The sequence below is a fragment of the Apteryx mantelli genome, chromosome 22, assembly GCF_036417845.1.
Source record: "Apteryx mantelli isolate bAptMan1 chromosome 22, bAptMan1.hap1, whole genome shotgun sequence".
In the NCBI taxonomy this organism is placed as follows: Eukaryota; Metazoa; Chordata; class Aves; order Apterygiformes; family Apterygidae; genus Apteryx; species Apteryx mantelli.
Genome location: NC_089999.1, coordinates 10,239,735 through 10,341,061, shown reverse-complemented (window position 1 = coordinate 10,341,061; position 101,327 = coordinate 10,239,735). Strand labels below are relative to the sequence as shown.

At 39.7% G+C, this 101,327-nt stretch overlaps 1 protein-coding gene across 1 annotated transcript; it reads right to left on the bottom strand.

Moving 5' to 3' along the window:
- Nucleotides 1-9,962: 9,962 nt before the first annotated feature.
- Nucleotides 9,963-94,469, bottom strand: SPECC1 (sperm antigen with calponin homology and coiled-coil domains 1). Its single transcript, XM_013953885.2, has 16 exons — nucleotides 94,438-94,469; nucleotides 83,042-83,218; nucleotides 79,572-79,707; nucleotides 49,140-50,707; nucleotides 47,063-47,270; nucleotides 46,328-46,401; nucleotides 45,570-45,752; nucleotides 37,632-37,651; nucleotides 36,533-36,678; nucleotides 36,208-36,308; nucleotides 34,206-34,287; nucleotides 30,367-30,517; nucleotides 29,255-29,357; nucleotides 12,262-12,378; nucleotides 10,893-10,952; nucleotides 9,963-10,088 (listed from the first exon to the last, which is right to left on the bottom strand). The coding sequence occupies exons 2-16, from the start codon at nucleotides 83,186-83,188 to the stop codon at nucleotides 9,999-10,001; spliced, it is 3,186 nt and encodes a 1,061-aa protein (XP_013809339.2). The 5' UTR covers nucleotides 83,189-83,218; nucleotides 94,438-94,469; the 3' UTR covers nucleotides 9,963-9,998.
- Between the last annotated feature and the right edge of the window lie 6,858 nt (nucleotides 94,470-101,327).

Sequence of the window (101,327 nt, the reverse complement as noted above, 5' to 3'; positions counted from 1 at the left end):
GAGGGTTTGAACTGCTATATACTTTTATGTTAGCTAAGGGAAGCGGTAAATTGGAGCTTTGTGCTGAAAGTGTACAGCTGTCTGTGTAGAGCAGGTTAGAAAAAACACTTGTTCCCATTTTAATTCTCTAATCTTGTTACTTTCTCTTTAACCAACTTAAAGTCATGAAATGTGTGTAAGGCTAAAACCTTAGTCATTGCTATGTACTTAACAAGGGACAGCAGTTCATGTTCTAGATATGCGAATAACTTTTACCCACATAGGCATTTTACAGCTTTCATTTTTTCTGCTATGCTCAATAAAAAGTAGTGATTGTTGCCATAATCAGACTGCCACCTTTTCTAGGTGACATTTGCATCAGGGTCCTGCTACCCAGAGTTTGTGCCTGTAGTTTTTTCAGCATCAAATAATGAGAAACTATACCTGTGAGACTTCAGCCACCTGGTTCTGACCTTTGCAGGCCATCAGCTCTCCATCTGGAAGACTTGCTTTTCATGCTACTCATATCACATGTGCTTCTCTACCAGCTACAATGGCAAGAATCTTTCAAGCATGTGGAACACCAGGACAGCTTCTCAACCGAGGCTCTCCTGCACGGGCTTCCTGTCCAAATATCACTGCATCAAATGCAGCCTAAAAAGCAGAGAGATACAAAATAGTTATTTAATATCCACTAGTGACCCTGGTAGTTGGACAGCCCAAGAAGATGGGCCTGACTCTAGAAGCTGGCCACTATGGGGTCAGGAAGGAACTGCTTCCTGTATGCTGCAGCTTACATCCATCCTATTTCCTTTCTTGTGAGCCAAATGCTCTTTAAAAAGCCTAATTAAAAACATGGCCATTTTGAATTACAGCACTACAGACAATTTCTGGTGGTGATGGTCTTTGGAAAGCATGACGTCTCTGAAGATTTTGAAACCTGTTGTCTCTCAGAGGATCTGCCGGGGGCCAGAATGGCCACTCAAAGTAAGCAAGCAGGACAGTTCAGAAGTGTCATAATAGAACCATGATCTGAGGTCCTGTCTATTTAGCTAGCAGAAACCTGGGAATTTTGGGTAACATTAGTGTTATTGATGACTAAGGGGATACATGAAGAGATTGTCTAAGAGACGGGGGAGTTTGAAAAAATTTGTTACTATGCTTTTCCTGAATCCAAGAGTTTCCTTCTCACCACACCTCATAGAAACACAAATAGGTTCACAGAGGTTGAAACCTTGTTTGTGACTAGCACACCTGCCTCAGTTCCCATGGAAGGTCTCTGACCATTTTGGGAATGCAAACCAAGGCTCCCAGTGTTTGTGCTGGGCTTTAAACTTCAGACTACACTGACTGTGTTGTTTTCAGCTTCAAATATAGATCAGGTCGTGGCAGTTTGCTTTCATCTGCCTCTAACAGGGGCTCCAGTTTGACGTGAACCTTGAAAAGCTGGAATCCATGTTTGGAGCAGGTCTGTGTGTTCACACAGAGGTCCTGGTTCGTGGCAGGGGGTCAGAGGCACTGTGGTGATACAAACAAATAAAAACCTCTCCATCTCAAATAGAAGAATGTGAGCAAGTCAGGAATAGGAATTATTCTTCCCATTCCAGTCCAAGTTCTCCAAGCATTAGAAGACGCTTGGCAGTGAAGCCAAATGTAGTGAAGCAGTCCTGAAACCTGTCATTTCATCCCATCTACAACCAGCCACAAATATTCTGGGAAAACACTGGCTAAAAATATCATTTTCAGTTTCTTGCTGAGCCACTTGCAAACCTGTCAGCATATATTATGCACTGACAATCTTCACAGAGAATCCAGATTTTTCCAACAAATAAATCAAAGCAACTGAAGTGTATCGTGAAAAGGGCTGAGACAGCACAGCCTGTAAGCGTCTAGCAGCTTATTTAGGTAACAGAATCACCAAGTCTGGCAGTGACAGCAGGGCCTCAGAATCAATTGTTCCTCTGCAGAATCTATTTTCTGAGAGATAACAGGCAATTCACAGAAATTAAATTTGCAAAGAATGCATGACATTATATTCAAGTCTGACAAAAATAAGAACTGTCTCATATCTTTTCCAACTCTAGATTTCTAGATTCTAGATTTTCTAGATTCCTGGACTATTAACTTCTGTTGGAGTCCCAGCAAACACTTACCATGGCAAAGGAGCAAGTACAGTTCAAGCAAAGATTATGGTGGCAGGTTTTTAAAGAGAGAACAATTAGAGATAGCCTTTTTTTTTTTCTTTTTAAACAGAGCAAACATAACACTAAAGTAGCTGTAATAACAGGTATCTTGCTACCTGTTGGTATCTCCATACTGTACAATGAACAGACTAACTCTGACAACAGTGTCTCAGGAGATTCATAGTATCTCTTTTCAGACAGAGAATGGAATTCATGTGGTTGCAAATTTTGCTCACTGGTCTGTAAGGCAGAAGAATTTCTGCCTTTCCACATCCCAAGACTCAAGAGTCCATCCTCCATAACAAAGTAGCCAGGAGCAATCAGACATTATGGATAACATCCTACAAGCATGTCTAACAGTTTGGTTTATGAAAAAAAAAAAAAAATCCTCCCCTGCTGCAGTTCCTATAACCTGAGACAGAAATTACCAACTTTATGCCCCAGACAAGATCTGTTTGGGAGACACGAACATATAAAAGTAGTAGTCAGTGGAACACAGCTTTGAATGCCAAGCTGTAACCAGCTCATGCTACATTAGAATTTTTACTTGCATGACGAATACTTGCATCTAGCTGCGGAGTCCAGCTAGGTCACAGCTTTCCTGAGCAGGACTATATAACCAGGGTTTCACCCTTTGGGGACTCAGCAACGTTACAAAACCAATCCAGACTGATTATTAATTAGTTGTCTCGTAATATTGCATATTGGCTCAGCCTTTGGTTGGGGCTGTATAAACTTCTAGCAAATACAGCCACTATCCCAAAGGGTTTATAGCTAAAAAACACAAGGACAAACAAGAAGATAGAGAAAACAGATCAATGAAGAACTGGGAATTTAGATAGATGGACATGAACTACCTTAGGCCAAGGTCACACAGACAATAAATTTACGTGTTCAGAGACCTTTTCTCTACACTTTAAGCCCAATACCGGCCTGTTTTGCTAGTGATAATGAGATTTCTAGATAGCAAGGCAGGGCCGGTTCCGAGAATTTGCAGAAAATGACTGAGGTGCAAATACTGAATCTAGTGCTTTCTCAGTGAGCTGCAGCAAGCCTTCAAAATAAAGTGAAGTGGCAGGTTGAAGAAATTAGAAACTCTAGTTTGCCATTTTCATGTGGTCATATTGTGTCTGGGAGATAAAGCTATCCAAATTGGCAAAGATCATCAAAGCAACATTGCTTTTCCTGTGACATTGCCACAAGGAAGGATCAGCCCAGCATTAAAAACCGAGGGTTGAAACATGATACTTAGGTGGGGAAAGGCAAAGTAGTTTGGATTATGCAAATGATAACTTTTTCCCATAAGGCTTCACCTGCACAGCTGGACACAAATGTACCTGAGAGGCTGGAAGAAATTTGAATGCCCAACCACTTGTTTTCTTTTCTTTTTTCTTTTCTTTTCTCATTCTCTTGGCTAACTCAGTAATTTGGATCATTCTAGTATTGCCACTGCCATCAGGAGATAAAAAATGCCTCTTAAGAAAAGCATTCTGGAATTTGAAATTACTGGAAATAATTGTATCTGTTTCCAAATGAATGATGAATAAATAGGTTCATAGGCACATTTCAGACATGTTCTTAATGAACCAGAGCTCAGGATCTTTGAAAGCTCTATATGGATTGGATATTGGCTGGAACACAACATCCATAGGGCTGAATTCCTCAGCCATAATGAAGGCCTCCATAGCCCTTTCTGTTTGTGCAGGCTGTTAACAAAAAATGCAAGGAAAAGGAATTCTCTCCAGGGAGACAATCTAGAATTTATGAACCCCTCCATTTCTCCATGGAGAGTGTTTATAATAAATGTTACCACGAGTGTAATTGCTTGGCATTCTGGTTTTGACAGGGAGTCAATATTTTTGTCCTCTTTTCTACAACCAAGCCCTACCTGGAATTCCAACATAAATTTCATTTTCCCTAGCTGTATCACTACCTGGATGGTGATGTTCAAGCTGCAAGATGTGGCCTCAGTCAGGATGCTCTAGCATCCTTTCAAAAGATCAGCAGCTGCTAGTCCTTTCTGCTGGGGGAAAAAAACTTAGTGATGGGTCTGCTCATTGGCATACCCATAGGATTTCAGTCTCTTATGTTTACATTGTCTGTTTCATGGAAGGTCAGAGAAATCTGTCTGTCTAACACTACACATATACCGTGCTCATCCTTTGCATCATGTATAATGTCCTGTCACTACATAGCTGTTGGAGGGTCCTTTGTGAGTTGTAACTCATTTTGCCTCTTACCTTATTGCTGACATACTTTTATATTCATTCCAGTCATGAGTCCTTGTTTCCAATTTTTGACGACTTCTTTCTTGACCTTCTAGTCATTTAAGAGCTCCTAATGCAGGATATTGGTCTTTTCTGTGTTCCTCCCTTGCCTTTGCACTGGGATGATTTCCTACTGCGCCTTCAGTACGGTTTGTCTCAGAAACTGACAGATCTCCTGCACTCCTTTATCCCCACGACAGTCTTCTGAAAGGCATCTGAATGCATCTAACTTGCTTAAAAAATGGAAGCTGATATCTTTCTGAAAAGAAGATACTGACCAAATTTTCTCTGCTACCAGAATAGTAGACTCAATGAACCATGAAGATCTTTCTAAACCTCTCCTGGAAGTCCTGCTCCTCATCAGATTGAGGAAGAATCAGTTCTGTATGTAGATATTTGAAACATTACAACAAACATCAGAAACAGAAAAAGTTTTATTAGAAATATTACACAGATTTTTTTGCATCATACATTTTAATAATGTTAATCTTTAAATATTAGCATGTCCAAATCTGGCAATGCCTAGTATATACATTCTAATGTGCTCATTGTATAAATTAGATTACGACGTAACATCTGTATCCAATAGAGAAAGCTAAAAGTACTTGACTGTTAGAGAGGATTACCCCATTTGACAAATTCAAGTCTGGACCAATAATCCATAAAAACACTGTGTCCAGCACTGCCCAGTGGAACTTGGCACATGTGCAAGTTAAAAATGTAGAGACCATCAGTTATGAAAAATGTTAATTGTTGTTAACTTACAAGCTTAAGCTTGATTCTACTCAATATTGTCGGCTGAGTCTAAATGGCACTGGAGTTGGCAAAAACCAAAATAGTCTAGCAAAGTAGAAGTTATTGCTGGGTTTAAAAATATCTTAATGCTCAGTGCCCTGAGTCTTCTTAGGCTAAAGCCCTCTTCTGACAGGAAAATGCATAATCTCATCCATACAGACTCTGCATTTTATCTGATACACAAGGCACAGCTCTGCAAACAGCTGGCCCCATCAGATGCTTCCGGATGGAAGTCCTGGTATCATAAGCAGAGAAAGACAAGGGAGGTACGCACAATAATCAGATGAAGAAACACTCTCATATTTTCATTGACAAGGAAGTGGGAAAGGAAAGCCAATGAAGGCAAAAGCTAGATTTTGAAATGTTCCAGGTCAGAAATCAAACAGGGAAGAGCCAAGCGTTTTGCCAGTGTGTACCTATTTGGTTTGGAAAGAAACCTTGCACATACTGGTTGCACACATACAACAACAAAATGCATAGAGAAAACCTGATAAAAGTAATTTCGAATTACAAAAAGAAAACTTGCCAAAACTCAAAGAAAGAGGAGAACGTGTTTCATTGAGAGGAAACTGGAGAGTCTGGATAAGTCAAAAATCAGCCTGCTAAACAAAAGACACTGGACTGATTTGTTCTGCTTAGTACTGCTGCCTTGCTGCAGTACAGGAAAAGCAGTGAAATATTTGGCCCCCTTTGCATTTCCTTGACTATCACAGGCACAGGAAGGGGAACCTGGCAAAGATATCGAGCTCTGCATTCTCTTCCCTCCTCATCTTCTGAGATCCATCTCAGGCTGCACTCTTAGGAGAAATGTCACTCAAGATGGTGATGTCAGTAAGGATCGTCAAGCAGAAGGCCTAAAGATATCTGTGTTCCCTTCTGGTTCACAAAGGCCCAGGTACATATGCCCCTCTCTTCACACGCTGGACTTGCACTCCACTCAGTTTCCTTGCATGCTGTCAGAAACAGCTCATCAGCCTTACCATAAAACCTTCTTAGAGGGCTCAGGCCCTGGGCTCACTTCTCGACTCCTCTGTACTTTCCCAAGCCATGAAACAATTTGTACCTTCTATGACTCACTAGCAGTTTTGGGAGTCAGATCATATACTTTTCATACTTTTAATCTCCTTTCCTCCCCAACAGCTATTGTATAATAGTCAGACAATGGGATATCCCATCTCAGAACTTCACTGAAATTTCCATCCTTCCCATTCTTCTCACGTGCTCAACCAAAATCAGTCTTTTAGTTTCTTGTAATCTGACAGACTACTCAAGTGCACACATACAAGCGTGTGCATGTATGTGTAAGAGTTACAGTGTGTTTAGGGAGCACATGGTGACGTGGCACAGAGATTTCATCTGCTTGCATCTGTGAAAGATTCATTACTCTTAAGAGGCAAAGCCAGAAAGGATTTAGGCAGTTTGGGCAAACTGTTGCTGATACAGTCCATTATCTCGCATCCTAACATCACACATTCTATTCTAGGACATTTTTCAGAGGATTCTCAAAAATTCTATGAAGCTATCCCTATACCCTGTACCTTACCTTAATTAACAAACCCTCTAATTTTAAAGGTAGATAGAACTCCGGTTTTGCAGTTCCAATTTGAGATTTCTTACAGTCATGAAGACACTTAGTATTTTCTGAAAATCAGGCTGGTCTTCACCATCCTGTATGGGACATTCAAATTCTTAGGCAGCATCCAAAAACAAGTCATTTCTAAAAATCTAGGTCTAGAATTGCATCTGTGCAAGGTTCCAAAGGAAGAAAAAATATGCAATATTAGAACAGTTAACTAAACAAACAAACAAACTTCTTCATCTCAAACCAAGTCAAAATTATCTGAAAAAAGCATTTCTTAATCACAAAGTATCAGCATTTCAAAGTGAGATGTTTTACAACTTTTCAAGATTGAAAGGTAACATTGGGCAAAAGGTGAAACTCAGCACATTCTCCCCTACTGACATCCAGCTCCTTGTTCTAACTCCCAGATAAGTAAAAACGTTTTTAAGGATTAATTATTAAAAATATCATTCCTGATCCAGGCCTGAATGTTGCCTTCTTCTAGTGCTTGGTATATGCTACTGGGGGGGCCTGGGTAAACAAGCTGAGAAGAGATGACAGAAACATTTCTTTGGAAAATTGATTTGAAGAAAAAATAGCCCAAAGATGAAGTGGTGGAATGGTTTGTTTTTAAGGCTAGAATAAGTCTTGGAGAAATAGATTAGAATAAATGTCAGAACAGAGCTTGAAGCAAATGATACTGACACATTAGATAACACGTATTCAGCATACATCTGTGCAGTCACATGGACCACATACATGCACTTCCAGTGACCAGGGGGTTAAGATTATCTTTCTTTTTCAGATCATGTGGAGCCCTCTGACTTTGAAATGTTCTCCAGACTCTGGGAATGAAAACAGTTTTTCTCATCCCTTCAAGTGCCTGATCCAATGCCTACTGAGGAATATGGAATTTTCTGTGTTGACTTCACTAGACTTTGAACTACAGCCCATTGGAGAGACTTGGGATCTCTGCCAACAGATACCTCAAGGGAAAAAAGCCTGCTGCATTCACAAGGCAATGGAGCTCTGCAGTGACTCCCTTCCTAAATGAACTCTGCTTAGCAGCTATTTTTCTCTTTCATCTTATCACATAACTGGAGACTTATATCTGAGAACACTTAAAGCAACTCATCCTATGTTCTCTAGGGATGTTGAAGTGTATGCTGAAAAATACTGGAGTGTTAATTTAATCTAGAAAGCACTCTCTTGCAAGGAAAGATCTCTGGCCAGCATTTACAACTACTTTCCCACAGTATAGGATGACACCAAAGAGTGCTAGGGCACTGTTAAGTGCATGCCACTGTCTCTTTTTATCACAAGGACTCTCCAAAGATTGGAATCAGACTTTCCTGGGCATGATGGATTAGAACAAATGGCAGACTAGAACTCAGAGCAAATGATGCTTTTCTCCTTTTGTGAAACAGGCATACACTGCATTCCTCTGACTCCCTTTCTGTTCAGTATACTCACTGACCTTGGCCACTGGCATCTATCCCCTAACCCTGCATTTTGTTGTGAGAACACCAACGCCTGAAATAGGCTCCTTACTAATTAAATGGTATCAAGAAACCAAAGCACTTTGGGAAAGACAGAGGCTAAGATCAGCCACCTGCAAAGCCCCCAAAAAGCTGAAACACCAAGTTTCTTCTATGAAAGCACCTGTTTCTATTTCATTAGCCTCTTTTCAGGAGTTAAGAGCAGTGAGCACACACTATTATCTTTTGTAAGAGAGAAATGAGCCCTAGCTATGATTAACATTCACGAAGCATCAGGTCTGGGTCACAGGGTTAAACATACTAACTAAACAACTTCTTTCTTCTATCAGCATAATCTAAAGCAGCTAGGCGGCCTTCTATGAGATGCTGTACAAAGAACGCTCTCTGAGACCTGATTCTAGAACAAATTAAGCAGCCTGTTTGATCCTGCTACCACTGGAGACGAACAGAAAATTTAACTTCATGGGGTGAAATAAGAGACATGGTGTAACTGTAAATTAAAGAGTACCTTTCAGATGTTTTACTAACAGTATTATTGAGCTGAAAAGCTATTCTGTGGCATCTTAAAGATTTCCATGACACAGAGAGGTGTTCCAGTTAGATTCTTTGGAACTTGTGGAGTGAAGTTGCAACTTCCATTGGTATTACTATATTACTGTGTTCTTTTGCAGCATATTATCACTTCTAAACATAGAAGGGCACAAGCCGTCTCAGGATTCATGCATCAACACAGCAACTATGTACCTCTGCTGATTATTCAAGATCAACACAGAAGAAAGAAGTTACTCCACTCAATCCACAAAAATATGAAGTACTGAGATGTCACTGTATTGCTTAAAGAGTCACCACCTGATTACTGGCACCTTGTAAAGTAAAGCTAGTAAGCTGCGTTTGCACGGTAACTGCGCCTGCACGGTCAGCTGGGAAACAGGGCTCTGGCTTCCTGTAGTGATGAAGCCATAGTAATGAAGCTGTAGTAATAAAGCTATTTTTCTCAAAGAAATTACTTCTGTTTGATCTGAAATGGAGTCCCAGCACCTAGCAGTATCTTTAAAGTTCTGTCACTAACTAGTGATGGAACAGAGCGTGGTTTCCAAGTGACAAATGATCCTGTTACTATCCTGCCGGATAAGCTATGACAAGCAAATTAGTATGCTTCTTGGGACAGATGTGTCAGAATAACTCAATTTAAAGTTCTACACACTTACGTGCATCTGTCATGGTGTCTTACAAAATATATGAAGGCAAGAAAGCAACATACATTTGGGATGGGTTAAGCATGTTTTGGCAAGAAGAGCATTTTCTTGGGCTTTTGTATTAGTATTAATCTCCCAGCTTCTCTTGACTGCCAGCATTAGTCCACACTGATTTAATACTTCGTTTTGTGGCAGGTCTCCTGTTGGCAGAGTCTGGTTTGAGGCAAACATTGTTTAGCACAAGGGATCCTCTTCAGAAATATCCCGGACCTGGTAGAAAATGCTTTGCAATTTCCATGTAGGAATAAAATTACAGATGAATTTGGTTTGTATAGGTGGACAATGGATATTTATTTGGTTGTAGTCCCAGATGTAACCAAAATTATGGAAGAGCTTTCTTTCAGACTAAGAGCTTAGGTTGGTTGTGGAAGAGGAGCAAGGGGATTTTTAAAGTGATTGAGTGCATCTGTGGCATTCTTCAGTCTCTCCCCACTTCTGTCCACCTCTTGCTCTGCATCTCAGGTCTCAAAGTACTTGTAAATCTGGGCGACGTACTGCATCACACTCTGCCAGTCTGGCCGGTCTGTGTACATCATCTCACTGAGTTCCTGCACAGGACACATTGCCAAGACTTAGTCAAGCACCACCACTGTGAACATCACTGGGTCCTCTGAGTAGTTGTGGCTATTGAACACTACTTCTGCTTCAGTTCCAGAGCTCGTTAAAGCCACATACAATATCAAAATCCATGAGAAAGATGTATTGGCCTGGTGTAATTGTGAGACTCATGCCAAAGAACAAACTAGTTAAACAGCCACATGCATTTTACATCCTGTAAAGATCTCTTCCACCTGCAATCAAGAATTAATTCTCTATACCTTCATTTTATTTAAACTGCTGCTTCTTTGTATGTCTTTGGTTCTGCACGTAGCTCATGAACCCCTAAATACTTCTTCCTTTCATATTAATCTTACCTCTTCCTTGCTATCATATTTTAGATTTTAGCAAAGAGTTTTTAAACAGATAGTTTAACAAGAAAATTATCCTTCTGTTTTTTAAAAAACTAAAATAAAAGGAAGGAAAATAGTCTGACAGTCAGATATAGGGCTCTGCCCATAAAAACAGGAATCATCTTCTAAAATAGGTTTCCAATAAGAGCACACAATCCATATTCTCATTTCAGGATCAGATGACCTCCAGAGGTTCCTTGAAACTATATCATTCTATGATTCTACAAATGTTTCCTGCTGGGATGTTCTCCTGACACTTGGAACTTTCAGAGATGATGTTGCAGCTTTCCCTAACGCTATGTGAACATTTTCAATGCAATCTTACTGACTGGCTGCATGGCAACAAAGGATTTGGAATGGTGTATGCAGCAATTCTTGCCTTGCTAACAGTAGGTTACTCACCAGACTGGGTTTGATGCCTACACTTTCAGCAGCTTGAAATGCTAACAGCAGATTTCTCTTCTGTAAAAATAAAACAAGGTTCAAAAGCATTATCACCAAAGTATGATTACCGTTCCTGAATCCTACCGTGTGTCTGGATTAGTCAATAAGTCTAAATGAGCAGGTATATTTGAAAACTGAAAAACATCAGATTCAGTATCTTCACACAGAGAAGGCAGCTAGACCCAAGTCCCAGTTAAGAACAGCTAGGAATACTAAGAGCAATGAATCACCTGTCCAACCAGAACACATGGCTTTAGGCATGTTTTGTCAAAGTTTGCAAAGTCTTTTCAGAGTGGCTTCCTTAAAAAGCTGCAAAACCCAAAGAATTTTTTGTATGATTGTCTTAGGGCATTCCCCCCCGCCTTTTTTTGCATTAGTAAGGTATACTCACAAACAAGTTGCCTTTGAATAGCTCATCTGCTCTTGCCTAACCTACAATCCTGTTTTTGACAAATAGGTTGTTGTGAAACTGATTACAACTGGTCAAAAAGAAACACTAAGTTTCTGTCTTTATTGGGAGTGAAAGGTTTTTGAAGAGGTGTTAACTAATGTATAAGGCATTCCTGTAGATAACATAACTGTTATTGTAATGGATACTAGCTAGCTGAAGTAAATCCAGGCTCCTCCTCTTTGTGAGGGTCTTAATAACATATTTGGAATGTGCTGACATGGTTTGACTTTTTGATACACCGTTGTCCAAATAGTTCAATGAATGATTGGTCTGCCTAGATTCAGCGCTTCAATGAGTGCTGCCTAACTCAAAAGGAGTCTAGAAACGCAGGGCAGATCTGCAAATCATCTTGACATTAAACTTTTATTACCCATTGATTGTCACACACTAAAACTGAAACCCTGCTGAAAAACCTTGACTATCTATACATACAGCAAGCCAAATCCTCCAATATTTTTCTGCCTCAGTACTTGTCAAAAAGGGAAGGAAACCACCCCCAGAAAGCCGTGTTCTTAGGACATTAGGAGCAGCAGGAAATGTCTGATGTAGCCTTTCAAAAGGGATGCTGTCTTCATGTTTATATGCAGCACTCACTGGGCTCAGGCAACTTGTCACTAAGTCTTTATCCAGTAGTCCCTGCCTTTTCTCTCTAGGAGTTCACTGTCAGTTTCCCTCCGCTTTTCATTCAGTCAGCTTGTTTCCTAAGTTCTTAAATTACATTTGTCTCTTCCTGTTGCTCCCATCTATTTATTCTGTATGAATCAATACCAAAATCTTGCAACACTGTGTCTCCACCACATACGCAAAACCATCAAAATGGATAATGTTCCCTGTGAATTCTGCAAATTGCTTAGGAACAGGTATAACAAAACTTACTTTATCCTGGCTGTTAAGCTCCTGGTAAGGAATGTGTGCAGGCAAATACGTGTGCAGGAGAGCACAGAAGGCCAGTCCATCACTCCAGCTGCTGCTGAAGTTGGTGATGTCGATATTCTGTAAGACGAAACATGAACCGTTCCTGAATACTGTTACACCAGGCAAAATCTCCAAACAACAGCTTTTTATGCAGTCAAGGAGGGAAAACTCAAGAGTATTAAAGGGACATTCATTTACATTTTACATTTTCCCCTTCTTTTTCATAGCAAGTAGAAAGATATCAAGTAGAATGGCAGGTTTCAAAGGCCTGCATAATGGATTATTAAGGAGTTAAACTTTTTTCACACCAGACCCCATACAGAGAGACTCTCTCCTATGCTTTCTACAAGGTGAGAAACACCATGTGCAGCACATACTGCACCTGGAGTTTCCCTAAGCTGGCAGAAGGAAGGACTTTATCTGGTCTTGCTTAACTACAGAATGGCAGAAATATCATTTCTCCAGCACCTAGAAGAGAAGACACTGATATTTAAAAATGTTTTGTAACCAGTTTCACTCTGCCTTATATTCAGGATGTCTAACAGTGGGGATGGATTTGCAGGACAATGGGGCTGTGTAATCAGTGTCTTTGACCACTGTTACCCTTCTGATATTACACAGCAGATACCTGTTTTAATGAGAATGAATAATTAACAATTATAACTTGATTCAGCACCTTATCAAAAGTGATATCAAACTGATGAAATACTAACCTAGTCCTTAAACCCTAAATAAAGAATGTGCTTATTTGCATGTCAGAGGGAGGCTCAGACTTGGCAACACCAATGGCTGAATGGGCAGCTTTCCAAGCGCTGGGCAGATGTGCCTAATTTGCAGAGTCATTTGCATGAATGCATGTCTGCTTTCTCATATTCTTTACGGATGCGGCATCTTTCATCTGCACATCACAGAGCACTTTACAAAAGGCAGATAAAGAAGGGGAAGTCTGAGATACAGAATTTAATCACCTACCCTCATTCACAAAATTAGCTAGAAGTAGTTGAAAAGAGAACAGAGGTTTCCTGACGCTTATGCTCCTATTACTTCTCACTGACAAAGGTGACAATGTCTCTGGTAACAAGTACAATACAAGATCCTTACAGAACAGCAACAAATAGGAACCTTTAAGCTTTGTCTTCCCACATTTCCTAACACAACAGCAGTGCCGGGTTTGCTGGAGGAAGCAATATTTCAGTGGGCATGGATATATTAAAGAGCACCCCATTGAAACCTTGGAACCGAGCTAGAAAAATCTCTGACTTATCTGTAGTAATACTTCCACCACTGCCACCTTCAACAGAACTGCAATAAAGACAGCAAAAAGGAGACATTTCCAGAGAAATGGTCTAACATAGTTGCGCTTTTAGATGGTCAAAAAATGTCTTCCTTCCCCTTCTTGTTACTGCTACAGTGGGATTCTTCCTTGCTAGTCACATAACCTAATACAAGGGTGCACCTGGGCACACAGAGAAAACACAGCTTTCCTACTCATGACAGCTGAACAATTTTTTAATCACATATTGGCTAGAGTGAAGTCCAGAGCATCATATGGCCAACACGCGGATTATAGTGACTGCAGAATCAAAAATTTATGTTTTTAAATCAGCCCATCTAAAAAAACCTCCTTTAAAATACAAACATTACTGTGCACTAAGGGTTCTTTACGGGGATTCTCTTTTTAGGCATAGTTGTAGTTAAACATACACTTGTGGCTCAGTTCTGATTCTGTGAACAAGGTGACCTTTCTGAGTCTCTTGTTTGCACTGACGTAGTCATATCAGCACGCTAAGGAATACTCATGGCCAAGTTTTGCTGCTGTAGTTCCAAATACCAGCTAAAAACAAAACAGTAAATTTACATGATACTGGTTAGAAAAGTAAAAGCTCTAGATGTTCACTGCAGAGCACGGAAGGCTCCAGGATAATATGGTACTGCCTCGTCTCTCACACTATAGAAGGTGAGGGACTACCATCAAATCATTCTTGCCAAGCACACCTTCCAGTGAACTGAACTTCAGCTCAGACTCTCTGCCACTTTTTTTTTTTTTAACTTTTTTTTCAGTTTCCTTCAAGATTCCCCAAAATACAAAGCTTTTAGTACATCTTTCATACAAAAGCTAATACAGGCACACTAAAACCCAGACAGCAAATACTTTAGCATATGTTCTTCACTTATGATGCCTCAATTATTAGTTATCGAACCTGGACTTTGCTCAGTCATACAAGATTTCAGATTAGTAATAAATGTCTAACAAAATATGACTCAAGTTAAAGAAGTACAGAACTTTTCAGGTTAAAATACCTCTGGCTGCAATAAATCTACAAATCTAATGGGTTCAGAATGTAGGCCATCAGGAGTAGTCATTACTGCACTGCATCAGCCACCACATTGTATTATGTGCTATTAACATCATTCAATTGAGATAAAAGAAAAGAGACCTAGTGGTTGAATAACATCACAAAGAAAAAAGTATTTTGCTCTGAAAACTGTCTTGGTTTTTCCTAAGCCACAAAGTTGCACTAAGAAGGACAACCTTATATTATGGAATTGGCCGAAGCTGCATTACTCAGCTTTCTGGAAGTTTAAGACAAACAAGATACATACTATTTATCAATCCACAGTTATAGGGAAAGGATTAACTGCCAAATTACTGAAGTGTTTTTACTGAGGCCAATACATTTTCTCAGCAAATAGCCTACCATCAAATGCCAATATTTTCATTTTATACTTGCATGGTAGGAATAGAAAATAAATGGAGATTTTTTCCCCCCCTCTGCCAAAGGTCATGGAAGCAGGAACAACCAAAGCCTGAGTTAAGCAATAGGACTAAACAAAAAGGTAAGTCATGTTTGTGTGGGATCATTACATCTCATTCTCATTCTCATGATGCTATTATAAGAAAGAGGCACGAAACACAAAACTGCTCCTTCCTACAGTATTTTATCAGTCCAGCATCAGTTTGATCAATTTTACTCAGCTTTGTACATTTAATTATACCTAAGACTCTTCTCCTCCTCCAATCTAAAAATACCAAGAGGTGCAAAGTGCTAAAGTCTGTAATAAAATCAGAACTATGGTCCAAAAATCCTCATGTCTCCAGCTGGATCCTCCAGCCAGTCATCTTTAGTAATTCTTGGATCCATGTCTCACAAATAAGCAAGAGTTCAAGGATGGGGTTCTACTGACAATGTTTAAACCACATATGAAAACTAATGCAAAGTAGTATGCCATAATGAACAGAGAAAACAAACACAAGTCTGAATTTTTGTCCTAAATGCAAACCCAAAATGAGTGTTTCAAGCTCCAACTCAACTGTTCTGTTAATAATAAAACAACAAACATTTAGACATACCTAAAACCACTCAGTTGCCATCTTCACACCCAATGACTATCAGTGAGTTGTGTTTTTTTCCTCTAAACAAATCCATTTCCATTTCATATGGAAATTCATGGTATAAACTCCTCTGTGGCATTTCATCTTAGATTCTGTGTTGACAACATTTTATTTTGGAATATAAGGACACAGTAAATGGAAAGTGATCTCCTGTGTTTTCCTACACAGCAACTTTATTTGCAATACCTATTACCCCCCACCAAGAGGAACTAACTCAAAATAGAGGCACTCTGATTTCTTGGAGATCACTGGCTCGACTGAAGCCAGAAAAAAAAAGGAAAACAATTTAGGGAACAAACACCTTGGAAACTATTCACTTCTCTTGATTATTTTGGCAGTGGAGCCTGTCCCAGTCTTTCTGCCACACCTCCCTATTCTTGGACACACAGTCCATGAATATGCGGGAGCTATTTGTGTCCGTGGAGGTTGTTAATGTACACCTCCAAACTGCTCGATGGAGAGTTTGGTGATTTCTCTTCAGTTCCCAGTGTGCTTACAGCACAATCTCCCCCCACCCAAGCTCTGAACAACAGCATGAAGCTTCTGATGAGAGACCTAGAAGTTAAACGGTATAGGATAGCACGCTTTAGGCAGAAGATATTACCACCAGAGTGTATGCAGAATGAATGTAGGAATAAACAGGAAAATAGAATGGGGACTGCAGATCAAACTGAATTATAATGCTGGTTTGGCAGAGTAGAAAATTCGCAATCTTATGGTCACAAGATGTCTGGTAGTCACTAGTATCCCAATATCCAGCCTTAGTATGATGTCAGTGGTTTTACACTGCTAAAGGCTTCTGTGTCAGAATCAACCCCTGGCCCATGGGCCAAGGTGTCCTGAGTAGCTTGCGGCTCAGAGTTACTAGAGCTTTCTTTGGGGCAGACATATCACATCCATATTACACAGCACTTGACCTGGGTCTTCTGTGGTACTGCTATGACAATTATTTTGTGTGGTTTTATTTTTCAGTTGAAAATCTTGAAAGAACATGAAAGTCATGTTGCAAGCTAAAAGAGGGGTGTTTTTACAACATGATGACATGAGCATCTTCACATGTCCTGTGGAGTGGTAAAAAGGTGCATGGAAAGATTTGAGGGTGCAAGGCCTGCTGGGATAGTGGTAGAGGATGGTGTAGGGCAATGGGAAGCAAACCAGGCATGGGGGTGTCCATACCACTTATAGGGATGATCTCCAGACCAAACTGTTTCCAGAGCAGTGCCCTGGTTCCTTGTCAAGGAAACTAGTTCTTCATTTCAGAAGAGAGCTAATGAGTGAACTACTACTACACATGCACTGGGTATGATCAGAGACTGGAATCTGGGAGAAAAAACAGGGAGCCGAGTTATTTGAAAATACGGAGGTACTCAGTATGTTTCGCATCTATGAATATTAAAGTACCTAACATTAAGCAAAGTAAAAAAAAAAAAATCCAGGCAATGTTATTTAGAGAGCAAATGTATTATCTCTGATATCAGTGGCAGGCCAAGTCTAAATGACACTGAACACCTGCAAGTCATTAACCTTAGCCCCCCACCCCAGGAACAAGACCTTTGCTTGTGGATAACTGAGCGCTATGAGAGCCATGGTAAAGACACACAAGGAAATCTGTGTGATCTGCTCTCACTAAAAACAACTCCTTGTTTATCTGAAGAAAAAACAACCACCCCATTGGATTTCACTAGAGATCTTTGACTCCAGGTCTTCAGTAAAAAACAACAATGACATCATATGCTTTTCACTACAGCCTGAGTATGTTAATATACTGCCATGACATATTCCTGCTAAGCAGATGGTAGATTGTGCTCACAGCAATGGCTCTCTGAGTCATAATTCTCTCTATAAGACCCAGAAATATAAATTATAGACATGAATCAGCTTGAAGCTAGACTAGAAGTCTGTGGAAGAAAGTCTGCAATAAATATGACCTTAGCATCATTCTCCCCCCCCACAACACTCAACATGTCCTACTGTCATTCAGAAGCCATTGATATGGAAGGACATAATGCGAACATGGCAGAGTGGCTAAGCATCAAGGTTCATCCCAGGCAGAATATAAACATATACACTGAAGGCAAAACTAGTTAAAATAAATATACTGAATGAACCAAAGGGAATTGTTTTGCTTTAAATAGCAGTTTCCTCTTAACTGGCTCAGCTTTCTGCAACTCTTCCTTCTTATCACTAACTAGAGGCCCACATGTCCTTCACAGACCAAAAGTCTTACAGCTCAGTGTTTTCAAGTGGTTATATTTAGAAACAGATGTCTGGAAAGGAACCTCCCTTTCATGAACCGCATCTCTGCAAATCTGAACTGTGACCTTTCTAATGCAAAATCTGATCAAGGTACCTTGAAAGGCCACTCCCAAGGATTATCTCCACCCATCCAGCTTTAACAATAGCTGCATGAAACTGCAAATCTAATTTGGATTTAGCACATTCTAATTGGTGGGGGACACGTTAGTGGGCTTCAGCCAAAGAGGTTCTATCAAGGGAAGCATATAAGCTCTGAACTCTGGTTAGGCAAATTCTAAACTCTTCTTGAGAAGCAATAAAAGCGAAGAAGCTACGACTCCTTATAGCACGATCTAACCTTCTGAGCAAATAAAGCACTCCAGTGTGTCTAAAATGTTCCAAAGACATGAAATGTCTGGGCAATCTACTGGAAATATGGGTGAATTAGAAGTGTGGTCAGGTCCAGTTAACACAGATGAAAGGCATGAATGTTTAAAATTAAAGGCTGCCTGGATTCCTCTGTAATTACAGGGTGCACCCAGATGACTTGGACAATTGCACACAGCTATTTTCAATGGGTAGCTGCAAGTCCAAAATGATTTGCATATCATATTTATCACAATCTACTACCAGGAACCTTTCTGAATTCTATTACAAATTTTTTTCTCTTAAATGGGATACATGATAAACTCATGCCTTTTGATTAAAAAAAAATCCAGAATAACTTGTGGAACAGCAGTACTGTTTATTGTATAGAGATTAACTGGTTAGCCAAGATTGGGAAGGAAGCCAAATGACCTTCTACCCTCCAGCCTGTATTAATATCCCTAGTTCAAATGGTTCAGGCAGCTGCAGTCTCCATAAGGATTGTTTTAACCTTTCTTCAAAACTTTATGTTTCTATCCCCATCATCCATATTTCTAATGCCTCTGCCAGGCATGTCAGTAAGTCACGCATATTATTGCTGATTATATGTGTATGAAACAACATAACTCACATAACATAACATGCTATGTGAAAATACTGTTAAATCATGTAATTATAGCACAGTGAAATGATAAATAACTCTGCCAGCTCTTTAAAAGGTTATTCCATTTACTGCATTCCTGTTTATAAAGAAACTCCATTTCCCATCACATTCCTAGATTCTGTTTGCCACTTGTTCCACTGCTGCCACAGATGTTGCCTCAGGTTTACCATTTATCATTTACTTCAGTGAGTGTAAATTAATGAGCCTTTTTAGCATAGACAACATATTTGAAAGTGAGCTTATACTATATTCTTTGGCAAAAGCACCCAACCCTCATAAATCAGTTGGCTACAGTAGTCACAAGGAGCAGGGATGTTTAAAAGGGAAGAAGTTTAATAGGTTTGTTGTCATGCACTCGCCAAGCTGCTCTTCAGCTCCTAACTATTTTAGTCTCTTCAAAGCCACAGTTCTTAGAAGATACCAAAAAGCTAGGCACAACCATTTTTCTTCATTACCTTTCCTAGTCAGGTCAGGCAGAAGAATAGGTATCACGATGCTCTCTCAAGTTCTTCACTCAAAACAAGCTCAGCTGACAGGAGTTGCCTTTGAGACATCATTCAGAGTAAATTGTAAAGCCATTATAACGTGATCCGCACACTATTCAAGCTCAGCTCTTCTCTCATGAGGTATGAGGAGGCCCATGACCTCTGCAAGGCAGCTTAATTCTGGCATTTCAATTACAAAAGTGATGTGGTGCTGCTATAACTAAGGTTGTCATAAGAACAAAAAATGAAAGTGGTACCAAATGGGAGTTATTTATGGTACTATGTGATAAAGTAAATGTGTGACGTCCCATCTTCTTTACTTGCAAGGTGAAAAAACAGTTACTACTGACATTTAAATCATCATTGTCACATCTGAGTATCCTCCTTAATGAGCCAAACGGCATCTGATCATGTCCATCAGGTCTATTACACTGTGTGGACTGACAAACATTTGAATCCTGTTCACACTATGCTGGGTTCACCATTTTTGGGTTTTCTTTGCATTGTAACATATAAAGACCATCTTTCTAAAATGAAAACAAGTACTGGTGAACAAAGAAGAAGCCTCAGAGAAACTGCTACCACAGCGCACATAACAAATACTGAATTTTTTGAACCTTTTGTGGCAAATGCATGTGTTGTTTTGAATGCAAATTACCCTATGAAAACATTCTCATCGCTAAGTCACTTACCTCAAAGGTTTCACTAAAAGTTAATTTAATTAAATAACAGGTTTTTGTATATATTCCTCATTTAGGGTTTTAATCTATCACTTTGCAACCCAGCTTTTGCTTGAAGTAGAGAAAGAATGGTTAATGATGAGTTCACAGAGAGCTAGCTCTTTCTTATATAAACATATAGAACCAAAGGTATAAGTAGAAGCAATTTGATTGACAGCTCTGTACCATTTCAGAGATGAGGTAATAGTGACAAGAGATATATATCAAGTGTGAGTGGTAGTTCTGTAATTTACACCACTGTCATGTTCAGTGAGTGAGCAAAACAAATGTTAGTTATGTGCAGAGATGCAGAGGTGTATTACGCAACAAGACCAAGAACTAGCAGGAGTATAAGATCTGGCAGTTCTCCCATTGTAATAAACCCATATGATTTTGATGAGTTCTTATTTTTGCTACCTTTCTTTTTTCCACTCTTCATTATAAATTATACTTGTTTTGCTCACCTGCTGAAAGCCACCTCACCGCTTGCTACACAACTAACACTTCTAATCAGTTTTCTCACCAACTCACTTGTATAAATGACACCACTGCTGAATGCCACAGAGAAGAAACAGACTGGGCTGTGTTCCTTCATTCCCATGGCTGCAAGAGCGAAGATGCAGCAGCACAGCTCTGAGCACCACACAGACACGCTGGGGAAAGCGGGAGGGAGGGAGGGAGGGGGAGGAACCAGCTCCCCTCTGTGTCCAAGCCAGTAGCACAGCTACTTCCTGCCCGGAGCCCTGGTGCAGAATTGCTAATGACCACTCTGACTGCTCCCACAGTTATTTCTAATTATCTGTATTGATAGTGCAGAGATTAGCTGTGTCCTAGAATTCCTGGGCAGAGGGGTAAGCTGCAGACTCCTGCCAGCTCTCAGTAAAGGATGGAGACAAGGTGGGGAGAGGTCTCAACAGCAAAGGATATTCGTGGAGCAGGTAGCAGGGCTCTGCTCTCTCCCAGTTAAATTCATGGTTTGGAGCTGTTCCAGCTGGTGACCAATAAGTTCAGTGTTTTCACTGATTGTCATTGCATCCAGGCAACATGAGCAAGGAGTCTTGGACTTTGGGATGGATAGAATGTAAATGCTATTTTTAAAATTACCCAGCAGGACAGAAAGTTACGCATGAGAGAGCTGCATGGGCACTTATATTATCCCTCAAATCAAAAGATTTGTATTTGTTTACAGGATAAAGCCCTTCTGTGAAAAAAGGTAGAACTTGGCTCAAGTTATTTGGCTACACTGGAGAAGCATGTTTATGCATTGGCATCACTGTGAAGGGGGCTCGCACATTGGTAATTAACCTGATTACTCCCAACATGCCATGATTTGGCTTCTGTATTTATTTTCCAAAGCCAACCCTGGATCCAGCTGGGACTTACAGAGAAACTGCATGTACAGATTCATATAAGTGTTTTTACTTAGAAAAATAAAAAAATTTATTCTGGAAAAGAACTGAGAATATCTTGAAATTTTAAGCCCATATTCTCAGTAATTAAAACCCAACAAGTTTGCCCTTCTATCAGAATGTCTTAAAGCACCTTACAAATACTACTGAACTTCATCATCACTCAATGAAATGATGTTATTTACTTTAACAGCTAGGGAAATCAGGGCAATGATATTTTGCAAGATTGCCAAGGCCACAGAGCTGGTCCAGAGCAGACTTGGGAGCAAAATTCCTGACCCCTTTATTGTCAATTTTTATTTAAACACAAAGTAATCCCTCTTGTCTCAATAGCTATCACTAACACTCCCTTAAATTTTTGCATAGATGGGAAAACTTTCTCTGAAATCAGCATCCTCTTCACAGAACTAAAATTTCTTGTGAAAAAGAAATACAAAGAGAGCCAGACATGTCACCCAGTTCTCAGAAATGCACAGAATACACAAATAACTTCCTGGGAAAAAAGTAGTGTATACATATCCCCCTTCTAACTGTCATAATGCTACAACAAATGTGGATGCAGTGACATTAGTAAGCACACACACCTTCTTACCAGAATAGATGTGCTAGCACGTAGTACTTTACAGTAACTCCATGAGAGAAGAACTATGTTGCATTAACAGTCTTGGTAAACATTAAGACAGGGAGTTTTTTCCTCCTTACTCCACAGGCTCTGGCCAACAACCTCTAATCTCACGTATGCAGGCTCGCGTGGCAGAAGGGAGACCTCTCACTCCTCCACAGAAGAGAGTGACTCTGCTATGAACTCTGCATAAGAATGAATGGATGGCTGCCATTTAACTCTGGAGGGGTTTTGTTCAGTGTTTTTCTTCACCCACATCACATAAACTGGAAGTTATTTGTTTTGCTGCTGATTCTTAGCACACAAGATCACAGTACTGTGGGAATCCAGCCTTTCCAAGCTGCATATAAACTGTGTGCAACAGCAGATGGATTCACCTCCTGTCTTTGCTGCTTGAAAGGCCATACTTGAAAAGGTGTCCAGAAAACTTGTACATCCACTCCTCTGTGTTACTGCTGAATTATGGAATGTCACTGTTTAACTACTTCTCATGATTAGTTATACAGTAAGGTAGAAACCTGGTTAATGTTGCTTTAAGATAAAGAGGTTGATACAACTTTGGAGTGTATTGAAACAGTTTTTGCTTCTTGATGACACAAACACAAAAAAAGTAGAAAAGGATAAGAGAATTGCTACCATACCCAAATGCACATCTTGTGATTAAGAAACAAATGGATTCTTTTCTTCTTTCTTTAGGACAGCACACAGCTCTGTTGGGTTGCTCAAGGCTTTACAACTAAGCTCCATTATGTTAGTGTCAAAGGAAGTGTTTAATTGGATTATAAGCCAAGTCCTAGATATTATATTCTGCCCAGGTTCAGAGATTGAGAAGGCCGATTCTTTTTTCTTGTCCCATTAAGCTCCTTGATTCCTTACTAAGACTGCCAGCCTGAGGACCAACCCTGAAGACAGTGGTACTGTTTGCACTAGAGTCCCTGTCTGCTCTCTATGGTCCAAGATGGTGCATAACTGAAGTGAGGCAAAGTGTTGAGTCTAGATTCAAAAAAGACTGAGATAGTAGTTGTTTAAGTAGAAAAGCTACTGTTAGCTACCCACAGTAAGGACATACAAAGAGATGACTGACTTGCTTCTAAATATAGCTCTTAGTTTCCAGAGTAAGGAAGAAATCTTCTAACATGGACACATTAATGTACAACCAGTCAGGAAGCCATTTTCATATCTCCTATAAATTGCCATCTCTGAATACAACTACTTGGTCCACCAGCAGCCAAAAAAACAGGCATCCTGGCTGGCTGGCCTAGCAGCAGAGGCAGCTGACCTCTCTAATGAGGAGCATGGGCTCTATGACCACCTGACCAAAGGGAACATGTTACCTCCTCACCAGTCTGTCTGGATTTGTACATCTTGGGCATTTGTATATCATTACGTACAAATTTTTATGTACAGATTTGGGGATTTGTACATCTTTGTGTGTGCTGGATCTCATCCGGCCAGCAAACCAGTCAAAAAAATACGTGGAATATGGGAGGAAGCAGGGGAATAGAGCTTGAGAACAGAGAGGATATGGAGGAAATACTGGCTAGTACAAAAAAGAAAAGGGATGCAAATTCCTGTGAGAAAAAGAAAGCCACAAATTCACAAACAAAAAGCTACTATTAGTCTGAGTTTGAATTGGATTTAAAAGGGTAAAAAGTTTTACATATCCACTGCCAAACCACTAGTCAACTAGTCTCTTCTATAATTATTTGACAAACAGCAAATACCAACACAGCCTTTATTTTTCTCCCCAGGCTTTTGCATCCCTGTTACACACAGAATGTGGTACAGAGAAGAGACACTGAACTTTGCATGGTCTGATATACCAGCTTTATGCTTCTAGTAGTAAGACCATTCAGAAGTACACTTAATGCATTTTAGGTTATGTTTGGAAGTAACCTGTTTCTGATTTCTCTCTCTCAAGGCTAGAATAGCCATAATAGTAGGAATACTTCAGGGTGGCTTTTTTTTTTCTTCTTTTTGAATAGTTAGCTGAAGCACTGTACAGGAAAGGTACTTTTATAAATATATGTAGTAAAGACAGAAAGACAGAAATGTTCAGAACTGCTGGGCATACCGATTTTCACACTTTGCTAATTTAGACTAAACAAAAGGAAGACAATACAATGTCTGAGAGTATTGACCTCAAAATAGTTCCGACACTCCTAAGCGTACTTTCTGAAACTGCACAGTGTTCCTGGGACCTACTTCAAACTCAAGTGACTATAAGTAAGGCACTGAAATAAACAAATCATTTTCTTCAAGCTTTGCTCATAGTTGCAAGAGTATTTCATGCAGAAAATTTTTAAGGAATTATTTTTTCCAGAATCAACTTCTATGACAGGAAAGCTAGGCTAAAGATTGCTCTGGTTAGTAGCTTCTGCATGCCGTTGAGATTCCTCCAGATATTTTGAAATCTGATCCCAGGCTGGTCCCACAAATACCAATAAGACACTTATCAGTCATCTCAGATTGGTGTCAGTGCTTTTGGTGAGCACTGCCTCTTCTCTTGAAGATGTCCACTGCCACTATCCACAAGAAGGTGCACTGACACCGTCACAGTCAGGGAGATAATGTAATGCAATGCCTTGAATGCACAGGTAGAGATGCATGAAATATAAAAATCTTCAGAGGTATAGCAGCCATTTCCTCTTTGCCAATTTTAGAGCATTCCTTGTCTCCTTCTATTTAGCATTCCTCTACTTAAGACAACTGCACAGATAATTTTATTACAAAAGATGGTGGTTCTTCAAGAAGTGGATCCCAGATGGGTCCTGTTAAACCAAGTATAACTTTGATAAAAAGAATAACCCTGATGGTGCACTGGAGAAAAGAGTCAGTCTCAGATTCTCTTTTTCTCTGTGCCATAGGCTGGATGTGTAGTGTTTGGAAAAAATGTGAAAACAGTTCTTCTAAGCAATCCGTATTCATTAACATGGCAGCAATTCCCTCCCCTGTCTGGAGAAGGTATGTGTGGCACAAACCATAATCCCCAGTTCTAATGATCACGGTTTAAGTGCCTCTTGATGTTCTGTGTTTTCACAATACATCTGTGGATAGTAATAGACTCAGTCTAGAGAGCTTTGGTCCCTTGACAAATGGTCTCCACAGAGAGCAAGCAGAACCAGGGCACTTAAATAACACCACAGTCACTAATGATATGATTATGGAAGATAATAATGCAACACGAATGACTCTCAGCAGTTTCCAGGAGTTAAGACTCATGAGAACAGAGCCTATTAGAAAAAAAGCACCCAATTTCTAATTCACACTGTTGCTATGATATATAACCTTTTTAAATAGATGGAAAAAAAAACAAGACAACAGAAAAAGCTATTTTAACATAAATAACTTACTCTCAGCAGGCTTTGTGGTCTAAAGGACCTGTGGTAATTGAGATCCAGAGCCACAAAAGCAGTTCTCAAGTCTGGTCATCTCATCACCCTACATTATACACCATGATGTCAACAACTTCAGAGAGGCAGAAGGAACAGTCTATGCATGTCTAGCAAGAGAGACCATGTGCAAGTGCACAATTCTTATAGATGAACATACATTAGATTAAGAGGGTTTTTTCCATCTGGACATTTTCCTCCAGAAAGTTTTTCAGAAAGCCACTGAGCCCAAAGCCTTATTTCACTATAATTCTTTTTACTGCTAAGATTTTTTAAATCCTGCTCTGCATAGTTATTCAAAATCAGTTCCCAAAATGCCAGATAACATTCACCCAGACACTGAAATATGACAATTGCAATTCATATGGTAGATCATGCCATAGTTTGAGATCTCACTTTCATATTTTTTTCTCCTAGTCATTAAACTTAACTTCACCTTTATTTTCCTTTCAGTGCTTCTATTTTCATTTTTTAAACAATTATTCTTTCTCCTCAGTGTTCATTCATTTTTGATATCAAATCACCTCTTAAATAAAGATCTTAGAAATGCCATAGTAGATTAGAGACACATAGATGTTTTCATGTTTCCCCTCAGTTACTGTAAACTTGTGCAATTTTTTTTTTTAATAAATCAAACCCTCTCAACCCCCTCCAATGTCTCTCTCATGTTTTATGAGATTTCCTCCTGGGGAAGGCACTGAAGTTCAAAGCTGGGGAATGTTCCCACTGTAGTCAATGCAACGATAGATGCCATTAGCAGGAGGACGTACATTTCTATCTATAGTATAAGCCTTGTATGGATTAAAGCATTTAAAAAGTGGAGCCTTGTGCACTGCTCCCTAGATCTTATCCCCAGATACTCTCCAAGGTCACTAATCCAGCCTTCCTCAGTGAATCTGGGACGTGGATGGTAACTGCTACTGAGAGAATCTGTTATTCTAATCCATTTTGTTCATACTACATGATGAAACAAGATATCTCCATAATTCAGACAGAAAGGAATCTACCTTTTCCTCAAACACTCAAACCAGGAGCTGTGGAAAGACTCATACTAAACCTTTAGGGCAGTACACAATCTCACTGAAAAATGAAGTGAGGCAGCAAAGTGACATGTTCTTTATTCTCTCATTCCATTTCCATTGCATCATGGAGCTGAAAACGGTGGCATCCAAAGCTACCTGTGGTCCTGGGCTTCATGTCAGAAAGAACATAACAGACTATACTGGAGGTTTGCACAGATGATGCCTCACAGACACGGGTATCGCATACAGAAAAGAAGTCACGCACGTCACCAGGGTTCTGCTTGGTGAAGTTCATTACTTCATTCCCACCAGTGCAGCAGCCAAGGAAGGAAGGGGGATGATGTTCTTTACTCCACTCCAGCTCTCTGTACCCAAGAATGATAAAAACTCCCTGTGGAGCTTAATATCAGCCCTATCAGGAGAGTGCAAGGGTCAGGGAAAAGCAAGTTCAAGAAGAGTTAGTGAATGTACTGCAAAGAGCATGATGGGAATGGGAATCTGAGGAGGAATGTCCAACAGATAATGCCTCTAGATGAAGGAGTGAGGATAGAGCGGTGAGACTCTCACCATAAATCAATACATTGTTTGTCCTTTTGTTCGTCTGTCTAATCTCTGCTCTGAGATCTTTCACTCTGGGCAATAAAGCCCTCCACTGCCTCCCAGTCTGAACTCCTCATACTCTCCTGGTTCATGCGGTGTTTGTCAATGCTATACCTGCTTTTTCTGAAAACTGCAGGAAACTCATTCTGCTGCTTCAGAAAGAGTAACAACAGAGGAGAGCCTCATCAGAGAAGGAACCAAAATGACAAAGCTTTTTCTTAAATGTCATCTGGACAGTCATGTCAGTAGCAACACTACTCCTGCAGCCACATATAAAGCTAAGACTTCCACTGTCCTCTGAACCATGGACATATTTTCCTCTAGAGGCTAATAACAAAAGGAAAAACAAATAGACCCAGACTGCCTTGCATACCTCCTGGGTGGCCTGCTATCTGATACACAGTTGGCCCCAGTACTTGGGTTCAGCACAGAAAAACAAAACTCCTTCTCTTTTCTATCAGGGAGACAATAATTGTCGCTCTTGGTGCCCATTTGGTACTTGCAGAATCAGGGTAGGGCTATGTATTTGCAAAGCCACATAATAACTTCTAAAAGCTGTACCCTTAGTCCTGCCTGGATGCAATCAGAGGAAGGAAACTATAGGCTGCCTTTCAAAGATTGCTTCGAACAGTGAACTCTGATGAGCTAGACTGTTTTAAGAGAAGTGGAGGAAGCTCATCATATGTGACATTTAAAACAAAACTGGACAACACTGTAGGGAGAAATTCTTACTCAAGAGATGAGTTTGATGGCTTAATGGAAGTTAGACTTGGAAAAGGTGTATTTCATGAATCATTTTCTGAGGACTGGATGGAAATGTTCCCCCTACGCCTTCTAAACAAAGACCAGGAGAATTTTAGAAGCTGAGACACAAATATGTATAAATCCAACACAACACAGAAGATGCAACTTTAGGGGACAGCACTATAGCCTTTCAGGCAATAATGCATGATCGGAGACCAAACTCTAATCCTGTCTTTATTGCTCCTAAGGTGGGTATAAAGCCAAGAGCCTTCTCTGATATCTGTCCTTCTGTGAAATTTGTTTGAGTCAAATGAATATGCCAGTGTCATGATACAACTCAAACTTTTCTAGATCAGATTATTTAAAGGGAAAGCTACTGTCTTTCTTCCTTCAAAACTCCTGACTGGTACAGACAACGTTTCATTAGAGCTAGTTGTGAAAAAAAAAATTTTCATTATTTACTTTAAAAGATAGACTCTGCTTTTATTAAAGATTTGTTCCAGGGTGCATATCATGTGGTGACAAATGCTTTTGTCTTCTGCTCTAAGTAACAAACAATATTATTCTTAAGAAAGAAAAATCTCAACATTATATCAAACCAAGAATATCCTGCACACCCAGCATATATCACAGGATGAACTGTTGTCTATAACTGCCAGCTACAGCTCAGTTACAAGCAAGGCCAAAGGTCTAACTCAACTGTATACAAACGCCAGCTAGAGCTGGATGAGCGCAGCAATGGACATACAAGAACTGGCTGAGTCGTTGTGCCTGTTTGGCAGTGAAAATCAGTCTGCAAAGAAATGACACATTCTTAAGCAATCAAAATTTGTTTTGTACAAAGCTATAATTCTGCTGAGCTCCAGCTGATTACAAAGACCTGGGCCCTAAGTAGCAAGCTGTATTTGATCAAGGTCACAGGAGGAAATATTTATTTAGTTTTACAGAAGTGACCAAGGAAAAAGCACTCACAATAGCAAAGCACAGAAGCCTATAGAAAAAAAACACTAAAACACCATTTCTAAAATTGATGCCCAGCTTGGAGCTGCTGCCTGTGTACACTGTTTCTTACCTTCAGTGACCTTTGATACAGCAAGTATTTCAGCATTTGTAAATGAATCATTTATGACCACGTAATATTGGAGACCGCAGTGTTAAAGAAATCTGAAGAAAGGAAGAGGTTGGAAATGTCCAGTAGAAGTAAACATGTAAACAGCAGCAGACTGAAATGCACATATTTCTTTGAAGTGACACTGCTTACTGCACACAAATAGGATAATGATGAATTATTCTCCAGATTACCTGGTAACCTTCGGTCTTCTTCTGGCACCATTTCAACAGAGCATTCCTCTTTGAACCGCCATACTCCCGGGCCAGGGCTGCCAATGGGTCCTTTCTTTCCACACTAATCCAGGGAAGGACAAGGGAGAAGAAGATAAATATGCTTGAAGTCTCCCTTTTATTTTTCAGTTTGTAAATCATATCCCTATGACAAAGCAGGATGGCACCACAGAACCTAAATGGAAGCCTAACCGTGATAACTTTCAGAGCGTACATTCTATATTTGTCTTCAAATGAAACAAATCAGTTGGTATCACTACATACAGACAGCTAAAAAACAATACATAGATATTTGAGAGTATGTCCCCCAGATGGTATGTTTTAACCCAGCATTTCTGCTATTACTTTCATCAGCTTTACACATTAAATTTTCAAGTAACCTCTTTGCTTTACACATGGAAAACTGTGGTTTAGGGTGAACAATTGAAAGAAGCTACCTAAAGAATATGGAACAACAAATTCACACCCAATCAAGCTGCTGCAGAATGAGTTCTTCAATAAACTGTAAAATTTGGAAGCTGTATTGCAGCCAAGGCCTAGAGGACAGTTAAAGGCCAACAATCAAAACACTTGCATTGTCTCCACCCTACAGCTTCTACTATTGGGAGAAACGGTGGAGATCAGAGGAAATATGTTTTCCCAAAGCAGAAGAAAATTATGTGTCTAAATTCATACTTTAGCCTTCCCTTAGACAGAAAAGCTTTTAGCTTTAACTCACAATTATATGCAAAGCTGCATTACAATAGTTGGGTTTGACCACTAGTGTATGACAGGATTCTAGCATAGAACAGTAAGTAACTCCTGAAAAATTGCTATCCACAGTTTATATTGATTGTTCATTTTATAGATAATTGTGGTTATTATAATCTGAATTTTTATATTTGGACATGACATAGCTCTCACAGCCTGGTAACTCAGAACACATCTATCTGATTGGGAAGGCACTGGACAGAGTAGCCAGCAGTGTTTCCTCTAGTGACAGGGGTCCACTAGACTAGAACATTTATCTTGGTGCCAGGTAATGCTGTCAATCTTTCCAGCACGCTGTTTTTCCCAGACAGCTGAGCTGGTACCTGAGTTTGCTTTGGGGTTTCAAGCTGCTGGGGGTGGAAGTAAGCATTCTGCTGCTGAAGGCCATAGGGGGTTTGCTCAGGGATTCCAGGGAGGGGCTTTTGCGGAGGTAATGGTCTGGTTTCAGCTCTTCATTTCTCCCCTTCAGAAGGTCTGTGGGAATAAAAAAAAGCTGTCAGTTTGCAGTCTGGGGAATTTGATTAATCACTGTCCTGCCACCCAGCACACAATATGTAGTCTGTTGTTTTGATTCTAAACAAATGTACTCATTTGTTCATTAAACACACATGGGGCTAGGAAACCTTGAGCAGATTAGAGGTGATCATAACAAGGAATGGCTTTGATGATTTCAACAGTACAGACTGCCTGGTTTCCTGTGATTGATACTCCTGCTGGGGGGTAGGGGCCTCAGGTGAATGAGGGGAAATACCAAAATCTACAGTCTTAAAGGTTCAAAAGCTGATCCCCAAATATCTTCACCAGATGACTGACCAGCCCTACTATAATATTTTTTTTCTGCCATTAGTAGAATTGTAACAAGAAAGCCTCTTACCACTTGAATACAACCCAGCTCAAGCCAGCAGTAAAAAGCATTTATTATCACTTCATGCTTGGCATCCTATCTAACATGACATTGAAAAGTTGCAATATATTCTTAGCAACTGCATCTGTATTTTTATTTTATATATATATATGTGTGTGTGCGTGTGTGTAAAAATGTGTATATGTATATACATATGTATAAATAAATCAACAGAATGATCAACATCAACTTTTTCTCCTCCTTTTCAGTTAACTCCCTGTTGTGAATTTCTCCTCATCTTAGCTTCAGCAATGCCTGGTATCACTGAATTAGTCCTAAATTTCTTCTCAGCTGGAGTGTACTAGCAGTTGTCAAATAAACACATCATTTCAAATGGAGTATGGTAACCATAGGTGTGCAGCTGCCCTTGCTTTGACTCCTGAAAGTGGTAAGACAAAAGCAGCATTTGCAGCTGCTGAGAGCTATAGGCAGTTCTGCACCTTCTCTAGCACAGCAGAAAGGGTTGCTAGGTTCCCATCTACTAAGGAGTGCAGACGGAAAAGGACAGAATCAAGTCGCAGGAGATTCTGTCTCCAGTACAGTAACTGGGCCTTTGGCAAAACTTTGCTGAGCTGGATTGCATATACCTTGCTCAGTCAGGACCATCCTTCCCTCCACTCCCCTGTCCCTTCTTTGTATGCACAATGAATCCATAACAAATAAGAAGTAGCACATAATATATTTTTAAACCATCGCATACTGGAAGATGGGAAACAGAAACATTAGACTTCATGCAAAGGGAGACCCTCACCTCCAAACCAGGTGAGTTTATTCAGAAGCAGTATTTCCACAGGCACTCTGTGTACGAATATTTTGATGTATCACCTCTCTGACATTTGAATGCAGTAGAGAAAGCTGCTTTCATGTCTTTTTTAGTTTTCCACTACACACTCCATGTGTTTATGATTTTTCTAGCTCCTCTTTCTGTTGGATTTATGGGGAGTTTTCAAATGTTTCTCCCAAATGTCTCAAATGTAAATAGCCACACCAATCAGACAGGCATCCAGTGAATGATTTTTGGGACTGTCTTAACCATATGAATATTCTGTTTAGAGAAAGAGATCTACCATAAAGGCATATCAATAAATAAAATTTGAACATTATAAAGAGGAATGTAGGTTTCTCACTAGCCTTTAAGGATGGCCAAAACACGCATTTTAAAATTGTGATTAACATAATTGGACTGGCTAATGGCATGGCCCAATTAGAAAATTCTGTGCCAGTCAGTCAGGATGCATTCATGCTGAAAGCACAAGAAAGGCAAGGAGAAGAAAGGATGCCAGATAGGAATAAAGGCTATTGGAAACATCTAACCGCAAAGAGAAGAGGAAGAAGACAAAGGTATATTAGGAGCCCTTTGGAAAGAGACGTGGGTGAACAATCAATCATATGAAGAATATGCAACATGATTAAGGAAAATCACATCCTGTTAGCTCCATCTATTTGCACTGTTCAAAGGGACTTTGTGGTTACTGGCTTGAATTATACAGTAGTGCCTGAAGTGGTGCAAATAACAGTATCCAGCCTTGTACGTTGAGTCTCACCTGCAAGAGTCATATACTTTCTTTAACTTATTTCTGGCAGCAAAAATCTGCTAGAAATTCCAGGACAGAACCAGTAAACTTCTGATTCTAACTGAAAAGATCATAGCCAAAAATCAGCTCTCTACTAAGTAATCCATCCTCCTCCCCAACAATGTAACATTTGGGTCATATTAAAGACCTCACAGGACCCTGTTGTGATGCTAGTCAGATGGAACCAGCCAGAAGATTATTATTATGGAGACTACTTCATTCTGAATTTCCTTGGGGATATTTTTTAATTCAGTGTTGTTTATATAGGGCTTGCATCAACTGCCTTCTAGGATTATTTAGATTGGAACCAGAGCTATTACAGTAAGCCTTTAGCCTTTATAGTAGGCCTTTGCTGAGGATTACTGGAACTAAATCAAACACAGGTACAATGAGAAGCTGTAGATATGGGAACTTGTTAGATATGGGACCATAAATTGTTACCATATAGTGGCTAATAAAATACCTGTTTATTTCAGTAGATTTTCACAGAACAGTTGCCCACAGGACAATAATAGCAAGTATACACAGCCTGAAGTGGGATATTTATCACTAGAGACTGGCATTACATTACACACAGTTGACAGATTACTTCTCTATACAGTAAATTGATAGAGATTAAAATGGTCTTACATACTGTTTAAGATCAGAGTACATATTCATGCAAGACATTTTCTGGAAGCTAACTGACACAAATAAGTAAATGCTGTTTGTTCCATTGATAACTTTGGCTTTCTTAGCATTTACTCTTGCAGGAGAAGCCAGTAGCACAGACAGGATGCTGTTATTTGCTTATGTTACCATTCATCCTATAACCTGGTTTGTTGTTCAGATCCACTATCTCTTCATCTTTGAATGTTGAAAGTGGAATCTTAGCAGATTATCTAAGAATCTAAAAATGAAGACATGTTCTAATTTCTCTCTTGTGCTAGCAAACTAATGCAGAAGACCCAGTCTACCACTGAAGGAGTTATGACTGATTTTTTGTCCCTTCTTGCTGTTTCACTTAGGTTTGGCTAGAGGAATATAATATTCTTCTGGCCTTAAAAAATGAGTAATCTGATGGAACAGCTATATTCAGGACTAGATAATCAAAACAAAGGGCTCTAGAGAAAAGAGGAAAGGAGCAGTGGTAGAAAAGAATATTATATGACAAGAGAACAAAAGCAAAGTGTGAAATAAAAATAAATGCATCTCTTGAGAACTCTCAAAACAAACTATTTCAAGCCCAAATCTGACTGCTCCTAAAACAGTTGCATCTGTATCTGAAATGTTTGATGTATTTCAAATGAAGCCCAATTTAAAAACAAACCAACCCCCAAAAGACAGTACTTTGGATTTGTTCCAGATACATACATGCTGAACAAAATCTAATCCTCTCCAGTTCCACTTCATGGATTAGAGAGGTGCCATGGATATTCTGGAATAAAGAGGGCGAGTTTGTGTTGGCAAAGCACAGTACTTCCGTTCTTTTCTTTCTTTTTTTTTTCCCCTAAGGCTATGATAAAGATGGGAATGGAAGCAACATAAAATTAGTAAGATCTCTAAAACAGAGGCTTTAAAGATACTTTTTCATGTTTCCTTTGACCATACATGAAGTGGACAAATGGCCCAGACAGGATCAAAGTGTTAATGACAAGCTTTTGCTGGCAACAGAGGCAATATTTGTGCGTTTACTGCAATTTACCTGCAAGAGGAAGGTCTGAAAGATCTGTGTGTCTGGCAACTCCTTTGCTGGCTGGTTTTCCATTATTATAAACAGAATGTCTCTGTTAAACAAACAAATGTACAAAAACAATCAAGAAATACTAGCCATCATGCTTAAATGGGCAAGCAAAAAGAAGAGATACTTCTGCTATCTCAAGACCACAAAGCAGTTGGAGGGATACAGGAAGCTTTCCGCAAGGTATCTGCTTGTACAAAGAGCTGTCTAAACGGTTGTGAAAAATAAAAGGACAGGAAAATATTCTTAGTTGGTAATACACTGGTTCCTATACTTTTCTCATTTTTATTTGCACAGGTTCTTCTTTTGCCAAATATAATCTAGTGTCACAAACCCAAAGCAAGAAATTTTGTTCCTAGCACTGCCTCTGTCCCCAGCATCTTGAATCAGACCAGAAGGATTCTTGTCTCTGCAGCCCCTGTGCCAGCTTTCAGCATTAATACCCGCTCAGGCAGGCATTAATAGAAGGTTCGCAGACATCTGCTTAATCCCATTCTTTAAACTTCCTCTGCTGATTCTTTGAAGGAAATGTGCTCACATGCTTGCTAAGTACTCTTTCAAAGTCACCCCTTTCTTCAGAACGCTCCCCTAATGCCCTAGCCTCACAACTAGTTTTTCCCCAGATTCAGAGGGAAATTTCCTTATATAATTCTAGTAGCTTCCCCTTTGACCCTACTTAGGACAAAATGGGTCATAATTTTTAGTAAACAGATCCTAGTTGGCTTAGACTAGAAAAATACCTCAAGCTGCTTCATATATGTATATAAATAAAATCAGCAGCACAATTGAAAGATAGTAAAACAGCTCTTGAATTTCCTGAGAAGTGACTGCAGACAACAAGGCAGGGACAAGGAGCTTTGTCACCCTATAAACTGTCTTTTACAGCATGAATGAACCAGTTATAACTTGTGATAGGATGACATTTATTTCTTTTTAGATGTATTTACATTACCTGCTAGTTTTCAAACAGTATGCCAGTGCAAATTTTATTTTGCATAATATATGATCAAAGTCAAACACCAAGGCCTTGGCCTTAACAGATAAGGACAGCAACCTACTCTTCCTGAGAAAGTAAGAAATGAAGTTGATGATATGAAAGCTTACCTGATTTGAAGTGAGGCATTATTTAACAGCTGTGAGGCTAACTGATTTTAGGTGGATAACTATTTTATTATTTTATACAGATAAATCTCAGTAAAAGAAACATTGTTTCAATCAGTCTCTAAAGCTACTCAGTAGGGATTCATAAAGGCTTTGGTTGTATCCGGAACATCTACAGACGTATTTAGAACAGTGACTGGTTCATCCAGTTAAAAAACGTACAGTGGCTTCTCTAGCCTAGAAAGGTTAGCAGTCTGTTGGTATGCTACCTTCAGTATAGGTGGAAATCAGGAAGCACAGCACGTTTGCTTTTCCGTCATTCACAAAAGGAGTATTTTCAAAAACATTGCACCATAGATTTGAAAGTTACTAACAGAAACCAGTGCCATGACATGAGAAGAACTACATTCCAGAATGGTTATGCTCCAGGAGAAAAAAAGGTGTAAGAGCTCCTCAGTCAGAGGTATATGGACTTATTGGATAACTTGTAACATACATCTTCAGAACTTACTATCCCTTGTCTCTCAAGACACATGCCAACTACCTAGCTCAATCTGATGCTTCTCATAACTCACTCCCAATGATCAAAACCTACTTTTCTGGTCAATAGTGATTAAAGCTCAGAACTGTATTCCAAAGAGTTTACATCCGTCCACTAAGACCCCTGAGCTGAAGACAAAGGCAAACTCACTTTGATCCTTTTTGTTAGAACTACAGTGTTTGATGTTCCACAGCAAATAAACAGATGAGTTTCCCTTTCCCCTTGTCTACATATGCATGTTGGCATGCTGAAGCTGTGTCATGCTGTAGTGAATGCTGCATCTACCCATTTCAACTCTGCAATGATGGAAAGAGCTCCTTGTACCTGCATGGGGGAAACAGCAGCTGCTGGGGCTGTCCTCACAGGAATTCCACTTAGAGGGCTCCTGGGGACCTTGTGAACTGGGATATTCTGTCCAGTGCTACCTGCAGGGGAAAATCATGGAAACATCTGTATTTCAGATTCATCTCCTTTCTCACTCATGTCAGAACAGCAATCACTAACATACGGACATTCCACAAAAGTATTTATGCACCAAGGGCTGACAGAAAACATCCATTCAGAAGCAAGAGATGACACAAAATGACAAAAATTAGCTGCTCACTGCTTCAAGAAGGCTTTTTTACTACAAAATACAGTGTTCAAATACCTGGGCATCCTAAGTCAAATGATTTAATCAGTGACTTCACAGTGGCTGCAGATTCTGATGGTGTGGGAGATGCTCTGCTAATGCAGACTCCATGCCAGCGGTTGGTCGTATCTGCTTCTAGGGATTCTACCTCTTCAACTGTCAGCCTGCAAAGCAGAAACCAAATCAAAGTCAGTGCAACAGGAAGTGCAAGCAAAGATTAAAGGTCTTCATATGTAGTAAAACAAATCCAACAATGCACATCTTTTATTGTAATGCCTATAACATGGACCCAACTCATTATTACAATGTTCATGTTCTTTTCCTGGAGTGCCTGGCAAACATTAAGTCGTTGCGTCTCACAAACTTTTTTGTGTTGTTAACCCTACCATCCCCATTCAATTCCCTGTGCTCACACAGGATTGAGGGTTATCATGGAAAGAAGCAGTTTTGAAGATGACTTGCGAGTAATCATAGATAATTACCTGAACACAAGCTTTCAATACAGCACTGGGGCCAAGGGGCTAATGTGGTCCTCAGTGTATAAACAGGAAAATAACTAAAGGGAAAGAGATATTATTTTACCCTCTGTATTTTTAATTGGCGTGACCACTACTGGAGTAATTGTTACCAGTTAAAATGTTACAGTTGAAAACAAAATAATAAATTGGACAGGGTTCAGACAAGAGCCATGAAAATCAAATCAGAAAATACATTTTATAATGAAACACTTTGGAAACTCAAATCTCAGAGCTAATCAACAAGAAGGTATGCTGAGCAAATAAATCCTCAATCACAGTCCATAAGCAGGGAAATAAAACTGATAACAAATGCTTCATCCTAGCATACAGAAGAATAATAAAATTTAATGGCTAGAGTAAAGATGGACAAATTCAAAATAGAAATAAGGCCTCCATTTTAACAGTAAGGATCATTAAGTTACTCCATTGACAGGAAATTTTCAAGTCAAGATTAGGTGCTGGACTTAAAGAAATTAGTACAGGGAAGTCCACAGCTGTGTTAAACAGCAAATGTAATTATCTAGTATGACTGTATAACACTTCTGGTCATACGTTTTATGGATCTGGCTGGCTTTGCTTAGAACTGGCTCTGTACTTACCTTGTAGCTCTCAGGGTAGACTTCGAGCATAATTATCTAGCTTTACCTTAGGAAAGCTGCAATTAGATAACAAAGTCCAGTCACTTAAAAAGAGAGTCTTTATTACATTGTTTTTCTGAATGCATAGTGACCTACAGGTTCTGGGGCACCATCACTTTCCCCTCTTCTGAAGTAGAGTAGGCACCAAGAGCGATGTGAACAGGAAAACAGCAATGATTTCAGAAGAGGGCTGGAAGACCCCATCAGAAACATGCCTGCAGGGTTGAACAACTTCTACTGAGCTAAAAATAGAAATCAGTCTTTTTTTTTTTCCTTTTGGCATCACTGCCTACAAAATGCAAGGGGCTAAAGGGTGTCAATGAATAAGAGAATGAGTGACTCATGCTTCTATTTTTGGCAGAGCTTAAGGAGGTGCTGTCTTTAAACAGACATTGGCTATTTCTTTGCTAATTCATTCTAGCTCCTTGTGTGCCAGGGGAGCCTGCAGAGGCAGATGGCTAGAGAAAAAGTCATTTCATTTCTATTCTCCATTTAAACCAATAAGGAGGACAGGCAGACTGGATGAGATTCACTAAGCTCTGAGGGAGCCAGTGTTTTGCTGACTAACTTTAACTTCTACCCTTCATTTTTTCCTCTATGGCTTCAAAAACATAAACAACAAATCAACAGGCAATAGCATCTGCACTTTATTTATAAGAAAACACAAAAGCTAAAGCAGTCCTGCTTCTAATAAAACATGGGGGAGGAACAGATTTCCGCCCCAGGATGCCAAGATACCCAATGCAATCCATTTCACTTTCAAGAACTGAATACACCATTATGCAAGAGCTCTGTCTAATTATCCAGGTAGGGAGAGTATGAATGAGGTTTGTGAAATATTATCAGAGTAAGAAGGGAATAGTAAATGCCTGTAGGCAAAGTGGTAAATCTTGAGAATAAAGCAAGCCAAAGGTATGCCTCAGGCAGCCATCGCATCAGCAGGACAGTGGGAGTTAGTTCTAGGTTTTATTTGGACAGAAAGAAACTATACCAAGTGGTAACACAACACATTATAAAGCATGGATGGCTGCCAGCGTGATATCTCCCTGGCTCAACTAACCTACAAATCATTGGTCAGAATTTAACTCTGAGAACAGCTCAGATCTCTCAGACTAGTCCCCTCAGGCCAGCCTTTGATTGCAAAAGCACGCAAACATGTGAAATAGAGTAACTACACCAGCCCCTATGCCACGCCACAGAAAAGTTTGAGAAATCATATACCGCTATACTGTCATTGTACTAAGTAACTGCGAAGATTCAAGTACTAGAGCTGCTAATGGTTCCAGTTTTGTTAGGATGCTTCCTGTAATCTTAGTCTGTATATTTGTAGTAGGCTTATAACGCACTTTGAAATAACCTCCTAAATTAAACATAATCACTTTAGAAAACTGAGGCATCTCATGCTGCAAATCTCGGCATGAAAGCTATGTAGAATAGTGCTGAGACCATTTGCTTCAAATAACATCGCGCAGGCAAGCCAACAAGCCACACAGTTACAAAACTTGGTGAGTACTTTTCATTTTTAAAGAGAAAAACCTGTACGATAAGGGGAAGCATGTATGCATACATATATATATATATATATATATTTTTTAAGAGAAGCAGAAGAAGCACAACTTGCATTAAATTCAGGAGGACAGTATAGGAGAACATGACTTAGATTAATGATAAGCCATACCTTCAAACCCAAAATGACTCCTAGTGCATAGAATTAATTTAGCTTAGCACAGCTCAGGCCCTCCAGGAAGACTAACTAAGCCCTGACACAAAGAGGATGGAGCTGAGAAAAACTGTCATCTATGGCTGTATGCTTTCCTTGAAACAAGGATGAATGGTTTACATAGTTAAAAGCTGCAAGTGCAGCTGGCTTAAGTGGAGCAGCTCCAGGAGGAAGCAGAGCACTTTAGCCACAAAGGAATTCAAATGTGCAGAACCCTCTTCACACAGCCACTGCCTAGTTTCATTTCTTTAATGGCAAGGTTTGGATTACGTAGACCATAGAGAACCAACAAGGTGTAAACCTTACTGTGTTTAATGTATGGATTTTGGCAACAGCAGCCTTCCTGTGTTCAGAAATTTCTGAACTGCTCTGATGATCTCTTAATTACAAGTGCCCTAGGACCCCAGAACCATATTTTCAGGAATAACTGCTCTGCAATATAGTCTTTGACACAGTTCCTGGCACTGTTGTCGTGAATCCTCCTGAACTCCAAAGGACACAAATAAGAGATACACACAGCTGCTGATGCACAGAACAGAAGAGAGGCCAAGAGCAGGCAGCAGACAATTCCAGACACTGACACATTTATTTGGCACTTCAATATATATTTCTTAAACATAAAAATCAACATTCAACAGCTGCCAACATGGAAAAGAAAGGCAACACAAGTGTGCATATGCGTATACACTTCTGTAGCATGGCACAAAGGAGAAGGTCATGTCAAAGCCATGACAGCTCTCAGAATTCTCTAGCTTAGCCTGCTCTGAGACCAGGCCCCTGCTAGGTCTTCATGTCCAAAAGCAAAGGATGGGAACCCCACAGCCAAGACAGGAAGTTCCAGTCCTAGAATGAATCCTGATGGTCTCCTGGTAGAGATGGCAACTTCTTAGTTTCTCTTTAGCATCCAAGTAAAGCTCCCTCCAGGTGTCTCCAGTTGCAAAGCTGAACACAAGCAAATTCTCCCTGATCATATATTTCACCTGAGTTTAGGGTATGAGAATGACTCCTTCTGAGAGGATATTTATTAGGGGCTTGATATATTCATTTCCTTTCCATCTGATCTCTCCATCGGCAATTCTCTCAGCCACGACAAACCTCACGTGGGATGTTCTCTGCTGAAAGCCAGAGCGGGACACCCTGCTTGGGCATCCCTGCGCTTCCTAGCACACACTGAGCCAGATACGCCACCCGGTGGCGAGTGCAGCGTCAATGCAATAGCAAACCCCTAAACCCGTGAAAGCAGCTGACGCTGAATAAAACACCTCATGTTTCTAGGCAGGTTTCCTGTTGGATTTCAGTAACCTAATTTCCATGTGCAACTCACCCAACTGCAAACTCAGGAATCACTTGAGTTTGCGTGTGCATGTATGCATACAGATCTGTATGCATATGTATATTTAGACACACACATATAGATTTATGAATATAGCATTATATGGAGAACACATAATGTGTATGCATTAAATTTTACGAATTAGACATACACAGTTTTATTTTTGTTTAAATTTAAAATGGTATGTTTGAATTTCTGTTTCAGGGAAAATACCCTATCCCTCCAAAAAAACCTATCAGTTATTTCAGTCTCCAAAATCTCTGTGATTACTTCCTATGGCTTAGTTGGTTTAAAATGAATTCAGAACTTTTTCCGCCTCAAGGAGTCTTCTGAAGAGGGAAGCCTTCTGAAACAAACATATAGGCTCCTGCCCATGGGGAGAAGGTGGACCTGAACAGCATTCACACTTTGCGATACACTTGAGTTTTGCAGGGCAATAATAAACTGGAGGTGCTTTCTCCAATTGAAACTTCCCTTTTCAACTGCAAGTTGAAGGCATGTCCTGAAGTGTCTCACAAGCCTGGCTTTGCTTCCATCCAGGGCTGTGTTAGCTGGTAGAGATCAGGCACCTATGGAGATACAGACAACAGTGGGGAAAGTTATAAGAAGCAATATGATGCCTATTCTGAGGTACAGCTCTCAGTATTTTACAGCTAATCATCCCATCATCACTAAATAAAGAGGAAAAAGGGAAATGCTGGTGGTGGTGCTAGGGCAGTCTTGAAGGAATGTCCTACCACTCTGGGGCATGATGTGCAAAACAACAACACAAAATACAAGAAAACCTATGTTGCTCGGATAGGAAGAAATTAAATATGTAGGGCAGGGAATCAATTTCAAAGGACAGGGATGGCAGTGTTCCTGGCTTTCCTCTCCTCTCATCAGTTAGTACCATTCATTCAAATTAGGTACATGAAGCTGCCCAGGCAACTAGAATTTCTCTACCTCAGTCAGAGTTTCTGTTTCAAAGTCCTTACACCAAAGCAGTTGGAATAATCTCCATTTGATACCAAAAACCCTGATGAGTGACTAAATACAGTAAAAAGCAATTCATCAAGGACCCTGCTCTGACATTCTAGTTTGTTCATTTTAAGTGAGAGCAGAATGAACTGATCAGACCTCTGTAAGACAGAACAGCTGCAAAACACAAGCACAAATAAGCAGCACATCAGCACATACAGACTGACAGCAGGTTTTAATACATGTAGAGTACAAGCTTAATTCCAGGAGAAAAAGCACATAACACTGGCCATGCTGTGGCATTTGGGACTTTAGGAGGAAGAACAGAAACATTAGTGGGATATGTTACAATCCTCCTTTTGAAGATTTGGTTAGATTTTTTCATTATTCTAGGAAATGGCTCATTTAATTTTGGATATAATTTCTCTGTCTTCTGAGTACTACTCCCAACCCAACTGTCTTCCCTCCATGTTCTTGGTTCATGGCATTTAGTGTTATACTCCCACTGCACATGCAGCGAGACACAGAGCAGCAAAATCATTTTGAGAACTTGGAGACAGAGGAAAAGATTCAAAGAAAGACCTTTAAACTTTCATGGTTGCTGAATACTGTATTGCTAGAACAGGCTTGGAAACGTGTGTGTATGAAGCCAGAGGGCCATCCTTAACTAGGGTCCTTCTTGCAATAATTGTCTTCCTTTGCATTACAGACCCAATATACCTTTTTTTTTTATCCCACCACTTAAATATTTGTTTCTAAAACAGCTAGAAAAAATAGTTTATTTCCAAGGCGAGTTTTCTGAAAAGAGGAGACTTACTACAGGATCATAGGGTAATTCAGGTAGGAAGAGACCTCAGGAGGTCATCCAGTCCAACCTCCTGCTCAAAGCAGAGTCAGCTATAAGGTCAGACCAAGTTATTCAGGACTTTATCCAGTCTGGTCATTAAAACCTCCAAGGATGGAGACTGCATAACCTCAATACTCACCACCTCTGAGGAGGCAGTTACACAACGGTGGACTGTAAGCCTTTCCATTTTATTGCAGAGAAATAACATTAATTAGGATGTAAAATATCATGAAAGACTGTCCAAAACATGTGAGTTAATCAATTTGTAGGCTTCAATCAGTACTAATTTGGGACAAGTGAACTCCTCTCCTCCTTATTCCATTTCTTGTTTGATGCTGGTCCAACCTCCCCCCAACATTCTTAGTCATAGAATTAGACATTTAATCTGTGTTAAAGATGCCTTTGGGAGGCTCTTACCTTCATTCAGATGAACTCTGATGACCTCATCTGGACTTTTTCTGCAAGTTCTTTGGTTGTTCCTGAACCAAAAATGACTTTTTGTCTGATTAGAAGACTGTAACGGTGAAATCAAACTTGGAGGCAGGAACTCAGGCAGCCACAGGCAAACATTATAATGGCAGGATGTCGTAGGAGATAAATTGGCTTCAAGATCAATTTACGAGGTGGAGTCTAACGACCCTCAAGAGATGGCTGAGATTTTGCCAAAAAAACCTTTGAGTAGCAAACTATTTGGAAAGTACGTTTTCCAACCAGAGCTTAGAAATCGGACAGGAAACTTTCACCAGGGACTGTCGGATATTCGGTTGAGTGCATAGCTGCTCAGCATTAGCAAATATGAAGGATACTTTATAGATTGTTTTAAGGTATCGTACTAGAAACCATTTCCACCAGCACTGAGCGTGCATTAAGAGTCACCACATGTACCAGAATCCACTGCTGATTCTGAGCAGTAGCATTTGAGAATACTAATTATCTTCTCCATACCACTTAATGATGAAATTTTGTCTAAATACTCTCTGAATGGACACTGTGACACACAGAGACAAATCTGTTATACCCAAATTGACAGATGCAAAATTAGAGCTTGGCACCTGTCTTTGAAGGAGAATATATGTTGCACACTATAGATGATATTTTTGCCTTCAGGTCCAATGTAATATTCCAAGCAAGCTAGACAGATAGTCAAACAAAAACAAAAGACAGACATACATCTATTTATACGTATGAGAAAGACAGGGAGGGACAAATGCTAAAACTGACTTAATTAAATATGTCAGAATATGTCCTTCTGGAGCTATGTATATACAGATTCTAGGGATCTAATTTCAAAAGCAATATTTACAGCTCAGGCTTCTTATGCCAAAGAGCTGACAGTGCAGCCGTGTTCCTTATACATGGAAGATAAACATCCCAATTTGCAAATTAACAGATCATCATCTATTCAATTTAAATAAATTAAATACATTTGTCGTCAGACTAAACAACAAAGGAATAAAGAGGGAAATGACAAGTTTATGATTTCTGCCTTTATGTATGGATTAACATCTAAATTGGGAAAAGCAGTTGTGTTCCTTACCCTACTCTGAACAACAGAAATTTCATTAAGGACAAATGAAGAAGGAAAACAGGGCCCAGAAGTTAAGTACTGCCTGGTAATCATTTGGTTTTAATATATACTCTGTGGCAGCTTTTTTTGCATACACTGGGGATTCTGATAATGAAACTGGAGGTTAAACACATTCTTTTATTTTTCTGAAAAAGTATTTCCATTCCTTCCATCCAGCAATTCTGATCCATACACCTCCACACAAAATCCCTCCCATCTTTTTACTCCCATCTATCGTACAGCTTCTGTGGAAACTCTTGACTGGAAAACTGTGAGAAAATACAAGGAACATAAGCTGGACTGTTATTCTACCTGGAAGGAATGACAGGATTCACCATGCTCCTGTTGCTATTCTATCAGTTGCTATGGACCTACTGGGAGAGAGATTAATTGGGACAATCTAGAGTAGCAAAGCTAATTTGGCATATATTTTTGGTAAACAGTTTCATTGTGTTATGTTGTCTTTCTTCATTGACCTTGTACAAATTTTCATCTCTACAGCCCTGGCACATTTTGCGTCAATGCAATAAAAGAGCTGAGCACTACCTTCCTTATAAATGTTAGTTCGTCTTTCTAATGCATCTTCATTTTCATCCCATACTGTTTAGTATGACAATTGTGGTATGACTTTTGGAATGAAAGGGGCTACGTAAAAGGTCCTGCACTGCATAGAAGACACATTGTAAAACACACGTATCATTTCCAACCTCAACTGTATCAGTCACTTTTGTTCTTACCATGTTCCCATGGAAGGAAGCCCCACATACAGTGCTCACCATGCTGGGGTATATCTTTAGCTCACAGGATCCCAGACTCCAGTGTCATATTTACTATTCCCCCTCCAACTACTGAGGCTACAGCAACTGTTTTGCAAGTGAGTTCACTGTGTTACAAAATCACTTCTGCACTAAATGTTAACTCAGACCACGGTTCAAACCATTTAACATGGCTAATCACACAACAAGTTTCAAACTAAGGACAGGAGATATGAGGTGAGAAATCCTAGTACTCGCATTGATCATTCAGTCAACAAGTATCAGGTTTGCAGAACAAAGAAGTCCAGCTTATTCTCATTTTAGTTTGGACCTATATAGTCCTTGTTCTCCTTTCAGACTAAGTAGTTCTCTTCTGGATGTCCCATTAAATATATGCAGTCAAACAGACTTTTCTCAGATGGTTTAATACAACTGCACAGAGATTGGAATAGAGTATAAGGAACAAAGCTATGAGGGTTATTGGCAATTGTTATTAAATAATATTTGCTGATTAAAACCTTCATGGCCTATTTGGCAGAACTAGATCACCAAAAAGAAAAAGAACGGAAACATCTTAGAATAAAACACAGCAACACCTGTCAGAAGAGTTAAAAACAGACAATATGCACATTCAAGCCAACGAATAGTTACTGACAAAACACTGTTTGCATGTGTGTTAGCAGTCACAGAGATGAAATCTTGGTCCTTGTAAGTAACCAACCTGTTACTGCCCTTCACTTCATCCAGCTCCTTCTGCAGTCTGGCACTTTTCTCCTCTTCCTCCTGAAGTTTCCTCTTTACCACACGCAGCTCCTGCTGGGCTTCACACTTAATATCATTGGCTACAACCACTGCAGTCTGCAGATCAGCTTGAAAACGCCTCCACTCTTCTGCATCTTCCTAGAAAGAGCAATTACAACCCAAAAGTGCTTGCTGTAAAATACAGCTACTTGAGCCGAGCACCTTATCAGTTATTGATCACCCTTTCAGTCTTCACAAGAGACCAGGATTTCACCAAAGATTCATGGTGAGGCTGAGGCCAAGCTAGATACTTGCCCCTTCATACAGTTTTGACAAGACCGCCAAACAAGAAACTGATGCTAAGCAACCCTCTCAGCTATCCTCCAATACAAAAAGTAAAATCAACATTCTTCCTGTTGATCATTCAGACTTGTGATACCACTGAAAACACTGTCACTGAAGAGAGGAAAGAGCTCATTGCTCTTAATGTTTCATAAAGCAGGTACGGCCTTTCCAAAGTAGCAGAAATTCATAGGGAAAAAAAGCAAAAGTAATTTGCAAAGGATGTATTATTTTCCCTTCCAGGCAAAGAATCAGTTAGAAATGAATGAAGAGAATAGAGAATAAAAAGATGTAGAAAGAACCATTTACAATTGTGCTACAAAAATATAATTCTTCTCTCAAATCCAGCATTCCAATAAAAGTTCAGCTTTGTCATGGAATCAGAGCCTTACCTTCATTTGCTTAGTCAGAGCCTTTAGCTGCCTCTCTGTATCTTGTTTTTGTTCTTCCAACTTCATTGCTCTACCTAGGAAAAGTCAAAAAGGGAAAAGAATATTAAACAGAGCATCTATCTAAGAGCAAGGGTGAAAAGTAAAAATGGAAGGCCAAAGCAGCCTACTTGGTTTTGCTTCTAGTAATGGCACTAACAGAGACTAAACTGAACTTAAGATACTCTGTCAATGGATCAGGAATAGAATGAATAGATCTATTACTCAAAAATCCCTAAAATAGATCATTATTCTGAGGCATGAACTCAAGCTTTACAGGATCATATGTGCAGGATCACATATGCACATTCCCATGGAGTGCTGGATACAGCACTGATAAGCAAAATGTGTAACTCATTCCACCAGATGGCAGCTCCCCTTCCACTGTAATAGCAAACCCACATTTCCAGCTCTTACTAGTGGTTTTCCCCAAAAGCTCTTTACAAAAGCCAATAATTCCAGTTTCTAGAATGGGTGATACATCTTTCACTAAAAATGAGGCTTGGAGACTGTCTCTAACTATTTCTACAGCACTAACTGTGATTTATGCACATGAACAGAAAGGATTGGCCAAAATAGGAATAATTCTAAAGTAAGGCCCTTGTCACACATCTCAAGATGTGCCTCTTCCTCCCTGTTGCAGCCATAACTGAGCTTCCAGAATAAGTTCATTTAAATTCTTCTTTCAGTTCCACCTACTCTCTAGGTCACTGATGAGCTGGTTATTGTGCAGTTTTATAGCACGATGCTGTTCCACCTGGTCCTCCAACTCGAAAATGGTCTCCTTCAGGTTTTTTATATCTGCTTCATTCTCTGATGTTTTTTCCTGCAACTTCTGGCTAGTTCTGCTCAGTTGCTCAGCCTGCCGGTCACACATCTCCTTCAGTTGACCACACTCATTCTCAGCCTGGAAGGGAGGAAAGAAAGCCGCAAATCTGCCTTTGTTTCTTAACAGACATCACTCATTAGAGATTTTACTGGGCATCCCATGGACTTAAGAACTGATCCTGTGTTCTAAGCATTTATAAAGTCGGGAGTTTCAGTGCTAACGACACAGTTTCAGGAAACACGTACGAGCTACGAATGTCAGTGCTCTTTTCTGGCCAGAAAGATAATACAACATGTTGGAAAGGAAATGAAGATCTCCTTTATAAGGATCGTAATTCCAAAGCAGCCTCTGCAGGTGATGAACAGAGGAACGATATTCCTGGAAAGCTCCAAATCTATTTTTGTATCACAATTTCAGAGTGATATCACTGCCTTAGGGTCAAAAGACGATCAGTTTGTCCACATGAACAATTTTGCTGCTTTTACCACATGCATTTCCAATGGGTTGTCAAAACATATGTGGTAGAGCTAGCTACTGCAGATGAGTGTATTTTCTGGATATAGGACATCTGGAATTACTGAAGGGGGAATACGTTGCACTTCAGTTTGTTGGCTCAGGCCCAGAGATCAATACTTCCAGGGTTAGGGGAGATCTCGGAGCAAGAACAAGTTATGGAAAAGTAAGGCATATGCTGCCAATTCAGTGAGCAGCACTGGCACAGCCTGAATGAAGGGCAGCCTTACAGAAGCCTGTGGTCTTGCTTGGGTGTCACAAATAGCCAATGATGCAAAACAGCTTAATTCAAGAGAGAGGAAGAGTAAAAAGGAGGAAATCTGTGGTTTCAAAAACAAGCAATAAAAGTTTGTTGCAGAGGCTGAGCACTCAGCAGTTTTTCATTTATTCTTCATAAACTGCAGCTACGCAAGCACTCAAAAGCACTAGGGAGCTTCCTTACTAACTCCATTTGCTGTGGTCACCTATTTAAGCTGAAAGGACATCTGGTTTTTCTAAATCACTCAAATCATGGAGGTGCTTTTTGGCAATGCTCTCTTCCTCTGCAACAAGCCAATTCTACAACTCTTCCCATGATCGCTTCCCCATCCAGGAAATGCTGCACACACCGACTACCACTCTTGCTGCAGCAGTGGGACTTTAATCGCTGGCTTGTGCTATACTAACACTTGTTCTATGATGCCCCACATTGCAGCTCTCTTCTGAACACCCAGGATCAGACAGAAAATAGAACCATTAATGGACTTAAGATGGCTGGGGGCAAAGCTACAAGATACCAAATAAGGCAGAGGAAAAACTGTTCTAAAACAAATCCTTTCTTTTGCCATTATTTTGCCTACCCTAAAACAGAATACTAAATTTCAATTTTGTAAAAATATTTTAATTTTACCAGAAGACTCTCATCTGGGGCTTGATTCTACATCATTAGTGAGCTCCCCGTAAATATCAGCTTCTGTGGGCCTTGGCTCATGCCCTTGTATTCTCATGACCAATGATATCGATAGTTCACTACTTACTAATTTGTCTTCACGATTTATCCAGAATGTAATACTTGCTGCTGACTACTCATGTCATTTTCACTAATATTTATTTAAATAATGTCAAAGTGAATTTTTATTAATCTGTTCTCTTGCTCCAATTTTGGTGAATACATTTCCATTCACTGAAATACTAAATTTTGCAGAAAGTATTAGAGGAAGCAAAGTTTTGAATTTATAAACACAGCCATGCTAGAAGTTATTCCTTGAAAAACATGCATGTAGAAGCAGAGGCAATAGGATGTGACCCTCGCTTCCATTCAAAACTAATTAATGCAACAGGAATTTTGGATATTTACAATTAACTGCTCAATAACAATCCAAAGGCCATCAGTTATTTATTTGTGGAAGGACAGATAAACAACAGTGTTATATTTTACAGCTGTTATTGCTTTACCTTAGACAGCAGACCTTGAACATGCTTCAGTTCACTGTTTGCCTTCAGCAGTTCTTGTTTAAGCTCAGTACAGGATACTTCTAACTGATCCTTTTCTGCATGGGCTACTTTCAACATCTCTTGCACCTCAGAGCTGTCAGTAGTACATCCCATTACACTGATCTCTGCAGCCTTTTGTTTCTCACTTTCTAACTGAGTTTTGAGTGACCCATTCTCAATTTTTAGGCCTTCTAAGGCAATTTTACAGTCCTCTAGAGTTTTTGCCACTGCATTGTTGCTCTGCTGTTCCACTTCTAGAAGTTTAACCAGCTTTTCGTTTTCTTCTCTCAGGCCTTTAATCACCTGCTGGGCATCTTGGTGCTCCCTTTCTAAGCTCCGTAGGCTGCTGGTTAACTGTTGCTGAATGTTGAGCAATTTCTCTCTTTCAAATTGTGCTTTTTCAAGAACTTCTGCACATTTCTGTTCCAGTTCAAGGACCTTCCCCTCCTGAGCTTTGCTTTCTTCATTCTTGGATCTCTCTTGGAGGAGAGTCATTAGCTTTTCATTTTCTTGACTCAGCTGTTCTGCTCTATCCCTGTGTTGACGAAAGGAAGTCTCCAGAAGAGCTTTCTCTTCCACTAGCTTCTCATTTTCTGCTGTCAGCTCCTGCACCATTTGCTGTTGATCTGACAGCTCCTGCAAAGTGGCTTGTAATTCTTCTGCTGTGCTATGGTGGTTCTCCTCCATTTTTTGTATTCTCTCTGTAAGAGATGCAACAGAAAGGTCACTAATATTGTTTGGAGAACTTCCTGTAGTGGAGCATCTGGAACCTTTGAAGTTGTTGCTATTGGAGGATGTTGGCCTAGAAGGTATATCTGCTATATGTTCAAAATCAGATGCATCAGGTGACAAGGAAGCTTTAGTTACATCACTGCTGGAAGAACCTGAATTGCGCAGAGTACCCCCATTCACATGTTGCCTGTGCTCATCTGTTTCACCTTTCAAGACATTTTTTGATGGGCTTCCAAAACTAGATTCTTGGGTGGTTGGGGTTGGGAGACTGCTGTCACCTCCACTGCTGGTTGTTGTGTCTGAGAGAGGAGAGTTCTCCAGGCAGAGCAACTTCTCTTTCAAAACTCGGTTTTCTTCTCCCAGGCTAGCAAGCTCTTTTTGAAAAGTCCTGTTTTTTTCCTGAAGTGTTCGTATTAATGGATCTATGTCAACAGGTGATAATGTTTCTAAGTTTTGGTCTGAAGCACCCATCCCTTCAGGGTTATGTGACCCTTTCTCTTTGCATTTCTTCAGTTCACACCGGAGTTTGGTAATCTCTGAGTCTTTTGTCTTTGCTTCTGCCAGGAGTTCTTTAACCTGAGACTCCAAAACAGCTTTGTCACCAGTTTCATTCTCTTGCTTGGACTTGGAAACGGGACGTACATGTTTGGTAGGAGTGGGTGTACCAGAAGAGGTTGGGCTAGGCTGAGTTTTCCTAGAGTTGGCTTGACCACGTAATACTGCTCTCTCTCTGGAGACAGATGATGATATCTCCCGAGGTGCTGGAATCCCTGTGCGCTTTGCAGTTGAAACTGTTCCTTGAAGAGAAAAGAGATGAAGCAAACTGAGGTTTTCTGTTCATAAAGAAAACAAATCACATGACGAAAAGGCTAGAGAAGCCTTCCCAACACCTGAATGTTTGAATAGGTACAGTCACGACTGACAGTGTGGATTCATGTTTCACAAAGGCTTGTATTATTTGTATTTCCTCCTCTCCCTCCTGCCCACCCCTCCCCAAAAGAACGCAGTCTGCTTAACTTCTTCTCAGTGTAGTAATATAATATGTAGATTCTGCAATACATGAACTGTAACCCCCAATACCAGGAGGCTAATTATCTCCCCCCAAAATAATTCTTCATGATACCTTGTGAAATGCATAATTTAAACCTATTAATTTCTGCAAAAAAGTTCAATAACCTAAGAAAATATATCAGCTTTGACTGTAAAAATGAGTATTTTATCACACATGAAACTAATGTATTTGCATTACGGTCAATTTATGCAGAACAGAATCACAAAAAAAAAAAGTCTGAAACACTTATGTTGACTGCAGAGTCAGTAAAATTGAGTCCCAGAAACACAAAACTGTCACTCCTGGCAATTCATAAACTAAGACAACTCTGTTGCTGCAGCCTCTCGCAGAGAGGGACAAAAGATTTTTCATGTTATAAATTCCCATCCTCTTATGGAGGAAGAACAAAAGGAAGTCAGAAAGTTGATGCTGTTTTAATTTTTTTTTAACCAGCTTAATGGCAAAGCATTATGCGATTACAAGGGAAATAAAGTTTCTGAGTTGCTGATCTTCATCTTTTAAAGCTCCAGGTTGGAATATGGGACACCATGGATACTGAAGAAACAATAACAGCTATCCTAACCATGAAAGTATGAGCAACCAGCTTACACAAAAGAAGCTGGTTTGAAGAAGTACTATATATGCTGCTGCACGTAGCAATACTGTGGAACCATTACTAACAACACACAGACAGGGGGGGAAAAAAAGAAAGATTAAAAAACATATTCACCACAAGCCAAGGAGGAAAGCTTGGTATCAGAATTCCAAGAAATTCCTGGTTTCAGGACCTGACCCTACAGCAAAAGCCCTAAAGTACAGAGCCATGAAGTTTTGGGATGTGCTACAATGAAAATATACTGTCTGATGTAGCCACACAAGCAGGGTGCACAAGCCAGTTAAGTAAACGGAAGGGGCTAGGGAGCCAGTGCTTGCCATAAAAAGGAGTTCCAAATGCCCTCTGGGGGTAAATCCTAGAATCAATTAAGTCTCCCCAAATTTGAAGGCTCCCTTTGCTGATGCACACGTGCAACATGCAAAGAAAATCAAAAGACGGTTAAGATCAAAGGGGGAGCAGACTCCCTGCCGCACAACTGTGTGGCTACTGCCTTACACAGCAAGCAACTTCATTTTTCACACCCTGAGGAACACTCAGTGCAGTTTTGCCATGTCAGTAATGCAGGGCACTGAAGGGTTAATGTTAACACCCAGTTTGCTCAGCATCTCTTTTGAAGAATGCACTAGGTTTATAAAACCCACACAAACAGGAGCCCCTCCTCCTCTCTCCCAAACAAACACACTCTGCAGCAGGCACAATAAACACGGAGAGACAAAGAGCAGCTGAAGAAAAGACCCCTGAGCACAGAGGCCTGTGCTGGGAGGAGAGCACAGAAAGCCTCTGTGATGGCAGGGCCATGATAAGGCCAGAGACAAAGGCTTCAGTGTTTCTGGGGAGCGATAGCGGGGACAGGCTGGCCGGACAGCGAGCAGCCCACGCCACTTCATTTGGTCATCTGCAGCTGGAGGCGCCAACACAGCCAGGCAGCTCCGGCTCCCCAGGGGAAAGCGCAATGCAAGCCGAGCCGGAGCGCTCCCACCGCGACTCACACGGCCGCTGGTGCAACTCGAGACCTGAGAACTCCTTTCACATCTGAGGACCCAGCGTTCGCTGCTCATCCTATTCCTTAACCGAGGGCTCCCAACCGGCAAGATCTGCCATGCCAAGTTCAAGGGAATATCAAAGCTTTTAATGTCAGTGCAGCTAACACCATAGGATGAAGGGTAAGAGGGAAATCAAACGGACTGTGATGTGATGTGTCATTTCCAGCAGAGCATTATCAGCTCCGCACAGCTCCGTCCCGCACAGAGAGACAGAGGTGCACCCAGGGATTCCCAGCTGTCCAGGAAAGCGAGAGCAAAGGCCTTGTTTGAATGTGTGTCTTGAAAATACAGCATACAAGTGTCCAGAGTAGAGAGGTAGACACCATCTGTATGCAGCACACACAAGCTATAGTCATACCACAAATTTAAGATGTAAAATACATATTACACATGGAAGTAGATGTTCTTTGACAGAGCCTAAGGGGTGAATTTAAAGCCTTCTGTTATGTTCTGGACTTCTATTCAATCTAAAAGGTTTTTCCTACTGTTATAATGAAATTTTATGATAAAGCAAGTGTCCCAAATCACTCATCAGTTTTTTGCAACGCCCAAACTAATGCGATGGCATGAATGTCATCTGGTCAGCACATGACTGGGTAGTGTCACAGTAAGAAATGATAATGACGCTACTACACAGACTGCATGGCACTGGGAGAAAACACCTCTTCCTGAGACAGAAGTAGCAGTTTTGGTACAATACCATTGTGCTTTTAATTGCCACCAGATGATAAATGCAACAGGATCACAGATAATGGAAGACATATACATAAGGATAACTATTAAGCACATTTAACTGGGATTAGCTGTACTTCACCAGCCTGCCAACTAGTGCAGACTCCAAACTCACTCAACCTGTCCCATGTGTTTTTAAGACCATGCTCTGCTGATTTGTTCTGTCATAAATCACAGAGCATTTGCCATCCATCAAGCACCATTAACCAAACTGTTTTCATGATGTGTATGTGTTTATGTATTTTCCTCTCTCCATCCTCCAAAATAAAGTGCCATGCAATACTAAAAAGCCAAACAGAGAGAACCCAGGAAAGAAATAATTCCTAAAGCATATGCATGTTAATTACAAAGTACCAAACCATCAAGCAAGAATTAGCACTAAAAGAAAGTATTTTATGGGCAACTCCCCCCTCGAATGCCCTTGAAATCGAGCTGTGTAGCAGTCATAAACGGAACAGCCAGCCCCACAGCCTGAGGCACCTTCTAAGCAGCAACTGAATTTAGGGCTGTATGGTCACCCTGGTGACCTGATTAGCTCTGCACCCCACACAGCTTAAGGTCTAAAGGAGACTCCAGACAGATGAGTGTCCACCAAGCTGCAGAATCAATCAAGGGTTGATTAATGCTGTTTTTCCAAGTGGCTGGAATCATACAGACCTCCACTTCCTAGAAAGTGCTTGTTGTTTCGACCAGAGAGCAGAAAAAGAATCATTTGCATCTCAAGGGAGATATTTTAGAAAACAAATCCAAACCATAAAATATCTTTGGTCAAAACAATGCTACAGCACCTCATTCCTGGGTTCCCTGTTTGTCTGCCCTGCCCAACCACAGTCTCCTTCCCACTGTCCTGTGTATTCAAGCTCAAGCTACCTTCACCTCTTCACCTCACGTCACCAATGTATTTCTTGTTCTTTTTGCACCATATCTAACCTGCCATTCCCCAGTGCCCCATCCAGTCTGCCAACAAGCTCAGGATGTCTTCCTCCACTTTGGATCTGGAAATTGTTTCCTGAAAATCTGTTTTGCTCAAACTGAGCTCATCTCATCATCACCTCATTGTAACATCTCAAGCGCTTTTGGACTCAGTGAGAACTCCTTAATTTTTAATATCTGCCATACTATTCCAGTGCGAGGAATCAAACTTTAGCATGTATATAGTGCTTTTAATTTTCACAGTGCTCTAAAATTAACTACTTAATTTTAAAATCCTTTGATTTGAGACAATAGACAATTGTTAACTCTAGTTTACAGGATAGGGAAGCACAGAGAAATGAAACGCCTTACCCAAGGTCACACAGTAAGTCAGTAAGGACTAGGACCCAGGAGCTCCTGGCTCATGGCCTGCTGTGCAGTTTTATTGTTTGCAACACTTTCTGCCAGGGGATATTCACTGCCTTTCAGCTGGTGTCAGAAACAAAGGAGGACTTTAATGAGATAAAAGTTGACCCCTCATGATGATCTTTAGTCATTTTAATCCCATTCTCAGCATGGCTACAATGTTTTTCCTAGAAGGAAGGTTCAGGATTGCTCTTCAGTTTTTCCACATAATGCCTCTGATCTATATTTGATCTAAGCTCAACACCTGTCATAACAGTTCCCACAGGGGCATCCACTTCAGCTAGAAGGGAATGGACTATGGAATGGAGAAAACAATCCCCTCAGAAAGACAATGTCCCTATCCTTAAACCTCTGTGTGTGCAAACAGTAAGACAGCTTGATAAAAAGCAGAATACATGCAGGTGACTAGATCAACTCATGAAGAAGATCTGAATCAGTTTTCAGTGCTTCTTGGGGCTTAGAATGACAGTGGCACTGGATACAGAAAGCCAGATTTTCAAGGAGATATGGGTGTTGAGAAATGCAAATCAGCACCTACTGTTATTTTCAAAACTGCTTAAACTGTTTAGAACTTAATATTTGGGAGTTCAATGTCTAAAACTTCTGATCTACCACCAGCCCAGGAAAAAGCCAGAATAAAAAGGGACACTATGGTACTGTTACAAACAATTATAGCTTGATCTGCTTGACACTCAGATAGGATGAGCTAAGTGGGCTGGCTAGTGTCAGCATTTTTCAGCGACCATGCTGTTGGATACTCCTTTGGATACTCCTCAGTAACTCAGAAGAGCATGCCATTTTCCATCTCTTTCAGAGTTGTTCTACAGAAAGACAATGCTCTCTGCTACCTGATCTTTATGCAACAGCAAACAAAAGCTTGAGCTGAGCAACAAACCTAGGCTTGGCCAGTCATGGTTCTAAATGAACCTGTTTGCAAAATATTAATCATAGAGCCAACACCTTTACAAGCCAGCAAATCTTCAAATCTTTGGGAAGGTTCACTTGGACTCCACCTAGTTAAAAAAAAAAAAAAGAAAGAAAGAAAGAAAAAAGACAGGGAGATGGCTGCAGAATGACAAAGGTGTTTTAGATAATCTAATACTAATTATATAGGAGCATCTGTTCAAATAAGGCCTTCCACTCACTTCGCAGACATGGAAACAAAAAAAAGTAATTATAACATGAACTTTGTTTTCTGAAGAATTTTAATGGCCTGTTGGACTGTCTGGCCTGCCTGACTACATTCCCTGTGTAACAGGTACAATATGCAACAGGAGGAAAAAGCAAGGAGACTTACCCCAAGGATGTTGATCTACATAATGATAATTGACAGTGTAGGGAAACAACTCGGGTACTTGAAACAGGGGACAAGCATAAGAGACCAAAGAAAGAGAAATAAAAATTATAATATAACGCATTATGAAACAACAGATCCCTGTGTTTGAAAAGTTAAGCTAACAGAGGTTCCAAAGGAAAAGCAGCAAAATAAGCATCTCGATCTGAGTAATCCCTGTTTTAGGACTACAGAGACCTCTGACATTAAAGCTGAAGACTAAAGGTTTACTTATTTTTTGTTTTAATCAGGAGAGATGAGTCTAGAGATCTAGGAGGCAAGAAGGACATGGGAAAGGCTACTATTCTGGAACTCAAAGACTAAATCATGTACAGAGTGTTTGTCATCAATTTAATCTGCATATGTGTGCTTGTAGGACATTCTTTTGAAGGGTGGCCACTAGAAGAGACTCTCCTATGGCAGGAATGTAGTCCAATAGGAGAGGTGACCTTGTATTTGAAGCATCTCCATTTAGTTTGATAGTTTTAGATGCTAAAATTTGAACATATATAATGTACTGTCCAGTGCTCTTAAACAGAATTCTCCAAAGGCCCTATTTACACTGTTCCCTTCACTTTAAGTTACATAGTGCTTTTATAAAGGAAAATACTCAAGGAAGCTCTGCTCCACAATTAAGGAATGGCATAAAGATCACTAACATTTTATTTTCAGCTTGCAGGATTCACCCTGATCAATAATTCTGCCAGCTTGCCCCTTCTGACATGGAAAGCCATATATTTAACTCTTCAAAAGAAGCAGGAAAATGGGAATAGAAAAATAAGATCAGCTCTTCTCAGGATCTGGTGATTCCAACCTGTTAACACAGCCATAGCAAGAACTGAAGCACAAGTTCGCATTGTCACAACTCAGTGCCACGACAGTGCAAACAAGGTCTCATTCAGAAGGTAAATGAGACGAGATCTGATCGAAACCTATTCACAAAGTCTCACTGTGAATTTCAGCAGATGTGCTCATGACAGTGTCCATAGGATACAGAGCTCCTCTGAGTATTTCTTACAACTGTAATTGCAATCTAACACTGCACTGCTTTGGATTTCTAGAGTACCCAGCAACCTGGCATAACAAACATCAAAAAATCCCAAGCAAATGGTCCAGCAAATGTTCAGAGAAACTCTGTATCATATGCTCACTGGCATGACCCCTGGTAAACTCAAGCCTACTTTTTTTGGAACTGTGAATACTGGTGGGTCTGCCAAAAACTTTAGTCACCTGCTAAATATATCCCTTGTCTTGCTCCAAAAAAAAAGATGACAAAATTTTTCTATATGCACTGTTATCCCCAAATCAATCTGGTGGAATTTACAGAAATCCAGAATTTTGCTTTTTAAAAAAAGTCACCCCTAGTTGCCTCTTCTGCCAGACCCAATTTTACAATTTCCACAGCTTTCCCAGCTGTTAACTGACTGTTTCTATTCCTTATAAAGGCCTTGATTCTATACCTGTGACCTTAGCATGCCAACATTACAGGGATTTCTGCATACTGGGACACTTCCCGATTTTATTTCTTTGTTCCAGAACATTTCCTGCCTGTGCACCTGTCAAAATGAGATGAGATCACATATGATTTTCTTATACCTACAGTAAAATTAATGTTCAGCCAACCACTTTTCTGATTTCTTTTAAACCAGAAAATTTTAAGAAAAATAAATAAGAAAAGAATTCCTAAATTTGAATCTTTTCAGTGAATGGAAACAAAACCTGTGATATTTCAATGAAATGGAGAATTTTTAGTTTAGTCTGATTGGTGACTTAGGGATTTCCTTTGTTTTTATACCTGCTGCTAGCATTGAGGCTTCTGCCGTCCCGAAAGAGGTTAGCAACTGCTTTAGGGGGCGCACGTGAAGTTTACTAACACTTCCCCAGGGAGGTGCTGTTCAGAATAAAGCAGTGGATTTGCTCTGAGCTAAGGCAGAACATTAATTTTTCAACTGATACAGCTGCACTAAGATTTTCTTGAGATAAATGACTGTTAGCTGGAGTAAGAATTTCGGTGTTTTCCTGGATTCTAGCTTACTGGCAAGTAGATAATTCTCTCCAGCTCAGAAAACTGCTTCCCAACTCATCTAGCCCAGAAGTTTGCTACTGAGGGGTTATTACATTTAACAATGGCAAGAAGACAGCTATACTCCTCTTTCTGGAAAACACATTTATATAGAAAAGCATCAGATAGAATACCAGCCTTGAGTGCTTCAAGGAATATAGGGAATAAATATGTCCCCCCACCCCCAAGTCTCACTGTGTAAATTCAGTTAATAATGGTCATCATGAAGTAATAAGTGGATACATTCCTCCATGTACAGTGCATATACAGCAGCTGTCACAACGGAACATTAATCAGCGATCAACAATACCTGATCTGCTGCCAGATGTTAACACAGAACAGTTATCTAAAACTTCCTGGTCCAAGAATCCAAATGGAAAGGGAAGTGAAAAGAACCTCCTCCTTCCAGACAAGTCAGATGTCATGGATCACTCCTCTAAGTTACCAAAATCTACCTGACATCACATCTATAAGCACAAAGGGTAACCACACTGCAATTTTAAACAAGAAAAGCTTGATTTTCATGATTAAAAGACTAATATATTCAACCTGTTTATTTAAATGTTCATGAGGCCAGGCCATGCTGTGAATTGAATGAGGGAACTGATCTAGCTATAAAAATATCTGCATGTCTTCCCCCTCACGTTTTTGTTAAAGGCAGATCCTGATCTAATTCACTGTCCTGCCCATAAACACTTGTGCTTGTACCCCTGAGAGGGCAGCAAGCCACGACAGAGGCACGGAGCAGCAGAGAACAGCTTTAGACAGCACTGCCGTCGAAAGTTTTGCATTAGGAAATCGTGACCTGAACCCTCCGGTTCAGGAATGCTGCCCCACACTTGGCCAAAAGGCCATGGCTGACTGAGCCAAAATAATTTCTTTCCTCATGAATTCTCAAACCCTGCTAATCCAGAAAGAGTGGAAAAAACTGGATCAAAAATGGAAACATCCTCCCCTAAAACAGAGGGCAGTACTTAAAAGCTAGAGGCTTAGGGGGGTTTTAATATTGTTTGCTTAATGCTAAATACCAGCACGCATTGCACTGGAATTACAACTGCCTTTTGTTTATTAAGACATGATGACCACATAATAAACCCGGTTTTATTGTAGTTTCCAGCCTGCTTCAGTGAGGGGGTGGGGAGAGGACTGCAACTGAGTTTCCACAGCTCATCCGGAGCTTCAGCTCTGCCGAGGATGGCAACAAGGGAGCCAGCTAGCGCTGTCCTGAACAGCTGACACTGGGAGCTGGACTGAAATTACTAAAACTATCAACACAGGATGAGACGCATCAAGGAATGAGACAGAAAGAAGAGGAAGAAATGTCAGAGCATAATGAGATGTTTATCTACAAGAAAGTTGCCCACTTCAAAGCAGGAAGAGCTTCAACAACTTTGTGTAGAAAAAAAAAAAAAGAAAGCTTTTAATTAAAAGATCAGTCAAAAAATTTTCCACAGCCAAGCAGCCTCAAAGAAGCTGCGTGTGGAAGAGGCAGAGAGTAATTTCTAACACGATCAGTCTATTCTTCAAATTCAATGATATTTTATGAAAGCAGCATTTCTTAAGATCTGGAAGATACGGATTGTAGCTATATCCTGAGCCCCCCAGAGACACCCTCTCTTCCTTTCTGACACCGCATAACCACCAGCTTTTGTTCAGGCTTTGTTTATGAGGCCTGCAAATATAACACGAAATATCTCTGTACCTTGCTTTAGCCAGCCAAGAACAAAGCTGTCTACAGACAGCCTTCCATTATATCAAGATTTAAATCCCTTCATTTTAAAGATTTAAGTAAATTATACCAATTTTTGGAGCACTCTTTCCATCCAAGGGATCATGTTTGCAAGTGGAGATGCGTATGACACTGCCGTCTTAACTTTTCCAGTATTTAAATACCAGCATTATTGCTGACAGTGTGTTCTTGGGAACAAGACTAAGATGTAATTCTGTTGAGTCATGTAGTTTTTATGCTTAAAAAAAAAAAAAAAAAGAAAAAGATTTTTGACCATTTCCCCTAGAAAGGGAAAACAGTTACTTTTTGCTCTGTATGTTGCAAATTAGCAACCATATTTTTATGCCACAGATAGGCAAACAGCAGGGCTATCACACTTGGCAAGCTGGTGCTGTGAGCTCTTTCTCCAGGCAGAGGACACTAGTCCCTGCAATGACTGGTGTTGATGGAAACTTTTAGTCTCATCCCCATTTCCCAGCTGTTATGAGTAACAGAGCTTATTGCTGAGCTAGTCCTGTTCTGTGCGAGCACAGGGAATTGCCTCCGCTTTATTTCAGGAATTATATGCATTTTTGTCTATGAGAGTAAATACTAGGATATACTTTTGAAGCTCTTTCTCTTCCCTGTCTTGCAGAGAACTAGCTTACTGCCAACAGATTTATCATTATCCACAACTTTGTAGAAACAGCTCCTACAGAAGTGATTACATGAAGCATAATTATATGGTATTATAAGAATTTCTACATCTTCAGTGTAAATGCTGCAATGTCAAAATGGACAAGACCTTTAGGGTGTGAAAAATACAGAAGAGATTCCTCCAGATGCAGGGAAGAAATCACCTCTGCATTTTTCTTTGCTCATATTAGTTAAAGCGCTTTCTATCCTTAGTATGGCAGGGGATTTCTCCAGTCAGCTGAACAGGAGACAGTTCATACTGTGATGGTCAGGAAAAAAACCTGCTCAAGTTTTACCTTCTCCACTTTGGCATTTCAAAAGCAGTGTCTTGGTGTGTTCACATTTGCTTTACACACTCCTATCAACACAGCTATGTATTAAGATGCTTTTATACAGATCTAATGGCTTCATGCAGCTCTCACAGGTAAAAGAGAAATAGTTCAAAATTAAAAGGCTGTAAAGAGATCATACGGCCTTACAGTTAATTCTGCTAAATTCAAGAATCCCAGAGCAAAGTCCCAAGGCAGAAGCTGTATACAAGGGCAGTGTTCTCAAAGATTAAGAGTTTGTTTGATCAGTAACAGCCACTTTGTCCTTTTTTTTTTTTTGAAGTGACCTTTATATTTCCAGATATCATATTGGTTTAGAAATGTAACAGATCATGGAAAGCAATCAACTTGCTAAAACATAACTAATTACCATTCATCAAATGATGTGTACAACTACTAGCTCACTGCCAATTACGAAGTAAAGCAACTATCTTGAATAACATTCACCTGTCCATGGCAAAGAAGTGCAAAAGAAGGGTTAAGAATATACTACATTTCAGTGGGGGAAGACAGAAAAGTCAGCCAACATAAGTACAACATGCCAAAACACTAACTGCATGCTACCCCTAAAGAAGCACCTTTCCATACATAAACAAACATGACTTCGCTGAAGCAACTGGTAGAATTTTCACTTGCTTCAGTAATGCCTGTTTTTACGGATGCTCTAAAACAGTTAGCACCTAAACATCCACGGGCACAGGAACATGAAAGAGCATGAAATATGAACTCTCCTCACAGGACATGGGCATATTTATTAGTTCCTAAGATTCTTCTTAAGAAATTGAACAAATTCAATTTAAGACACAAAAACTATTCAGTTCTAACATCTTGGTAACAGATGGAAGAATACATGTTCTTGTTTCAACCAACCCATGCTCAGGGCTGGACCCTGCAAACTCATGTTAGTCTTACATTTTCCCAAGAGCATATTTTTCCAATGATCAAATCAAATCTGTCTCTAAGAGTTTTCACATTAGTATTTTGCTCTTGATAAAATATCCAGCTGGGTAGCTGTGTGCGATGCAGGCTGACTAAAAGGGCAGAAAACTGCAGTTCTGCTGTAGTTTTATAGACTGAGAGAACTGACTGATAGGTACAGATCATATAAGGACAGAAGACTGCTCCAGAACATACAATCCAAATCTATTCATGCTATCGGCAAAACACTATTGCCCCATGAAAAATATTAGATGGAACACTTCAAAAGAGATTTGTGAACAGAAGTCTACTCTGGGTTATGGGAAGAAAAAATGTTGATGCATGGAAAATCTAGCTATGTCTATCATCATCAGAGAACTTTAGGCTTTTATAATATTTAATCGTTATGCTCAAATCTGCTTCAAGATATAGCAGGGGAAACTATGAAAAAAAATTTAAGAAAGTACCAAAGATCTGTCAATCTGCTAGTGGCAGTCTGCGAGAATCATACAAAAAAAAAAGAAAAACAAATTAAGTCCTCTTCATGCAGATGCAGTGCCAATGAAATTAAAGAGGTACTTTGCCTTAGTTTGACAGGTTTGTGTAGTTCTGAAAGCTACATTTCATGGGGAAGTTGGGAGATTTTATGAAGAGTAAACTGGTAAAGTAGAGGAAGAATTGAAAAGAGAAAAAAGAACACAAAAAAACTTTTATTGAAATAAAAGTAGAAGCTCTAAAAAGCAGGACTGCTTCTGACCAAACTGGTGAATACCTGCAGTGCTCTGAAAGGTTTCAGTAGGAAGACCAAGATACAATCCCTGCTCAAATTTCTATGACTAGTTTTGTAACTTTAAGATCTTGAGGAGCCAAGTATAGCCCAAACAAAAAGAAGCAAGTTTTGCCTTTTTCCCCAAGGCCAGTATATTCTCTCCTCCCTTCACCCTTTTCTCCCAGTTGAGTCATTTAATATTGTGTCAGTACCAACACACACACGCGCGCGCACACACACAGGCTGTTTCCTTATCACACTGTCACTGTCAAGCCAACTGCAGCACATTTACTAAACTAATGAAAAAAATGTCACGAAAATTAGCTTTTACATTTACTACCTTACTAGATCTACTATTCATAGATATTAAAACACCATCAGCATTGGGGTAGAAGTAGTCTGCAAAGCTCTAACCATAGGATAAACTCTTACTGACCAGCTCATCAAATAAGGTTTCCCAACCGTAGCAGAAGCTCACTGCTTTCATCCAAGAATGGTTTTAATTTTCAGCAACACAACAATCTTAACACAAAACAAAATACATAAACCACATCCTGCTGCCTGGCATGTCCTGAAAGTTCTTGTAAAAGCGTTGGTCCTGCCCACAAAGTACTCCCACTCAGCGCATCCTCGCAGGCAATGCTGAAGAGCACTGTAACGGCCCTTGCCTCAATACAGTGGAGCTTTTGATCTCTTCCGTTAATTTAGCATTCAGCGGTCTCTCACCTCAGGATCAGGGGACCTCAGATTACCATTTAACTCTCTGGCCTCAAACAGATAATTTCAGAGGCAGCTAGTTAGTCATACATATGACTAAATTCCTCTAAGAGGCCATTCCAAATTGTGACATAGTCTCTTGGCTGTACTCATTCTGCTGGCCCACAAAGCAGAAAAGACTACTGCCATTTCTTTGTCAGTATTTGTGAAATGATTTAATAATTTCAGTCCAGTCGGGTCACATCACAAGACTAATCAACGGAGCTGGCCCTAACTGGCCTTGGAAGAGAGGCTTAAGTCAAGTAAAAATTACTCTCCAGGGGAAAATAAACCTCTTCAATACCAGTTTAATCAGCAGTGTGTAACTACTCTAAAGAATGAAAGCACTTGTGAAACGATCATGCAAGAAAGACTCATGGGAGGAAGAGGTGACTAAGGAATTAAACTATCCACTGGAGAGCAAATTGTGGTTTGCTGTCTCCACTGGGAACAAAAGGTTTACCGCTTGCTGCCTGAGCTCGAGGAGGACATGACTTGCTGTCGGTATTTCCATGCAAGCTGCTATGTGATTCATTAGCTTAGCTGGCCCCTCTCTCCTCCCTCCCTTTCCCCCCACACCGTCATTAAACTCATCTGTTTTCTTGAGCTCTTGCTTGGCAGAAATGATGTGCTGATACATAACAGAGGTAAAATGAATGGCTCCCATGTTTAAGAAAAGGTGAAAGGGAGAGACGCAGATGACAGACTAGCAGGACCACTCAGAAAAGACCTGAATACACACACAAGAAAAGAAATCAGAAATAAACTATTGATAGTGATTTCTACAATACCTTTTATCTTGAAAGGCTCCATATATTTTACAAACTATACACCCTATGCAGAAGAATCCCTTCCTCAAACATAAAATGAAGCCACCCCTAGGCCAGGGCAAAACAGACATAAGAAAACAGATCAATCCTGGCTTAGTGTACGCACTGACATTTGATATTCTCATCCAAGCCATGTAAGCATGTTTTACAAATAAGCACAGTCCCAAAAAAGTCTAACCCTTGGATAACCCCACCAGTCACCTTGTTCCAACTAGAGAAGTTAACATTTCCCATTCAACTGCTTCTTTCAGGACAGTTTTTGTATGTTTTGAGTCATTTTTTCCACCTCTTCCCAATAATATTAATCATCCCATCACCTGCAGATGTTTAGAGGATAAACAAAACTCCACCATCACCGTGTCAACCAATGTCAAATAAACTTAGCACTCCTCTTCAGAAATACAGGCTGCCTCCCAACATGTTTCCAGTGCAAACTAAATGCTTGAAAGGCTTCTTTCAGTAAATGCTTTTGCACTGGATAATACTTTATTCTTCCATACAACTCCCATGAAATGTTCCAGTTATTTCACAGGTGTTCTGGCCTACGTTCATATACACTAATTGTTCCTTCAGCTTGGGGCAGCCAGTATTAGAACTAGAAAACTAGCTCTAGTGATGAACTGCAGCAGTATTCATTACAATTTTATATCTTTTTCTTAACTATTTTATAGATGTTTTCATTCTAAAACCTCCAGATGCTTTCTGAATATGAATATTCAGAACTCTCAGGTATAGCAGGAAGAGTTACCACTTACTCACTTTGCAGGTAGGAGAAGTCTGGCAAACAGGTGATGCAAACTGTCTTGGGTCACGTACCACAAAGCAGAAGTTCTTACAAATGATTGTAAAAATGGTTTAAAGTAAGTTTTGAATTAGAAGTCAAGAAAAGCTTGCAGGATCTAACATTATTACAAGTATTTTCCTTGATTCCTTTCTAGACACTCTTACACCCTTAGCAGTATGTAGAGTAACCTAAAAAGAAATGCTCCTGGGCTATTACACACTCCTGTAAATATTCTGAACAAAACATTCCCATTAGACACCAGCAGTGGATTACTTGGCAAGTAACACCTCATGTAGGCTCCTTTCCTTTGCTTCATCTTCACCTCTCCACAATCCTGTCCTCAGCTAGCTGAATCTCTTTCAGATTCCCCTACCTTAACCAGTCAGCTTCAAACTTTTCAGTTCAGGGTCAGTGATTTCCTTCCTGTTCCTTGATAGCACTGATTAGCCCACCCAGAACTTGGGGTTATCACAGCTGTACCTTTGTATCCTGAATCTTGATTGCTAGCTGTACAGTCAGCATCACTCATGTGGACTGCCGGGCTCTGAAAATGTTGCTGCTGGAACCTGTATTATTTTATTTACAAGACATCTTTGTTGTAGAACTGTTGCCATGTCACCCAAAATCTATGCACCTCCATGTCCTTGGCTGCAGCTTATATCTATTTTCACTCAACAGAAAAACCTGACAAAGTACATCCTATTCTCTTAAACGTGTGGAAACTACTATTTTATTCTAAGTTATAACCTACCTCATAATGGAGGCATTTAAGGTCAGATATGAAAGACCTTGGTGTCCAGTGATACCAACAGAAGGAACAAAGTGTTTTAAAAATCTGTTCCCTTGTACACTGAGATGGTAAGTTTAGGAAGGAAAAAAAAAAAATCACAGATGAACCACTCAGTGTCTGTAAAATGTCTGGAGAAGAAAGCAAAAACAACAAACAAGAAAACCCTGGATATCATGATCAGGGAAACAGAGGTCAAGAATTGATTGCCTGTAGTTAAAGCTGGAGCACGAACTAGCATAGATCAATAAAGAGGCCTATTTTTTTTGGGGGGGGGGGGTACTCCAAAAGGATCAAATCTGGAGTACCACAGTTATTCAAGATTTACATGTTCCTGAATGAGAATAGAACTAAGTTCCTCCAAGCAGAAACAAAGCCAAACACATACACTTCTATATATCACATGCTAAGGCGAAAAACAAATTTTTGCATCCTAATTGTCAAAATCAATGTAAAGACTTCTGAAGCAAAATTTGCATTATACTCCAGCTTCCAGACCCTGAGCTCTCACACACAACATGGAATATGTTGATAGAATTTATTCTGTCAACAGTGATGTTATTGCAACTTTCTCTATGATTAAAACAAGTTTTGACCATGTAGTTCAACACAAAATGCTCTGTGTTTTTTCAGTCATATTCTTACCTTATGAACACTGAGAACATATTAAAACAAGACTTAGTACACTCTGCACTTAAAGGCTGAAAAGAGTTTTAAAACTGTTCAGGTGCAACAGAAGTATAACCCTTTCCCCTCCAATAAAAAAGATAAAATAAATTACAGGACAAGAGAAAACAAAGGATGAAAGAATCTGATTTATCATTTATGTTAATAGTAATAAGCTGCTCAAATGCCAGCACTGGCCCTGAAAATCACAGTTTCCTCAAATTCTGACTAGAGGTTAGCAGTGTACTTCCCCATGCCATTATACATCTCTCCCTTAGTCTTCTATCATCAGGTTTACCCCTCCTCAAATGACAGTAACACATGTTTAGTTTCAGCAAGCCTCCTGTAGCTTGCAGTGGGATGAATTCAGGGCCGAGGATGGTAGACAGCCATACATTTCAGCCTGAAGTTTAACATTGCCTTAGGGCAGCATTTCTTCTGGTGACTGGCTACTGGCAGCTTTTGTGTTCTTCATTAGCCTGCTGATTAACATACTGCTAGAGAGTTCTCCACTACACCTAACTGCTGTTCCAGCATGCAATGGCAGATCTATTGTGAGAGATCCTATGGTAGCAACGAAGTATTGTCTGCCCCTTGCTTTTCCTCACAATACAAGAGATCAGGTATATGTATTTGCTTTTAAAACAATAGCTACACATCTAATCTGAAGTTATAAGAAGATCACCCATTAACAACTTTAATAGAATTTTGTGAATGAAATTCCTGTGGCAACAGTAAGAAACAGAGTGCCAGGAAATTCAGCTGTATTCTAGTTTTGTGCACATTAGAGGGTCTTAAGCTTGAACAGAAACTCATAAACAAACAGCAGAAATCAGTGGGCCTACTGTTTTTGACTCAATCAGCGTCAAAGAAACAAGCAAAATGAATCAAAACACAGCCAAAACTGTAATGCAGCAACAGGAACAAATTACTATTCTTTTCTAATGTTCAGCACAGACATTCAACACGAGGGGAATTAGATATACCTGATATGAGCTCTTTGCTTTCTATAAAATCTGCTACTGATTAACATGCAAAGCACTACACTTCTGAAAGGACAATGGTGAGAAGCCCTTCCACAAAGGCATCATTTTAAATTCTAGGGCCTGGAAAATTTCAGGCCTCAGGCCACAAACAATGGTAGAGGCTTACGCCCCAAGCAGCAGATCCTAACAAGTTGTACATCACTAAATAAGCTTTACAACTTTTTAGCTGCATCATGCAGACTCCGTAGGATAACATGTCAGGCATTGAAGGCCCCCCCTTGCAGGCGTTCTGTTCCAAAGACCAAAGGATTTCTTTCAGAAAAGCTTCCCTAAGGACAGTGCTGTGATCTCAGATACCGAGCAGTAATGAACAGCATTTACAAGTCACAAGGTAAACAGCGGTAATTTCACTAGCAGGCTCAAAAACATCCGCATTATCTCTGACAACAGCCTCTGTTTCCTCTCAGCAGGACACTGCAGTGAAACCCCCGAGAACAAAACCCGATCTCCTGCAGTGAAAGCCCAGAAAGCTGCAGAAAGCAGCCCCGACATTTCGCGTGGGGCTGGTCAGACAGCCTTTCAGACCGTACAGACCTTGGTCGTGCTCCTCCGCTCGCCCAGGCTGGTTGCCCATCTTCGGCACGCTCCCCGGCTCTTCCCCAGGCTCTTCTAGCACCCCGGCGCCCTGCTCATGCTCTGTGTCAGGCGCAGATCTGCCTCTATCTGCCTTTAATGTCCACGCTTCAGTCAACTTAAAAAGGAAAAAAAGTCAGCTCCTTCCTAGTTCCTGGCACCAGGAACAGAGCCTGCTGCTCATGCTGAAGCAGCTGTGGCTCTCCCTCCTACCTCATTACAATATTATGCACTGAAGGCCGGCCTGTGCAGTTAATTAGCTGCCTGACTGCTGGAATAAAAGGAAGGGGGAGAAAGAGAGGCAGAGAGAGAGAGCAAGAGGGACTCAACGTGCAGCGTAGGCCACTCAGAGGCAGCAAGAGCAAACTGCAGGCGGCTCAAAGAATGCCACCGATTTCACGAAGCTCCACTGAAACCAGAAACGAAGCTCCAACACAGATAAGAGCTTAACTTGGAAACTAAAGCAGGACTTCAGTGCCCCAGCATACCTGTATAATGAAGACACATGGCTGTAGAGGGATGAATGGCCAGAGAGCTAGTTTTATATGTGATACACTAGTAAATTTAAAAACAAAACACACTGAATTGCAACTGTGGATGAAGAAGGGCCAAAAGGACCCTCGGTAGAGACGAGAGCAGCTGAATACCCGCCAGCAAAGACAAAATTCATTTGGAGCCACAATTCAGCACATTACCTTATGCAGACTTGCCATGGAATACAAACTGACCCCTAAGCATAGGCTTAAGTACACTGTTGAGTGGAGATGCACTGAAGTGTGTAGTTAAGGACTGCTCTTAATTAACTTTCACAAGAATTTAGGGGCAGAATTCCAGAAGTGCTCAGCATCTTCTGAAAAGTTAGATACTTCTAAGATACTTAAATGGAGATCAAACTCTTCTAAAAACCTGAACACAATTGTGAGCCTGAGCCTTCCTGAAAAGTCTAGTCTTTGTATCAGATTTGTTCTGACATACTCTGGAGCTATTCCTGGGTAAGCTTGAGCATCCCCAACTCTTCTTATCCTCACCTGGTGCTGAAAATGATCAGTACATTGCAGATTCACATCCGTATTATTTAAAAAAAAAGTACAGAACACACTGAATACTATTAAAACTTAATTCTCTTTGTCAAAGAATGTGTATTACTTTTACTGAAAAATTACAGTGATTGCCAAAATTCCCCATCATGTTAGTTCCTCATAAGTACTGTAAAAGAATATAACTGATAGCCCCTACATCTACAAGTTGCAACCACAAATATGATCTACATACCATATCTGAATCATCAATGTTTTGACTGACTTGTAGTGCAAAAAGAGCTGCATGAGGCAGGCCTATCCACAGACAGTGGCCAGTATCTGATCCTTCCGAGGAAGGAATAAAGATGCTCCTCACTAATAGAGTCATGATATACATGAGGAAAAAAAGGAGTTCTGAATGACTCCAGTGATCAGTTTCCATTACATGGATAATTAACAAAATCATCTTGCTGAAGTCTTAATTTCAGCAAGAGGATTAAAAAAAATTAAGAAAATAATAAACTTTAACATGTTTCTTAGGCTCAAACAAGACTGAAAATAAAATATACAGAAACTAAGCCAGCTAGTTGTGAATCCATTGTCTCAAATCAAAGAAATCCTGAGATGATTCAATATGATAGGAACAAAATTTTTCTAATACTTCAGTCTAACAGGGTGAGTTAGCTGTCAATCTTAATTTTTCATTTTTCATTGTTCTTGCTCTAGCACTTTATGGGTGAAGCTAAAAGTTTTCATATAGCTTTCTATATTTGGATGGCATTAAACAAAATTCCCATTGACTTCTTTCTTATGACATGCCACGTATAAAATGCTTGTTTAATGAATGAGCCATTCTGTATAAAAGGGTCATTGATAGTGCATTCTTTTTCTAAAAGTCATCTTACAGTCTCTTAAGTTTTGCATCAGGTGTTCAGTCTGCCAATCAGTTTTCTCAAAAGTGCGGAAACAAATCCCCTCAAATTGGTGTTGAAACATATCTCCAAGACAAAGAGATTTTCTTTTATTATAGACTACAGAGTGACTTCTGCTTTTCTTCAACAGGATTCACCAGTGGGATTGCATTAGTCAACATAATCTCTTGGGTTGTTAAATCCTGACACTAAGCATTTATTATTTCAACACCTGCTTTCTATTTCTCTAACACAAAGGAGAATAGTGGAAAAGCATCCCAGTACAGTAGGGGGTGCAGCCTGCAGTAATTATGAAATGTAATCACTGAGTCACAGCAAAGACCTGAAATCTGAGCACTCTAGAAGAGTCATGACAGGAAGAGCAAATCTGTTCTTTTTGACAATGGTATGAAATGCAAGTCAGAAAGATTCTGGCACCATGATAGGCATAATGATGTCAAACAAAAGACTTCTAGGCCAAGCCCACAGTGAAAGGGAAGGTGTGAGTTTTAAAATACAGCTAGCCTGAGCAGAAGCCATGGAGGCAAATATTACCACTTATGTGAGTTGCAGCTCAAACCATGAGGGAAAAGAAAAAAGAATAAGGCAAGCATAACTTCCAGCATGGTGCACAGGTGACAAATTGTACTATTCAACCATGACAGACATGCAGCCAAATCTTCAGACAACCATTTATCATTTGAGCATTTTACATTATTTCCCTTTCCTCCTCAGTAATAAAGTTACAAAATTAAATGAACGAACGAACAATTTAATCTCCCTAAAGCAGATTAGCTGGATTCTTCCTAGGCATAAGGACTGACTCACTCCTTTCCACTATTCTGTGGGTACCCATTTGTGGGACAGCCAAAAAAACCACAAACACCCCTTTTCTATATAATATTTAACTCTTTCAAGTCACCGTTCAAATGACAGGACTTATTTACCAGGCATAACCTTTTCTCACATCCTGCTCTCACAGTACAGCAAAGTAATTAGCACAACTTTTGGAAGTTCAAATTGTAATCCATGCTCAAAAGGAAAAGGGTGAAGATGCCACAGAATGATCTCAAATTTCCAGTGGCCAGGTCACTGACAGTCTTTTCAGAAGGCTAAGGTCTAAGAAATTTATAAATGCTGAGCAAGACCTCCAGAGGCTGGACCTTCTGGCCAAGATTGAACTAAACTGAATGGGTGAAATATGGACACTATCAATACCAGTGTACACTACCATGCTCTACTTCTTCCATTAATGCTGTGGCTTTAATGAACATTAAGTACACGTAGGAGGGATGAGAATTCTACAGAGACATGTATATCATGCACAGTAGTGGATCCCAGAGAATTAGGAGTTCATCAAAGACCACAATGTTCTATAACATCTGCACTGTAACCCAGAAGAAAGAGCAAATGTAGTATTTTTCACCACGTTAAAAACTAAATCTTTGTAGTGAGGATACTTGGTGAGGTCACAGATAAGTTCATGGCACAAAAATGCAGCCTTCCAGGAACCCATCTGAGATGTAGCTGTCAATCCCTCCCCTCTTACTTTACAGTATTAAAATCTAATGCAAGCCAAAAGTTGCTGAAAAAACAGTGGAAAAAAAATTTAGCACAAGGAATACCAAGCCCTCTCCTGATATGTATACTTGTTAGACCAGGCCAGCTTTGCATTCCTTTCTTTCCCTCCCTCCCATTCTCTAAGTGCAAACACAATGGCACTCTGCCAAGGCATTTTGGCTGTGATACATTTAGGCCTAGAGAATTAGTGTTAAGGATCATTTGTCTTCAAACAAGCTGAAGGAAAGCTGATAATTAACCTAAGGCAGGTAGTCATAAGGTTGCGTTGACTTTGCTGAACTACTTCCCTAAAGAAATCTGAAAAGAAACAAAAACAAACCAAGAGATCATAGATGTGTAGTATTCCAGGGCTAGCCAAGCATGTTCTCCTTTCTGTTTAGGTATCCCTAGTAAGGCTTTTGTGATCTTCACAGTTTGCTTACAGCTGTAATGGATCTTCCCTACATGTGTTAGCTTGAGCCAATTAACTGTCAACAATTTAGTGAGTCATGTCATTACGGTCTTTAAGATTTAGCATTTCAGTGTCCCCACCACACACTGAATACTCTTAACTGGCTCAGATCCCAGGGGGTAAACATGTGCCAGGAAAGTCATTCTCGGGGGAGTATACAACAGAAGGAAAGGGTCTCCTTTATTTCACAAATTGTTTTAACAAAGTTGCATGCAAAATCTTAGAATGTTTTAATATGGATTCAATACAGTAAATTAGAATCATGCACTAGATTAGGACAGCAAAGAAAAAGGTACATACTGGAGACAGTGTTGTCGGCAGAAGTCAGTTCTTACTTGTTTAATAATGCAAGGTGACTGCAGAGTCTATTAATGCCTCTTAAAGGAACTGCATCTCAAAGAAATTGTTATCCTTAACAGAGTCAAGATTTGGAAATCCCAAAAGGCAGTCACTAAAATGCGTTGTTCTGACTCCACTCCCAGTCTGCAAGAGGGCTCATACAGTACATCCAACAACAGGACAAAAGAATATTAATTATGTCAGTCAACGTTCATATGCCACTTTCGGAACAAAATGAGAGCATCCATCAATAGATTCCTTTGATTCAGGGAATCACGGGACTGAGATCTTGAGCCAACAGTTATCAGAGTTTAACAATAAGACCACTGCTATTTTTTCATTAAAGAACTAGTGAACTCCTTTTGCCCTACTAGAATAAGTGCCTTTTCTGATTAAAATATCCTCCTGAAGTAACATATTTATCAGAAAGGAGAAAGATTCCCGAAGTACAGTCATGCAAAGCAGTACCCATTCCAAATAATTCTAAAACATAGAACTGTCCATTAGTTACGGGTAGAAAGAGTGGAGACTAGAAGAACCTGAACATTTAATATGGCAACAAACGCCATCATATAGGAATTTTTTTCAGAAAATGCAGTAGAGGTGGACATAAGCATTTGAATGTGCAGGCTATCATTACAAAGAAAAAAAAAATCACTGTAAGACTATATAAGAGGAACTTCACATGCAGGAGACTCTCTAAGAAAACAGCAGATTTCAGTCCCTTCTCTGTGGAACGTACAGGTTATAACATGTATTCCAAGCTTATATACTTGCAAATGTGACTAGGTAGCTGCTTGGTCAGCATCATCTTTTTAACCATCAAAGTTTTTAACTACTGACACAGTAGAAACACTCAAAGTGAACAAAAAATGCCTGAAATTGCTATAAAATGCAAATCTTTCAGATGCCATCAATGGAATCTGGAATCCCAAGTTTGGTCTACATCAGTTCTTGAACATTCACTTTAGGGGTCAGTGGGTGAAATCCTCAAAAATGTTGCTAAAACTTAGTCTTACATGCTTCACATCTAGGGAAATCAAAGATAGAGAAAATGTTTTGCTAAGTAATGTCAGAGAGTTTAATGTTCAGATTCAAGTTTGCAGCAGTTTATTACAAATGATCATGCAGATACGTATAGGTGTGTGTGGACATTAATATGTATATCCAGCTACATGTAGAGTTATGGATGTAAGTGCACACATTTATTTCCACATTGGTTTGCATGTTAAATTCCTGCAGTGCTTCCTGCTGTTTGAATGACATCCTGACAAGATAATTTGAGTCTTCCTTTCCTTTGTATATCAGTTCTGGAGCTAGAATCTCTTTTTCTTGATGAAAAAGTAGAATTATGCTAGAACCAAGTGTTATACCTGGGAAGGGTAGCAAAATGCAACTAGTTTTCCAGATTAAGTTTTAAAGCATATATATTGTTCCTGGGAAAGGCCAAATTAGGTCATATATTTGGTTTCTAGTGAAGTCTCATGGAATAGACAGCACCAATCTCAGTGTCTCTCACACTTGTCTATCTTTTACAAGAAAGACGAGACAGTAACAAGACTGAATGTGTAGTGCAGCAACTGTTACACAAACCTATGTCCTAGTCCTTTGATGTGACAGATCACAAAAAGCAGGCCCTGTCAAAAACTGATGTATGGGATGGTAAAGAGGCCCCAAGGTCAGCTGAGACCCATTCTTCAAGAGGAATCACTTTCCTTTTTTCTGTTCTAATTGGAGTCCATTAGCATCTTATGAAGAATTAAACTGTCAATTAGATTTTTCAAGGAATTTTTAGAAAGACCTTTATTAAGAAAAATACCTTTCTTGAATTTTCTGACCATCTAGACCATTTCTGGTCTAGATTAGTTTTACATTAACCTAAACAGTTACTGCAAATCAGAAAATGGCAAACACTGGTCTAGCAGAGAAGATAGCAGAAATAAAAACACAGGAACTTCCTTAGACTCCATATATTATTCTCAAATAGGAACCCTGAAATGACAATTCTATAAATGTGCAGGAAACTCTGAAATCTCTAGTCTCCCAGACTTTTGATTTTGTGGGAAAGAAACATTGAAAGAAGAATACATCTATTTAGTGATATGGGTAATACAACAATAACAAAGAGAAGACACCTCTCTAAAATCAAGCATGGCTGAATCCTTCTTGTCCACATTTCACAAGTGACTCTTATCTTTCCCAGCACTAAAGCTAAACTAAAGTCTCATTGGATCTGCCCATTCAAACCAAACAAACTGTTCCGTGGCAGAATATAATTAACACATAAATATGCAGAACAACCTTAATTTGCTTTTGTTCTTGGGTCTTTCTATAGTCTTCACTGATTATGCTAAATTCATTGTTTTTTTTTATTTTATTTTACTTCTTAATTTACCAGGCTCTTTCAAACAGCATGCTTTGTACAGCTTCAGTTCTTATGCTGGCAATATTCCATTCCGAGGTCAGTGGTTTTTTGTCCAGGTAACCTGCAGTTCTGAGTCCAGGTGCTAGATACCTAGGAGATGACTGAAATTTGCCTCCCATATACTTCTGTATTGGCACTGTCTCCAACCATTATACTTAATCAACTCAGCGGGCATGCACAGAAAGCAACATACTTTTCTTGTTGCTTTGGCTGAAAAAAGCATGCCTGTTGTTGATTTTCCCATTTAATGCATAAAAACAAAGGGCAATTTCTGGTGGAATATGGGACAACACAGTAGACCATCCCTAACTTTCCTGCTGGCATCTTAGCTTTTCCTGGCCTCCACGGGTATAACACAACCTACTACCATTGTGAGAAAGTATAGTACCTGTCTTCTAACATGGTTCAAGCTTTAGAGAGATTCTGAGCTTGTCAGTTAAATGTCCAGGGCTTCTATAAATAGTAAGTTATGTGATTATATCATTGTTACTGACTATCTCCTACTTAGACACAGGTTAAAGGGAGACAAAGAGTTCTGCTGAAAACCAGATACTGTTTCGAAGGCAGATTCATTAGTTCTATACAGATTCAGACTTTACTGTGGAAAAAGCAAATAAGCTGATGAAGCAGCCTGAGTAACAAACCCACCTATCTGTTATTTACATTTCAGGGATAACTGATGCTTCATATTGTAGCTGACAGAGCTTGATATAAAAATCAATGTATTTGTCACAAATGGGGATGCCTGAAGTATTCTGAATACTTTCAGCATATGTGCTCCCTGCCAGTCCAGTCATACTTCCTGGTTCTATCTTTTTTTTCTTATGACCTGCACATCAAGCATATGACTTTGTTGTTGTTAAACTTGACAGATAATAGCTACTGGCGCCGAAATAACAGCTAGGAAGTATGATTAAACATGATTAAACTAGACAGCCTTGAGGAAAATTTTCCGAAAGTTCTTGAACTGGGAGTTTGTAGGGAGTGACAGAGAACTAAGAGTCAGCATTTAGCATGATCTCCAGGGTTCACTGAGCAAGTAATTTCACCTTTCGAAATCTCAAATTTTCCATCTGCGTATTGCTGCTGCTATGCAATGCTCTTCAAGAAAGGTAAATGATCACATAAGGCACTTTTAAATTCTCTCACTGTGAAATAGCAGAGCTAAAGGTTATTTGCTTTGTAAACCTCAAAGTGTCAGAATCTGAAAATCCCCGATTTGCTGTAATCCTGAAATTTAAGGAGAAGAAGGGATTCCTAGTTACTCACATAGATATTTCTCTATTTAAACACTGTAAAACAATTTATTTACTACTTGGCTTCATGGATTGGATGGCTTCACAACTACATGCCTTAAAAATAAACATTTTACAAGATTAACAATCTCTTCCTTGTCTTCCTCCTGTTTTGCAATTTTTCCAGTTCTTTTTCTTCTACTAGAACATGAAAAGCAATGCAATAGCTCTGTAAGTTTGGTTTTAACGTAAAATCAAATTGCTACTTCAGGACACTACATGGAAAGATATAACACTGTGGATAAGGAAACTAAATCCAAGACAACTCTCTCTGCATGCTATTTCCCATTACTTGAAGTTTCAAAACTGCCAAGCAGTTACAAAGCCAAACATCGCAGCACAGAACTTCCAGCCAAAATCCACCTCCAGTTCCCATTTGCTCAACCCCACTTGCCAAGAATGGAGACATGAGATTGGCCTCATCCTCCTTTAAGTTGCTTGTGATTTACTGCATTAGCTTCCAAGGCAGACAGGGTAGCGTATGTCAGCAAAAGGCAAGAATGAATGGCTTGAACTCCACCAAGGGCAGCATACAAACTAACCTATTTTAAACAAGCAAGGTTGTGTCAATTATTTATTATCTGCAGCATTTGGAACATGTGCTATTACTCAAGGTCAACACACAAATGTCGGACAGTCACACCCAAAGAAGAAAGCAACCTTAGCCTTTTTTTTTTTCCTCCATAACTTGTTTCTTTTAATTTCTCTTACACAATATCAATTGAGTGCCACTAGAGTGTAGCTGGAACTAATATACTATCCTTTCAGTAAAATAATCAAATCACTCAGTTGAATAACAGACAAAAAGCTCAATGTTAACAAGCACAAGGGGGAGAAAAAAAACCATAATGTCTCCAGTTAATACATGAAAGAAAAAGGCAGAACTGATGAAGGCGACTGGAGAAGCCAGAGAGAGTGGTTTCAGAACAAAATTTCAAGTTCTACGCAGTTGGCTCTGCACACAAACATCTACATTTCACAGCTACAGGAACGTCCTTGGTTAGATTACTTCCACAGTCAGTGTTGCAGCTTAGTCTTGATCACAATCAGAGACTATCTGGATGCCATTTCAGTAAAGCATGGTAACACTCTCTGCTGTTCTCTCTACTTGATGTTCCCAAGAACATCATCTGTCCTTCATCATATCCAAATTTTAATTTTTTTCTAAGCAACAATATACTGTATTATAACAAGTCTGTTGGTATTTGTTCACAGCGTGACCATCTAAAAGCAGCATTCAGCTTTGTAACCTTGCTCACTACTATCTAGCACCTTTCAGTGGCCATAATAGTGACAAGTCTTGTCAGAATACAGCTAGATTTCCAAGTATCCTTACGGCATATGGAACAACTGTGAAAATTTAGATATGTAACATATGCATATATGTAGATAGCACCTTTAAGATCTGGGCCAGTTCTAGACTGAAAGGAATTTTAGAGAAATGGCACATCTGTACTTACTGTTTATCTGTGCAATCTACATAGCCCCATACTTGTATTCTTTTTGCTCAGCATTAATATTATCATTCATACTTCTATACCTGTTAATGCAAAGCAATATATGAGTTCTAATGATGTAATTTAAGTTGGCAAAATAGTATCCAAATGTAACTTGACCTCCCTAAACCATTCTACCCTTTATGTTTAAAATAGTCATCATCATAAATCTTATCCCTCCCCCACTCCCTGTTATTATACATGCATGCAGAAGGGGGCTCTCTATTCCAGTGCTTTTATTTTTATATCTGACATATGTATTCCATTCTGAACTCCCTGCAGTGCTATTTCTCTGGCTGCATTCCCAGGATCCTATGCTGCATCATCTGAACAGGTTTTCTTTCACTCTCATTGCCCCTCCCAAGCATCTTTTGCCAGCATTATGCCTCTTTATTGGCTGATGAATCTTGAATGCCTTTAGATGAGACTAGTCACTATTATATTTGGGTATCCAGACCCTGATTAACTACAGAACAGGATCTGTATTTGTGTTACTATGAATCATTTATACTTTTACAATACGCATCATTTAGCTGGTATGTGTGGGGGGGGAAGTATATAAAGATTTTTTTTTTTTTTAATCCGTTTCTGGTTAGTAACAAAGCCCTGTTCCTTGCTTGAACACAGCCACAGCCTGCAGAGGCTGTGACAAATACGGAGGTCATGGTCAAATTTAATAAGATCTCACATTCCCTTGGAAATGCCACCAGAGAGCAGACAAAAGCAAGCGTTTGCTGTGCTCCTAGGGGAAAGCAGACTGTTTGCACAGAAGCCCTTGGTATGCGGATGGTGTCGCTGCCTTTAGAAACAGGCTTAGAGCTGAAACCAATGGGAACAAGCTGAGGGGGCTAACGCTGAAGGAGAGAGCATGCCGCGAAGCAGCTCAGGAGCACGGGCTATACACGAAGATGCTTGGGTTGGCTCTTTCTTCTTTTGGCTGCTGTGGCACGCCGGCAGCAGGGTGACTGGGCTGCTCAGTCAGCAGAGGGAGAAGAGCGAATTCTATTGAGAGGCGGTGAGCATTAAAAAGGGCCGCTCTCTAACTGATGTATCGCAGTGGCAGGCAGGGAGCAGGGCCCCTCTAACGACACCCCTGCTACGGGGGCGGGCGGGGCCCCGCGCAGCCCGGGGCCCCCGCGCCGGCCGGGCCCGGGCCGCCAGCGCCACCGCGTGGCCGCTCGGGGACTCGGCCGGGCCGCGGCGGGCCCGCGGGCCGCTCAGGCGCAGGCCGGGGCGCTCGGCTCCCGAACGGCTCCTAGAAACCTCCAGGTGCTTAAAGAATTCTTGGCTGCGCCGACAGGAGGTACCGCGCCTTTGCTCACCCACTGCTGGAGAACCAGCGCGCAACTGACCTGGAACACGGGAATGTGAAGGGGGACGTGAATTTCTTTCTGGGAAACTAACAGAAGAGTGAATTTAACGACGCAGAGGTCGCTTCCAATCCTCTGTCCACTGGAAGTCAAGAAAAAGACTCTGCCTAATACACAAATCTACAACATACTTGCTATGAATTGGTGGCATTTACAGATCCTTATTTCATCGTTAAGTAACAAAAATGATCTTCAGATCAAAAGTAAATTCAGTAAGACGGTGCATATAAATGCATATTAAATTCAGACAACAAAGGCATACAGAACAGGGAAAATCATGTTTCTGCTATCTTCATATTTTTCCCCCTAATTCTTTATGTTGCCTTTTTCCTAAAAGACAAATGGTTTACTTTTTTGGAAAGCTTTATATACTTAAAATTGAAGAATATTCCCTAATATAGGAAAACCGATCTTTTTTTTAGAGGAACAGTTCAATATTGCTAATGACTAGTCATTGCAGAATAGCCAAGACTTCTGTTGAGTCCAAATTTGGGAAAGCTTCTGCCTTTTCTAGTCTTTAATACTGTGGTAGATTACTAGCTTGCGGGGTGTAGAACATACTGAAAAGCCAGTCTGCAAAGCACAGTCCATCTCTTCTGATATGCTGAATATTACAAGAGTTTGCTGTGCTACAAGATAGGTGATATGGAAGACTCAGCTAGGTTTTTAGCAAACCAAGTGACACTTAGAGCAAATTTCACATAAAGTACACTGTCTTCCAGTATCTTTGTATCTACCTGTGCTGGGCTTCAGTCGACTCTCAGCAAGCTCAGAAATTGCTCCTGTTGTAATGGTCTTCTTCAGTCTAGAGACTCCAGAAGCCGCTGTCACCCCTGGTTTTGTAAGCATATCATCACTGCTTGCCCTCTTTAGCTGCAAGAAAGAGATTTTTGTGAGCAGAAGATTAAGATCTTGGATAGATCCATCAGCTAATTCATTATACAGAGTAAGAAGATGAAGGAAAAAAATGCCAGGATCCTGGAAGAAAAGGAACATTTTCAGAAAAATAACCCAACAGAAGTACTTAGATATCGTTTCTTATGAATTTAAAGGGAGACTAAATTAAGAGAGGGTTCCCCCCACACACCTTGGCACCAAATGAGCAGCTGTATTTTTCTCTCTTTGGGCCAAGACCCTTCATAACATCCCATGGGCCAAGAAAGAAATGAAATTTAATAGATTTGACTCAAACACTTACTAAGAAGGCATAATTGCCCCAGTACAATCATGTATGCATTTGACTTCCTATATACTATTCTTATATACTAAAAATTTCATACCACTAATACAAGATCTGTAGAAATAAGGACTCAAAAAAAAAAAAAAAAAAAGGAGCTTTGTGTTGCATTCTAGTTTTCCGTGAAGTTGGCTAAGAGAGAGTACGGGTCTGATGGTGAAGCATGGAAATGGGGAAAATGGTTTAAAAAGCAAATAGCTGAGGGGGCAGGAGAAAATAGTCTACAGGAATAGACTGTTGGCAACTCGTGCTTCTCAGATACTGCTCTGAACAGCAGTCATCATATTTCCTAGCTGGATTACATTTACTAAGGTATTTAGGCCTCTGCGCATAAATGCCAGCTGCAGAGCCCAACACACAGAGTAGGTCAAAGCAGCAAATAACTAGCCCCTCACTTAATCTGTCTGTCACAAAAAGATATTAGCCCTAACTGGATCTGCTGCTTTTTCACTCCTTGTTCAGGATCGTGCTGTTTTGCCCCAATGGTGACCCCAGATCTTCTTACAGGAGGTCTGAGCCATTCCAGTAGCAAGGGACTGCCAGCTCCTTCCTGTGCTTCTGCCAAACAAGAATCACCAAACTTTGTGGCATCATAAACTGGCCTTTGTGTCATGCACAAAGAACACGCTGGGGACCAAGCCAAAACCCTAAAATCATTCAGCTGAGGAGTTAAAGCTGCTGTACCAAAATGGAAGAGTAGCCAGTACAAGATCTTACACAATTATCAGTGAGAAATCCCTTATCTTAAACATGGCATAATTTCAGCTATTTAGCATCTTTGTTTATTGAAAAGCAACAAATGATATTATGGTGGGAGCTAATACTATCTTTCTTACTAGAAACTGTAGGACTCAACAGAAGAGAAACTGAAAACTGCTCACAAGAAAGCTTTTTGTTCATGTGACCACCAAGGAAATCATTCACAGCAGAGGAATGCACTATTTCTCAAATTTTGCAGAATTCTAAAGATTATTACATATAATACTGATATATTTCATAAGTTTGGAAGAACGGAAAATGTTTGCTTTACTGGATATTTTACAGGATTTTTTTTTCTAAAAATATTAGCTGATAACACTATAATTTACTTAGTGAGGTTTATTGTACATGACAAATCAAGGGACTGTTTTGCCATGCGTTTTTTTTTTGGGGGGGGGGGAACAGCGACAAGGATTTGTTGGTAAATCCAGGCTTACTCTAAACACATACTTAAGAAATCTATGCTATTCAAGCACCATGAACATGCAGAAACCCTGAAATGATGTTGCTTCAACAAGCGGAAGTAGTAGTTTATCTCAGAATTTGGTCAGCTGCTTTCCTATTTGTGTGCCTCCCTAACAGCCTCTAATTACTATCCTGAAGAGAAATATTTTAAGCATTTTAAAAGACCAAGGCTCTGTGGAGTCTCTTTAGAGCAGTGCTTTTCAGTGTTTTTCAGTTTGCGGATACCTTAACAGTTACTACAGATCAAAACCCACTTCCTTAGAAGCTGTCCAGTGACGCCCAGAGGGTCCATGAACCACAGGCTGAAAACCACTGCTCAAGTTAAGTGAAAAGGGCGCACACAACATGCATACTCCCTATTTAGTGGTTCCTGAATGTAAAGATCTTTGAGCAAAATGAAATCTCTCTCTCAACTCCAATTCTTTCTCCCTTTCATCCCTTCCTCTGACTCAGAGTCTGTGGTTTCCTGGACCCCGTGAGCGCAGAAGTTTCAATAGCCAAAGCGTTGATCTGCTCCAGGAAACCAGACATCTAACGTTTTGCCTTCTGGCAGAGCTTTTGCCAGCTCACTCTTAAGAGCAAAACAGAACAATCTGACTTTCTGACCTTTAGAAAAGGCCCTCTGCAGTCTCTCTAAAGTGGCTTTTTCAATATGCTCTCTTTCACAGCAGAACTTCCTACCTCTTTCTAACTCTGCTTCTTCAAGGAAGACTACATTGATGATCCTGCATTTGCAGATGAACAAGAATGTGAAGATTTTAGCTGTAATTAGAAAGACAACCGTCTATATTTAACACCATACACAAATCAGCCATATCAGCTTCCCTAGCTTTCCTGCATTAGCCACTTCAATAGCATTCCCTCAGAGATGCTTGCCTCACCCACAGAGCAAATATTTCAATGACAGTCATAGCTTGCTTGGAGCCCTAGACTGAAATATCCTATTGATAAGATGCTTGGAGCACCTAGGAGCCTGCAAAGCAAGTTAAGTAAATTAATCCTTTGCTTGAGAAGCTGTGAAGATTAATGATCATTAAATTTCCTGTTGATTAAAATGCTGTACCTTGTTATGTATTGTTTACCAAGCTTTACTATTGAAAAACAGTTATAAACAGGAAGCTTGGACTCTCTTTTCACCACTGTTATCTTGGTCTGTATTTGGACCATAAGGTTATTTTTGTTTGCTGGCTACAAACATACAGATGCAACAGCATTTCAGGTGTATTACTCTGTTTTCTTAAAAACACTACTTTGGCAGAAGTTTCTGCTATTTTTGAAAGATGTCTATGTGGAAAGATAGGCTTCATAAAATGCTTGTGTTCCTTTGCATGGAATATTTTTTGTTAATATATTTTGCCTTGATGGAAGAAAAGCATAGATTTTTAGGAATTCTTTATGTCCATTAATAAATCCCTTTGAATTTCTTTACATGTGTTACTATCAGTTGAGCTAAGAATGTCATTTATTTTTCTCAGTCGTCAAAGTTAAGGCAATTCCTTGGCACACAGACTGAAACAGAACCCACTCATGCCTTGTATAGCTACAGTGTCTCCTCTACCACATACAAGATATTTTCAGAAATGTACATTAATCTAATATACAGCACACTACCATACAATCTCCCTGTGCTTAACAAAGTGGCTGAGCCCACTCCAAACCTCAAAGTGTTGTGATGTTCCAGGACTAAACCAAAGCTTTAACTTGGAACCAGGCTGCACTGCTTGCACAGGTGTCACTGGTTAGTACCTTGCTGAGCCGAGATTCAAAGGCAAGTGAAGTTGAGGACTTGGAGGTCTTCATTCCTGTTGAGGTGGTGGAAAGCGATTTTGCTCGGTCAACCCCATGACTCCCTTGCTTTGCCATTGCACTCCAAGGCCTGGCAGTGCTCTTCATTTTCTTTCCAAATAATTAAATCTGCAATTACTTTAAAAAAAAAAAAAAAAAAAAAGATATATATGAAAAAATAGACTTCATAGCAGCTGAACACTAAACAGAGAAGCAGAGATACCTGGCATCAGTTTAAAGGGCTAAAAAGGACATGCTAAACTTTCTTTCCACTCTCATACATGTCAAAACTCAGCCTAGAGAATCCCACAAAGTGGGCTGTAGCCACTTAGATTTTTAACACTGACTGGTAACATGAAACAATGCAGAGGGAACAGTGATTTTTGTCGGGATGTTCAATCAACTCTAAGTCTGATATTAAAAAAAGAGAGAAGGGATGGACTTGCAATCTGTTCCATGTTATGCAAATAAATTGCTCCTCTCAGACTGAAAAGAGGTATAAATTAAAGCATCATCTTCCTTATTCTTAGTATAAGATCTTCAGACTCACAAAACGGGTCTTGCCCTTTTGGTTCAACAACATGGTACTAAGAGACAAAATGATGACTTTTTGCAATGGACAAAGGACTCCCTCAATATATTCTCTGTTTCATATAAATACGGTGTAACAACACATGCTTGGGTTCCCCACCAAAAACACATGTCCTCATTAAAGATACTTACAAGTCAAATTCCAAGTCACCAAATGCTTTAAACATCAGTAAATTTTAAATTCAGAATCTAGATTTCTTTCCAGTTTTGCTTTTTTTTCTGCAAAGGAAAACGCTTAGGCAGAAGAAGTTTTTCACCCATACTTAGAAGCTGTGGACTGCACTGCCTGAAGACACAGAAGCGTGGTCATGACAGGTTCAGGTCAGGTCAGCAACAAACAGAAATCATCAATAGTTTAGAACTGTCCCTTACCTCTTCTTATACTAAATTAGTTTGTTTATGCACTGCTAACAGACAGGTATCTATAGCATAAAAATTCGAGATTTTAACAACCTTAGGAAGAACAAGGACTGTGTAAGTCAGAGACCTCTTATCAGCCACAGGCAGAACACCCACGAATGCTGGAGCACAATGAAAGAATCACTGAGAACATTTAAGTGCAAAAATCCACACCAATTCAAGATATCGTCGGCAAAAAAAGAAAACTCTCTTACTGTCAGATCCAGCATCTTCAACTGAAACAGCATTCACTTTAAAAGAAGTCATATGAGAAGCAAGTTGCCTCGTTGTACGGAAAACGTTATATCTTTATCAAATTCTTCTAGAGAAGTAGCAGCTGATGTTGCTACAGTGATAAAAAGATGTTTCACAATACCAAGATTTACAAAACATGGCAAAAAATATCGACTTCCTTGGAAAGAAAAAAAAGTAGATCCAGTATTCCTCAGAGATAAGCTTATGCAACAGATAAATCCTGCCAGGAATCAGTAAGTAGAAGTGAGTTTCTTTTTTTGGATTTAGCTGAATAAATTCAATCTGCCAGCAAGAACAACTAATCCGTTTCCCTTAGTAGGTAGACTGCTGCTAGATAAATAGCTAGTTCAACTCTCTTAGATCTAAATCTATAAAAACTTTCAGCAGCCATGGCCCCATTCAAACCAGGAGCAAATAAGTAATTTGTTTTTTTGTAAGTCCCCCCAGGCATTGCTGGGGTGGGAGTGCAAGGGGGTGGAGATTGCCTGATGTCTCCTCCCCTCCCCCCTTCAGTATGATCAACATTTTTGTTCTGCAGCCTCATTTTCTAAAATAGACACAGGATGTAGCTGCCTATCAGTCTTGTGTAGGCAAAAGCTGATTTGTTTCTTGACTGTTATACAGGTAAGCAAAATGTACAAAGGGATCAACCTAGTTGTCTCAGCTAGGGGAACGCGCTAACAGTAAGTATGTTGTTTTGTCACCTAAGAGTCCAAATAGACCAGTGTGAACTTGGACAGTAACCTTTTGACAGAGAGAAAAAATCAGAATTTCTTCCTGGCTGAATGAGTAGAAAGGCTTAGGTTACATTTTTTTATCTCACAATTTGCTTTACCCATTATTTCACATTCGCAAATAAGAACACTCACTGAACTCATGGGAAACAAATCTGTTTGGGGTCGACTCATATTCAGAACTGACAGCCCCTGCCAGGTGCCGCGCTGGTCCGTGTAAGGAGGGGTTTGCTGCGCAGGGGCACCAGGGCATGTCAGGTGCTCTGCGGCTACTCCATGGAGAACAAAGGTAGCAAGTGACCTTTCCTGTATTCATCCTTGGTGCATTTGCGGGCAGGGCTGTCTACTTTCTCTGCAGCTCTAACCTGTCAGCTCCTAAGAACTACTGACACTTATTTATTTATTTTTACTAAGTATATTCATTAATCCATTAAAATTCTTAACACATACGTATGGAGCCATCAACTGATCTCATTAGAGGAGAAAACAGCACAGTCTTTGTTGGGGGTTATGCTGATCACTTGACTTTTTCTAAAGCATTGACAGATACGTAAGCTATATAACAATAGATAATAATGTTAAGAGTTCCCACAGTTCATGATTTACCTTAACAATCCTTGGTGCTTTATGTATATTTAATAAAGTATTTTTTAAACAGGCATATGGTTCACAGTATTTATATGGATGAACAAGCAACTGCACATGCAAACTATCTCACTGATTAGATCACCAAATTATGCAGATTTTGTTTTTTGCAGATCCAGTGGTTGCACAAGCATTTTTGCCTCATTATTCCCTCTGGATTTCTTCATAACTGTATCTCATACTTTCCTGCTGTGAGCTGCACAGATGCTTCTTTCTTGATATCCGGAAGAATTTAATCTTGAGTCATCCATTGCATTATAGAGTTCCAGTGGAGTGGTAGGTTTGTTAGACTATGATATTAGATGTAAAAGGAGGAGGTGCTAAAACAAACCTCAAAAAAGGCAGCCAGGAGCCTGAAGTAAAGTGACTTTATCAGGTAAGGATAGCTGAATTACGTGCCATGTGGATTTAATAATATTTTACCACATCAGGCAGATGAAACTAAAATTGCTTATTAGTTTTCTATGTATTTATATGGGAATAAGCAACTGTAAAATATGGAGGAAAGGCTTCTCATATAATTGGCTAACCTGAACCAGCACTGTAGGCAACATTTTTAAATCTCTGAAGTGGGAGCCCAATAGTTTCCACAAGCCTTATATGTACTTCAAAGAATAAAGCCAGATCGCACACATCTTAAGCTGCTTTCATTCCTCGGTGACACACATCTGAGTTATTAGAAGTACTGCTTCAGGAGGAGTGCAAAATAAAATTACGTTCAAAAAAGAAAAAATGTCCCGCTCTTTTTGGCTGAGAGCAGCAAATACAGTCACACAGTCAACATCAGTTTTTCTTCTCCTCCAAATTCAATTTATTGTATTACAAGAAAACAAACAAACAAACAAAGCTTCAAGGAAGCTGCAGGCAGTTGGAACAATGGGAAACCCCAGAAGTTAAGTATCATGCAATGGCTCATTATGCACTGAGGGACTTAACTGTCTAGTCAGCAATGAACTGTCCACCAAAGTATTAGCTTAGATACATAAGATAGCTGCTGCCAGTTAGCATTCAGGAAACACGACATTAAGAAAAATTGTTTCTCTGATCCTTGCATAGAAACAGTAGGTGTGGGGGCAGTTTGTAATAGTTTGTATAAAATAAACCATCTTATACAGCCTTTATCCAGTTGGTTCAAGCCCACCATTTAGTATAGGTGAATGATTAAAAACTAAAATAATTTTTTAAGTTTGGAAAGATAAAAGAAGATATTTGTGGAGAAACAAATATGCTGAAAAAAGAAACAGTGTAAGGGACTGAGTGCTACTAATACAAGCCACAGGTAACAGTGGCAGTTTCTGAAGAGACTCAGGTTAAAAGACAGAATACTGTACCCTTCCGTCCCAAATCTTAAACTAGGCAGCAGTTTGTCAGAGCAGTACAATCGCTACAAGGCAGCCTCTGCTTCCTTGATAGCATTTTTCAGGGTGAGGTTGAGAACACTGGCTTGCAGAGACCATCCTTCTGAGCTAGCAGAAATGACTTTGAAACAATTGTCACATTGTCATTGTCACAAACTGTCCTGAATGACAGCTTGGCAATGGGATCACCATTACTGTAATTACAGTAACAGGATATTGTTCCATAGGCTTTTGCACACGATATTCCAAACCCTGCATTTCTGCATCTGTGAAGCTGCCAACAGGTAATGGCTCCCAGTGGCTTTAGAATACACTGATAGAAGTAAGTCTACTATATTTTAAACAGATATCAGCATTTCCTTCCAAAAGGACCCCAGAGAGATTATGACTTGATTTCTAGGCTACCTGTAGAGAAATCTGAAAGAGAAAAAAACAGCAGAAAAAGCAGCTTTCCACAAGAGATGCAGTCAAGTTGGTTTTGCAAATACAATGACAAAATCGCTAGTTTTACACCCATTATGCCACAATATGCTTCAGTTGAAACACGCTTGTGTTCAGTCTCCCTGAAGATGAGTCTATAAGCAATGCCTTCAGCAATATGATTCTGCTTCTCATTTCTTCCTTCACATTTCACAGGGAACTTTCCTTAGGAAGCAAGCAGAATGCCGCTCTCCCAAGATTCAAAGTCTTTCCCTGGCATCAGCGAGAGCAGGTCAATAGTGGGCCACAATTAAATCATTGTAGCATGCTCTGCTTGGAGCTGTACTCTGAAAACATTTAGAAATTGAAGATAAGAAGCAGTCCCATGTTGAAGTAAATGGGAGTTCATGCCAAAAACATGTTTCAGAGCAGCAAAATCAGTTCCACTGAGAGCAAACTTCAGAATGAGACTGCAGGTGGGTTTTTTTAATCTTTTAAACTCAAAACTGTTGGTGTTTGAATATCTCTCTCCTCTGAATTAGGTGCTGCAAATAAGATAATTGGAGAGTTTATAAAAATGGAAAGCTGGTCCAGACAAAGCTTTTTCCTCTCAGTAATCCTCAGAATTCCCTGCAGACATCTGAGTCAGTATCTTTTAAAAATTCAAGCCATGCTATAACTCATCCTTTCTCACTGGCATTTTTAGAGTATTTGGAAAATTCCGATGGGGACTATTTTGGCAGTTGGCATAAGCTGGCACAGTGGGAAGACCACCCATTTTACTTGAAATATTATTGTTTTATTTAAGAACCTAGAAATTTCTTTATTAGACAATCCATTAGCATTTATTAATAAAAATCTTTAGAACCAACCTGGAATTATTATTTTCTAGCTAGTAAAACCGGACTGAGAATTTATCCTAAATCTCACAGGCAGTCATCGGCAGAAATAACTCTAGGTTTCTTGGCTCTCAAGGCTTGGCTATCCATCAAAAGTTTAACATATCAATCTTGTACAACACTTCCACTTCTAGGAAACACATTCTGCTGGGCGTTAAAGGCTATTTTACTCCGAGTGACTAAAAAGAGTAGATAGGTTGATCCTAAGTGATGGCAAGCCATATTAATTCACAGTCAGAAAAACTAGCAGTTACTCTATCAAGTTAATAAAAATCATTAACATACTTGCAGAAATGAAATTACATAGGAAAATTCTTTTTGGGGTGTTGAAGAGAGAATGTATCCATACCCTCTGTACTTCGCATAATTTATGTTTTGGTGTTCATGTCTGTGTAATGCTACTCACTCAACAAGGCAGTCAAATTAAAGCAGAATCATTCAAGTTGCTTTGGGAAAACAAGTGAAGAAAAAATACGAAAACTCATTACTAGGTCTAGAGAGCAACATAGCAGATGGCAGGTTCATTGAGAACTGTGAATGCCCAGCATTTCTGAAAAATGAGGTCAGAAGTACCAGTATTGCAGATAGGACTCTCAAAGGACCGAAGTCTGTGACTTTGGCAGGTTAAAAAAAAAAAAACAACAACAAAAAAAACCCAAACAGTTCCCAGTGCCATTTTCCTGCAATTCAGTTACTTGTGTTACATTGAAGGGTTAGACTATTCCAGAACCCATATTACACATTCACATGAAATCAAAGCATGATTCTCTTCTGGATTTTTGGCATGTAAAATTTGAATCACACTTATATTGTCTTCCTTCTAAACTAATCAAGCTCTGCTATTTTCAGACAAATTATCAACTGGAACAGAGAAATACCTAACAAGTTCAGTAAGCCATAAAGCATTTCCTACTGGAGTGTGGGAAGCTGTATGGCAGCATAGCCATTTGTGCTGAAATAGAATTCTTTTCTGCCTTTCATATCAATTCATTTCAAACAACAATTTTTAGGCTTGACAGATGCTTCCATATGACTCATCTTGATTTCTTAGCTGATATCAGGAATCAAGCCAGGGTCACAAAGCAGGGAAGCTGATAGTCCAATACAGTAATTGCCAATTTGAAGGTAGATAGTAAAGATAAAAACCTACGTAAAAAATCACACCGGGCTAACAATTAAAAAAACCCCAAACTTTCTTTTACTCTTTTACTCATCTTTAGCAGCTTCTTTTAAGCCTCCGTTCCTTTCAACTCGACGTGCAGTATTTCTGTATCTAACACATCCTCTCTTTCCTCTAGTTTCCATTATCTTGTTTTCAGATTGTCTTTGAGTCTCTCTCAATGCAATCGTCCTCCATTACACTTGCTGGATTTTTGCTGGTATAAAGCTTAGCTTTCATTAGGACTGGACAGGAAAAACAAACAAACAAAAAAATCACAAGCCAGACCACTCTCTTCCACCCAATAACAACCCAAAAGAAACCAACAAGATGTGCCTATTTCCCAACACCTCATCCCTAATGTTCTTCCTACTTTTGCTGGCCACAGAAACAGAGAATCAATTTTAAACCTAACCCCAAACACTGAGCAGCTGTTTCCTCTGGTCTACCTCAGCAGACTTGCTTTCCCATCTCATTTGCAGATGAACTTTCATGTTTTGCTGGTAAACTACCAAGAGACAAGACATTACTTGGAAATTTTCATGTCCAGACTGCGTGCTACAGCAGGGCAAATTCTACTGGTTTTATGTGCGCCTTAGGCGATTAAAAGAAAAAAAAAAAACTTCCCAGAGTGCAGAAAAGTGTAGAATAATAATACAGCTAAGCAGTTATAAAAATCAAGGTGCTTTTTGTAAGGTGTTAAAATGTATTTAAATTTTAGATATAAAACAATACTCCGAAATAAAGGCCCACGGTCACATAGTTGGTCAACAGAAGAATACAAAACAAAACACCAGTTTTAGGATTTAACCATCAGCGACTCTGATATAACTTAATGGTCACATCTTCAACATCTTCATTGTGCTAAAATTGCCTAATATAAAACTCTTTTCTAGGATTTCTAAAAACCTCAGAAGAAAGCTTTTATATGAGATCAGATGAGAGTTTTCTTTACAGGGCACATGGTGCTCTTCCTCTACAGTATAAGCAACTGTTGCACAGAGCCAGTTCCTCTCCCTTCCTCTTTGTGGTGTCAGATGGAACCACACAGCCAACGGAAATTCCCTTGCATCTCCCAAAGACAAAGTTACTTTAGCTGTGGTTACAGTGGGAAGATAGGACCTCATGTTCTTGCTTTTGTGTTTAAGAAATAAGTAAGAAAAGCCTTAAGTGCCTTTTCCATAATTCTCTAAAATGGATACTTATTAACTCATAAATAAATATCCTGGATGGTTACAAGGATAAGTAAATTACATCAGAAATGATCTAAGTGAAAAAAGTTCCAACTAGCCATGAATGCCAGGTGCCTGGCCATCAGCTCAGCTTCCTAAACCATCCCAGCACAACTGCCAAACTCCAGATCAGCAACTGCAGGACTCTGTGCAACTCTCCGCATTGATCAAAATAAAATCCTTTCTTCCACTAGCTAGCATTAGGTTCATTGATGATTTTTCCAAGCATGGATAGATGAGACCAGTGCAAGGCCTCCTGCCTACCCGCCCCCACAGAAATTCTCCCTGGAGTTTTGGATTTATGAACGTTTTATTCTCAGTTAGATCCCATTTTCCAGCTGGATGTGAAAAAGGAAGCAGAACTTACAACAAACCCCTCATCTGTGCATATGGACAAAGAATTATTTAGCTGCATTTCTCTTGTCCTTGTTCCACATTATTGGCAATTTATAAGACAAGAAAAAAAAAAAATATAGCTTTGCTACTTCACCAGATAAAGTACCTGGAACAGTCATCCAGCACAGTGACTGATGCTTAAGATCAAGCCAAAGCTGTACTCTGAAATGGCTGGGAACCTTCTCTTCCAGTAATTTAAATTATGCTGTTTGTACATGGATATTCAATCTCCTCCTCCTCTTTGCTCACACTGATTATCTAACCAGTCACCACTACACATCTCAGAAGAGAAACTACGCTACCTCCCCGTGACCCCGATCATATAAACAACATGGGGCTAAGGAAACAATATCAACCCATCTGCAATTTTATGCACACTGGCCCTCCAGAAGAACAGTGGCAACTACTAGCTGGATGGTAATGATACCTGAAAAAGTTAAATGAAGCACAACTGTATGTTGGCTATCAGTAAATAGTCCATCGTGCTTCTCTTAAGTAGATGTAAGCGTTGTCTTAGTAAGGTTGAAAGGACAAAAGACCGATACGATCCTTCACTAACTTGAGGGCAGAGATGTGGACCTGAATGTGGTAATTTTGCATCATGTTCATCACATTACTGATGGATGTACACAAGGAAAAAGAAAAAAAAAAACACATAAAGGTAGGGGTAGGGTGGCGACATGCATTTGGATACAGGCAGGCAGGCATGGGCAACATGTTCTCAGTCTGGGTCAGTGTATATGAAATCATGCAATGGTTGTATGCATGCATAAAGGTTATGCAATTAATTCCCAGTTTTATCAAGTCACATCAAACCTACTGCAGCGATTCCACAGTACAGACTTTGGAGAATGCATTTTTACAAGTTGCAATTCCCTCATAACTTGGGTGTTCGGCAAGCAGACAAAGTGTATCATTTTATACAGTGCTCACATCCACCCTTCGGAGACTTAAGGCAAAGGAAAGATAAAAGAAGGGTAAAACTGATGCATTGATTCTGAACTTCCTAGCTTTTAGAGGTTAAAATCATGCTATAATTGCAAGGATTTAGGTCACTCTGGGCTTTCCCCAATATGCCTCTGCTCTGAGTAAATGGGTTTAATTTATGTGCAGTATATTGCAGGTTGAGAACAAAATGTTTTTAGAACCATTTCAAGGTAGCTAGTGCTCATTAATCCAGTTCTTTGAATTACTGTCCCAGCGAATATAGCACAAAGCAAGTGACACATACAGTTAACACTTCATGTTTTACCAATCCATAGGTAGGAGGAAAAGAAGGTTTCATTTTAGATAGGGCAAGAGCTATGTAATTGCTAAAGAAATGAAAAAATAATTACAAGGGGTTTCCTTGGTAATTATCTATCATTACATCTTTCTGTAGCATAAGAGGTAGATACATCTATAAAAAAAAGAAGGAATGATCATGTTTTTTTGAATGGCAGAGAGAGATGAACAGCATGTGGCTACATGCTAATCATGTGCACAGGCAAGTCGGTTCCCTGTCCTCTCAAAGCCAGGAAGGATGATATTGTAGTCAATGCACTGGCTTGGGATTCCACCTGATTCAACCCTCAGTTCCATCACAGATTTCTTGTACTACCTCGGACAAGTCATAATCTTTCTATGCTTTAATTTTTCATTTGTAAAAATGGGATCATAATGATTCACCAAACAGCAGACTTACAAAGATAAAAACATGAATAAACATCATTCATGTGCCTTGGAAAGGAATCCCATAGAAAAGCAAAGTAAAAATGAGATAAATCAACATCTCTCACACAACACACAAGTGAGCAGCCCCACAGATTGCTACATGCTGGGATGTTTCCCTGACTCCCATTTTCCATCCATCACAATGCAGAGAAATAACTGAGATCTGAAAGCTATTCCTTAAGGAGATATTTATCCTTCATTAAAGTGCCATGTAGACCATTTAATAAAGTCAATAAACTGGGAACTTTTGAACTTCTATACGAGTGGCAAGCAGTATGAACTTCTAACAGAAGGATTTCTTTGGAAAGAAGATGCCATTAGTAAATTGTAAAACTGTGAGAAAAAACAGAAAGCTTCTGCATTTTAAAAATATTCACATTGCACAGGAAGAGAACAGATTAAACAACGATATCAATGGTTTATGACCAGGTCTTATGGGACCACTAAGGGGCTGAAAGATCCTCCTTGGTGTGCTGCGTAATGAAATTGTTTGAGAACGGAGCTAGAAAGGGAAGAGGTAGTGCTTGTGTGCATGTGTTAGTATGAGGTATCCCTATTGTAGTTATCAGTAGATTTGTGTGAACAAAGGACAGTATGTTTCAACAAATCAAATATGCTCTCTCCAACTGAGGTTACAATGGCAGAGAACAGTTTATAGTTTAGAAAGGGTTGAAGAGAAACACTCAACACAGTCCCTTTTGGAAGAGGACATGAGAGGGAAAGAATAAGTAGGGGACACATGGAGGAACTTAGACTGTATACAAGAGAAGAGGATAGAGAATCCCTGTTTTCAAACCAGTTCTACGAGTAATCCTTTACTGCTAAATACAAAGCCTTAGTTAACGTCTGCACAACTTTACGTAGCATGTTAGTGCTTTGCAAATACCGACTATAATTATTACTATTGTTATTATGATCAAGCTTCAGTCCAGAGTACATCTTTTAGGCCAATTGTTAAACCGTTACAGTTAAAGAGTCCTGCTGAGAATCTGAACAGCTCTTTGCTATGATGGTGTAAGAGGCTACCAGTCTGGCATGTCCCCGATGCTTTCACCGATTGCCCACAGAGGAACAAGCAAATTGGTTTGGCAGCTAAACAGCTTGGTCCTTTCTGCCCTTTCTTCACTGGACCATGTGAGCATGCAGTAGCAGAGGAAAGCCTACTTGTGCTTCTGTTTGGTTTAACTGTTGAAACACAATCCTAAATTCCCAGAGAAGAAAGCAGAAACAGGCGCAGAGACAGCTTCAACCCCTCTGTCACTAAACTCCATGTAGCCGAAGAGAAGAGAATACAGTAGCTCTCACAGGCTCACATGTTTTTTCTGTTGTAATGGTTTTAAATCATCCCCAGGCCATTTTCTGCCAATGCAGTATTGTTTACGATGTACATTTTTTGCGTTTCCCACAATTTAGTTTTAATTAGAATGAGATACTGCAAACAAATGTTGTTGAGCAAGGCAGGTCTGTTTACTCTAAGAACACATTGCTAATCCCAGAACACTGCTAGAAATAATGCAGTTCCCACCTTAAAAAATAAAAGGGATTAAAATACTTACAGTAAAAGCTTGTCCTCTTTTCTGCATTAAAAAGAAAACTGTCTCCCACTAGCTTCTGACGGCATGTGCAAGCCAGACTGAAAATTCAGGGCTTGAATGCTTCCCTGAGAGGAAAACCACATTGCAACGAGACACAGAGCTGCTTGAGAAATGATTCACATACGGAAGCAAGCTGGCTTCACCAGCGCTTTGGCATTCAGCACACACACGCACACACATATGCACACTCGCTTACTCAGGGGAAAGAGAAATATTATATTTTCATCAAAGCAAGAAGGATTTATGCAAGCAAACCATTTGTACCCCACCTCTGAAATACAGAGATGCTTCCATCCATAAAGCAGCAGAGGAGTTTCTTTCAGTATCCCGTCATCTCCAAGACCAGAACTGGACATTGGGCAGAGAGCATAAGCTCCAGACCAGTCTGTGTAATCAAGTAAAACATGCAGTACACACACTGTAGGGAGGGCAAGGTGGTCATAAAAAGAAGACTTTTTTTTTCAGAGGAAGTCACAGAAGCAGCTCCCAGAAGCTTTTATAATCTATACTAATAATCTCTCTCCCAGAGTGCCAGTGATCTCAGCCAGGATACCTTACAACATTTCCTTTGCATCCATCATTGCTTCAAAAAAGTGAAAAGTGTGCGTGTGTGGAGCAGGGGAAGTTACATTAAAACAGAGGCTTTTACTCATTTATAAGGCAGAGTATAAAATGCATCCACAGACTGATATATAGTCAAGGGCTGAGAGAATACTGCTCCTTGAATCGACAGGAAGTAGCTCAGTAACTCAGGACTGAGTGACTTGTCTTGAGCTGCACAAGCAGAAGTGTCAATCTGTCCTTTATTTAGAAGAGAACAAATAAGGGACAAGAGGGTGAAAATTGTTAAAGTCAGTCCCTCTTTCTTAAGCTTCCTGAAGAAAATTTAATCTGTGAAAAGGGAAGGAAAGGGTCAGAGGTTCTAACAGAGATAAATCAGGCACAGATAGGATAAAGTTGGAGGAAACAGAGGGGATACAAATAGAAATTAAATTCAAATCTAATTTTGAAACACTGAAATCTAAAGGGTTCAGAATTGGGATTGTTGTTTGACTCTAAATAAACAGGGTGCTGTTCACTCTCTGGTGTAGATCTCTAACCTAAAATATTCAGATTGAAACTATAGATCAGGAAGTGTCTTCTGAACTGCACAGAGGGATCCTCTTCCAGCAGTATGAACACAGCATATAAGCAATGTTGATGTTACAACGGCAGTCTCATAATAATAGAGATAGGGAAGATTTATGATATGACCCTAAAAACAGTTGCTGCATTTGAATAATTCAACCTTACTGCACCCTTTAGCAACCCTTCATTCTAGGTGCCAAAGGGGCCTAAAGGAAGCTAACATTATGCCAAGAGTAAATTTACTTTCAGTTCACTGTTGGCACAACATCTATTATTGTAGAGCATCTAAGTCTCAAGACACGGACTCCGAGTCCAAACTGAGTCCCTTCTGAAGAGTCTGGATTTTGGATCCAACTTTCTTGTGATATTCCTCAGAAGTGGGAACACTTACTTTCAGGTCTTAAAACACCAGAACAAGAAAAAGTTCTGCCATTACTTACTCAGCAAGTGATAATGTTCAGGTCAAGTATACATTATTAGCTGTAAAATCCCTAAACACTCAGTCATATCAAGTGCTATTCCAAGTTCACAGATATCCACAGTACCATTTTTTTTATCCAGGCTACTTTGCCAGTTACTTAAGTACCCAAGGACTGACTGTGTGATCACAGGTAGTAGAATTTATCCATTCCATATTTTTATATGTCTAATAATTAGAGCTTTTGAGATTATTCACAAATCCAAGATCAGATCAGAAGACAGTACATTCCGTCATTCCTATTAACAAAATACCTGTGGATATTCTGATCTAAACAAACTGTTTCTCCTTCTCAAGGAAGAGACACTGCATTCAGTGATGCATGCATAGACAATGAAGTCACTCAGGTATGCAGTGTAGGGACTGCAAGTCAGTCTCTCTACTTTGATAATGGACCATCTTCAAAACTGAAAACAAACAGCTGAAAAATACTGACTCAGAAGCAAAAGATTGCAAGCCCCTGAACTCGTGAATGAGAGCAACATCAGTTGCATACACCCTGCTGAAAAAGTTTCTTGTTTGAAAAAACACACACACTTTTTGGACTGCAGCAGTATGTCTCTTTGCCATTGCTGGTGAGTTCATATGGGCTCAGTGGGAGAGCAGCCTTGTCAGCTCAATAGGTTTTCCTATCCTTCAGCCAAGAGAAATAAAAAATTGAAACAAAGGGAGTGGAGAAGGAAGAAGAGCTACTATATTTCATTCTCAAAGACATTTTTAGCTTTGATAAATATAACTTAACCAAAACCTAAGAACAAAAATGCTTGGGCATGAGGAGACAGTCATAACATGCTTCAGCTTTGGTAGATGGGCTATACAATTTCCCTAAACACAACAAGATCAGTCAGTACATCGTTTTATTTAGAGGCTTTTTGGTAGCACTTATTGTTATAATTATCTGATCTCTTCACTTAAACCAAAGAATTAATCAGCACAAAACCTTCTCAATTGAAAAATTCCCTCTCTATTTAATGAACAAAGAGCCCAGAAACAGACAGCTAAAATAACTTGGCTGAGGTCATAAAGAAAGTCTGTGGCCTGTCCAGGGCCTTAACCATAATTACTTTCACACAGCCAGGATCCAAGAAAAATTCAAATAGTGATATAAAGTTTTGTTTAAAGAGTTTGCCAGATTCATACCTGACCTGTACATTTGGTTGACAGAATCAATACACCTGCACCTCAAAGACTGCACTTGAACTTAAATTTTCTGTATTGCAACCTGCATCGCCTACACACTTTTACAACAGCAAATGTGGATGAGACAACTTTATGGAATATGTGAAGGCAGAATTTGTAGTGGCATAGTTCATTTGAAAAGCAAATGCACTGAAAAAGAGTGTAAAAAAAAAAGACTCATAGAAGGAACACGTAAGATTAAAAATATCTTGTGCATTTACAGATATTTGTGCTATATTTAACTGCTTTTGTGCATGCAACAACCTTAATTACAAAGTGAGAGATTCCATAAACAAGGCTATTATGTCAATAACAATGTCTTTTTAAAGCAAGTCTTTAATTCAGTTATAAGGCTTGGAGCGTTACTGTCTGGAGTTATAAAACCAAAAGTAATTACAAAGGAAAGTCTGCATCAGACAGTGGGTATCAGTGGAGTCAGACCAGGGCTTTGGGACAGTATTTACTCCCTCTCTTTCCTCCTCTTTGCACATAACTGATGTAAACTTCTTTTTATTTTCTCAGTTCCACTACAGATGTCAGGAAGTTCAAGCAGCTAGTAGACATTTGCAGAATGAATCATGGGCACCAGTTTCCATTTTGACAAAAACAACTGCTGTTCAGTTAACAAGATGATGCTGATCAAATGGGTGGATATAAAAAGTGAACTTCTGGAACTGTTGCCAGAAAGACTCCGCCAGTGTGAGAAAGCTATGTGTGCAGACTTGGAGAACTCAGTTTTTTCCTACATTTAGGAGAATATTATGTGGTTTCATGTTCCCATTCATGTACCTGAGGAGCTCAGCCTGTGTCATGGCTACCAGCTTTGATCTGCAACTAGAGAAGATATTTTTTTGTTGGAAGAGACTAGAATCATTACAGTTGGAAAAAAAAACAGATATGTTTTATGGAACAGGGAGTGCTATAGGAGACAAAAAAACCAGCTTCCTTTGTTGCCTATTGCCAAAATCTCAGAACACCAGACAACAACTTTAGAATTTCCAAGGGAACAGCCACTAAGTATGTCAAAAATTAGAATTAGGAAACAGACTGTTTTAAAAGTAAGCGTCTGTAAGAGGCTCCCGCATTTTTTAGTATTTCTCTCATTTCCAAATAGAGCTCAGAAGAGTTAATAGACCACTATTTACCATGCTCCCCCCGCCCCCCCCCCCCAATCCACAGAATGGAGCAAAATGAGGAAGGAAATCTATGTGGTGATGGAAGATTCACATAAACGCTGTAATTCATATATTTAAAATAAAAGTATCTGATTACTTTTGCACACATTTAACCAAGTAAGGTTATTTTTCTCTGCAGTTTTCAAATGTCTCTGTACTTTGCTAGGCATCAGTGGCACAGCAACAAACCAAGGATAGCTTTACTAGAATCATCCTTATTCAAAAGGAGGATAAAACTAAATACGTGGAAAAAAGGCAATTCTCCATGCTTCTGCCTAAAGCGTGGAGGCATATCTACCTTCAGTGGTCTTATTGACTTCCCATAAATAACAGAAACTTTGTACTTCAATGACTAAATTAAAGATTTAGTGGAAGGGGAGTGTCTCCAGTCTTTAATTCCTCACTGCTCATTTTCTGCTGTATAGGTTATAATGCAGCATTCATTAACAGTTCATAGAGAATTACCATATTCAAGTAGCACAGCAAGTTCCTACTACCTATACAGGCAAAATACTGCACAACCCTGCTTGCTCCCTTTCCTTATTGTCCAAGATGGATCATATCCCTAAAAAGCTAGCATTTTATCACCTAACAGAAAAGGAATTAGAACAGGTATCTATTAGAAACAGTAAGAAACTTTCAATAGAAATCATTTCATTAAATTTTTGCTGATCACTGACACTGGAGAGCTGTACAGGAAATTTAGGAACTGAAAGAATGTGTGCGAAACTGCCACAGAATTAAAAAACCCAACGAGACAGTATAAGAATGCCCCACTGCTTTGAACTTTTCTGTGCATTTCAGGGTGATGCAAATAAAAGAACCGAGTTGTCAGCTTTGTTTTAGAGGGACTTATACTTGAATTGCTGACAGTCCTTAAGTGGAAGCAGAACTGCAGGATATACCTCTTATACAGAGTGCATTGCAGGGAGCCCAGCAGCAACAAGAACTAGGACAAATTAACAGAGAAAAATGATGAAGCACAGGGAGTTCAAATCCCTGGAGACAAACAAGCTCTCTAATGTAGATCAGGATTTCAGAGAAAAGCTATCTGTGAGGTTTGATTCTCTATATAGTAATATCTCAGAGTTTGTCTTGTTCTTACTCTCTGCATCTATTTCACATGTTACTTAAACAGAATCAACTAATCATTGCTACAGCTTAGTTGAGATCCTCCCAGTATTGACTATAATGTTACATAATAAATATTAAGAAATATGCAATGACATAATGCAAGGAAATTCCATTCTAAAATCCTGGTTCTGCTTTCAAGAGTTCTTATGAAAATTATATCCTTGGATTTTTTGGTTACTAATCATTACTTCAGATTTGGAGCTGTCAGTCCAAAAGTATTTGGCACACAATAAAAATCTTAAGATATCTAAAATAAATTACAAGCATTTTTTAACTCAGCAGAGAGATCTTCGTATGCGGATCATGCTGCCTACAAGGCAAGTAAGAAAAAATACCTGTGCTTCATCAGCATGAACTGCTCCTCCAGATGGATGGAACTCTTTCTGTCATATAGGTACACAGTACCACTTGCTTCAGCTCTGTCATGTCTGTTGTCCCCACACACAAATCCAGAAAGTGAATGCAAATTGCTCCTGTCCTTCAGGTACATAAATCAGCCTCTCATTTTCTTATAAAGACTAGCTAAAGAATTGGCCTGTTGTACAAATGGAAGCATCACTTACCTTTAATGGCCAAAACCAGCAGGCTCAACAGATGGAGAGGAATAGGTGCATGAATAGGCAGGTGCTCAGCTTTCCAAGTTTTTATAAAAGCAAATGATAATTTAAAATGTTCAGCAGATACTCACATAAGGGGTAATGAAGCAAGATAACATGTTATTGGGCCAAAAGGAAGAAGTATCCTATGGACTTTGTGGGCAGTTTACCAGAAAGAAAAGAAAATCAAATAAAAGCAAAACAAATCCTCTGACGTGATAAAGAGTTAGCATGAGGGAGATTCGTGAACCTGTCATTTAGAAAAGCCTATAGAACCAACTATCATTACAGAGCAAAGGAGGATGGATTGGTCGAGAACACGAACTCGGAAAAGAAAGCAGACACGATGGAAGGAGAGGAGGATCAGGAAATTTAGGGCAGCAGGAAAGTCACTCTAGAAGGTGCCTAACTAACAATGCCAGCCCGGTGCAGAACAACTGAAGGCCTAGAGCAAAAAGTAGTAGTTTGGGAACACAGAGAAAAAGGAGAAAATATACTACCCAGCTCAGGTTTTTCTACTCCCAACTGAATAAGTCTCAAGATCTCCACCTGTTCCCGTGGCAAGTGGAATATTACAATTTTGCATTCTTCATTAGGTACATGAAGACAAAAGTGGGCAAATAAATGTGCAACTGATCTAGTGAACTATGGGGGTAATTCTGACAATGCTTCGGTTGGCTGCAGGGAATTACAACATAGGAGTTCCTAATTTCTTGTCCCATGCATATGTCACTGATTAGGTCAGGCAAACATCAGAAGATGATGACAGAAAGAGGTAAATGAAAAGTTATGTGTATTTAATGGAAGAATTTACCATTTCCAACAAAAGAGGAAACATTTGATTTGCAAATTAAATACAAAATTCAAAAATTTCTGGATGTTAATGGCAGAGAGAAGCCTAGGTCTGGGTCTAAAGAATAATGAATGCAATGGATTTGCATTCAACTTGCACTGGATACACTGGATTACTTCTAAAGATATATCAGTCAAGCCATTACTACCTAAGTATTTGGTTCAAATCTCACACAAAAAGTTACCAATAATCTTTACTTTCTGGTGGTTATCTTGCATTGCATGAATTAGAGCACCTTGGATTTGTTCATACAGTTCCCTTCACAGCTACTAACACTAATTAGTTCACTTGTTGACAGCATCAGTAGA

Coding starts and splice junctions, on each gene's coding strand:
- SPECC1 (XM_013953885.2), bottom strand. CDS start 83,188: ATGAAGAGCACTGCCAGGCCTTGGAGTGCAATGGCAAAGCAAGGGAGT. Junction 50,708..79,571: donor TCGACTGAAGCCCAGCACAG/GTAGATACAAAG, acceptor TTTCTCTTCAAG/GAACAGTTTCAACTGCAAAG. Junction 29,358..30,366: donor AAACCCCAAAGCAAACTCAG/GTACCAGCTCAG, acceptor TCCCTGGATTAG/TGTGGAAAGAAAGGACCCAT.